At 39.1% G+C, this 102791-nt stretch overlaps 4 protein-coding genes, 4 long non-coding RNA genes and 4 pseudogenes across 13 annotated transcripts; 7 read left to right on the top strand and 5 right to left on the bottom strand.

Moving 5' to 3' along the window:
* The first annotated feature begins 3591 nt into the window (after positions 1–3591).
* On the top strand, positions 3592–22824 carry LOC146473256 (sacsin-like; annotated as a pseudogene). Its single transcript, XR_014866410.1, has 4 exons — positions 3592–3873; positions 5654–5742; positions 6680–6944; positions 7417–22824. The product of XR_014866410.1 is annotated as a sacsin-like (transcript).
* On the bottom strand, positions 21219–26877 carry LOC146473255 (protein FRG1-like). Its single transcript, XM_085118475.1, has 3 exons — positions 26502–26877; positions 25758–25977; positions 21219–24339 (listed from the first exon to the last, which is right to left on the bottom strand). The coding sequence occupies exons 1-3, from the start codon at positions 26848–26850 to the stop codon at positions 24126–24128; spliced, it is 783 nt and encodes a 260-aa protein (XP_084974601.1). The 5' UTR covers positions 26851–26877; the 3' UTR covers positions 21219–24125.
* Positions 26878–26916: 39 nt separating this feature from the next.
* Positions 26917–33874, top strand: LOC146473254 (lysosomal proton-coupled steroid conjugate and bile acid symporter SLC46A3-like). Its single transcript, XM_085118472.1, has 5 exons — positions 26917–27754; positions 28965–29216; positions 30758–30841; positions 31984–32140; positions 33588–33874. The coding sequence occupies exons 1-5, from the start codon at positions 26956–26958 to the stop codon at positions 33730–33732; spliced, it is 1437 nt and encodes a 478-aa protein (XP_084974598.1). The 5' UTR covers positions 26917–26955; the 3' UTR covers positions 33733–33874.
* A 3813-nt stretch (positions 33875–37687) lies between these two features.
* LOC146473248 (uncharacterized) lies at positions 37688–74177 on the bottom strand. 3 transcript variants are annotated; one of them, XR_014866415.1, is made up of 3 exons: positions 74132–74177; positions 40947–41051; positions 37688–38401 (listed from the first exon to the last, which is right to left on the bottom strand). It is a non-coding gene; the product is annotated as an uncharacterized LOC146473248 (long non-coding RNA). The 3 variants fall into 3 exon arrangements; XR_014866416.1 differs by lacking the exon at positions 74132–74177 and adding an exon at positions 43179–43441; XR_014866414.1 differs by lacking the exon at positions 74132–74177 and adding an exon at positions 42869–42949.
* LOC146473253 (uncharacterized) lies at positions 50509–55147 on the top strand. Its single transcript, XM_085118479.1, has 3 exons — positions 50509–50611; positions 53779–53892; positions 54782–55147. The coding sequence occupies exons 1-3, from the start codon at positions 50557–50559 to the stop codon at positions 54949–54951; spliced, it is 339 nt and encodes a 112-aa protein (XP_084974605.1). The 5' UTR covers positions 50509–50556; the 3' UTR covers positions 54952–55147.
* LOC146473249 (uncharacterized) lies at positions 57020–71223 on the top strand. The gene is made up of 3 exons (XR_014866413.1): positions 57020–57202; positions 67977–68093; positions 70889–71223. It is a non-coding gene; the product is annotated as an uncharacterized LOC146473249 (long non-coding RNA).
* Positions 61431–62259, top strand: LOC146473252 (uncharacterized; annotated as a pseudogene).
* On the bottom strand, positions 63209–64558 carry LOC146473251 (uncharacterized; annotated as a pseudogene). The gene is made up of 2 exons (XR_014866440.1): positions 63387–64558; positions 63209–63231 (listed from the first exon to the last, which is right to left on the bottom strand). The product of XR_014866440.1 is annotated as an uncharacterized LOC146473251 (transcript).
* Positions 64680–65742, bottom strand: LOC146473250 (uncharacterized; annotated as a pseudogene).
* LOC146473246 (uncharacterized) lies at positions 71331–92745 on the top strand. The gene is made up of 3 exons (XR_014866417.1): positions 71331–71509; positions 91263–91512; positions 92609–92745. It is a non-coding gene; the product is annotated as an uncharacterized LOC146473246 (long non-coding RNA).
* LOC146473247 (uncharacterized) lies at positions 79625–90972 on the top strand. Of its 2 annotated transcripts, none has more exons than XR_014866412.1 (3): positions 79625–79750; positions 89397–89510; positions 90640–90972. It is a non-coding gene; the product is annotated as an uncharacterized LOC146473247 (long non-coding RNA). The 2 variants fall into 2 exon arrangements; XR_014866411.1 differs by lacking the exon at positions 79625–79750 and adding an exon at positions 88448–88574.
* Positions 92318–98318, bottom strand: LOC146473245 (steryl-sulfatase-like). The gene is made up of 3 exons (XM_085118470.1): positions 97191–98318; positions 95289–95594; positions 92318–93511 (listed from the first exon to the last, which is right to left on the bottom strand). Exons 1-3 carry the CDS (start codon positions 98302–98304, stop codon positions 93222–93224), a joined length of 1710 nt encoding a protein of 569 aa, XP_084974596.1. The 5' UTR covers positions 98305–98318; the 3' UTR covers positions 92318–93221.
* Between the last annotated feature and the right edge of the window lie 4473 nt (positions 98319–102791).

Below are 102791 nucleotides of genomic sequence, written 5' to 3'. Positions count from 1 at the left end.
CGTGTCTGAGAGGTGATTGGCATGGTACGACTCCCGTCGCGTTGGGTTCTTGGAAATGGGTTTTTCTTAGTTTATAATAATAATAATAATAATAATAATAATAATAATAATAATAATAATAATAATAATAGTAATAAAAATAATAATAATAATAATAATAATAATAATAATAATAATAATAATAATTGAGAAGGACGCAGAAGGCTACCATCTCGAGTTCTCTCAACATAGTGAGAACTTTCAAAGCTACCGTCAATTGACTTTCCTTGAGGGAATAGCATAGGAGCTCAATGTAGTTTTAGTATTAGAGAGCTTTAGATTGTCTATAAGATTTTTATATTTTATCGCTGATTTTTTTTTTTTGAACTCAGCAGTTTTCTTTTCATAGTTCCTTCAGATCGCATAGGTTACGCTGCGCGCCCTATGTGGTTCTATTTTAGCATCCATACGTTTATCAACTGCACATAATAATAATAATAATAATAATAATAATAATAATAATAATAATAATAATAATTCAAACATATTTATACAGGATTGCTGCGTCAGTTTTAAGAAGAAAACTGCTATCAATGCAGGTCCTGTTAAAAAAAAAACAAAAACAAAAAACAAAACAAAGGGAGATCACAAATATTCTAGGATAGTAACATTAAAAGGAAGTTTCAAACAGTTATAAATTCTAAGAATTATTAAAAATGTTTGCACCTTTGTAGAAAAAAGCGCGCTTGGTGCATTCTAAGTTAACTTTTTCCAATACCAGTTAAAATTTTGTCATTTCCCAAAGCGTGTGATCAGGGTCTAATTAAAGTCGTCGGAACACCCTGATCTGGGGATGAGGCTGTTGTGTGATCACGTGACTTAGCAAATTTCGCGGACTCTGGGGCGGACGATTGAGCGAGCTTTCTTCGTGGCTAGCGGTCGTAATAAGTGCAGAGAGGGATTTCAAAGGGTTCGGATATTTGGGCTAGCGGAGAAATGGAGGAACAAGATGGTTTTTGTAAGCAGTTTTTATAGTTTTATTGTATAAGTCTAAGACAAAATTAACAAAACCAGGCAAACCCGGACTACATTTCGAGCTTGAGTTTTTATGCAGACTTATGAATACCGCACGAGTAGCGAATAAAAAATGAGATTAATTTGCATTTTACTGGCCTTCCGCCGGACTTTTCAAACTCAATGTAATTGAGTACGGTGTCTATTATTACCTCAATCATCAAGGGAACAAAATTCATTGAACAGCAAATGACAAAAGATACAGTACAATAACCGCTAACAATTCAGAAGGACTTTTCAAGCATGAAGCCGCGCAATAACTATTTAAACCGGCTATAGCTTGCGGTTTATCATAATTTCAACACTTAAGCTGTGTTTGAAAGGACTAAATCATGATTTGCGACGTGATTTGAGTCGCCACGGAATTTTACACGAATTGGCACACGTACTGGTAAGTGAAGGGCTGATTCTTTACCCGCTCAGCTAAAAATCACAACACTCTATAGTTTCACAGATAAACGTAACAGTTTTTGTCCGCGCGATTCAGCTGCCGAATAACTGTACGAATAATCGGCATTTGATTGCAGAGCGACGAAATTAACCTAACTTCAGTTTCGTTAGGTTTTGGAACTTGTTGGTATTCTTTCTAGAAAACAAAATGAATACAACTTTGAGTGATTTGGTTTAATAAGTCTTCATTAGCGTTATTTCATTTGAATTACTTTTCCGTAGCATCACTTCAAACTGACGAAAGCGTCGCGTTATTCTCTGTTCCAAAACAAAACTCAGAAAAAGCGATGTGTAAAGACGGCTCACAAGAAGCTAGTGTTAATAATTTAGGATAGGTTTGTGATTTCACACCGCGGGAAACGTGCTTTAAGCATCGATCGTTGAATAAATTAACTGTTACAAACCTAGCCAAAGTCAATCGACTTTTAAATTTATCTGAAAACCATGTTGACGAAACATGGGCTTAAGAAAGTGGCTGAAAAATCGCTATAACTTGCATTTGAATGGACTTTTCTCGTGCGTATTTTTTCAAGCGTGCGAGCACTGAATTGGGTTCTCCTTTTTCATGTATTTCAGTTGTGCATGATCCAGGACGATCCATGCATACGCGTAGAAATTTTAAGCTCTGGCGCCAGTCCAGGGGCTGTCGGTGGTTTAAACTGATCCGATTAGCCCTATGGACTTTTAGAGAAAGGAAAAGAATTGAGGTTAGGTTTGACCTGCAGTGTAACAAAGCAAAGAAAAAGTTCATACTCCCCACTAAGGTGACACAGTTTTCGACTAGCCGGCCATGCATAATCTGCATACAAACAGAAAAATGATCTTTACACTAGCACACCGATTTGCTCGTTTCTTTAAAAAACGTAGCCTATAAAATACGTTTTCTTTTCGTTATTTCTAGTTTTAAATCCATAATATTTGACATATTTCACCGACTTTTGTGATTTTTCAAAGTCTATAACCGCCTATTACACGCCGATTACAGAAACAACAAAGTATGCTCGGAATGAAATCGTAATGGCTGATGTAAACTTGCATTGTTTAAAGCTTTGTTTTAAAACAGGGTTTGGCTTACAAAGCAGATTTCTATTGTATTAGGAGTATTTTTTGTTCATTGTGCAATCTACGTAAACAATTCTTCATACTTGGGTTAATATAACGAGACGAATGAAATTAAGAAAATTTTTCACAACCATTCAGAGGTTGTAAACCAAGAAACCTGTTTCATTTAAATTCATAACTGCAGTTGTTGCAGCCTCTTTTGAAAACTGCTTGACAGAGGTAAGGAAGTAGACTTTGCTAAATCGGCTATTGTTTGATGGCAGCGTAATGTAGTTTTCATCCACGTTTCGGAATGAATGAGTCACCTCGAACCAAAGGAATACAAGAGGAAAACTTAGAACTGGCTCCCCGTTTACAATTTCTCACTATATATACCCGCGTGTGCCATAGTATATAAAGTAAGCGTTCGACAAACAAAGATCATTGACTGATTATAGCAAAGTAATTCAGTAATTTGTCGATTAAGTAATATTCGAGTGATATAAAAATGTACTTAAAATGCACTTAAACAAATAGGCCTTATCACGGTTTTCGACGCCATTTTGACGAGTAGGCAAACAGGCTTGAAATAACAGTGTTTGTATGGAAATCCAATCTCAAATAATTGTCATAAAACATCGCTTCTGAAAATTTCATGAATTGGAAAGTTTAGGCACTAGGAAAAGGATTTTACAGAAAATAACTGAGGAATGTAGCTGTGCTAGAAAGCATCTAGATGTGTTTTGACATTTTCATACATTTGTCTTTATAGCGAACCAGCCGTGAACTGCTACTAAAAATAGTTCGCGGGAAAAAAATACAGGGAAATGTATGGAAAGTTCAAAACACGACTGGACGCTTTCTGGCACAGCTACATCCTTCCAATTTTTTTTTCTTAAAATCCTTTTCCTAGTGCCAAAGGTTTCCAATTCATGAATTTTTCAGAAGCGATGTTTTATGAAAATTATTTGACATCGGATTTCCATACAAACACTGTTATTATTTCAAGCCTGTTTGCCTACTCGTCCGCAAAATGGCGTCAAAAACCGTGATAAGGCCTAAGATGTAACTGGAAAATATTATTATAAAACTGTCGATTCTGCTTTGAATTCTTTCAGTAAGAAAACAAATTCCTTGAATAGGGTACATAAACTTGATTAGTCTTAGATAATTAAATTAAAGCTAATCCAGTATACGAAGAGTATATTCATATAGTATTTTTATCGTCCTTTTTGCAGAAACCGAACCGCTGAAGATCTGGAGCTGTCCTGAGTGTATGGATTCAGTAGTGTTTCGTTGCAACTATGGACGCTGACGTTAAAGTTCAAGGTAATCACACACTTAATAACCCTTTTAAGTATTTTTAAACAGTTGTAATTAAGGTAGAAACTGAAGAACTGTAGGCTTGAGTGGCCCGTTCTTAAACGATTGATTTATTTTTGGGGCTCTTCCAGCTTTGTGCCCGATTAAACGTTTTAAAAACTTTTAAGGCGAAGTGTCGTTTCAACCTCAGGTTGTTTCATCATTGCCATAATTCGTAAAGATCAATTCAGCTCGACTAAGAAACAAAACAAGCCAGGCCTTGAGTAACTGAATTGAATTCAAGAATTTTTAATTTATGGCAGTTGTTTCCCGCATTGCGATTATATCGACACTGAGGGAATTTCATCGGCGCCGTTTCATTCAGACTGAAGGAAAAAATATCCCGACTACTAGTGTTCCCAGTATCGTGCTATGTTGAATGTTGAAGTGTGCCATTCAACATAACTAAAGTTCTCATTCCAATTGTTTGACAATTAATAAGGATTTCTCGGTTTTTTCATTGTTCAAGTGCAAAGACACAATACACTGTATAGCAGTTTCTTTCGTCATTGTGTTTCATATGTGTTCTGTTCGTTTACTTTTCAACTTTTCATCAAGGTTCATCAGTGAAAATCTTGGCTGCCAAAAATATTCAATTTACCTGATAGGAAAACTCCTGAAAAGTAGAAAAATTTCAAACCTTAGGGGACCGAACTACCACAAGTAAATAAGAACGATTAAAAAATAGCATTACATTTTTTTCTTCTTGAGTCATTTTAATAGAATTTTAATATTGTATTTCTCGAAATTTCATGAAGAACGACAATAATGCGATGTCTTTTCGACCAATGCAGTTTTTATTAGTACGTTCAGTATCGAAGTTCGAAACTGGTAAGGTCGAAACTGGTAAGGGCCTGGCGGCCAAACTTGAAAGCGCACGAATTAGTTTTCTCGATTTCTTTCACTTGTCTGCCTGGAAATGTAGGAGAAGTCAGATATTGATCATTCTTGGATTGTGCAGTTCGACGGAGCTCGCCTCGGACCAAACTAACGCTTTTTGCGCCTGAACTGTTTTGAATTTATATGTCTGGTGTTGAATATTTATTATTTATGAACATTGTCATCGACCAATCAACAGCTAGGATTCGCGAAGCCTGTCGTTTTATTTGACAGCAAAATTTTTATCCAGGGAGTAATCGTATCTTCTGTTCAGCTTTCCACGCTCATCAATGCGGCCTCTGGCTTGCTGAGATAAACAGAGGGCTCAAGACTGACAAGTTAAAAATGATCGAAAGCCGGTGATGTCAAAATCGTGGAGAAATCGTCGTAAGTGAAACGATATTATATCATATGGAAGAAAAACATTGCAATCGTTCCAGAAGTTCCGAGTCGAAATTAGTGTATGCTGATTATATATCAACTGATGTTTTGTCTCAGCCTTTATTTTAGCTCTTTGCATGTTGAAGAAATATTGTCTTTGTTTATATTCTTATGCATTCTTTAGCTAACATATACAAGTACTTATTAGCATCTGAAGTCATAAAGGCGAATATTGGTTCATGAGTTCAACCGCTTATTAAAGGCCTACACAACCTTAAACGTTATATACAAATCCACCCGTTTTCCAAGAACATTCCATATATTCATCTTGTCGTATTCCAAACCCAAGGTTTTCGCTGTCGGTCTGTGTAGACAAACATCCGTTGTATATGCAGCTGGATAAAACTACAACAAACATCCGCCATGTTTAAAAAGCGCAACTTATGCCATTGAACCTGCCATTGATAAATAAATTTTCCTAACCCAGGGCAATCGTACGGCCAGAGGAGACCAGCACTGACCGTTGTGCTCAAGCGAGTTTTAGAAGGATATCCTGACGGAGGACAAATATTGAAGGTAAGAAACATCGAGACAAAATCAACAATTTCGAAACATAACATTTCTAGAAAAGTCCTATATGTTAATTAGTTCTGTCACGGAATAACAAACGCTAACAAAGGCAGACCAAGATATGATGCGACATGCTGCTACATGCTATCATGTCAGATAAGATAAACTATAGCTGTTTATTAATATTGTATTACTAGCAACAAAGATGCCATCCTTTACGTTGTGTGAAACCTTATATGATGGCTTCGTCATATCATGGAACTAAATAACTGATATTACATGTTTATATTAATTCTAGTGGCAATTAACATGATTGGGAATTATATATTGATTGACAAACCCGGCGTGCTGAATCCCCCCGGGTGAACCCTTAATTCGACGCATGGCCTACTATATGTAGTACTCCCCCACGGGACCGCAAGACTTAAATATCGAACTTGGATTATTCTTGGTATTTAATGTCAAGGTGTATTGAATCGATGTAATTTTCATGATTCCCTTTTGTGTGAGATTTGTTTTGTTTTCTTTTCAACCAAATGTACATACATGTACGGATCATTCACTAAGTATCGCTCTAGAAAAGATAATTTTTAAAAAACGTGTATCAGAATTTCACTTGATGACATCCACACGAGTGCAGCCTTCAGAAAGGCCAACTAAATCAACCATGATTTTGGAAAATAGACCAGCCTTGGTCCTTTTGGAAATAAAACTGCATCTCGCCAACACCGAGACAGAAAAAGATATAATAAGAGCCCGTGGAATGTATAAAATCCTACAAGCAACTATTTTACAAACGAAGCTAACCGCTGATGGCACCTAAGAGGAACTAACAGCCCTTTAACTGGGATTATAAACTCAATTTAAGTCGCTTCTACTGGCATATATTGTCGCGCATCTCCGTGTACAGTGAAACCAACTTTAATGCCTTTTTTTTTCTCAGGAGCTGATTCAGAATGCAGATGACGCCGGAGCAACGGAAGTCAAATTCTTGTTCGACGCACGTGACAATGCTTTTGGAACCACTTCACTGATCGATGTTGGTTTGTCAAAATTCCAGGGCCCTGCTCTATATGTGTATAACAATGGTCTATTTACAGAGCAGGACTGGGTTGGAATCGAAAGCATCATGCAGGGATCCAAGAAAAAAGACCCAGTAGCGGCAGGTCGCTTTGGGATTGGTTTCAACTCCGTCTATCACGTGACAGGTAAGTTTGTAACTATCTATAAGAAACTGAACCAATGCGATACCATGAAAGCAATTCTGAAAAAAACCTAGACTCCCAGTGGGGAGTCCATTTGCTCAGAACCTTTGCAACCCTTATAATCACAGTCCACCCGGCGACAGCTGATTATCAGTTATTAGTAAAAACTGGATCATCGGATATTCCAAATTTAGAGTTTTGATTGGCTTTGCACCCATGGTATACGAGCCATTATATAATGCCCAACAAATGCAATAAGTGTACGTGTCGGAAAGAAAAGAACATATCGCTAAATCAGCAAGATTCACCTATATTTCGTCGCTGTTTGTAAATGCCACTCGCGCTTGTTGTACACGAGATGATTATAGCCAACTCAGCGGTGTGCACCTCGTTGGCTATCTATCATCTCGTATCCAGCGCGCACTCGTGAAATAATTAATTAAGCTTCTAAGCTACCTTTCGATATTTTCCTCAGATCTGCCAAGTGTAGTCAGTGATCGTTACATCGCCTTCCTCGACCCTCAAGAGACTTATTTTGGAGCCGACCAAACTGGCAGAAGGTACAACATCCGTGAGCCACTGCTACAGGAGTACAAAGATCAGTTTACTCCTTATGAAAATGTCCTTGGCTGCAAGATATCTTCGGGATATTTTGATGGGACGCTGTTTCGTCTTCCCTTGAGAAAATGGCCGTCTAAAATATCCATCAAGCCATACACAGCCGGGAAAATCAATGGTCTCTTCGAGTCGTTCATAGAGGAAGCACCAGTCATTTTACTTTTTCTAAAGAATGTCGAGACTATCAGCATTTATGAAACCAGTTGGACAGAGCGAGAGAAGAGGATTTTCACTGTTCAAATCAAAGAAGAGTTGCGAACTGCAATTAGAGAAGCGAAACAGAAATTCATCGATGCAGCTACAGAGCTCCTTACTCGGCCTTATGAAATGAGCTACGAGACAATTGTAGAAGTTGACAGACCTGATAAGTTTCATCAGGACTTCAAGTTCATGGTATTGAATCGAGTTGGACACGAAAACATGAGATTAGCTGAGCTATCTTCATCTCTTCGAATGATTCCATGGGCAGGAGTTGCCGCACCATTGGATTTATCAGATGAGACGTGCAAGGCGGCAAATGGACGGGTGTTTTGTTATCTTCCTCTCCCGATAGAGTCCGACTGCAAAACCGGTCTTACCGTACACGTCCATGGAGCCTTTGGACTGACGGACAATCGACGAAACCTTAAGTGGCCCGGACCAGAGAGCCAAAGTGATGACGCCGCGGAATGGAATCTACTTCTAACACGAGATGTAGTTAGTAAAGCATATGCCAGCCTTATTGTAGCGCTGACCGAGCTGGAGTACCCAGCAGAACGAATGCTTCCAATTGTTCACAATATCTGGCCGGATCTAGATCGTGTTAAAGGTCAGTGGAAAGTTATCCTGAGGCCGTTCTTCACCGCCCTGGCTGGTGAAGCAGCATTTTGGACCCCATCGCTTGGCGGAAAATGGATTGTATTGGAAGAGGGAATCTTAGACCGACTGGAATGTTCTCCAAACAAAGTTCGAGAAGAGGTGCATGAAGTAGTAATTAAGACATTGCTTCAGGCCGACGAACCAGTGATATCACTTCCAAATCAAGCTATCAAAGCTGTTGACGAGTATCTTCAACACAATGTACGAAGGCCTCAGGAAATCACGCCTTCCTATCTACGAGCTGTGCTCAGAGGAAAAGTATCAAACTCGCCCAGTGGTAACAATGAAAAGAAATCAAGAAATTCACCTCGAGGTGTACGAACTGATAGTTTGGACATCTACGGTCTGAAAGATGACGAGAGGGACAACCGAAGGGTATCAAGTAAAACGAGAAGCATTGACCTTGAACACTTAAATAGAAAGGAGAAACTATGCCTTCTAGAGTTCGTTCTCAGTGATCGCAACTTCTCGGAGCTTAGTGGTCTTCCTCTTCTTCCCCTTGCGGACGAGAAGTTTGAAGAGTTTCGAAGTGATATCCTTGGATACAATCCTGACCACAGTGTACTGATTGCATCTCGAAGCCATCCACGTAGCCTGATTCCGGGTAGGGGGAACAGATTCTTGGATGAGAAAATAGATGCAAGTGTGCTCGACACATTGCGTACTGTGGCGGGAGAAATTGAAAGCAAACGTTCAGCACCTACTCAGCTTGTGAGGCTATCGCCATCTCTTGTCCCAAAGCTTATCCAAGAAAGTATGCCGGACGCCTGGAGGAACAATTCTGTTGTAGTACCTTGGGATCCTACAGATGAAACTCTACCCGATGATGTCTGGTTACGGGGGCTATGGTCGTGGCTCAAAACCGAGTTCCCCAAAGATCTCACAGCTTTTGAGGGTATACCTCTTCTTCCACTAGCAGAAGGAAGGACGGAAAAGCGATACCTAATAAGGCTTAAGAAGGACCATTCTGTGATTCAGAGTTCATCTTACTTTGCATCTTTGCCAAGAACTGTGGGAAGTGCATTACAAAAGGCTGGCTGTGTTGTTCTTGCTCACTTACCTCCATTCTGTGACCATGCGGCATTAAAACACTACATCGAACCACCGACGCCCTCCGGAGTACTCAAGGTCCTAGCCACAGTCATGAATGAGCCAGGGAATGACTATTTAGCTAGTTGCTCCGTCGATGAAAAGGTAGCCATTCGAGTATTTCTTTCCAGCTTGAGGAATCCTTCCGATGATGAAGTCGTAGCACTGATGATGTTGCCGATATTTCAAGCTCTGGATGGCACGACGTTTACTGCAGTACAGCCGGGTGGACCACTCTCTGGCACAAAACTTGACGTTGCCCCTCCAAGGCTGCATCTTCCAGCGAGCACTAAGATACAGTGTTCGCACCAGATACTCTCTGCTACCGATGATGACTCCTACCAGTTGTTGAGGCGACTTCCTGTTCGTATCCTGAACACGTCAGGATTTTTGATAGACAAAGTCTTTCCCTACATCGAAAGTGGAGGTTTCTACTCTCGAGAGCAAGTTTCAGATCTAATGTTTTGGGTGATTCAGAGACTACCTGCCCTATCTAGTGACAACAAATCCTTTCCAGATCATTTGAAGAGCGTTCGATTCGTCCCAGTTGCAAACGGCAGTTTAAAAGCGCCATGCGAACTCTATGATCCCGAAGATGAAGTCATCCAGAAGCTGTTTGAAGGAGAACCAGATGTGTTTCCAGCCCAAGAGTTTGCCAAAGCTCATGCGCTCAGCCTACTTCGTGTTTTCTTGGTCTAAGGCGAAGTCGTTCCTTGGAGGCCAACGATGTTCTTTTGATAGCTAAGCAAATCACTCAAGCACCAGAAGAGTTTGCCCTCTGGAGAGCAGAGGCATTACTGCAATTTTTGAATGATAACTCATACCTGGTTGAAAACGAAGTACACCTGGAAGAAAGTTCAGGGCCCTCAAAGAAAGTTCTCTTGGGCAGCGTTTTATCAAGTTTACCTTGGCTTCCGGCATCTAAGGAACCCCTCAGCAAATATCCCACAACTATGCCTTGGTTTGGTGTGGCGAGAAGGCTTTACCCTCCAAAAGACATGAGGGACGCTGACATGGCGAACATTATTGGTTCGGCTATGCCTGTTCTTCGAGGAAGTCTTGATGAAAAGCTCAAGAAAGCTTTTGGATGGTCCTTTCCACCACCAATCTCGTATGTTTTGGCCCAGCTGAAAGATGCAATAACGACTTGGCAGCAACAAGTGCACAAGTCTTCTGAAATGGAATTGCTGAAGTTTCAAGCGATGCTGAAGGACATCTACAGTCATCTATCGAGTGAAATTGTTATAGCGGAAGCTGTGCTAGTTCTCAAGGAGCATTTGTTCTTACCTTGGATATGGCACGGGTCAGGTTTTGCCAAGCCCAGCTGTGTTGCTTTGCGAAGTGAGTGTGCTCTGGACCTTAGACCTTACATCTTTGTGATGTCCGAAGATTTTCAGAAGTATTCTGCACTATTCAAGCGCTGTGGTGTACTGGAGACATTCAATAATTCATCTGCTTTGGACGTCCTGCACATGATTCAAGATTGGCACCTGAAAGAGAAAAGAAGTATGGAAGAAGTCAAGCACGATCTCCGGCTGGCTCGAGATGTTTTGGACTTCTTGACCAAAGATGGAGTACCTCTTTCCCCCGACGTTCAGAGAAGAGTTTTAATTCCTATCCAGAGCGAGGATGATAGGCTCATTCTTCAGCCGTGCACTGATGTCAGCTTTTGCGATGCCGAGTGGCTGAGACTAGGCGACACCAATAGTAATATTACCGACGTCGGATTCATGGCACACAAAAGCATTTCAAGTGAAACGGCTCAACTTTTGGGGACACCCCCCTTAAGCAGAAAGCTAGCAGTAACCGAGACCCTTGGATTTCAGCAGAGTGGACCATACGAACCAGTAACTACTCGATTGAAGAATATTCTCAACGACCACAACGACTACATGGCTATCTTCAAGGAGCTAATTCAGAACGCAGACGATGCAAGAGCTACAGAGGTAAAGTTCCTTCTTGACAGGAGGAAACATCAGACTGAGAAACTACTATCCCCTGGTTTAGCCGAGACACAAGGGCCTGCCTTGTGGGTGTTCAATGACGCTTGTTTTACTGATAAAGACTTCGACAATATAAACAAGCTTGCTGGCGCTACCAAGATAGGAAATGAAGGCAAACTTGGACGCTTTGGATTGGGATTCTCTACCGTCTACAATATTACTGATCTTCCGAGCTTCATCAGCCGAGAGTTCATCGCGTTCTTTGATCCCCACACAACTCACTTAGGAGAACTTCTCAAAGACAAATCTCGCCCTGGTATTCGCCTAAATCTCAAGAGTAACCCAAAGGTGCCTATTGCTTTCCCTGATCAGTTTAAACCTTACGAAGGAGTATTCGGATGCACATTTGAGAGGAAAGGAGAGGCGTTTTTCTATGACGGAACATTGTTCAGGTTCCCATTGCGGACAATGCGACAAGCCAGTGAAAGTGAAATTTGTGACAAGTACTACAACGAGGACCAGTTGTCTCACTTGATTTCGGTCTTTCAAGAAAATGCATCAAAGATGTTGCTATTCTTGCAGAATGTTGTCAAGATAAGTTTCTTCCAAATCTCCAAAGATCAGCAGCCTTCTTTTCCAACGGAGGTCTTTGAGGTTGAAAAGGAAACAATGGAGATACTCCCACGGAATAGCACCCTTTATGAAGACAAGAACAACAACCACCGCTACAGAAAAGAATTTACAAATGGAAGTCTTAAGAGCGATCTCAACGGCAGTTGGATTTTTGAAGAGCATTCCCACGAGCAGCGAGCCAGCTTGTCGAGAATTGTTTCAGTTAAATCTCAGGCCTATTCTAACAGTGCATCTGTAGCCTCAAAAATGCAACCATTACATCAGACCTGGCTTATAACGTGCTGTCATGGTGATGACAAATCACTGGAAATGGCAAACAGTGAAGATGGCAAGCTCAGTGGTATGTTACCCAAAGCTGAGGTCGCTGCCTTACTGTCAAGGGCTGGTAAAGATAAAGAGCGCTTGAACCCAGAGAAAATCGTGGGAGAAGCGTTCCTTGGTTTACCTCTTGGTGTGGAAACGGGCTTCCCCGTCCACGTAAACGGATGCTTTGCTGTGACAACCAATCGCCGAAACTTGTGGGAAGATACTGGCGCCGGCTATTCCTCTCAAAAGCCAGTTGAAGTACTCTGGAACCAACATCTCCTGGAAGAAGCCGCTTCGAAGGCTTACGTACAGCTTTTAGAAGATATTGCTAGCCTCCATCAGAAAGGGAAAGTAATAGAATTTCCATTTGACATCATTTGGCCAGATCCAGATAGAGCACCATCGAAGATGTGGAAAACGTTTGCCGTTAACTTTTACCAGAGGATATGCGGTAGTCCGGCCCCTCTTCTGGAAAGCCAGTCGAGATGGGTATCAGTTAAAGAAGGTGTCTTTTTGGACGAGACTGTGATGAAGCTACCTGAGAGTTATCCAATTATGTGTGAATGTGATTACAACGTGGTAGACCTACCTAAATTCATTTTCGACGCTCTTCAAAGAAGTGTCCCACAAATAGTTGCTGAGCATACACTCACCTTGGACAAGTTTGTTTGCAACGTATTCTTCCCGAATATCGACAAGCTGCCAAGTGAGTTAAGGGACCCAGTTACTTGTCATGTACTGGATGAGAACCTGAGGTCTCACAAGTACGAGAAGCTGCTACGTGAAACTCCATGTATTCCAACTTCACCAAAAGGAAATCAATTGTCCAGGCCCGGAGAGTTAATTGATCCTACTGGGGCTGTCAGCGGCCTTTTTCTTGACGAGGAACACATCTTTCCAAATGGTCCCAGTTTTCTAAAACCGGAGAGACTTGTTGCCTTGAAAAAACTTGGAATGGTGGACAGTTTGCTGGCATGGGATGGGATCTGTGAAAGAGCCACGTTCATTGCCTCTTTGGCCAATGATGGCAATGAAAAAGCATTACCAATGTCAAGGAGCCTCCTTAAATATTTGAACGACAACATGTGTATGTTATCTCCACCAAGCGCAACTCAAAGAAAACATCTTTCTGAGATCCGCTTTCTTCCCGTAATGAGCAAACCAAAGGAATACTCCTTGCCATGGAAGGGTGTAGAAGGAAGTGAAACCCGTCTCCTGTCAGCTGGAGAGTTGTGCCGTGATGACGCAATCTTTCTGCTTGGGTCCGTAAGGCCCGTGTTAGACGAATCTCCAGAGACGGGCTGCGACCGCATGAGCAAAGATGTTGCTAAGCTGCTAAGATTCACCGGCCAACATCTAGCTGTGAACGATGTACTTCTTCAACTTCACGCTGCTGTTCAAGGTCTTGTCGCGAACGATGCATCCAGCAGAGAATGCACGCGAAAAGTTTGCAATTCTGTCTACCAGTTTCTTCAAGACAGGATCAACACTTCGGAAAGACAGATGGTACAAGAAGTTTTGGATGGGAAACCGTGGATATTCGTTGAAAGCAAGTTCGTCACAGCAAGTCAAGTAGCATTTTCTTGGAGCAATCATGGAGATCCCTTCCTTTATTGTATGCCAGACGACTTCACATTAAAATTTAAAGAGCTGTTTAAGGCACTCGGAGTGCGAGAATCCTTTTGTGGACAGGACATGGTGGAAGCACTCTTTGTCCTTGAAGAGAGAAAACAAGGGCAGCCTCTAACAGCGCCAGAGTTTAGAACCGTGAAAGCGTTTCTGGAGGAAATTGTACTAATGGATGAAGAGACCTTGAATTCTTACTTCGGTCACCTGCCCTTGCCTGATTCTGACCTTGTACTTACAACTGCAAGAGACCTCGCCATCAACGATGCCCCTTGGATGCAAAAAGAAAAGCATACAAAGTGTCTTCACAGCGACATTTCTCCTATAGTGGCTCACAGATTAGGCGCACACACTGTTCGAGAACAAAAGTTGGACAAGTATTCTCACTGCTTTGGAAGGCCGTTTGGCCAGAGTGAGCGCCTGACAGATCGACTGAAAAACGTATTGGAATCTTACCCATGCGACGTAGGAATTCTTAAAGAAATCATCCAAAACGCAGATGATGCTGGCGCTACAGAGGTACATTTTGTTCACGATCCACGTAAACACGGTACCACTCGTGTGTTATCGGAACAGTGGAAAGATCTTCAAGGACCTGCCCTCTGCATTTACAATGACTGCGCCTTCACAGAAAGGGACATCGAGGGAATACAGCGGCTCGGAATTGGAAGCAAGGTAGATACCCCTGAGAAGACTGGGAAATATGGAATTGGTTTCAACGCTGTGTATCATGTGACTGATTGTCCAAGCTTTATTACAAATGGTCAAACGCTATGTGTTCTTGATCCACACGCCCGATATGCACCAAACGCTACTTTGGAGTTCCCTGGGCGCCGTTTTGATCCCCTTGATGATGAATTCTGGAGAGATTTTGCTGACGTAAGACCTACTTTCTTGGAGGAGTTTTTCGAACTGAAAAATTCTACGATGTTTCGACTTCCAGCACGAACGGAACTACAGGCTAACGAATCGGAAATCTCTTCAAAGTATTTCACCAGTTCTGACATTGACCAGTTGTTGACAATCTTCGAGAGCGAGATTCGAGAAATTTTGCTCTTCCTCAGAAGTGTAAGAAAAATAAGCATCTCTAGGATAGAGAACAACAGATTGGTAAGAAGATATGAAGCAATCGCCACAATACCAAGTACCGACATTCCGAAGATACGTGCACTTGATGCAGAAGTTATGCGAAGCAGGGAATTGAGAACTAACTGTATTCCATGGTTTGGTATTACTTACACCACCACAATTCAAGACACTCTTGGAAGAAGAGAGGAGTGGCTGATTCAGCAGTGTCTTGGTTCGCGCTTGTACGGCGAAAAGCCATTCATTCCGGAAGGAAGCAAGTATGGGCTGCTTCCTAAGGCTGCCGTGGCAGCAAGGTTGGCTACAAATGACAGTCCATCACGAAGAAGACGTTCCTTAAATTCACCGCCACAGATAAACCAGCATAGCAAGATTTATCGTGCATTTTGTTTCCTCCCTTTGCCGATCGAGACAGGTCTCCCTGTACATGTCAATGGCCAATTTGTACTTGACAAGTCGAGACGAAACCTTTGGAGAGATGAAGGTGGACAGGGACAAAGAACTCAGTGGAACAACTTCATAAAGAATCATGTCCTTGGGCCAGCCTATGCAGAGCTGATTGTTAGTGCGAGGAAGCACATCGCTGGAATCTCAGAGGGGGAACATCGGTGGGTTTATCACATCAACGATGCTATTAGCGGCCTGAAATGGTACCATGACATCTTTCCTGATCCAGACAGCATTCACAGCGACTGGAAAACCGTTGCAACAACCATGTATCGACTGCTGGCGAACTCAAATCAACCTGTATTGCCTATCATCAGAGAAGAATCAGCACTTACAAACATAGCGTCCTCTCCTCGTAGGTTTTCAAACTGTGGCACAAAATCAGTTTCACCATGTTTGTGGGTTCCGCCATGTAGTGACAAGGACGATCAGCAAGCATATTTCAGCGTCCCTTCCAACTCAGCCTTGGAAAGGCTCCTACTGAAAATTGGCCTTCCCGTCGTTCACGCGCCTCCAAAGGTCTACTCGAATTTCAGAGATGTAGGTGTTATGGTGAAGACCGTAAGTCCTGAGATCGTCATGGCTTTCCTCACAAAAAACAGGCATTCTATGGAATCACTTCCCTGCTCAATCGAAAACACTTCCTTAAATAATACCAGCGACGTCAAGCAACTGATACAGTTTTGTATGGAAGATGATAACTTCCTTCAACGTTTAAATGGACTGCCTGTGCTGCTTACCAATGACGGAATACTCAGAGAATTTGATTCCAAGAATCCAGTTTTCCTCACACCATACTCAAGTCTAGTCCCTTCTCAACCAGACCTTTTTGTCAACAAAGAAATCATTCCACTATTTTCCAAATTTTCAAGAAGTAACGCGTTTAAGTCTGGCGTCTTCAAACGCTTTGACACTAAATCCATTGAACCATTCCTGATCCACATTTTTCCATCAAGATGGTTTGCGGGCGACAAGCACATCTCCTGGGAACCAAGTGACACTAGTATTCCTTCCGTTGAGTGGTTGACAATGTTATGGGAATTGATTGTTATCACTTACCAAGATCGACAGTCCAGCTTTGAAGACACTGAAGACGCATCCGAAACGCTACGCCCACTTGAGGACTGGCCCATCATTCCAACCTCCAAGGGCACCCTTGCATCAGTGTCTCTTGGCAAAACAGTCTTGGATTTAAGTCCACGCATCTACGATGACGACAGGATGGTGAGAATTTTGTGTAAACTCGGATGCTCTCAGCTGGATTTTACAGTTCTACCAAGACTAAACAAAGAAGTGGCTTCACAAATTGTATCACCACACCTAGCAAAGCCATATTCAAGACAGGATGTGATCAGTGTACTGCATTACTTGTCGAAAGAAGACGATTTTCAATGCGACCTTGGACAAGGAGAAATTGTTACTCTTCTAAGATTCCTGCAAGAAGACGTGACGACTGTGTACAGCAACCAATCGCTTCTGAAGAAACTTCCTTTTTACAAGACACTGAACGGGAGATTAGTGAGTCTTGATACCTACGCCTTTTCGTACGTTGTTGATCTGCCACAGTGTGTCTCCTTGGAAGATATCGAAGATCGCATAGAAGGAGAAAGCTGCATACTCCTGGAAGCAATTCAAGAAATAGAACCTCTTTACAAGGCCCTGGACATCGCCCATCTTTCACAAGTTGATGTCTTCGTGAAGTATATCTTGCCAAACCTCGATGCAATGTCTTCCTCAGGCATCCAGGCCGTACTGCTTTACATAAGAGACACTCTTCTTGTCACCTTGAAGAGCTCAAATGAGAGAAGCATGCTTCTGGATACACTACGAGAGATCGACATTCTACCAAGTGCGGGGAATACACTCTCTCCAGTAAGTAAATTTTATGATCCTGAAAACGAGGTGTTTAAAGAGATGCTCCCTTTGAGTGACTTCCCACCTGGAGAGTACCGATTGTCGCACTGGCTTCCCTTGCTTCGAGAGATCGGTTTGAACCATACAGTGACACAGCAACAGTTTCTCGAGTTTGCCGAAAATATAGCCTCAGAAGCAACGACCAAGTGCAGGGATCCTCTAATACGAGAGAAGTCTAAAACGCTAGTGACATGTCTATTTCAGCAAGATGATTTGCACGATTCTAGCTTCTTGCATATTGTCTCCAGCATAAAATTTGTAGCTACAGAAGTTGCATCAGACGAACTGAAGAGTCTTCAGCCACAATTTGGGTGCGTCTCCAATGAAGATGTCCCACCTTTCACCGAGTTTCATGGCGCATTACCATCTGAACAGCAGAAACTTGCCTGGACTTGCATTCCCCTCCTTCCAGTGTGGGCTACGCCAAATACTGCCGAGAAACAAGTACTGGAAGACCTCGGAGTCGCCCTTCTTCCGCCACTGGATAAGGTTATAAATCACGTTGATGGTCTTTCCAAGGCACACAGTGGGAACGTCCACAAAGACACCCCAAAAGACCAAAGAGAGCTTCTTCACGATGTTATTTATGAGGCGTTCAGTTTTTTGAAAGGCGAATGTCACTGTCCTGGTACCACATTGTCGGAAAGGTGCAGCAAATCTTGCCTGGCGATTGGAAGTATTCTGATGAAAACTCCCTGTATTCCCGTTGAAGAGGGACGTGTGTTCGTTGAGGGGAACCAACTGGCCTTTGAAACAACAACTGAGTTGCCACCTTATTTCTACAAGGTTCCAAGGGAATATGGTCATTTCGAGCACCTGTTGAAGAGACTGGGCGCGAATGAGAAACCGACACCATCACAATTTGCTGATATCCTTGGAAGGCTAAAGGAGGTGTGTCAAGATAAGCACATGGAACCTAACGAGAAAAGGGTTGCAAGAGAAGCAACGCATGGATTCTTCACCACGCTCTCACTTTTGGTAAAAGAAAAGAGCGAGGAAGCAGCAACTCGATGCCTTTTATCACTGAATGACCTTTACCTACCCAGTAAAGAGGGCTTTCTTAAGCAATCAAACGAATTGATCTTTCACGACTGTCCAAGTTTTGAACGAAGGGCAAGAGACTTTGCTGGTGATTTCGTGGACATAAGTCGAGAAGGTGAACTGACTGCAGACCGCCTCTCGTATCTGCTGAGTCTTCTGCCAATGCGTCTCAGGGCTAAGACCATTCAGAACGTGCTTAAAGAGGAGATCCATCCAAGCTGTAGAGACAAGCGTTGCATAGCAGATAGCGCTATTGGTTCGGACTCTTGCCCATTTGTGAAACGATATCGCAACATCTTGTTGTCTCCGAAGTTAGTCAATGGCATTCTCCGTGTTGTCCGCCACCAGAGACAGACACCCAATCTACCACAGGAAGTCAAGGATCAAGTTCAGGTTCTTTGCAACTCCCTGAGTGTAACATGCATGGCGTCACTGGATACTCACTTGATTCACTTGGAATCCGGTAACCCTCTTAAGGACAGCAACGAAACACAAGACTGTTTCTTAGAGGAACAGAATGGACAGTGGGACTTGTTTATTCGGCATGGCACAGACGAAAATCCACTTCACATCCAGTTATGCTTCCAAGTGAATCGTTTGATTCGCAACCAAATCGAGAAGGAGATTTATCTTCAAGCTATGCTTGCTTGCAGGGTACCCGACGAGATTCTTCCATCACTAGATAGATGTGGAGTTGCTCAAGATCTCATGGGAAGTGAGGCACGAACAACGGAACCTGTCCTCGGATCTGAGATTCCTGTCATGTATCACTACCTTCTTAGACAGGACATCGAGTACTTCTTCCGACAAGGTGAAATAGTAGGCTACGAGAAAGAGCGTCGAACGGAAGATGGGCGAATAGATGACAGCGAGCCCCTCTACGTGTACGCGAAAGTGGTGAGAAAAGTGCCTAACCGGAAAAGGTCCATGGAGTACAGTAGGTTCGACTTTCAAGCCAAATATCGCATTGATATCGGAGAGCCGCGCCTCGTGGAAGTTAGCGTGTTGGATTTGTACAAGTTTGATCGCTCGGGCAAAGACATCCCCAGTGTGCCTATTGAACTTTCGGACTCTCTCGAGTTAATGATTTTCACTGGTGACCCCAAGGATACAGAGCAAAGGGCGGCCACCAGAAATGCACGCCTTGAGAAAGCGAAAAAAGAAATCAAGGAGACGCTGTGGGAAGCTTGGAAGTTGCCTGAGAACGAGAGAAGAAAGGTCATAAAGCGTTTGTTTCTGCGATGGCATCCAGATAAGAATATTGGCTGTGATATTACTCACGAGGTGATGCAGTTCCTGCTAAACGAAATCGAGAGAATGGAGAAACTCTTTCCTTCTTCCTGGAGAGATAACCTACGAGATGCCAGAGAAAAGGGAACCAGTGATGGTGCTAATGGTTTTCACGATTTCTTTAATCAGTGGAATCAGCGAGCGCGGCAAGAGAGGCAGACCTATAACACGTTCAAACGGCAGACGCATCAGGGATCGCCATACGCCAAGAGATCGACCAATCCTCAAAGAAACGAAGCAAAACGATGGATGAAACAAGGAAAAGAAGATTTGGCTGCGGCAAAACATTTACACGCTCAAGAACCTACGTTCCCCGCTTTGGTTTGCTTCTTGTCCCAGCAAGCCACAGAAAAGGCCTTCAAGAGCGCTCTGTACGCTGCCTGTGGCATCGTGGAAAGTCAACTGGAATCACACGATGTGCTGAACCTTGCGTACGAGATCACTGAGTTGGATGGATCCCCTGAGGACATTCCTCTACTTGCCGCCAAACTGAAGAACTACTACGAACAGACCAGATACCCTCACTTTCACCGAGGTGACCTCATTCCATCGGATGCATTCACTTCTGAGCAAGCGCAAGAGGCGTTGGAGACTGCCGAGGCACTCGTGGAGAAAATCACGGAGTTTGTTAACAACAACTTTGCCAAAGTATCGTGAAGCTTATAACAGAAACAGTTCTTTATGTTTGATAATAGCTAGAGTATCTAGAGTGTCTTCTAATCCATCAAATAGAGTGGTACATGAACTCATATCCATGTCGGCGCTGTGCGCCTAGACGTCTGTGAGTTCATGTCCTAGAGCTACTAGGTTAATTATGTGGAATAATTGTTGTATGATATACGCTCAACCACAGCGTAAAATGCCAATTAACTGCAGCAAAATAAGATGGGCTTTCCGAATTAAGACGAGGCTTTCCAAATAACTTAGTAACGGTATATTGTGCCATATACCTTGAGCAGATAACCAATCATCAGATTGCTGAAACCTCCAGTATCCTGTGGTGAGCATATATATGTATCACAAAATTTGATGAACTTTTGCTTTGAATTTCTCCAAGAATCTTAATGGTTTGAGTAGCGATAAGATTGGCTGAGCTTAGTTTCTTCAACCCACTTCTTGGTGTCCGGAAATCGGATGAAACTCTTTTCATCGTGTTCCATCGTGTTAAATATATTACTTTTTGTTGTATTCAGCTTGGGGGATGCTTCGTTGCCAATTTAGACATGATTATTTCACGGACTGATTACGCCAACGAAATGAAAGGACAAAGACATACTCTTGTTTTCTACGTCTGTAGTTGGCCAGTGTACAGAAAATTCATATTTACATGTATCACCACGACTGTATTTTGTATTTATTTAGAACTGCACGCAAATAATTAGAAATTTATTTCAGTAGCGATTATGCTGAACCAAAAACACTCAAGTATTTTCATTGTAACGTTTATTTAACATATTGCCTTGTTTTAGCAGATATTTATTGCGTATAAGAAACTTAGAAAACGGAAAGTATTTACACAATGAACAACCGATGCAAAAATACGAGTTGATCAGCTGCTACAAAAACCTGAAACCAAACAACGACATAGATATATCTGTAACCTTAGGTCGTACATAGCATACAGCCAAAACACAGGAAAATTCGTTTTAACTTAAAGAGGCTTTAGGACGCCTTTGTGCCAGCATTTTTTGCAATGCAAACTAAGTAGCGATACACTCTCTTCAGGACTTTGTACAGCGAATTTGAAGTTATAAATCCATTCTCATCTTGATCACCAATAGCCACTAATTACAGCGTGACACACAAAAGAATAACCACTTTTAATTAATTAATTAATCATTTTGCATGCGCTATGCCTATTATTAAAGTGAAGTGAATTGAGGGTGCAACCCACCATCCCACCAAAAGTAGTGGATAGCTATCAAAAATTGAAACCACAAGTGTTCTTGAGCTGGTTGTTTGAAGCTATCCTCAGATTCTCATTGGAAAGGAGGCCATTGCACAGAAGTAATCAGCCAAGGCCACACTTTTGAATGTCACGCTGTAATAATATAATTCAGTACACTACTGTAGTTCAGTGATTTTAATCCTTTAACCCTTTCACTCCCAGAAGTGACAAACAAATAAATTCTCCTTACAATTTTCATATGATGTGAAGCAGTTAGGTGATGAGAATTTCGAAAATCGTCAAGCAGGGGATAGTGTCTTGAAACAAGACCAAATTCTCAGGACAATCCGAAAAAGGTTTGTATGATCACTGGTTGGGAGAATTAGCTCTCAGATCTTGGGAGTGAAAGGGTTAAGCCCCAATATCAGAATGCATAATCTCCTCACTGTTCCTGATACATTTCTTATGGGAAAAGTTGGGAGAATTTGATTAAGCATCAAAAATTTCAAGTTTGGTGAAATGTGTGTTTTATCTTTATGCTTGACCAGAAATACTGAAAGAAGAAATGATTGTTAGGCACTGTTCACCATTGGGGCTTAAAGGGTAAAAACTGGTTTCCATTTTTACAAATTCGCTAAAGATTGTTCCCTGCAATGCACTGGATGGTGGGGTCCTAGGAGGGGGGGGGAGGGGAAGGGTACTGCTCTATATAAGTTATATAGGTATGTGCGGCACCAAAGGGTGTGGTTTTTGAGCCGTTTGGTCTGAAAAACAGATTTTACAGAAATGGGTATGGATTCTAGAAATCAGGTCTGAAATGGTACGAATTTTGGAGGCCAGATCTGAAAATGGGTAACAGAAAATGACATATTTGGTGTGAAATAGGGTGAGGGTTTGGAGAGGGGAGCTGCACACCTCCACCAAAAATTCTGTGGAGTACCCCTGGGGGTGGAGTGTGGGGCTGGGGAGGGAGAGTTTTGTACAGAATCGAAGAATTGATAAAAGCAGCTGAATGATATTTTTTATGCTGACTGGAACTTGTGACAGAAATTAATTATCAAATTGTGTGAAATGCCGTTGATCTATTTTGGCAATAAGTATATTTTGGTAGGAAATTTGAATAAAAAATAATTATGATACAACATTTGTTTTGGGTAAAACTGTGTACATTCCTTAGATTTAATAACTTGAAGGGATAACGTCATGCATCACTGGAATGGGAAGATGGTATAAATACACTAAGCCCACTATCTAAAACTCTGGCTTTTGCAAAAAGGAACCAAAGATGTTGCTGCTTGATCCTGTGATGTTGATTGAATATAAAACAGTTACCCAATCAGGATCTAAAATGAATGCAGAACTTTTGTTTTGTCATGTGACTAGAGATACTGAGAGTCATATGACAAAACAAATCTCATTAGAAGACACAGATTCTGTGAGGGAATCAAAAGTTTGTCGTTTACACTCCAGATTGGGTCCTGGATCCTGGACTGTTTACAAACAGAAACCTAGCTGCTTTTCTTGGATTAGCATAACATTTTTCATTTATTGTGGGCTATCTTGAGTTTGATTTTCTCAAATCCCTAACTATCTAGACAATGGGGTTCGACAAAGCAGTCACTTTTCACAAATTTGAAAATACTTGAGTTGAATCATAGTACCCAACATTACTCGCAAACATTTAATTTTTGTTGAAAATTGGAGGGAAGGAAACTGATTTACAATAATGTTAAAAAATCAATGTCAATAGGCCCATGTCTTATATATCCACTGCCAACAAGTCAATATTTGTATTAAGGTTATGTTTTAATTTATATACAACATTTGGCATCATTCTTGCTTTCTCAAAATCCTCTGCCATTTTGAATAATAAAATTGAAGTGCTTGGTTAAAAACTACATGTATGTTTAGTGAAACTAAGGCTGTAAAATCATAATTGCTCCAAAATACCACTACAGTCACTCTTGCCTTGTGGACACCTCGCTATTACAGACAGCCTGATAATATGGACAGCAGCTAAATCCCCGGTGAAAATACAAAAGACCTTTGACTGAAATAAATTATATTCCTGGTATTATGGACTCTCGCTGTCCCGAGGGTGTCTGCAATAAAGGGAGTTGACTGTACTTTGGCACACAGACTTGTTCTCATTTAAGAAATCAAGTTCTGTATGAATTCCATGCGCTCATACCGTGTATACCCCTATGCATGTTTTTACTGTGTATTAAATTGTTTCCTTTACATGTACATGTGACCATTCATTTGCTTTTCAAAATATTAACACCTGTATCAAGTTAATAGATGTTTGGAAGATCCTAATGGAAATTCTTGAGGTCTGTTAAGCGGGCCCACTGGGCACTCGCACCAGTTTCTAGGACAAACTCTGCTTTGATGGTGAAATCCAGAGTTCCAGGAGGTTGGGTTGTTAACCTGAAGTCCATTATTTTATTTGCAATACCTATCTGCCTTCATCTTTTCTCTTCTGTTCAACATTTCTTCATGTAGTGTTCCCTTAGTTCTGGCTTGTTTTAGTTTGCCCAACTCCTCCTCACTCAAGCGCAGATTCCTATCTTGGAAACTCTGGAACTTCTTGACATAACTGACTTCATGATTCCGTAGTTCTTGTTCACCTTCTGGTAGACTGCTGGTGGATACCTTGCTGCAAATAAACAAGACAAACACTTTTATTTATTTATCTATTTATTTATTTATTTATTGTTTGCCAAGGAGAAAGAATACAATGCCAAATTATTGCAAGGTACATGAAGTTACATTAAAATAAGAAAAGAAATATTTAAGTGTAACACCATTCAGTAATAATAAATAATACAAAAATTGAATGGCAAGGAGGCCTCCAGAAACCACCAGGCTCCAAATGCTATATGCTTCCAGTAAAATTGCAGTAAAACTGAAATTCCTACATACATTGTGAGGCAGACCCAATTGATTTATGAAAATTCCCATAATTTAATAGAAATATTTACAAATACATTGAGTTTGTTCACTAGAACTTTGAAAGAATAGAAGACATTACTAACTCAAATATAATAGATCAAGCAAATGTTGATACTTTCAAAGCTGTCATTTCAGAAGATTCTAGTTCTACTTATTGTTCTTGCACATCTTACAGTCAATCCACGTCATGCATGACCAGTGTTTTTGAAATTTGAACAGTTTTGAAATTTACATGTCAGTTTTGAACATTGCCAACGAGATTTCAGAGTTCCCAATGATAGATATTTCCCTAGTTTATTGCCAGTATAAAGCTATGACTTTTTCTTTACATTACAGCATTCAGTATTTCAAGAGTAACAATATTGTTTCCCTTGAGTATTTTGAATCTTTTTTCCCGTTAATGCATCTTTTTCGGAAAGATTTCCAGAGAAATGTTCAGCATTCCATTCAAATGCTGCACATTACAAAGAGGATTGGAATGTTCATTTCATTCTTGGAATTTTACTGGTCATGCGCAACGTGGATCAACAGCACTGTAACAGTGTGTAAAGCACCTTTCATTTTCATACATGTGGGCTTGGATTTATTGGTTTCTATCACATTTCCAGCTATGAGAAAGTGTTGCAAATAACCACAATTAATCTCTTGATTTTGACTGAAGACTTGCAGGTACTTAAACCTAATTAATGCATCACAGTTTCAGTAAGGTGCATTGCTGTACAGAAAAACAAAGGTTCTTATTGGCTGGTTACAAACATGCCACAATAGTATGGTGTGAACGAGACATTTCATCTGAAAATGTCAATGAAAATTTGCAAATAATTTGAAAGTAATTATCACAGTCAATGTTTGGGATTTTGGCCAACTTTGAACGTCAGTAACCCAAAACTGATGGACCATCCAGGTACATCATTCATCTGATAAAAATTAGACCACTATAGACATTGCAATGCTTGTAAACTGTCATGAAACATTCTCTTATATCACTAGTTGACTCATAATTTCTAGAAATTTGCATTTTTCCCTTAGAAAGGTTTGTATAAAGCACAGCTGTTGTAGCATGTGTCTGCTAATGATTGTTTTTAACAATCAGTCTAGAAAAAAACTAACAAAATCACTTACACTTTTTGAACACTTGTTCGTATGTGAAATGTTTCCTTTTCTCCAACAGTTTTCCTTGTGGCGGAGATTTGTCCCTCCTCACTCACTGACAAAAAGCAGCCATTGTACGTTTCGAGAGCAACTTTCTCCTCTTCAAATACACATTCAAATTGTTCCTGGGGGCCAATAGCATCAGATCGTCCAGTAACATTCCCCATCATATTAACAGACATGAATTTTCCTGTCAAATTAAAAATTCATGAGTGTGGCATTTCTCAAGTTACCCTATAACTTATCACTACATTGATATTTTAGTGATAAACATTCCATGAACGTATCTGATGTAAGCTTAAGGCCTACATTGTATTTATAATAAAGCAGCCTACATCATACACTTAATGCATGGTCCCGAGGGAAACAGTTAGTTTTGTTTCCCAAGAGTCCTGGGCTTGAGGAAAAACAAAACTAACTAGTTTCCCGAGGGACCATACATTAAGTGCTTTGTTATATATTTAGACTTTCCCTTCAACAATCACAGCAAAACAAACAAACAAACAACTGAGAAGGCAACAACTGCGGAATTGTATCCCGGTTGGGATATATTTGTATTTGATCAGGGGCACGTGACCAAGAGTCAACCAATCAAAATGCTCGTTTTGTTGAGTGAAAGTCTAGGTATATAACAAGTCTGCTTATGTCATGCCCATTCTATATATGCTATATATGGCTTTCTTGTTTTAATATAGAAAGCTTACATAAGCTTACCGTAACCCGATTTCAGCGCTATCTTTTTATCGGATAATGGCACAGCTGTAAAAACTTCAACAGGAGCCGGAGAATTTCCGCCATCCTCTCTCAGTTCACCAACAGTAAACATTCCACTGTTCAAGGCCTCGATGTACGATTTCTTATACGTTTGTAGTGCGATGTTTCCGCTAACTTCAGCGAAGTTTTCCACTTTTCTCCAGCCACCATGGCGAAGCGCATCTACATCTGTTGGTTCTTCTTCTTCTTTTTCTCGTTTTCTCTTTTTATTTTTTCGTTTCCGAGAGCTGTCGTCCGCTCCTTTGAGTTTTAGGCGACCGACCTTTACTTGTTTGTAGCTGTCCGCCATTTTGAAAACAGTGAATTATGATGAGCCAATGATGATTTTTACAGCGGTAATTGCAAAACACTTTCTTACGTTATGTAAGTTGTACCGTCAGCCGACATAATCAACATGGCGTTGCTCGGTCGACTTCGAATTACTGTGGAGCCCGTGTTGTTTCTTTACATGCTATGCATTTTCATGTCAATCCCTCTGCTACAACAGCTTGCATTCAAGAAGATATGCCTCAGTAAATACGACGAGGCAATCTGCAAAAACCTCACCAAGACGCAAGAGGACTTTGTGCACCCTAAGACCTCGCAATGGATTCTTTACCAGTCTGTCGCCATGACTTTGCCATCGATATGCGCTTCCCTGATCTTTGGATCATGGTCAGACAAAGTCGGCCGTAAAGTCATCCTCACGCTACCGTCCGTGGGAAGCGTTTTACTTTACACCAGCCACATTCTGAACGTGGTATACGTTTCGCTAGATGTTAATTTCCTCCTAATTGGCGTGTGTATTTCAGCTCTGTTTGGGGGATTTGCTACCACTCTCCTGGGAGTATTTTCCTACATTTCGGACATCACTGACAAATCTCAGCGTACTCTCAGAGTGGCCATTCTAGAATCCATGATTTTTCTTGGAGGAACGGTTGGTAACTTGATCGGCGGTGTTTTGGTAGATCATGGAGGTTTTAGCACGGCGTTTGGGCTCTGCCTAGCTCTAAATATTGTCATAATACTCTATATTACCTTTCTGCTGCCGGAGTCTTATTTCCCACAGGGAAATCAAGAAGGAAACTGGGCTTTGGTTGCTGTGCACAATCATCTCAAGGCATCATTCCAAGTTTTAACCAAGCGCCGCCCCAAGCATCAAAGACTGAACCTACTGGTGATCATTTTTGGCATATTTTCATTCCTCATAATCTGTACGTAGTAACTTTTCCTGGAAATTTAATACAATAGGTCGCTTTAGAAATAATAGTGAGCTTACGTAACAGGACGGCTGAGGGAAGGGGACCGTGAAATATCGTTGTGTGACCAACATGACATCTTGGTGCCTTCACATTTTTAGGCGATTTTAGACTAAAACTGCCGTTCTCTCATCTGTGACAACATGAAAACCACAAGCAGTAGGAATGTTACAATCTAGAGTAATGAATACTTGGCCGTCATGTTGGTCACACAAGCACAATTTCCCGTCCCACCACATCAGCTGTCCTGTTGCATAAACTTGCTAATGGCAGCCTGGGACAAGAAAGGGTGCACATTCAATGTAGTGGCAATTTTGATGAGCACAACCTCAACTTTTACACATTTAGATCTCATAAAATTTTCATCAGTCAGTTGGACATACCAGTGGCCCACAGAATCCATATCAAATAGGAATTTAAACAGTAACATATTTATAACTTTCGAATTTCATTATGCAAATAAAAATTGATGGCGAGAAGTGACATTGGCTGCTTCTATACTTCTCTAGAGAAGCATCTTGCATCTGGGATGGACTTGGGCAAACAAGTTAAGTGTCTCTGGTTGTGTGTGTCATAGTTCATCTGCAGCTTTAGTATAAAGCTAGGCACAAGACAGATCATGCTTCTTGATGAGCTTTCTTTGATAATGCATTGTTTAGGAGTCACTAAAGCTGACAGTTCACCCAATCAGTGTTGTGCCTGTCATTTTATACTGATTTTGATGGATTACGAGATGTGTAATCAGAGCCCAAGCACACCCCAGACAGATTATGCAAAAACAGCCAACGCCATTTTTAGTAGATGGAGGAAATTAAAACTGGAGATCACAAAGAAGAACCCTTGTAGCAAGGAGGAGGCCCAACAACAAACTCAACCAATATCAGACTGGTGGTCGCTGGTGTGGCACTGGTGTACTATTATCAGTCAGACTGCTGTCAGTCCCTTCGTGATAGTTGTGTATGGGGGTGGAGGCAGGGGTTAAGATAAGCTAATCACATAAGCAAGCAAACCTAAGCAAGTGAACAACTGGGGGGAATCACTTGCTTGAATTGTTTGCTCTTTCTGATTGTTTTTACCAATTCTTGCAAACAACCTACTCACCACTCTGTCATCTCTGCTTCCCCAGTCTAATCACTTTAATTTGTTGTTTCATCTTATATTTCAGTTTTTACTGGGTTCAATGACATTACACCTCTGTACTGCAAGCACAGCCCGCGGAACTTCAGCCCTTCATTAATTGGTTACTTCTTTGCCGAAGTTTTATTTGCCAAAGGTGTTGGTGCTGTTTTGGTGCTACCTTTCATGACAAAGTGTCTCAAAGTGTCTGATCTTACGATCGCCTTATGTGGTGCCCTTATGTCTGTTGTGTTTTACATTGTCCTTGCATCTGCAACAACAAAATGGCTGATGTTTGTTGGTAAGTACCAGTAGTCAAGGGCTTCTGGAACTTTCATTATAATAAATTAAAAGGCCTGCTTTGTACAAGACAGGCATGTACCTATATGCATTCTTTTTTTGACTTGATCTGAATTGCTCCAAATTTGGTACACAGACTGGACTGGATATAATTTGAAAAACATAGTTCTGTGTTTAGTTTTTCACATAAAGTTGTTGCACAGAAGAATGAAGTCAGCAAGTTTATGCATTGTTTGTAACTGCAAAACAAGCAGTTTGACTGAGAAACATCACTTGACTTACTATTCTGTTAGGAAAACTTGTATATCACGCTTGATGGATGCAGAAGTACCACCCTACTACCCTACTCGAATCTATTAAGCTTGGATTCACACAAAATCACTTCCATCGACCACCAGTGCTACATGTCTTTTTTTCTTAGCCGATCAACATTTGAAGCAAATCACGGTCCATCCTCTGCACTTCCTGCCTGTATGATTATGAAAAACGCTGAAGTAAAGTAAAACAGAAGCAGTAGTTCTACAGCCACCAAATTAACAGTAGATCCAAAATATAAAAATAAAAGTGATAGAGATGACTTTTGTAAAGTTTTGCAAAAAAACATGTTTAAGGTTCTAGAATTTCGGTGTTGTCGTGGCTCCAATTCATTTTTACCACTAAGAGGCACCAAATCAGTTGACTGACAACTAGCTCCTGTCATAGTTTTTGGTAATGATCAGCCCCATCATTTTAAAATAAAAGTTCACTTAAACGTGGCATCTGAGAAACATGGAATTGGCTAAATGTTGCAAAGATAAGTAATGCAGCCGTTCAGCTGAGGCCTTCTTTTGAAACACTAAATAAATGTGAATGTTCACTAATATATTTATTATTGTGATACCGGTAATTGAAGGGTTTTTTCCTAAAGGAACATATATCTCTTTTTTGGCCAAAATATCAGAAAACACTCCAAACATTAGCCTGTACTGCAGATTTTGTATGCTAAACCCTATAAGATCTTGAACTTATAATTTGTGCAAGACTAATATACTGTACTATGAATTTTGTCTCTGCTTTAATGTAGTGGTAGTTTCAAGTGAAATTTCAGTTTAAATTTAGCCTTTAGACTTCTAGCAAGTATGCCAACATCCGCAGTGTATACTAAAAACTTGGCAAGATTGGAGCGTTTTTCTGACTTTATGGCCAAAAAAGGGACATTTATATAATACGCCCCTTTGCACAAAACCCTTCAGTGGAACCTTAATTTAACGAACCTCTACATAACGAAGTCCTGGGTATAACGAACTATATTCTCCAGCCTGGCGTTTGAAAATGCATGGAACAGAACCTCAATATAATGAGTAATTTTCCTTAGTTCGACTCGGTATAACAAACAATATTTTCCATCCTGGGCTTTTAAAATGTTTGGAACAGAACCTCGATATAATGAACCCTTAATAGAACAAAGCAATTTGCTTAGTCCCTTGGTGTTTTGTTAAACTGAGGTTCCACTGTATACCATGTAAAAGAGAAATCAGTGGTGATCTTTTTCTTACTTTTCAGCTGGAATAATTGCCGTGGGTTCTGGGATGCCAATTCCCTGTCTGAGATCAGTGTTATCAAAGCAAGTTGAATCATCTGAGTTGGGTAAGATTTGGTTGCCTTAAGTTTGTTTGTTCCAAGGTTCAAGGTTCAAGGTTCATTTATTTCACACTATTTACACAACATTAACATAGAAAGAAAAGTATTACAACAGATAATTACAAGATAAAAATAAATACAGTACAAATTATAAAATGTGTGTGGTGGTCAAAGTAGCAAAGGCTTTCTAGTTGGCCAACACCTACTTTAAAGCAAACAAGGAAATGACACTGAGCTTTATTGAATATTATAAGATGTAGGAGATGTTTATAGAGCCTAGGATTAATGTACAAGAGAGAATTACATTTGTGTAAATTAAGGTATGTTAAAGATATCCTGAACCGAGCAAGAGATCTAAACAGGACAAGCTTAACAAAAGAAGAATAAAGCGAAAAATAAATAAATAAATAAATAAATAAAAAAATAAATAAATAAATGAATAAATAAATAAATAAATAAAAACAACAACAAAAAAACCCACACACACACAAAAAAACAACATAAAAACAACCAACAACAACAACAACAAACAAAAGGAAAGGAAAAGGACAACACATCATCAGCAGCAACAACAGCAGCAACAGCAGCGACAACAAAGATCAAAATATAAGCAGACAATTATTATTACTATTATTTTTAACTCTATTATTATTATTATTATTATTATTATTATTATTATTATAAGATAGTTACATACTATTATATTTGAGCATTCCAGTCTCTTATGAGACAGGTAGGACTGAACTCCAAGAAAATGGACGTAGGCTGAATCGCAATCGTAAGCTCAACGGAATCGGAATTTGAAGGATCAGAACATTTCCCTTTTTCTGATTCCACTTCTTATTCCATTGCGAACTGGTTGACTGGAATCAGAAGCGCCAGCAGAAGAATCAACCAATCCCATAGCTCATTCCCAATCCCTTTACGTGAGATCTAGAATGGAAACCATGGTGGTCTTCGGCCAGTTTGAACAAAAGTGAGGCTTCCGTTTCTACTTCCGTCATGTTGATTCACACTAGGTGAGAAGATTCTTATGATTCCGACTCCGATTCCTATTCTGTTTTAGGTTGATTCTGTCACTATTGTGACTCAGGCCTATGGAAACAGTCACTATAAAGTCATAATAACATGTTTGCTTGTTTTTGTAGGTACCATGTTTGCGCTTGTTGCATCCCTGGAAGTTCTGGACTCACTCTTAGCTTCTGTCATCTTCAACAGTATTTACAGTGCCACAGTGGACTGGATGCCTGGATTCTCCTACTACTTAATGTCTGGGATGTTCATTGTCCCTGTTGCCTTAATGATGTGAGCTGAGGTTTTGCTTAACTATGCTCTTTGATTAGTTGTTTAAACTTATACCACTTTTCAACCAAATTTATGAGATATTTCAACAAAACCAAAACCAATCGTGACTTGCTTGCAAAAGTTTTCCTGCGCTTGGTGCCGGTTACATGTATTTGCTTCAAGTACTGACTGGTTCATTGCATTTTTGGTGTCCGTTGTGATTGGCCAAAGTATAATAAACTTGGTTTTGGTTTTATGACGTTCAATTGAAAATGGCTCGAGATTGTTTTGTATATGTTGATGTGTTTTAGCCTTCTGCCAGCCCTCCTATCTGAGAGCCTGAAACTGCTATATAAACATAAGCCTCAATTAATGGTTTGCATGTGAACTAATGGCACCCATGTTGGTGGACAGGAACAATAAGATTTTTCTCCTCAGGGAGTTAACTTCCATTTATGTGCAAACCGTGTGCTATGTCTTTTGGTTTGTCCACCAACTTGGCGCTGATGCAATCCACCTACTTCAAATGTGGAAATCTCTGCACTAGATTGCTAAGGCCTTGTTCAAACTTGTTCAATGCCTGGGCACAAGGCCCTGGCACGGCACACTTAGCCTGAAGCCTAAAGACCTTGGAAATGAACAGTATCCTAACCCTCTGGTCTATCCTGACTACATGAAATATGTAGACGTTGTACAATGAACGTAAATTCTAGTAAACAATTTTGGCACATATTTTTATTCTCAAACATTCTAATTCATGTTTTGTATAAGCATTACCACTGTTGTCTGTACTTTACTAAACAGGGCCCAGTTGTTCAAAACTCGATTTAATATTTAAGCTAATCCTGGGTTAAAGGGGAAGTATCATGGGGTTTTTGACCTCTTTTGTTAAAAATGGTGAAATAAGACCTTCACTTTGCTTCAAAATAATTCTAGAGCAACGAGAGGAGAGAAATCAACTCAATTCCTGACAGGAACAACACGTACTCTGTTCTAGCGCATTTTGGAAACAAAAATACGAAAACTTGAAAAACATTAGCCTAATATTTTTCAAGTTTCAATTCATACCGGCCTACCCTGTCTCTGGCCAGAGGCACGAATCGACAGTTTTATTGCACTGGGGTGATAATTTATAGCAAAACTAGACAATAATTTGTTGTTTCTGTTGTCAGACAAACATTTCTGGGTCTTGAAATGACATCAAATTTTCGTGATACTTCCCCTTTAACATGAAGTTTATTTTTAGTTCAATTACAATTAATAGCAATGTTTTCAAAAAGATTTTTGTCCCTCAATTTTGACGTTGACTTTTCTTTACCACTAGCTTAAAATTAGCTTTTAAAAGTATGTTTAACAAGCGAGCTGAAAACCTTGGTTACAGTAACTCAATCGTGGATTAACATTAATCGGCTTTCGAACAACGGGGCACAGGCTTACAATGACCCTTCTGTTGTTTTATCATTTGTAGATGGTTGTACCTGTTACAAAGATGGGACAATCCTTATGTGGAAATGGACAATGATGGGCGATTGCCAAGTCCAGAAGAGTCTCTGAATAATGATGATGTGATTGGCGGGACATCCGGTGGGTCGCAATATGGAACCCAAGCCTAAACAGCTTAGGATTTGAAGTCAAGTCCCGGTTGATTCTTCTTAAGGCCATCCCAATAAAATGTTTCGTTTCCCATCGTCCCGTCTCTTGTGATGGTGGGTCAGTCGGTAGGGCCGAAAAAAAAAAAAAAATAAAAAGAGAGAATGAACGCTTGAAGGGGTGTGGGTTCCAGAGAAGGCCGGGCTGCTAAGTTAGAAAGCCTGGTTACAAAGTTAACTCGAAAATGTGGTCTTTTCGTTCGTTATTCGTAGTATCGATGTACATTAAAGACAAGGACATCACATCATACCAATTGTTGTTAATAAAACAAGCTCGTGTGCTTGTAGATTAAAGTATTTGCTTCTTTGACTAGTGAATCTGGAATTTTTTTTTCACTTTTCGAAAAAAATGGGTCGGTCGGGCGATGGGAAACGAAACATTTTATTGAGATGGCTTAAAAGAAGAAACCTTAATATTTTCTTCCTGTTGTGAGAGCGATTTCATGTTACAAAACAGGTTCTTTGTGAAATATTTGGACAGTTTTTACCAAAACATAGCAAAATCGTCGTGACAGGACCTTAGCAGAAACAGCGACGGCGGCCTCAAGTACTTCATGAAAGAATAGCATTTAATGAGCAAAATAGTGCGCTGCATGTGTGTAATTTGGTACATTTCCTCGCCGTCCTCGGCAAAACAACAGGGACGTTACGAAAACACGATGGCGAACGTGCAAAAAACAAAAGGTTTAATAAGGAACCCAATTGCTCTGCACTTGCAGTAAAAAATTAGCACATTTATTATACCTCTCATTTAGAACGCGCGGTGTGATTGGTCAATTTTGCGGGCCGTATTTCGCTATTTGAAAGTTTTCCTTTCCCGCGCGGCCGATCAACCTCAGAGATATAATAAATAGAGAGATTAAGAATTGCGTTTACGGCAAACGGCAAACTTGAGATTCGCGTTTATATTTTCTTGAAATAAAGAGTACAAGATGAGAATAGAGCAAACTAATTCTGGCCTTTGATGCTAACGCAAAGGTACTCGATTTGACAGAGAAACTGAAAACAGCGAGCGGCAAATATAGGATAAACATGGTCACATGGTCATATCTCACGTTTGCCGCAAACGTCATTAGAGAGATTTAGCTTCGCGTTTACGGCTAACGCCAAACGGGAAACGTCAAGCCGCTGTTTGTTCTAAAATGCTTAAACTTGTGTTTCTCGTACTCACTTCTCTCTTTTTCGTGTTTGCTCGATAGCTGTCACCGACTGGGTGGAGATAAGCTTGAACCAAAAAAAGCTTTATTGTTTTTCATCAAAGAGAAAATTTCAGCCTGGTGTTTGCCGTTTGCCGTAAACCTCTCTAATATGTTACTAACCTCGTTTTCTCGGTCCGTACTGTAAGTTACGGATCCTCGTTTTTTTCCCGTTGATTCATGGCCCGCGCGCTTCGCGTTTGGGCCATAAATCAACGGGAAAATACTCAGTCCGTAACTTGCAGTACGGACCTCGAACTCGGTTAGTAAGAAGTATTTCTTTGACGTCCACTGGAAGACAACGCGGGACATGAAATGACCAAATTTTTAAAGAGAACGTGGGCACACGATGTTGCGTTTTGCTTTCTTTTTTCCGGACTTGAATGCCGTTACTACAAATTAAGTTTCTGGATAATTCGTTCACATTGTGCAAGTTGAACGGGTTGGAATAAATACAAAGAAGATCAGATAACGTTAATATTTATTTCGAAGTGACGGTTTCGTTGGCGATGCCGTCGTGCTTTCGTAAGGTCCCTAACAACGTGAAATGACTCAATTTAACTGAGTTTTTTTGGAGAACGTGAGCACATGACGGCAAATTTTTCATTCTCTATCTCAACTTGAACGCCGTTCCTACCAATGATTTTACATGATGATTTTTCTCCGCATAAATTAATCACAGAGACATTAGAGCGTAAAAGATAAAACGCGTTCGAAACATCATCACTTTATGTCAAGTCACATTGTCTATTTGAGTGATCGAAGATAACATCTTTCTTGAGGCTTTTGCTTATTTTTTAAACTTCGGGAGTTTAAGAAGCTTCTACGGCGACGGCAACGAGAACTCCACAAAACAATAGGATTTAATAAGAAAAGCAAAGGCTCTGTACGAGTCTTTTAATGATTGGTACATTTCTTCTTCGTCCTCGGCCAAACAACAACGTGAAACAACTAAATTCAAGGTTTTGTGGAGAACGTGAGCACATGCATATGACGGTAAATTTTTCATTTTCTGTCTCAATTCGAAAGCCGTTTCCACCTGTTCTGTTACTGGTTAGTTCGGCCACGCTGTACAAGTGGAACGAATTGGAATTATCGCGAAGTAGTGTAAGTAACGTGAACTAGCTTATATTTTCAAGTGACGTTTTCGTTGGCGTTGCCGTCGTCCCTAATGATTTCTACCTATTCCCGTGAGCAAGGTAGTTAGGAAAAAGCTAAATGTTTTTTCTTACTTAGCAACTATTTTGACTTGTAAAATATGTACCTAATATGTAAATGACATTATCTGCTTATGGATGTGAAATATATTTGAATGCTGGATGAAAAAATAAACGAATGAAATACGATCGCAGTTGTAAACAACTTGGCAGTTGTGAAAAGGATTGGAAAAAATTTATCTGCTTTTTTCATAACTACAGGGCTAAACTCATTCAGTTTCCCTACCAAAAAAAACAAATAAATAAATAAATAAATAAATAAAGGTCTGGGGTGCTTACCAATCAAATCAATGACAGCTCGCGATACCAGTTGAGATCACACCGGGGCATACTTCTAATGGATAATACCTGTAGAACAAAAAAGACACTAGGGGATAGGGCTTTTGAAAATGTCGCGCCCAAAGTATGGAACCGACTCCCTTTGGAAATCAGACAATGCCAATCATTGAATACTTTTAAAGTTTTACTAAAGACACACCTTTTTAAATTAGCTTTTTATTAGTTCTCTTATAAACTCATATTTTAATTTTATTGTTTTTCCGGAGATTGTAAATTATCATTGTTGTTATTATTTAGATTAGCCATTCATTACTTTATATCAAGATTTTGTAATGCGCATTCGATCATATCTTTATAGCATGTTAGACTGCGCAATATAAGAAATAAACATTATTACCATTTACGCAAACCACCCGGATGGAAATTTTCGGCATAAATACGAAATGATTTAGCTTATCTTAACAGAGGAGCAATAAAAATCCATCACTTTGACCAGAAGCCCATAATTTCAGAAGTACTCCAAATGGAATGATGTGTACCATTTGATTTCCAACCGGAATTTCTGGGTTTTCCATGTAAATGGCAAGCACCTCTGATTTCATTTAATTTCTCAGAACCTTTATGGAAAATGTCCGAAAACTTTCTGAGAGTCTCGGAAAGTATTCCCGTCCAGTATGACTGAGAAGTTCAACAGAATCATCTAACTCCTAACCTTTGTATGCCAAAATGTCCACTGGCTCGATTTAGACAAAAAAATTCGGATTTCTAACAACAGAATTTTCCTAAATTTTCACACTTCTAGGTGGCAAACGCCTTGTATTGTGGTTAGAAACCTGAAAAGAAAGAAAGAAAAAAGCGAAACCAATAGAATCGAAAGCAAGATTTTTGCCAGCTGGTTTTTTCCAGAGGAAGGACAGCGAGGCAAATTTTAAGAAAAAACACCTAAATATTGGCGCCAAATAAAATTTTTAAGAATTTTGCTCTAAAATATGAGAAAGATTGAATAAAATTTATCGGCTAGCTGTAACTCAACTTTTCCATCATGTGCAAAAGAGTTGCACACTGCAAAACTGAGTGACACCGTGCTCTCAAAGAAACATGATTCACTTTGCAAATGTGTAGGACGGTAGAATTTTCATTTAAATTTCAGTAATGGCTGTCACACACTAGCAGATTTTTTGTCGTTGAACTGCAGATTTTTTGTGGGGTTCAAATTGCGTTAAAATTTGTCAGGCCATCAGCTTGCCGTACACTAGTCGATTTTTTTGTCGCGACTAACCGCGTTTAGGCTTGGGGCCGAGTCATCCAAAATCAAGATGGCGCCTACACAACGCGGCGCCAGGTTGGAAAAGATGCTTGTTCACGTGACTCTCATGACATTTCCTTATTGACTGAGGTGCGCGCGAGCCCCGACAAATTGTCTTGGTCCACCACACGCTAGCTGACAAGGTCCGACAAGACGTCTTGAGATCTATCTGCCAGATATCGCCCGACAAGCCCCGAGTTCTGGTTCAAAGAGCAAGACATGATTTCTATTCCCCAAAGGCTTCTTACAAAGATGGACAAGAAAAAGTTGAATTTATAAACACACCTTTGAACTCTCAATAAGAACACTTTTAATTTTTCTTTTGCTTGTTTACAATGGTATTTACTTACTCCTATTGAGTTTATTATCCATGATGCACCTAAGAGTGTGAGCCAATCGTATTAAATCAATAGTATAACACCTGCTACAATGTGTTGTTATTGCGGCCTGGGAAACTGAGCTTAAAACGAGATCACAATATTAAAAATTACAGCGACATTCACTGTTGCAAATAGGGACTCGGCTCATGTCGTTACCAGGTTCAAAACAGCCATTGTAGCACTCAATGTCGCAACCTCCATCAGCGTGGAACTTGCCAAAGTCGGCTTTTCCATCATGACCTTCTTTGGGGAAGTCTAAATTAAAAACATCACTGTTTAGTACATGACGGTATTTACGAATATGAACATCTACATCTCTGGCTTTTCAATCGCTTGTGTGAGAGGATTGTTAGCATTACAACATCATTTGTAGTGCAGTTGATCTAGGGTCAGTCCTAAATACTGTTTCTGTACAATACAAGTAGTCTGTTGTTATTCCAGCAATAGGATTTTGTCAAGAAAAAACACTTAGGATTCATCTTAACTTAGAGGGACTTCGTGAACCGGTCCCTGGTCAGTAAGTTTCCAATCTTTATGCTGTGAAAAACTGAGCTAACTTAAGGCTAGGCAAAGTTAACGTTGTGTATTCGTGTGAAACGAAGACAAAAATATTAGATTTGCAACCGGATAATTTAATAGATTTTGTTGACGCTGTTGAGAAACACACTTTAAAATATTAGTGTGGTTATGATAATAATAATAATAATAATAATAATAATAATAATAATAATAATAATAATAATAATAATAATAATAATAATAATAATAATAATGATAATAATAATGATAATGATAATGATAATGATAATGATAATGATAATAATAATGATAATGATAATGATAATGATAATGATGATGATGATGATGATGATGATGATGATGATGATAATAATAATAATAATAGTAAAGACAATATTTAATGAGGGTAACACCAGAAAAGCTAACACAATGGTTAATTATAGTGGCCCTCGATAAGTATTAAGTACAGAATTAAATAAGAAATTTAAGTGACAAATCAAGTTACAAGGTAATCGAACAGGTTTAAAATTAAGTAAAAAAAGGGAAAAAACCTAAAAATTATAAGCCACGGCATCTCAATATATTCCTGTTCAAAGAGTGAAGGCGCGGTGTTCCCAGATTGTTTGGTGGCCTTTCTAACGCACATTTGTGTAAGTTTAATCTGTTTGAATACTACAGCTGAAAAATTAAGTTGCAGAAAGTTTAAGGACACGGAATCTTATTTGTAGAATATACGAGCTGTTCCTTCCTTCAAGAAAATGCTAGCTTATCTTTGGTCTTACATTTTCTTTGATAGAACTAAATTTTGAAGGCATTCCGAACAGATATCATGTACAGTCCACCAAAATGAACCTGTGGTTCCCTTCCATTTGAGTGTGGTAGGTAAGTTCGCGCTATTTGTTTTGGTTTTGTTTACCAACCTTTGGTCTTATTGTTAAAACAAAAAAATCGCGTCACATTCTCAAATAATCAAATTTTTTTCTCTGACGCACCCTTTTCGCGTGTTTGGCATTGCAAGTTATCATAATTATTTTAAAGTTCTATTTGTGTCACAATTCTGTTTCTATTTTTTCTTTTTGCCCGTCTACTGCAATGGAACAAATGCATCAGGGCATTGGCTTTCCGATACTCAGTAGCTCAAATTTACAGTGAAAGACTTGTGAAAAACAAACACCGAAATGGAGTTAATACAGCCCTTCTCCTACCCTGCATACAACGCCACTAGTTTTAATCAGGCTTTTGATGAATTTTGTTCCGTGGGTGCCCTGTTACCTTTCGAAATACCATTTATATTTTTTACCGACCAAGTGGACCAGATCATCTTTAAGGAAAATAGCGTTTTTGTTTATTTTATTTTATTTTTATTTAGTTTATTTGACACACACAAGTTACAATGATTAATAAATTACAATGATTACAATGGTTACAAATGATCACAAAGTTATAGTGATTAAAGTACATAAGATAGAAAAGAAGTGACAAGGGAACCTAATAAAAACCATGGAGCTTGTAAAACTTAGATTCCCTCCCAAAGAAAAAAATGATGACTAAACCTAGACAATAATTATGGTAAATGAAGCACTGACAAGTCATATTTGTACACCCTTTACATAAGTAGTTGATGATAATAGAAGTTTTAAGTTTTTTCCTAAAGGACGCGAGAGATGAAGAGCCAGTACTGATCTCAGGAGAAAGAGAGTTAAAAAATTTCGGACCTTGATAAAAAACGGAGAATTGCCGGATATTCGTTCTACATAATTGAAGAGGAAAGGAGTTTGCGTGCCTTATATTGTAATTATGAATTTGGTTGTTTGTTGTAAAAATATTTTCAAATTTTCGAGGGAGAATAGAATTTTTAAACGACAACATAAACTGAAGTTTCTTAAAAATAGGTTCTGTATGATTATAATAAGACTTGTCCACTACCCTAATCACACGTTTTTGCAAAATTACAATTCTTTGAAGATTTGACTTAAATGCTGATCCCCAAACTAGTTAGTTGCAGATCATGACTCATTCTGTTACAGGCAGAATTCAACAGCTTTTACTGAAGGACGTTATGGCGTATACGGCTCGGCAGCCATTGGTAGTTCGAAAAATCAATTTCACTTACATAGGTTTAGAAAATGGAAGAAATTCTAAAGATACTACTTTTCAAACAGGTGTTAAAGACCTCAATTACAAAGGCTGCGATATTTCCTAAAATGAGTGAGATCTACTTTTACTGAAAAATGTCTCGTACTTAACTGTTCCACCATTGCATCAAATAAACTTAACTAACCTTCCAAATAAGGAAACTGGGGTCGTGACGTCACCGACATAATCATCAAAGCTAACAGGATAACAAGGACAGCGGTCTTCATGATTTTTAGCAGCAAAGATAATTCTGAAATAATAACATCACACCATTAAAATTGTACTGCACCAAACAATTGGAACTTTCAACACCTCCCCCCAACCCCCAGACCATGCCCCGGGGATTTTTGACCATGTACACGCCAAGGGATGAAAGGAATTTGATCTTTGCCTGGGAGGGTGGGCAATTTAGCTACAGGCATAGGTTTTTTTCCTAGTTTGTCAGAGATAAAAAGCCTTTTGAGAACAAGGTGCCGCCTCTGTAAGCGAATGGTTCACTTAAAAGAAGCAAGGTGTTTTTAAAATAAATCTCTGTCGGCAAGGCATGGACAGCCATTGATTGAAGCTGAAAATTTGTCCCAGGGGGCGAGGCCTTTGAATACGTAAGGGTAGGGTGTTTGAATGACATTTTGACACAGAGAGAAGGGATTTGAACAAGGCAATCTTCAAAACAAAGGATGGGCTGTTGAAGTTTCTAAGAAGCCGTAAAAGAGCAATTCGAAATTATTATAACAAGACAGTTGCGCCACTTGTTCGTGGTGTGCGTAGCTTACGATTCATGTTGAATGTTTGCGTGGTGTTGGGGTCTGCCGGTTAAACTGGTTGTGGCGCGAGGCAAACAAGTCAAATTCGTTGATGCGTATAGATGGATACTGTACGGTGTTGCAAAGCATCCCGAAAATTTTTTTGCACTGCTAATATAACCTATGCCCATTGTAAAAACATCACTCTCGTCTGTAAACTTTTTCATATTTGACGCTCAAGATCTTCGTCGTATTACAGTTTTAAATTAATTAATCAGTCAACAAAGAACTACGGAAGACAAAGCGGCAAATCGAATCAAAACTGGATCATGACGCTAAAGAAACAAAAAATATGCCATTGAAAACTTATAAAAGACACACACGTGGATGCAGGATTTAGAGCTAATGCACGCGATCAAACAATGCTTTCACTGTTTCCTATCGCTTAAAAGACCTGGCTATGTAATATATCTCAATAACAAAGGCTGTAAAAACTATCACGCATTTTAACGATCGAACCAAACCAAACCTAGCTAACATGCCCTTAATTAATGGTAGTTCAAAAACGAATAGCTATAGATGGTCAAATTTAAAATAAAAAGAAAAAAAATTCGAAAGCCACAGAACTTATAATACAAAAATGACTTTTGATGCTAACAACACAATACTCTATTAAATCCTCCAAACCCGCTACAAAGACTGCAGAGTAAAACAAGCTATCCAAACCCATTTCAACTCTAAAATACATCAACATTCCGTTCATTGGGGACCAACGATCCAAAATTAAGAAAGCAAACTTATAAAAAAAAAAAAAAGTTCACTGAGGCTAACTATTGTACTCGTATGCTGATGCGCTGATTAGCAGTTGAAAACGGACGTCCATCAAATGAACCATCGTCATATTCTTTCATCAGTCGTTTTAATTTCTAACTTAAATTTCTTCATCAATTTTCTCGCCGCTTTGTGATCGTGAATTCAGTAAGACCGTGAGGAGATCGTTTGCCATGCGGCACTATTCACCGTACCTCAAACAACGGAAATTGTTTCGGTATGAGTTTCCGACGATCCAACGGAAGTCTAGAGGTTTCTGTTTGCCCGAAATCCATTTGTACTTAAAATTTTTCTGAGAAACATAGAAGGTTTAGCCGATCTAGGTGGCCTCCAAGGCACGGGATGCCACGGACTTCAGGGCGTGTCTTCCCTAGAATTTCGCACCTTGAGCGCTCCGGCACAAGCACCGTCACAAAAACCTTCCTAAGGGCCTGCGATCAAACTTTAGTTGAAAGATACTCTATATAGGTATTTGAATCATAAAAGCGCTTACCTTTACTTTGGTCTATTTACTCTTTCTTTTGGCTTGTGTTCTGAGCTCTTGGTGGTTCACCAACTTTCACCCCAGTGCTCTCTCAGTTAAAGAGCACCTGTATATATGTCATCACCTCATTTCATCGTTATGCAGTTTGCATATCTCTTAGTTTTTATGTGACGCCACTCAGTAAAATTATCATGTTTTGATGTCGTCTATCACTGGCTTAATAGGCTTTTTAATAAGCATTTCGTAAACGCGCAAGAAATATTCTACTGAATTACAACGTAACATGTCGCGTTCGCGAGATATTAACATTATAACTTACATATCTCTTCAAAGAACTGAGTACAGCGTGACTGAGGACAAGAAAAATCCTGGCCATTCGAACAACACGGACACGAAGCAGTGCACTTGGAAACCGCCATTGTGGGATCTATTCATTTAGATGGACAGATATAGAATAGTGACAATTTATTCAGAGAAATGGATGAAAAGATGGAAGAAAAGATGTCCTATAGATGACCAATTCTTATTAGAAACAGGATTCAGTAGTTAGGATTATTCAATTAACATTACGAATGTGTTCCTTTGAAGTTATACAGACGAAAAAAACTAAGCGCTTGTTAATAAGAAAAGCGATATTTATAGACCCTATGCAAAAATGTCCGACATTTTAATATTCTTTTGTTTGCATTCAAATTAGCCTCACTAACCTGGCTCTTGAGTTCAAAAGTCAAAAAGAACATTTAAAAAACTTGAACGAGGCTGGTAGGTCTAATTTCAATGTAGACAACAGGATATCAAAATCAGGTCAGGATCTATAATCAGAAAAATGAGTGGTTTTACTTTAGTGGTAATAATCATTCGAGCCCAGCGAAACAATGCCACACGTGTTTGGCCCCTTATCTCATGACCTTGGCAATAAAGGATATTATCTTTATCCAGATAATCTATCAATTCAAACAAATATCTTTACTAGTAAGTGATGCCTTTGACTGATAAAAACACCTTAACAGAGAGTAGGAGCCGGGTAATGGGCCCTGCCGCGGAGCCGGACATTTGTCATGTTAAAAATTTTTTCTGTTATTATTCCCCAGTGTGGAACTCAAAGACAACTTGTTGAGTTTTTTCTCCTAACGTTCTGACAAGATAAAGTATCGGAACAGATCAGTTCTCTATTAGCCGTCACTAATACGCTCAGTTCTAAAAGGCACTCGGCTAAACGATCCAGCAACACAGGAGAACATTTTAAGTCTATGGCTTAAATGTTCTCTTCGGGCGCCCCTGGATGAGAAATGCAAATTTCAAAATAATTTAGTTTTCCTTTCAATTTAAATCTAAATATTCATGTGGCAATTGAATACCATCGTCCAGGTTGAGCGGCTTCTTTGATTCTTTCGAATTCAGGCAAACATTTACTAAAAGTATGTATCTATATTTCCTAAAAGGAGTATCTAGTTTTAAGCACCGAAAACTGACGAATTTCTGGCCAACGGTAATGTTTTTAGTTGCCTTGTGTGTTGAATATATTTTATGAAATTTGATGCAGTGATGCTTCACAAAACAAGTAAAGCTGTAGATACGTCATCGTTAAAGGCCCGTTTAAACGGTTTCAATTTTTGCTTCAGCATGCGTTCAACACAGCTGTTGAACCGAATGTCGGGAGCGTTTGAAAAGGTCGTTCAACATTAATGAAAGCGTAAAAAATGTTGAAAGTTTGTTGAAAGTGCATGTTGAACCAAATTTAAATTGGTTTAAGGTTTCATTCAACATCAGTTCAACATTTCCTTTGTTCTTGAAATTGTATGGCGTTGAAACCGTTGGAAGACTCCGTTCATCCAACCGTTTGCGAATTGCCCAACATCCGTTCAGGTTTTGTTGAACGAATGCGGGCAAATGTTGAAACCGTTTAAACGGGCTTTCACCCGACCTAGAAGACTGGAATCGCGGATCATTTTGTTACGAATCAAATCATATTTTTTTATCCTCTATAAATTCAAATGCTTTTCTAGGACTCCTCCATCATTGTATGCATCTGTTGGTGTTGCTTGGTAACCCAGCTTTAGAGTGGAAACGAGGCTGGAGTTCACATCGCTTTGAAACAGATCTCAGTGCTTTTGAAATCGAAACGGAAACTACCTTGCATAAGAACAACATAGTTTCTATTTGAAAAGTTTGTGCAAAATAGCGTAGACTCCAGCCTCGCTTCCACTTGAAGGCCAGGTCACTAAGCACACTGCTGTGAAATGGGCTATTATGTAACTTAACTATATCTTTTACCGGAGGCTTTGATATGCTAAACTAAAGCGCTGTTGTCTTGTGGTCCATAAGTTAAACTTTTATATGAAAATTAATTCCTTTTGTTTTTGAAGGGACAAAAAATGTTATTTAGCATGCATAAAGGCCAGGTAGTCTTAAAACAGCAGCTCGTAAATTCGTGTAATGGTCTTCAGTTACCTCGGTGAAATTTTCTGGAACCGTCTTGAAATTTTAGCTGTAGATATAGAACACAAATGGGATCAAACTGTGGCAAAACACAAATATACCTAAACTTTCACCGACTCATTTTTGTCTATTTTCTGTTTAACTTAACTGGCATGATCATGAAATGTTTCATTCAGAACACGGACTGTAATTATAATATTACATTTGCCAGTATGAGAAAAATGAGAATTGAGATCAACAGACTGGCGACCTCGAGAGACAAAGAGAATTGTTACTGAGACGACATTGCTGAAGGGGCAGGAAATCAAACTTGGCCCAGAGGCTTGTTAAAACTGGACCGCATGTTCTGGAATAAACAGGAGGAGGCCTAAATCCAACTATGGATAATGAAAGGCTAACTTAACTAAACTAAATAAGAAATGTGAAAAGAAAAAGTCATGTTATTCAGTAACGCAAAATAAATGTATTATTAGACTTTGCAATTTGTCTTTCAAATCCAAACTGGAAAATAAAAAGCAAAATAATTTTTTTAACATTATAAATGCCTCTCGGCAGGCCCATTACCCTCATGCTCTCTGTTTCTGTTTAGATGTGTTAATCAGTAGAATTTAAGGTATTTGTTTGAACTGATAGATTAACTGGATAAGGCACAAAAAAGTGTTCGGAAATAACATCCTTTATTGCCAAGGTCGTAAGATAAGGTGCCAACCACGTGTGGCAATACTGGTTCGCTTGGCTCGAATGAGTAAAGTCACTCGTTTTTCTGACTATAACGATCACTATTATTATTAACAAGTTCTTATTTTAATTTTTTGTCTGTATAACCTCAAAGGAATACATTCGTAAGGCTAATAGACTAATTCTATCTACTGAATCCTGCTTAAGTATAAAGGGGACACCAAACGCACGATCCGTGAAAGGTTCACAGAACACAGACAAGCGACAAACAACCCACATCACGCAAACTCTACAGCAGCAGTGCCTACACACTTAACTTACCAGGTCACTCTTCTGCGGACATGCGACTCATCCCTCTCGAACTACAACCCACCATCAATGCCTCCCGCCGTAAGGCACGCGAGGCTTTTCTAATTTATACAGGGAAAACGTTATCTCCAGGAGGCATTAACAGGAAAAACGAACGCTGAACCTTGATTATACGCTTCAATATTTTTTTTATCTCGTACGTACGCTGTATTCATGTCATGTATTAGCCAATCATTTTTTTCCATGTATTTTTTCAAACTTTAATTTTAGGAGCCGTTACTATATTTTTGTTATCTCATATTTACAAGTACGCTGTCTTCATATCATGTATTATAACATAGCGCGCACACATACTAATCTAATTCCTATTGGCGTCATCATGGTTCATTTCTCAACATACACACGGCCGTGCGTCCATCCGATGACGTGTGCAAGTCAGGTGAAGGAAGCATGCGCGCGCTATGTTATAAAAAACTCTTTACAGAGTGACAACACCATAAAAAAAGGTATATTTATATGAAGTTAATGAAACGTTAAGATTAAACCGATATGAGAAACCACTTTCACCTTTTTTTCAGAGAATTTTGTAATTAATCAGGAACAAAACCTGTTTTCCAGGAATCGTTTACTTTATTTTCACTATGTTATAAAAGAATTGTTCATGCTTTTAGCTGCGCGTATATCGACTTATGGATGCACTTGGAAAGTTTGGAGAGCACTCAAGAAGCTAGAGCTACGCCTCGAGCAACTCTTACGTTTCTCTTGTGCTCTCCAAACTTCCCCGCGTGCATCCATAACTCGATATACGCACGCTAAGCATAAACCAATTCTTAATTAGCCAATCATTTTTTTCCATGTATTTTTTAAACTTTAATTTAAGGAGCCGTTACTATATTTCCCTTCAGTATAGCTCTGGCCCTGAGGAAGACTAATTCTGTTAGTCGAAATATTGGCTACTAATAAATCTGCCTTTTGCCGTAGTGCCAGCCTTGCATTTAGTTTTGTTTTTTCGAATCCTGCTTCTTAATTATAAGAATTGGTCATCTATAGGACATCTTTTCTTCCATCTTTTTATCCATTTGTCTTACACTATTCTATCTAATTAATCAGTAATGCTTTAGAAATACACAGGCAAATAAAAACTAGTGATATAATGTTCCGACGTTTCGGCGACGTCATGACGCCATTCTCGTTTATATTATTCATTCCTTGAGAATGGCGTCATGTCGTCGCCGAAACGTCGGAACATTATATCGCTAGTTTTTACTTGCCTGACTATTCTATCTGTTAATCTAAATGAATAGAACTATTCTATCTGTTAATCTAAATGAATAGAACCAACACTGCGTCGTGTCCATGCTGTTCGGATTGGCAGCCCTTTTTACTCGGGCCTAAGGCGGCACGAGTTAAGGTTTCGGTAGCATTATCAAATTCTTTTTTTTTTTTTTGGGTCGCGATTGGCCGAGAGATAGGATTTCGGGCCACGAGTTATTGTTCTCGGTCTCGTTTTTTGTATTCGGGTGGCACGAGTAAAGTTTTCGGTCGCGTTATCAAATTCTTCGCGTTCTTTGTACTCGGGCCGTGAGGCGCCGAGTTAAGTAATCGGGGAAGGGGAGGGGAGGGTCTCGAACTCCCTCATTTTTTGTATAGTGAGGTTTTGCAGCTTTCTTCGGGACCCTCGCAAGACGCTGCAAAATGCTCAGAAAATTCAAAGAATTTCAAAGATTCGAATGCAGACCTCACAGTAAGCAACGCGAATGTTTAACAGAAGAAGAAATGGTCATGTCGAATCGAACGATCGATCGCAAGTGCACGCTGAGGAAAAGGGAAAAAGAGAGACAGTTTTTGACTTAGTGAACGCTTGGAATGATAGGACAGCAGAGGTGCTCGATGTTTAAGTGAATAGCACCATTAACCTGTTTTAACTTTCAAAGGTCATCTTAAGGAAATGCCAAAATCCACGTTTGAGAAAACTGCTGCTCTTTAGCTTTTATTTTGATGTCCTCGCCTTAGGTTTTCATCCAGAGACTTACAAGTTCGAACTTCGCATAATAAACATCAAAATAGCCCCAAAAGAAAGTATCGCTGAATAGCTTTGATTCGAGTGACCGCAATAAGACTTAATTTTCCAATTTTACTTTATAGAGATGGAATCGGTGACGCGATCGCTATCGTGTCACACTCAGTTCTGCGATGACAATTCTCGTGTTTGATTCCTCCGCCGGAAAAATCCTGAACCTTCATGGGTTATCGCGCGGAGCATTTTTGTTACGAAACGCGAAACAAGGCAAGATCAGAAAAATTGGCGGGCCAAGGAATACATCACGCACAACAAATTATGCGAGGGTACCTGCAATTTTGTCATCAGTTTTTAAAGAAGGAAACCGTTTTGTCAACAAACTTCTTCACTGATTTGTGCCCTAGAGCTCACAGAGCTTTGTTTGGCTAAATCATGTTTAATATCGTTGATACATCTAAGTAAAAGAATTTGAGCTTATATTGATAAGTTGATATTAGAGTGTTTATGTCAGTGTATGCTAAATTTTGGAGATTTAGAAATTGTCAATGGTACAGAAATTTTTATCCATCGTCGACAAATGCTTCCCCAAGAACCACCCATTAAACAAGATCTTCAACAGACACACACTAAAACTCAGCCACTCATGCATGCCAAACATGAAAGCCATCATCGCATCACATAAAAAAGAGATACTCTCAAATGTAGCAACAACCCCAAACCAAAATCATGACCCGAGCTGCAACTGCAGGAAGAAAGCAGAATGCTCACTGATGGTAAATGCCTCCAAGCGAACGACGGTAACAACAACAACAACAACAACAACAACAACAACAACAACAACAACAACAGAATCGTACGTGGGACTGGCATCAAACTTTAAAGAAGATCAAAGAACGATACCGAAACCACAACACATTCTTACAAGACGCCAACAGACGCAATGCAAAGGAACTATCTGAACAATATATGGACCCTGAAGGACGCAAACAAAACATTTCTAATTAAATGGAAAGTACTCAAAAAGTGCAAACCCGATAATAACACTAACAAGAAATGTAACCTATGTCTTCACGAAAAAGTTTATCTCCGTAGAAAAGATCTCAGTAGCCTGAACAAACGCAATGAATTACCAAGTTAATAGATATGTACTCAAAACCTCTCGAATCCGCTTGTATCATGGCACGTGAATTGTATCACGCCACGCCAGCATTAGTATTTTATCGCCCAGCAAACACTTGTTTTAAATCACCAGTTCGAATGATTTCACAAATCCATGCCCTCATATAAATAGATATGTACCGAAAACCCCTTGTATAACGTAACGTAACCGTTTGCATCATGGCACGTGAATTCTATCACAGCACGTAGAATTGTATTTTACCGCCTAACAGCTGCTTGCTTTAATCGCCATTTGTTGATTACTTTATATAGCCAGCTTTTGAATCTTTACGGTCATTCGTTGAAGTTGCGTGATGAGTGTGGTGAGCTCCTGACCAAATAAGAAACAGAGCTGTAGCAATAAAACGATGAATCACTTCTGAAGCCTGTACTATTTTTTCCTGAGTGTATATCTCTATATTTATCGATTTTGGGGAGTTAGCGATGCTGGAAGTTATCACTGCTAAAAGATCGTAGGCTTACGCACCACGCATTCAATATGATCCCAGTATAAGCTGAAAACAGCTTCTTGTTCGAGTTTGAAAAACACTAGTTTTGTTTTTCTTGCGAGACATTTCTTGCTCAACCTTAATGCGTTTACTTTGTAGTTGTTCAATGCGCCTCTGGTGGAATTTCGCTAAAGTGCGAATAAAATTCCTGTTCGGCAGTTTTTCTTATCGAGCCTATTTCTTTCTTAAATTGTTCGTCCGGCGTGATATTTGCACGCACGCTATATCTAAGAGTCTTACGACAGGTTCCGTCTTTGATATGTGCCCTCAGTTTCTTTATGGCTGTCTCAGATCTTTCGATCTTAGTGTTGAGGGACAAAACTTCCATGGCTCGACGCGGCTTTTTGCCGTCCTGGCCCTGATGCCGGTTTGGCGTGTCTAGTTTCCGTTTGCGCTCGTTGGGCTTCTTTGATATTGCACCAATAACAAAAGTTGATTGGTCGTTGGACTGGAAGCAGACGAAGCACTTAGCTCTTCTATAAATTTCTTTTATCGAAGAGAAACGGAGCGTTAACTTGTCAATATCATGAGCCAAAATAAAATTAGCCGAAGAACATTCTTTACCTTCTTAAGCTTGTGAATCGATGTTAGAAATTCAGTTCCTTTGCTTGAACTTGAAGAGGCAACATCTCGTGAAAGGTAGGATTAGTATTTCAGATTGTACAAGTTTATCTTTCCTTATTCAAGCTGCAACAACTTACTAAATGATTAGTGTATAGTTTTGCCCTAATTTGAAAATAACATATTCTTTGTGTACTTCTGGGCCTTTTTTCACGCGAGACAATGCAGAGTGTAGGTCATGCATTTGCCCGCCGATACATTTGCGCGCGCGCCACAATCTTAGAGAAAAATTATCTGTATATTTCGGGAACAATCAGCATTCAACACATCGCGAGTTTTACTTTTAAAAGCCAAAACTGCAAGTTGGTTAAATTGCGTTAATTTTTCTGATAAGTTAAGAATGACCAAGTAACTTAATTTAAGATCGTTAACCCACTTGACTCTAATTAATCCACTTCTTTTCTATTCATGTAGTACACGCACAATCCAGGGGCGTAACAAATTGGCCCTGCCTAAGCCTCGTACCTATTTTTTGAAACGTAGTTTCTGCTACAGTGGGGCACATTTGTGGAACAGCCTTGCATCTAACATCAGAGCCATTAGATCTTTTACTAATTTTAGAAATGAGATAGATCGCCAATTGTCCTCCTCGTACTCCCATGCACACGGCAAACATGTAAATCAGTTTTAATTTTAAATTTTTATCTTGTAACTGTTGTTTTTACCGTGTCTAAATAAAGCTTATGTATGTATGTATGTAGCGTGGTTTTTCCGTTTAGGTACGCACAGGTAGGCGTAGTGAAACGAGCGCCGAAGGCGCGAGCGTCTAAGGGGGGGGGGGGGGGGGGCATGCTCTCCCAGAAAAGTTTTATTTGTAGGGCCTCGGAAATGCCATTTCCCTTTTTTTGCAGGGAGAAGTTTCATTAATCAAAGCATGAAAAAACGCTAACTATATTCAGTAATTTTGTCGTTTATTTGTCAGCCTTTAGTACTTCTGATATCAGTGTATATTGGACTTGTGTATTATAAACTGTAAATGTGGCTACAGGAAAAGGGCGAGACGTCTCCCTTTACGACAGGAATATTCGAAAACTAGATTGTCAATATCCACATTCTTGTGCTTGTGTATGTGGAGTATTGCCAAAGTGGACAGCCTCTCCTCACCCATAGTGCTTCGAAGAGGGGTTTTTAGTCTCTTCATGCCGCTAAAACTGCGTTCGGCAGCGCAGGTTGACACAAGTTCCTTGACCATCACCGTTGAGATGACTGAGATTTGAACTCTAGTATTAGAATAAATAGTGCAATATTCACACAGTTTTCTTTTCGTGAAAAAGCAGCAATAATAAGAGAAAACTCTTGCATATGTATAAGTCGCTTCTCGCTAAAAAATCTATAAACAAATAAATAAATAAATAAATAAATAAATAAATAAATAAATAAATAAATAAATAAAGAAATAAATAAATCAAATATTCTTTTTTAGATTTTCGAGGTACGCACATATGCACGTGGCCGCTACGCCCCTGCAATCTCTTTGTAAAAGTGAGCGGTTTCACTACAATTGGCATAAATTTTGTTTTTACTAAAAGTACTTTTTAACTCGTGAATGCGCGTAGCGCAATGAACGAGTTATAGCGATAGCTGACTGTTGACTTGGTTGGTTGCTTGGTTGGTCGGTTTTGTCGTTAACTTTCGGGCGTGCGCAGTGAATGAGTTTTAAATTCAATTAGTGGAAAAAACACGCGAACGTTTATTGTTCACGGCGCATCAGGAAATTCTTATTCAATATGTAGAGAATAATTTGACGATCATTTAGTGCAAGAATGGAGATTTTTCGTTCAATATGAGCAAAGTTACAAGTTTTTTCAGTTTTTCAGAAAGTCCGGGGTCGTAAACTCAACTAGTGGAAAAAAAAAAAAAAAACGTGAAAATTTTTTTCACGACGCGTCAGAATTCTCTCCTTCATTCTGTAGAGAATAATTTGACAATCATTTTAGTGTCAGAATGGAGATTTTTCGTTGAATCTGAGCAAAGTTATAGGTTTTTCGTTTTTTTCTACAAAGTGCGGTTTCTTTTAAGAATTAAAAATAATTTAATTTAGAAATAATTTAATTAAAAAATAATTTAATTTGTCAGTTTTCACGCGAAAGTGGAACGTGCCATGTCACGCATCACTGACGTCGTAAACAAAATTATGCAAATTTCTGGTGTAATGAACACTTTAAGATCTTGTCAGCTTTCATAGAGGTTTCAAAGGGAAAAAATGTTTCATTTCGGAAATTTACAACTGGTAATTTATGGGAAAGCAAAAGGACGCGGTCGATAAATAATTCTTATTTAGCAAGAGCTTGTCATAGTTCATTATTTTTACTTGAGGATTGCGTGGACTGAACTCCAAAGGGAAAATTTCACGCATTTATGTCGGGCATGAAATGTAATGCGATACTCCGGCTTCGTTGAACATATTTCCCTTTGTGAGATCGGCTTGCCCTACAGTAATTTTGTAATTTTAATTCCCCAAAAAACTTCACTTGCCCGATGGGCAAGTGATGGTTAGAATCCACTAGTCCGATCGCAAAATCCACTAGCCCCGGACTATCGGACACGAATTTGCATGACGTAGCTGCACATGGCGTGCTTCTATGAACTTTGAATAAAAAAACACGTGATTTTTTTTTAATCGGCGCATCAGAATAATCTTATTCAATCTGTAGAGAATAGTTGGACAATCATTTTTATAGTACAAGAATGGTTATTTTTCGTCACATAATCGGGCAAAGATATAATTTTTTTTAGCTTTCAAGGAAGTTTCCGTAGCCATCTAAATTTCAATTACTATGTGTCATCTGCATTCACGAGTTGGCTCACAGGAGCCTTTGATTTTCATATCCTAAGGTAAAGTTTGTAATGCAAAATCCAACTCTTAAACCGGCCTGCAGAACCTTTCTGTGGAATAATTTAACATAATTATGCAATCAATGTTAGACCGGTGCGCCTCGAATACCGCGGAAGAAAGGATACAGAGTTTGCTGTCATTTGGCCTGTTGGGAATACCTGCGTATTGTAGACAACTTTTAGCTGACTGATTCTCAATACCAACAAACTTAATAATTCTTTATTCACGAATCATATGCGTATCATGTCATCGTATGAGCATATGCATCTTCACCCTTGGCTTTTTAAGTGTTGAAAGTTCCAATTGTTCGGTGCATTCCAATTTTAATGGTGTGATGTTATTATTTCAGAATTATCTTTGCTGTTGAAAATCATGAAGACCGCTGTCCTTGTTATCCTGTTGGCTTTGATGATTATGTCGGTGACGTCACGACGTGTCTTGCGACCCCATCATCCTTTGCAAGGTAAGTTAAGTTTATTTGATGCAATGATGGAACACTTACCAGACATTTTTCAGTAAAAGTAGATTTCACTCATTGTAAGGGAATCGCAGCCTTTGTAACCGTCAAGGAAAATACATAGGTGTTTAATACCTACTGTTCTTTCGAATAAAAAAGGAGCTTAAGTCGTGTGGGGGGCGGGGGGGCGGTGTTTGGCAAAAATCTCGTTTAACATGCGAAAATAAAAAAAAGACAGGGAGCATTTTTCTTAAAGGAAAGAACAGCAGGCCTACTGTTCCTGGCAATAAGATTCCGTTTCCTAAACCTTTCTGCAAGGCCACCAAACGATTAGGGAATACCACGCTTTCACTCTTTGAAGTGGAATATATTGAGATGCCGTGACTTAGAACCACAGTTTTAAAGCTTTTTTTTAAAGATCATCAAAACCTATCAAATTTGAGACTCGCCAACGCTTCTACGCAAAATTATCGGTGTTAGTAGTACATTCTGGACTATATATCCTATAGTGCATTAATCCTGAAAATGTTTAAACGGGCCTTTATGTTGTGATGATGTCACTCCTCTCACACAAATGATTGAAAAGCCAAGAATGAAGATGCATAAATAAAGAATAATAAGGAAAAATTGTTGCGATCATTTGGTGACAGGTCTTATGCCGCCGCGACTCACACACTGCAGAATGGTTACCACTTGCGATACGGAAATCTAGATCACTTCAGCATTTTATATCCTCGCTGAAAACTTATTTTTAAATTAGCTTTTGAGCCTAGTATAACTTTAATTTAATGTGTCATACTTTAGTTTTCATGCTGTAATGCGCCTTGGGATCAATGTTATTAATTATTATTGTAATTATTAAATACAGTACTAAACAGTGATGTTTTTAATTTAGACTTCCCTAAAGCACGTCATGATACAAAGACCGACTTTGGCAAGTTCTACGCTGATGGAGGTTGCGATTTTGAGTGCTTTAGTGGCTGCATTGAAGCTGATTACGACGACCAAGCCCAAATCAATATTTGTAACAGTGAATGTCGCTGCACAATTGCGATCACATTTTAAGCTGTTTCAGCTTTCCTAGGCCGCAATAACAACGTACTGTAGCGGTGTGTAATACTATTGATTTAGAAAGATTGGCTCACACTCTAAGGTGCATCATGGATGATAAACTCAATAGGAGTAAGTAAAAACCATTGTAAAGAAGCAAAAGAAAAATTAAGAAGTGTTCCCATTGAAAGCTTGAAGGTGTCACTGAGGTGTGTTTATAAATTCAACTTCTTCTTGTGCTTCTTTGTAAAGAAGCCTTTGGGGAATAGAAATTATGTCTTGCTCTTTGTTTGAAATTCAGTGAACCAGAACCATTGTTTAAGTCTTTCCATTTGCAGTGATTTGAGAGCCTCCTTTGCATCATTTGCCTCCTTTGAGCCGTGTGCGTGAAAAAAAAATTGAAACCATTCCATGAACGAAGTCTAGAAATTGACATGCTATAGATGATAAGTAAATAAGAAACTTGTCCAAGTGTCAGGTCTGTGCGGTATTCCGTACTCGAGTTATTTGACAAAATGTTTCACACAAATTTGTAGAGCTTACTATCGAGACGCCATGTTGGTGCCTCTCTGAGGGACACAAACATGGCGGCCGGAAATAGGAAAAAACATCTGGAGTTCACTTTTGCCAGAAGAGACATTTGTTTACCCTTGTGAATTTTCGAATGTTAAGATAAATATTTCTCCTCAAACTTAAATTGTATAGAATGCTGAAAATCACCCGAAGAGGCATTTTTAATTAAGATACGGAACAGCTCTGTCACGGCCGTCCTCTTGATGTCACGCACGATGAAAACTCGGAAATTGAAACTGTTCTATTTCCAAAAGGAAGTACGACAGCGAGCTATAAAGAAATTGTGAAAAGACAAATTTTTAGGTAATCTTTCCTTCAATGAAGGTAAAAATTTTGTATTTGAATTCTACAATGTGGTGACGTCACGTGAAAACCAAGAATACTATTACATAACACTCTCAATCATGCTCAGTTGATAACAAGATATGGAAAAAATATTGATCAGCGGTCTTGCTTAGGGGGGAAGGAGTATTACACGACCCACGCGAATTGAGTGGGTGGGTGGGTGGGAGGGTCGTTCCCTTCCCCACTGCTTCGCTGAAAAACTGAGCAAGACGGAGTGTTCTGCTCCAATTCGGTATTTATTAGCATGCTAAATTATACCACACTTAACAAATCGACGGCAGTTTTCTATGGTCTATACTTTTATAGACCATAAAATGACGTCAAAAAATGTTCAAAACTCAAGCGGAACCACGTGCCGCAGGCGAGTGGTTTCACTGCCAATGTTTTGGACATTTTATGGCGTCATTTTATGGTCTGTAAGAGTATAGACCAGAGAAAACTGCCGTCGATTTGTTTTTTACAATAACATGGAAAAAGTACGTGCGGAATTGACTATTTTTTTCGTTGAGAAAGTGCGCGCGTTACATCTGACGTCACTTTTATTGTCTGTACTCTTATAGACAATAGCTACGAGCCAATCAGCGCGCGGGAATTTGGACAGTTATTGTAAAAATGTTACTGCACGCCCAGTTATCAATGGGGTGTTACTTTGAGGTATTCAAACCTCGCCTCTCATTACGAGTTTTATGAATAGTATACTATTACATAACACTCTCAATCATGCTCAGTTGATAATAAGATATGGAAAAAATATTGGTCAGCGCCGTCCACGCCTAACTGTTTCCCCTTATTCTCACAGATAATACAAACAACTCTCTTACAACTCCTAATGTATATCATTTTCCGAAGGAAAACATCCCAATTCTTACAATAATTCCCCAACTGACTCATCCAAAACTAATTACAAACTAATGTCTTTACTGCGAGAGAAATCTCTTATGAGGGTTATCCGTGGGAAAAGCACAAACAAAGCGTTTCATTTCATTTATGTCCTGCCAAGCATTGGGAATGTTTAAGAATTCACTCGACGCAAGCTTGGCAGAGGCCCCAGGGTCTCGACAATCTGCGAGCCAGCGAGTCAGCCAGCCATGCGAGGCAGAAACGCATGTTTGGCTCGTATGGCTCGCATGGCTCGCTGGCTCGCTTAGCCGTGCACAGCCGGATCTAAAGTCATGCAACGTCTCGCCGTCATCTGCGTCCATCTTCTTAAAATATATCTTTAAACGGGCTTCTGCGGCAGCTGAAGTGAAAGGTGAATCTTGAATGCCCCCGTTAGGTGCCGTCGGAAGAAACAGATAGCCACGCGAAGGTCAACTTGGATTTGTTGCGCCACATCCCTGACATCCAGGTATTCATGCTCGATTGCTTTGATGGGACAGATAGTTCAGTAGCTGTTTGTGGGGTTCGTCTGATTCCAAAAACATTTTCGTCTCCCTCCCACAAGGTTTTTCCCCAAACAGAAAACCGTCGTTATTTGGAAAACGTAAGATTTCAGGAACCTTGTCCTGGCCCAAATCACCTGGACGATCGCCACTGAAGAAAGCCGTTTTAAAATAAGCCTGGATAGTGGCAAAAAGGAAATTAACCTGTTCATTGAACAAGCTCACAATTTCCATCCTACCATTAAATTTACGGCCGAAATCTTAGAGAACGAGACAAGCTTTCTCGACACAAAAATTTTTAAAGGAGAACGTTTCAGAAATGAATCGATCCGGCTTGACATCCGTACACATTACATGCCTTCTCACGGAAACCTTTCAGTATACACATTATACCTCGAGCCATCCTCTGGGTGTGAAAAGAGGTTTTTTTAAAGGCGAAGCACTCAGCCGGACTACTGAGAACAAATTGTTTTGAAACAACGTTCAAACAAAGTATCTCCAAATTTAAATCGCGCCTCATAACGCTCGGATACCCCCACAAGATGATACAGACAACGTTATCAGAAGTCAACTTCGCCGAAAGACGGTCGGCTCTAAAACAGAAGAAAAAAACTCGTAAACAAATCCGGGGGGGGGGGGGGGGGGGCGTACTTGGGTTAAGTTTTGCTGGGTATGTGCCGCTGGCCTCTCAGAGCCCCTGCCCCATTATAGGCTATTTTGTGGCCAGTTATAGACTCCCTCTTAGTCACTTTTTGGGAAAATGTAATTTTTGTGATCCCAACTAAGTCACTTTCTATTTATGCATCTACTTTCAAGAACAGAATATAATGCGAGGTGATTGTTACATTTAATAAACAGCAACTTTCTGAACTTTTTAATCGAGATTATTTTGAATCCCTACTTAATAGAATTTTCTCACCCCAAAAATCGACCCCATTCTAGTAACTCTATTGAAAATGCGACCCCATTCTAGTCAATCCAGTCGTGAAAATGCGACCCCATCCAGTGGCACATCCCCATTAGCTTCTTATAAGGAAGTAATCCCCCCGAGAAACAAATCTTGCCTTTTGTTAACGTACCACCCATCGGTGCGTAACCTCAAAAATATATTGATGCAAAATTGGAAGTTCATACAAAATCAGCCTTTGCTGAAAAGCATATTCAAAAATCCGGCAACTATATCCTTCAAGCCGGAGAACAATCTCTTAAGGACATGCTCGTTAGGGCAAAAATATAAAGGCAGTGATCATAAAAATGTACATAACATAACGGAGTGAGTCTTGCAGGCCTGGCATTTCTATTCTTATCACTGTTGAGTTATCCAGACAGGCCCCGTCGCTGACGTGAAACCTCACACTAGGAATTAAAAAAAACTTGAACTCTACCGAGTTCTAACATGCAACGTAACATTATTTCGATATCGCACGCTACACAAACACAGCTAAGCCTTCCTCTTACAAGGCAAGGAAAGAAAAACATAGCGTAAACATATCAACGTGAAAACCCTCAGGTTATAAAAGCAGCGTTCATAAAAATGTACGCGACATATAAATGCAGTGAGCCGTGAAGGCCTGTCATTTCTATTATTATCACTGTTGAGTTATCCAGACAGGCCCCGTCACTGACGTGAAACCACACGATTAAAAAAACATGAACTTTACAAAGTTCTAACATGCAACGCAACAATATTTCGATATCGTACGCTACACAAACACACCTAAGCCTTCCTATCACAAGACAAGGAAAGAAAAACATAGCGTAAACATATCAACGTGAAAACCCTCAGGTTTAAAAGCCTAAAATGGGAAATATACACACTGAATTTTACCTTGAAAAGAAACACAGCCCAATCCTGATAAAAAACGGATCCAAAATGCTTCCATATGATTGGTTACTTTCTATAACTACGGGACCAATGAGAATACGTCATTTTCGATCCCTACACTCACCCGTAAACATATATAAAGGTCATCCATCTAAAATTCAACAGGAACGGTACTGAAAATTTTCTCTACCGTCCTACCACATATTACTGTTGTCAGTAAATAGCAACTGAAAAGATTCGCACAGAATCGAAACCGTCGGTTTTGCTGGAGACCACACAGTCCATTATCAAACAACAACAATTTATTCAGGTATTTCCATATCTATACATGGCATTACCTAAGTTAGTTATTCAAATGTATAAAATTACAAGTTTTAGTACGAGTTACTTAGGAAATAACCTTTTGTATCTAAACTTCATAATATCGAAAATGAAAGCAGCAACTGATCTGCAAATGATGGGGTCTATACTATTAAAAAGAAACAAAATTTTTGAGTAGACGTCTAAGTCTTTAAAAGAGTTATATTTTTGAATGACGTCGTCAAAAAATTTCGAACGGAAATTATTATAAACTATACAACGAAGAACTACAACCATACCTCACGCCGTCGGCGTCAGAGGAAGACTCAGATACAGATCTTTTGGAAATACCAAAAACACCAGAAGGTATACCTGATAAAGACGAGCTGGACATCCAGTACAGCAGCAAATTTGACATGGAGGACTCCGAATCAAGCCCTCCAGCATCACAGCTTGAACCCAGACACAAAAAACACTACCAATACGTGAAAGAGAGCTGCCAACCCAAAGAATCTGCTACAAACAGACGACCAAACAGAAATAGAAAACACATAGACACATGCAGTCTCCTTGAAGACTAATATCACAGAGTCAAAAGATTCCATCAGGAAACTAGAAAAACATATGAAGGACAAGACGTGTCCTAAATCTTTCCAATACTTGGCAAGGGCTAATATCCCGCCGGATGAGACTTTTTTTTTATATTTGTGAAAGACATAAGGCGAATCAAAGAAGAAGCAGAACAAGGCTTCGTAAGTGCCCTCCTACAGTACCGCAAAAGACGCCTAAACGGCCAAGAGAACAAATTTAAAAAGGCTAAGCTCTCAAAAAATACTAGCGCAAATGCTAGAAATAGATCGATACCAGAACAGTCGCACTCGGCGAACACAGTAAACATTGTAAACCACGATGTATATGGTAGATAAACTGCAGCAAGAATTCAACGAGCTCAAACCAATATTGTACACACATGTGTTGCAGAATTCTGCAAACAATAAAAATGTTGAAAAGTATAACAGTCAGTTATTTCTGAAAACCTAACCACCACAACGGGGGTTGAAATAGAAAAGGGCACAAAACAAATTACAAGCGCAAAGAGCGCAGAAAAAAATTGGCAAAAAACGGATTGAAGACACAAAGAGAAAACAACGAGAAATTCATAAAGATTTTTTCAAACCAACAACTTAGCGACAGCCAAGTCAGCGTTAATTCTAAAGGGCTCAAATTTGTTCCGACACTGGTGATATAACATTAGACGCCAACTCTTGTTAGACTTTGAAGATTTCGCAAGACGTATGCGCCTGAAATACATATTTCACAGAGAAAATAAAGAACCGCATCCATTCCATGTCAAATCAGACTGGAAGCCACCGGTTCAAAATTCAGTTGCCCTAGAAAGCTACTTGGAAAGCGTGAAAATCCAATTGGCAGAGATTAAACCAATCAAACCTAAAAATAACCTGTCACACAACGAATATAAGGCTCTCACAGAGCTGAAAAAGAACGCTAACATCGTTCTAAATAACTGAGGTAGACAAAGGCACAACAACTGTCATCATGAATAAGTGTGATAAAATACAAGAAGCTTAAATTCAACTCGACAACAGAGAACTTTATAAACCTCTCCAAAATCCCATGACGGTGGAAACTTCACAAAGAGTTCACGAGTTAACTTCATTGATGACATGACAAAGAAATGGTTTTCTCAAACCCAAGATCCGCCAAGAATACCAATATTTTACATCCTTACTAAGATTCACAAACCAAATCCGGTCGGAAGACCGATAATTTCGGGCTGTGAAGACCCTACAGAAAGATTATCATCTTTTGTGGACAAATTACTTCAGCCCATCGCACAAAAGCAGAAATCGTATCTAAAAGATGCAACGGCTTTCGTAAACTTCATAGAAAAGACAAAGGTCTCTCAAGATACTATCTTAGTATCAATGGATGTAACTAGCTGGTATACAAAAAAACCCACAAGAGGAGGGAATTACAACAGTATGCAAAGCAATTACGAGCCATTCCAAAACAATAAAACTCCTATACCGTCACACTACCTCAAAGAAATGCTTAAACTTATCCTTCAGGAAAATTCATTCCAATTTGTTGGAAACAATTACCTTCAGATATACTGAGACCCATGGGGTGCAATGGGTACAAAAATGGCCGTTGCATTTGCAAACATCTTTATGGCCGATATTGAAACAAAAATGATAAGCCAAAGCAAAACAAAAGCACTAGAATGGAAACGTTTTATTGATGACATTTTCTCACTGTGGGATAGTGACGAAAAGGAAATTAACCTGTTCATTGAACAAGCTAACAACTTCCATCCTACTATTAGATTTAGGGCCGAAATTTCAGAGAACGAGACAAGCTTTCTCGACAAAATAATTTTTAAAGGAGAACGTTTCAGAAATGAATCGATCCTTGAAATCCGTATATAGGCATTACAAGCCTACTGAAACCTTTCAGTGTATACATTATACCTCGAGCCATCCCTTGCGTGTGAAACGAGGTTTTATAAAAGGCGAAGCACTCAGACTACTGAGAACAAATTCTTCTGAAACAACGTTCAAAGAAAGTATCCCCAAATTTAAATCGCGCCTCATAGCGCTCGGATACCCCCACAAGATGATACAGACAACGTTATCAGAAGTCAACTTCGCCGAAAGACAGTCGGCTCTACAACAAAAGAAAAAACTCGTAAACAAATCTTGCCTTTTGTTACAACGTACCACCCATCGGTGCGTAACCTCAAAAATATACCGGATGCAAAACTGGACGCTCATACAAAATCAGCCTTTGCTGAAAAGCATATTCAAAAATCCGCCAACTATATCCTAAAAGAGAGGACAATCTCTTAAGGACATGCTCGTTGGGGCAAAAATATAAAGGCAGCGTTCATAGAAATGTACACAACATAACGCAGTGAGTCGTGCAGACCTGTCATTTCTATTATTATCGCAAGCGATAATGAACTGCTGGATTGCAGAGGTAGGCTTCTCCAATTCTCTTTGCAAATGGAGTGATAGCATGGTGGTGCAGCTTACATTTGCGCGCGCGCCACAATCTTAGAGAAAAACCAGGAGAAAAACGAGTGTTTTCACATGACGTCACGGTGGCCATGTTGGTGTCCCAAAACAAAGAAATGGCGGCCACGTTGGTGTCCCAAACTAACCCTCTGGGAATTGAACTCTATTTTTATGCAAATGCTTTCTTTTGTTTCAGTAAACCAATATGGCCGGTAGTCACGTGAATGAAAATGCTCTATCTGTATATTCGGGAACAATATATTTTTTAAAACACATCGTGAGTTTTACTTTTAAAAGTCAAACTGCAAGTTGGTTCAATTTCGTTAATTTTTCTGATAAATTAAGAATGACCAAGTAACCTAATTTAAGGCCGTTTATCCACTCAATGCTAATTAATCTACTTCTTTTCTGCCTTTTCTCCCTTACAAATAATTAGCATAACCCCAAGATGCTGCCTTGCCTGAGCTATGTTTACTGGGCAAAATACCACATTCAATGACTAGAGTAAATGGCTATGGGTAAAATCCCATAGGCGTATTTATTTTAAAATATTTTTCAATCAAATCCTTGATACAAAGTTTGGCCCAGTAAAGGTGAGGGCACTGAAAACGCCAAAGCATGTGTCCGTACACATGCCGCCCCACCCCAGGCCAACGCAGCACAGAAAAGAGAAGAAAGTCAACGACATCTACCGAAAGGTGTTATGCCAACCCAGGGAGAACAAAACAAGAAATATGAAATGCAATACAGGAAAGAAAGGTTGAGTCGCCCTTGCAGACTAAACCCATCCGTAACCTTTTCAATATAATATTATGTGAACCCAAAGTAAGAGCTGTCTATGCTAGCTAATGCCTTGCATCAACCATAACCAACTAAACTATGTGAAATAAAAACATGTAAAATCCAATACAGGAAAGACAAGTTTAGTTGCCTTTGCAAACTAAACAATTTGTAAACTTGCTCAATATTACTATACATGATGTCAACCCGCCCATGCTAGCTAATGCCTTGGGTCAACCAAACGATGTGAAAGAAAAGCTTGAACGTCTTGCCAACGTAACCCCTCAGTAAACGTGTTCAAGGTACTATATAAAATGCCAACCCAACGCAAAAGCCGCCCATGCTAGCTGATGCCTTGGGGCAACAATAAATTATTTAACTAGGTGAACTAAAGTTAAGCCGCCCTTGCAGGACGAACCCATCAAAAACCTGTCTCAAAGTACTCCACACAGTGCCAACTTGAGGCAAAAGCCGCCCATGCTAGCTAATGCCCAAGATCAACAGTATGGAATACAGGTGCAAACACCATAGCACCCAAATGCCCTGAACAATCGAAAACGGTATATGTCAACAACCCGCCACCAATGAGCAATAAAAATAATGATCGCATGTAAACCAAAAGCAAGAGCCGCCCATGCTAGCTGATACTTAAGGTATAGATAAATAGCACAGTAAACTAAGGCAAATTGCACCTGCTGGATGGCTAGTAAATGAAAGCTTTATGAACAAAGACTAGGCATTCTTAGATACTATTAAAATGCATTAGACTTCCACCGTCCTAAGAGGCAGATTTGAGCATCGGATAACCCCTTATCTGCAGCATGGGAAGCAGCACCAATTCGAAAGCTGTGCCCCTTGTAAACTGAAGGGGACAAACCACAAAACTGTATAGCAGACGACTACTGATTTGAAAAATACGATCTAGAAACTGGAGCCCCGTCCACTGTAATGAACAGAGCACCCTGTCTGGATCCCTGCATTGCCAAAAACTTAGCCAGAAATTCAACAGGGCAAGATTGTGGCTGGCGAGAGACTGTGATGGAAAAGGGGCGTTCATTGTAGCTATGTTTAAAGTTTCCAAAAGTAATTTTAAATGCGATTAGTTCCTTCGAAGCATTGAGCAGTTTACTAATCTGCAAAATTTGAAGGGGAAAATGCGTCCACCAGTGGAAGTCATTTCACCAATGCGTAAAAAGGCAAAGAATGCCAGGGAACACATCGCCTGAAACTGACAAATTTGATAAGACGAACCGACCAAAGAAGGTGCCACGGAAAGCAGTTTATCTAAAATTGGTAGTGTAATAGAAAGACGACTATCCAGGCGAAACCCAACTTTGTTTAAACCTCTAAGCATTTGCGAGACATAAAACACTTTAGAGGGATCCGAAAAACCCTGAAGCTAGCCTGCGAGCAAGCTCTCTTGGGGGTTGGTCTCTCCTCTTTCCCCCTCCCGCCCCCCACCCCTAAGAGAGCTTGCTGGCAGGCGACCCTGAAGCTTATGGCAGTAACCCAAAGCCGAGACATACGTCATCACCGTGGATGGAGCGTACTGAGAGCGAAAGAGATAAGCTATAAACAAGGCCAGAACGGATGGTGAAATAGGCATTGCCCTAAAAGGGAGTTGAAATGCAGAAATGAAAAACTGAAGGAAAAGCCTCCAAGCACGCTGATAGTTTGGTATGGATGAGGGCTGAAGACTAGAACGAAGTGAAACGGAAGCTATGGATGCCAACTGAGCGGCTGCAGATGAGGAGGTATCACTGTGGGAACTTCGTGCATGTAAGCTGGTGCCAGCTGTTTGAAAGTCTGCAACTGTAACCGAGACAAAGAATCAGCTTATTTGTTCTGCACGCCTGGAACATGCTTTGCGTTAAAGCAAATATTGTAATGAAGACAAACCAGAACCAGCTTACGTACAAAAAGCATTAAGTCCTTTCCACGACAAGTCTGTTTGTTGATAACGTTGACTGAGGCCTCGTTATCAGTAAAAAACAACACACGCTGATCCTTAAATGCATGTCCCCAGGGATGCAGGCTAAGGACGATGGGATAACATTCAAGGAATGCAATGCTGCGATGACGCCAGCTCTCTGGCCATTTACCATAACACCAATTCTTGCCAAAAACTGCGTCAAAACCTATGGCACCGGATGCGGCTGTATACAATTGTAGCTGATGCGAGTTAGACCATACATCAGAAAGAAAAAAGGAACGGCCATTAAAACTAGCTCACAGAAATTGCTGCCAAACCTTAAGATCTTCTTTAACTTCCCGAGTCACCCTTATAAGAAAATGAGGGCTGCGAATGCCTTGCGTCAGATCAATGAGACGTCGCAGGAATGGCCTACCGGGAACAACTACTGAACATGCAAAGTTTAGTAACCCTGTCAAAGACTGAATCTCCCGTAAAGTAACTTTGCGACGTCTAAGAAAACCTGAAATTAAATCCTGACACTTAGCTAGCTTATCAGGAAGTAGCCGTGCTTACAATTTTGACAGAGTCCAACTCAATACCCGCAAAGGAAATGGTTGAGAAAGGGCCAAGAGTTTTTTCCGGTGCCATAGGAATGCCCAAATAATGACATAACATTAAAAACAAATCTAACTGTTGTTTGCACAAATTGTGAGTGGGAGAAACTATAACAAAATCATCCAGCAAGTGCAAAATGTGATCGATATGCAATTTCTTTTTGGCAATCCTTTTGATAGCAGAAGAAAACATTTCAAAAGTTTTGCAAGAACTAGAGCAACCCATCGGCATACAGCGGTCATATTAATATATTCCTCTCCAAAAAATTCCCAAAAGATTGTAATCTTGAGGTCAAATAGGAATGATACGAAAAGCATTCTTGATATCTGTTTTGGCCAGAAAACAGCCCTGGCCAACAGTTTTGATGGTACGAATGGCATCGTCCACTGTCGCGTAAGATACACTGGTAAATTCAGACGAAATGCCATCGTTTAAAGATGAACCTCGAGGAAAAGAAAGGTGGTGAATCAAACGGAATTCGCTCTCTGTCTTTTTAGGGACCAAACCAAGGGGAGATATACGAAAATGGGTAAAGGGTGGAGAGGAAAAGGGGCCAGCAAGTCGTTGGGCTGCAATTTACTTTTCAATTTTGGCTTTAACTGCCTCAGGGTTTTGAATTGGAGAAAGTAGGTTTTTAGCGCATGAAGAGTCTTATGGCCCGTCATAATGCAAAGAGAAACCATAACTGAAGCCATGGGATAAAAAGCTGGACTACTGAAGGGATATACCCAGAAAGAAAAAAATTGCAAACGATCACTGTTTACGGGCGTTGGAAGCCCCTGTGGAGATAGGCTGGGGTGGGTTCTGGCTGCTGGAGGGTTTATTGGTCCCTTTTTTTCGTAGGCACGAAAATTACAATTTATGGCCCGATGGGGGCCATCACATTTAGCACATGAATGTTTAAAAGAGCATCCTGAGCAATGGCCCCCTTTGTGATACTTGAAACAATAACCTCGGGGGACATCAAGGGACTTAACGGCGCCGCTGGTGGAATGAAATTTCTTAACAGTACCCTGAGATCTCAGCCACAATTCCCAATGTATCATCCCCCACGGGAGAGATGTGGCCTGAGACTGGCGCAGAAATCGAAAATTTCATCGAAAAATCGCCAATTATGCCCCCTAGCAGCCAGATTCTGAATAGTATCCCCATACTTCATGAGGCCTGGGGCCTCATGGGGATACTGTGCTGTAAAAATACCTACAAAGACGTGAAAAGCCTGTGGCCAAACATCTATTGAAGTAATCCGCTTTGCCTTGTTAACTGGCTCAAGAGCTTGGGATGGGGAGGTGCCTTCCTGTGAGGGTTGGAGTGTAATTTGAAATTTGTCTTCAAAAGCCGGGTTAACAAGTAGAGAGCCAAAATCAACAAACTCATTTTGAAGGATTTTGCTAGGAACTCGCGCATCAAGTGGCAAGTTCACAGACATAAATACATCATTGGGACGCTGGGTCCCAGGGAGTAAATGCTGCTCACCTGATAGGGATGCTAAAACTGGTTGAACCCCGTCATGTGCAGCTGGCACCTCCACTGCATTCTGTATCTATGAAGCTGGGCCCTGACTGTGCTGAAAGGTAGACCCAGAGGACTGCGCAAGAGTAGACGGCACCGGGACTGGAGGCACAGAAGATGCAAAGGGTGATTGAGGCGGAGCTGGTGTGTAGTTGTGAGTCTGCGCTGACTGAGGCAAGCAGCCCAAATTTTCAAGTAATGGCTGGAACTTCCTTGTAACTTCCTCCGTCACCCGGGATACAAGTTGATCCAGCACTGGCCAAGAGAGAATGGCAGTGGCAGTATCCACCAGGGCTGACGTTAATCCACCTAACGCTAATTAATCTACTTCGTTTCTATCCATAAAGTACACGTACAATCTCTTTGTAAAAGTAAGCAGTTTCATTACAATTGACATAAAGTTTGTTTTACTATAACTACCTTTTTTTCATATTCTAAGGTAAACTTTGTACTACAAAATCCAACTCGTAAACCTGCAGAACCCTTCTGCAAAATAATTTAACATAATTATGCTATCAATCAGTGGTCGGTTAAGTTAGACCGGCGCGCCTCGAATACCGCGGAATAAATTAAGGGAAACTAAGAGAAATTAAACCGAGTTTGCTTTCATCAGTGGCTTCTCGGGAATACCTGCGTATTGCAGACAACATTTAGCAGACTGATTCTCAATACCAACAAACTAAATTAACCGAAGTATTGAAAGTTCCAATTGTTCGGTGCATTCCAGTTTTAATGGTGTGATGTTATTATTTCAGAATTACCTTTGCTGCTATAAATCATAAAGACCGCTGTCCTTGTTATCCTGTTGGCTTTGATGATTATGTCGGTGACGTCACGACGTGTTTTGCGAACCCAGAATCCTCAGTTGGAAGGTAAGATAAGTTTATTTGATGCAATGGTGGAACACTTGCGAGACATTTTTTTAGTAAAAGTAGATCTCACTCATTTTAGGAAATACCGCAGCCTTTGCAACTGTCAAGGAAATCACATACTGAAGAGTTTAAGGACGGTGCCTACTATTGTTACTGCGCATACGTTCTGCGCATCTCGAGATACTCGGGTTTCCTATGGGTAGTGCTCACTAATACGGGAATATTGTTGCGCGGTTTAAAACTATGCGGAGAAAGCAGAACTTAGCAAGTGCTCTTGGTATCCAAAAAGAAAATTTGGGGTAACCATGCATTTTTCCGAGATAATTAAGCTTCTATTTAGGAAAAACTGCCATACATTGCTTTATATTTTGGCGCTTTTTGGAAATATTGTTGCTTAATTATCTCTGAAAAATGCGTGGTTACCCCGAATTTTCTTTTTGGATTTCAATAGCCCTTGCTAAGATCTGCTTTTTCTGCATAGTCATAAACCGCACAAAAATACTTGTGTATTAGTAGGCACCGTCCTTAACACTTGTTGTTCTTTCGAATAAGAAACGAGCTTTAGTTTGCAAGGGCGTGAAAAATAGTATCTTTAGAATTTGCTCCATTTTTTAGTGAAATTGATTTGTCGAACTGCTATTGGCTGCCGAGTCGTATACACCAGTCCTTCAGTGAAAGCTTTTGAATTCTGCTTGTAACAGAATGAATCATGATCTGCAATATTAACACCATGTTCCTTGAAGATGATCTGGTCCACTTAATGTAAAAAAGATCTCGGAAGGTGAACATGGTACCTTTCGCTCAGCCAAGGAGCTAAATTCATCAAAAGCCTTTGTTACAGAACTAGTGGCGTTGTATACAGCGTAGGAGAAGGGCAGTATTAACTCCATTTCGGTATTTCTTTTTGACAAGTCTTTCACTGCTAATTTAAACAACCGACTTTCGGAAAACCAGGGAATTCATCTTCTTGGAAAAGTAATGAAATACTTGAATACCCAGTTCTATAAGCTTTAATTTGATATGGGATTTTGGGTATCTGTGATGTAACCGAGAGGCGCTACATGCGTTAAACTGAAGCCACCCCTGAAGGTACACGGTAACCTTAATTTTTTTTCATTACTGTAGACGGAAAAAGAGAAAGAATAGAAACAGAGATCCGAAGCAATTGGGGTAAGGGAAGTGGGAGGGGGTAAGGGGGAGGTGTTGGAAAAAAATCTCGTTTAACACACGAAAATAACAAAAAAAAGACAGCTGCTGATCCTGGCAATAAGATTCTGTTTCCTAAACCTTTCTGAAAGGCCACCAAACAATCAGGGAATGCCACGCCTTCACTCTTTGAAGAGGAATATATTGAGATGCCTTGACTTACAACCACATTTTTAAGCCCTATTTTTAAAGATCATCAAAACCTATCAAATTTGAGACTCGCCAAAGTTTCTACGCAAAATTATCGGTGTTAGTAGTACATTCTGGACCATATATCCTATAATCCATTAATCCTGAAAATGTTTAAACGGGCCTTTATTGTGTGGTGCTATCACTCCTCTCACACAAATGATTGAAAAGCCAAGAATGAAGATGCATAAATAAACAATAATAAGAAAAGATTTACTTACAGCATTCCCTTCAAAGTTACTAAAGACATTAGACTTGCTATCTTTCAGTTTAAGATCCGTTCATCATATTTTACCAACTAATGCCACTCTTTTCAGGGATTCGCTTGTTCAAAAAGAGCAATGCCACCTTTCTAACGAGAAACAAACATTGAAACACCTTTTCGTAGTAAATTGCCCTTTTGTACAGACTTTCTGGACTCAATTTTCCCTCTGGTGGAAGGGAAAAACCCTAAATTCAATCACCTTATCAGAACAAGAAATAATATACGGATTCACTAGAGATCTCTCTCGTCGCCTTGGCTTGAACCTCTGTTTAATTATTGCCAAATACTACATCTATACTGCGTCACGAAAAGAAGAAGAGTATATCTGGGAAGCCTATTGTGCTGTATTAAAGAGTCGCCTTGAAATTGAAAAACACAAATCTAAGTTGCAAATAAGTCTTTGAGCCTTTTAATTTTATTTCATTTTTTTTTTTGCTATATTGCTTTGCAAGGCAGCCATGTGCCAGCAAGTAATGTGTAATTGTGTAATTTGTTGCTGAAGTTTGTAGTTTTAAAAAGCATCATAAGTATTGTAAACATCGTTATTACCGTATTGTAAGTATGTAAGTATTGTAAGTGATTAGTATCGTATTACAAGTAACTAATATAATTGTTAGTACCGGTGTTAGCTATATTGTAAGTTGCGTAGCTAGTTTTTTGTGTAGGTAACTATAGTTAAGTATGTTTCTTTTTTTGTTTTGTAATGTAGTGTCATATAGTAATATAATTAATAAAATGTACTGTTCTGAAGTACTCAATAAAGTGCTCTTAAAAAAAAAAAGAAAAAAAAAAGAAAGAAAAGAAAAGAAAGAAAGAAAACAATCTGCCTATTACTTACGCTTAAATGATGGAATTTTACTAGAAATTGTTGCGATCATTTGGTGATAGGTCTTATGCCCCCGCGGCTCCCACACTGTGGAATGGTTGACCTCTTGCGATACGGAAATCTAGATCACTTCAGCATTTTATATCCTTGCTGAAAACTTATTTTTAAATTAGCTTTTTGTGCCTAGTATAACTTTAATTTAATGTGTCATACTCAAGTTTTCATGCTGTAATGCGCCTTCGGATCAAAGTTATTAATTATTATTGTAATTATTAAATACAGTACTAAACGGTGATGTTTTTAATTTAGACTTCCCTGAAGAACGTCATGATACAAAGACCGACTTTGGCGAGTTCTACGCTGATGGAGGTTGCGACTTTGAGTGCTTTAGGGGCTGCATTGAAGCTGATTACGACGACCAAGCCCTAATCGATATTTGTAACAGTGAATGTCGCTGTACAATTGCGATCACATTTTTAGCTTCCCCAGGCCGCAATAACAACACATTGTAGCAGTGTGTAATACTATTGATTTTGAAAGATTGGCTCACACTCTTAGGTGTATCATGGATGATAAACTCAATGGGAGAAAGTAAAAACCATTGTAAAGAAGCAAAAGAAAAATTAAAGGTGTTCCCATTGAGAGCTTGAAGGTGTGTTCATAAATTCAACTTTCCTCTTGTCCTTCTTTGTAAGAAGCCTTTGGGAAATAGAAATTATGTCTTGCTCTTTGATGGAAATTCAGTGAACCAGAACCATTGTTTAAGTCTTTCCATTTGCAGTGATTTGAGAGCCTCCTTTGGGATATTTCCACGCGAACATCGTGTAGCATGTTCCAGGTGTTCAGAAAGTGGGGAGAAGGGCAAATAAAATTGCGATGCTAATGAATAATAAAAGCGAGGAGACTGGAGAGAGAAGCCCCCTCTTCCCAGTCTTCGCGCCGCTCCCCAGAATGCGAACGCCAGAATTATGAGTAAAGTCTAAGCAAAAACCGTGGACGATAATCCTGCTGGTATACGTTGGATCAATTGTTGATCTGATCGGCTTAAGGTTACCCGATACCTTCAGAGGTGTCTCGCGTTTAAGCGATGTAGCGCGTCCAGTTTAAACTGTAGATACCTAAACCCCTATATCAAATTAAAGCTTATAGAGCTGACTATCAAACCATTCCAAGAATTTTGAAATAAAATAAATTGTCGAATTTTTCACGACCTCTAATTGCGAGCGTCCGAATCACCTTTTTAAAGCTGTAAGTCAAAGTGAATTTTGTTTTTTGCTAATTTAATTTGCTCCTCAGTTTCCGGGCCCAAAGCGCTAAAAAAAACGTGTCTGCGTTTCGCCATATTCAATCGCAGTGAAAAGTTATAGAGCATTTTCGAAATAGGATGACAAAAAGGTGGAGTAATCGTACAAAAATCGCTCTCAGAGAAAAAACATTTCGAAAGAAAAAATTCGCAGACATGTTTTTGTTGTTTATATGTTAAACTAGCTACTGTCCAAATTTGAAGGTACACGAACAAATTCCTTTTGAGTTTTAGCTCTTTGGAGTGGCTCCTCCAAGTGAAAAAAATTTATTCGAGAAAACAGCGCTAAAAATTCGGCAATTCATTTTATTTCAAAATTCTTAGTTTAGTTGGATAGCCAGCCCTATAAGCTTTAATTTGATATAAGGGTTCAGGTATCTACAGTTTAAACCGGACGCGCTACATCGCTTGGACGCGAGACACCTCTGAAGGTACCGAGTAACCTTAACAAATATAAATGATAAAAGAAGCAGGTAACCTTTAAAACTTAATTCTACGTTGTATCGGTCTCTGCTTCTTTTATCAGCCAGAATTATGTCGGATTCGGAGCCGAAGATCTTCGGCGTGGGTTTCCAAATCGCTCGGCGTACTGGCGGACGATCGTGGTCTGCGTTGGCGTAAAGCGCGTAATACAGAGGTAGTGCCAGGCGTAGGCGGTGGCGTGAAGAAAAATTACCTTGGTTTTTAGAAACTTATGCCGTTCAAATGAGCTGTTGTTTTCCAAAAGGATCCAGGATTTCTCTCCGAGTGTAGGATTTAAGGCAAAGATTTTGTTTGGGTGACTTTTGATTTTGGTGTTCCCACTGACATAGGGTAAAATTTACATAAATATATGCTTCCTCTTGTCAAGTTTTCCATTGTAAATTTTACGTTTTGCACGACTTCACGCAATCATAAATATTCACAGCACACGAATAGCAGTGAAATAGACCGGGACAAACAAAATAAAACTCTTGTTCGGAGAAAGCGAATAACGACTGAAACTTGACCAAGATTCAGCCTTCTTATCTAACAACGGTTTCGATTCTTTAGCCTAAAACTTGCGTGGATATCGAAACGGAATTCTCACTTTAACCGCCTGTTATTTAACAGAAAAATATGTGGGGGCATTTTAAAAATATATCGAATTCGGCGAAGTAGGAACTTTTCATTCATCTGCGCTTTATTTTAACTGTTTTCAAACATGAATATCTTAAAATCGGAGACACCCATGAAGCTCAAGATACATTGAGAATGTTTTGCTATGAGGAAAGACCTTTTAACAGAAAAGCAAAGTGTCAAGTTTTATTTTGCCAGAGAAATTGGTAAAAAATGCGGAAATAAACAAAATCACCCCGTAAATATTGATTCTTTATTTACTTGAAAACGCACATACAGATTTTTTCTAATTTCGCGTACAAGTTGCCTAGATTGAGTAGTTTGAATCCCTAAAGTTTCGTCATAAAGTGTCTGAATAGATTTCGAGATAATCGACAATGTTTAAAATGAGAGACCATGCGCTACCGTTGCTATGGTAATAGTTGTTGCTTGGAAACCGATGAGAAAATTAACTTTGATCATATGTTGAAATGATGATGTAGCATGAAGGAGATCGAAGTTTATCTTCTATGCGAGATTGTAATTTCAAAACTTCCACCCTAAGTCCAGAAAAGCTGCCGCGAGCCTCCTTAAGTAAGGACGACGGCGACGGCAACGACAACGCCGCAAAACTGGTTTAATGAGGAAAAACAATCGCTCTGCACATGCATTTTAAATTTTGGTACATTCAGTTTGCCGTGCTTTGCAAAACAACAACGTGAAACGGGTTATGGAGAACTTGGGTACAAGACTGTAATTGTACATGTTTTCATTTTCTTTCTTAATTTGAACGCCGTCCCTACCAAAAGTTCCTGGATTGTTCGGCCACATTGTACAATTTGAAGGACTTGGAATAATCGCGACGCAGTTCAAATAGTGTGGAGTTATATTTTCAAGTGACGTTTTTGTTGGCGTTGCCGTCGTCGGTGTTACGTTTCCAACTTCTGTTCAGAAGGATTTGATCGCCTAGTCAGGATCTCGGTTTCACTGAACTGCGAACAAAAACACGAGCCTTTTCAATCTTTGGTGCCGTGAATGTAACCCAAGGTTTTCGAAACATGTGAAAATTAAATCTTTTTGTTTTCGAAGGGACAAGAGAAATGTCATTTAGCATACATAAAGGCTAGCCTAAAAATAGCAGCTCGTAAATTTGGGTGATGGTCTTCAGTTACCTCAGTGAAATTTTCTGGGACCGTCTTAAAATTTTAGCTGTAGATCTAGAACACACATGAGATCAAACTGTGATAGAAACACAAGTATGACGTAAACTTTCAGAGCCTCATTTTATAATTTTTTTATAATAAAACATTTGCCAGTATGAGAAAAATGAGAATTGAGATCAACCGAATGGCGACCTCGGCAAAGAGAATTGTTGCAGAGACGACACTGTTGAAGCAAGGGGCAGGAAATTAAACTTGGTCGAGGCTTGTTTAAACTGGACCACATGTTCTGGAATAAACAGGAGGAGGCCTAAATCCAACTATGGATAACTGAAGGCTAACTAAACTGAACTAAATAAGAAATATGGCTAGCAAAAGTCATGTTATTCAGTAACGCAAAATACATGTATTATTAAACTTAGCAATTTGTCTTTCAGTTCCAAACTGGAAAATAAAAAACAAAATAACTTTTTAACATGATAAATGTCTCTCGGCAGGGCCTATTACCCTCACGCTCTCTGTTTCTGTTTAGATGTGTTTATCAGAAGAATGTATTTGTTTGAACTGATAGATTAACTGGATAAGGCACAAAAACGTGTTCGGAAAATAACATCCTTTATTGCCAAGATCGTAAGATAAGGGGCCAAACACAATCCTGATTCGCTTGGCTCGAATAATAATTGCACCAAAGTAAAGTCACTCGTTTTTCTGACTTTAACGATCACTATTATTATTATCAAGTTCTTATTTTAAAGTTTTTCGTCTGTATAACCTCAAAGGAACACGATCGTAATGCTAATAGACTAATTCTACCTACTGAATCCTGCTTCTAATAAGAATTGCTCATCTATAGGACATCTTTACTTTCATCTTTTCATCCATTTCTCTGACACTATTCTATCTGTTAATCTAAATGAATAGAACCAACACTGCGTCGTATCCACGTTGTTCAGATTGGGAGCCCTTTTTTTTTTCTTGTTTTCACTCACGCTGTCAGTCAGTGCTCTGAAGTGATATGCAAGTTATAATGTTCAGTTGTATATTTCTCGAACGTGACATGTTTACGTTGTCATTCAGTAGAATATTACTTGCGTGTTTACGAAATGCTTGTTACAAAGCCAAGGTCAAAAGATAAGGGACCAAACACGTATGGCGTTGATTCGCTTGGCTCTAATGATAATTACCACTAAAGTAAAACCACTCATTTTTCTGACTATAGCGGACCCTGTCCAAAAATGGCTGACATTTTGATATCCTGTTGTCTGCTTTGAACTTAGACCTACCAGCCTTGTTCAAGTTATTAAATATTCTTTTTGACTTTTGAACTCAAGAACGAGGTTAGTGAGGCTAATTTGAATGCAAACAAAAGAATATTAAAATATCGGCCATTTTTGCATAGGGTCTAAAACGATCGCTTTTCTTATCAACAAGCTCTTAATTTTTTTCGTGTGTATAACTTCAAAGGAACACATTCGTAATGTTAATTGAATAATCCTTACTACTGAATCCTGTTTCTAATTGGAATTTGGTCATCTGGAGGACATATTTTCTTCCATCTTTTCATCCATTTCTCTGAATAAATTGGCTCTATTCTATATCTGTCAATCTAAATGAACAGATCCCACACTGGCGGTTTCCAAGTACACTGCTTCGTGTCCGTGTTGTTCGAATGGCCAGGATTTTTCTTGATCTCAGTCACGCTGTTTCAAGAGATATGTAAGTTATAATGTTAATATCTCGCGAACGCGACATGTTACGTTGTCGTTCAGTTGAATATTTCTTGCGCGCTTACGAAATGCTTATTAAAATGCCTATTAAATTAGTGTTAGGCGTCATCAAAACATGGTAATTTTACCGAGTGGTGCCACGTAAAAACGAATAGATATGCAAACCACATAACGATTAAATGAGATGATGACATATATACAGTTGCACTTTTAAGAAAGGAATTGAAAGTTGGTGACTCACTTAGAGCACAGTACACAAGCCAAAAGAAAGAGTAAATAGACCAAAATAAAGGTAAGCGCTTTTATGATTCAAATACCAATATAAAGTATCTGTCAACTAAAGTTTGATGGTAGGCCCTTAGGTAGGTTTTTGTGACGGTGCTTCTGCCAAGACCGGGCCACCTAGATCAGCTAAACCTTCAACGTTTCTCAGAAAATTTTTAAGTACAAATGGATTTTTGGACTAACAGAAACCTCTAGAAGACTTTCGTTGGATCGTCAAAAACTCATACCGAAACAGTTTCCGTTGTTTGAGATACCGCGTATCGTGCCGTATGGCAAACAATCTCCTCACAGTCTAACTGAATTCAAGATCACAAAGCGGCAAGAAAATTAAGGTAGAAATTTAAGCAAGAAAACGGACTTACAAAAGAATATGACGATGGTTCATTTTATGGACGTCCATTTTCAACTGCCAGTCAGCACATCAGCACACAAGTACAACTGTTAGCCTCAGTGAACGTTTTTTTTTTAATAAGTTTGCTTTCTTAATTTTGGATCGTCGGTCCCCAATGGACGGAACGGTGATATATTTCAGAGTTGAAATGGATTTGGATAGCCTGTTTTACTCTGGAGTCTCTGTAGCGGGTTTGGAGGATTTAATAGAGCCGCTTGTTTAATTAGCATCAAAGTCTTTTCTGTATTAGATGAGTTTTGTGGCTTTCGCATTTTTAAATCTTTTTATTTTGAATTTGACCACTTATTCTGTTTGTTTAATAACGTTGTATACATTTGGGACATTTTAGTTAGGTTTGGTTTGATCGTTGAAATGGGTGATAGTTTTACAGCCTTTGTTATTGAGATCTATTTAACTGCATAGGAAACACAAAGCAGAGAAAGCATTGTTTGATCGCGTGCATTAGCTCTAAATCCTGCAATCACGTGCGTGTTTTTTATAAGTTTCCAATGGCATTTTTTTTGTTTCTTTAGCATCTTAAAGTGGAAGTATCACGCAAATTTGCTGTCATTTCAAAACCCAAAAATGTTTGCCTGTCAGCAGAAACAAACAAATAATTGTCAAGTTTGTTATAAATTATCACCCTAGTGAAATAACACTGTCGATTAGTGCCTCTGGCCAGAGACAGAGTAGGCCGGTATGGATTGAAACTTGAAAAATGTTAGGCTAATGTTTTTCAAGTTCTCGCATTTTTGTTTCCAAAATGCGCTAGAACAGATCACAAGTTGTTCCTTTCAAGAATTGAGTTGATTTCTTTCCTCTCGTCATTCTAGAAATATTTGGCAGCTGATTGAAGGTCTTATTTCATCATTTTTAGCAAAACATACCAAAAACGCAATGATATTTTCCCTTTCATCTGTTTTTTTTTTCATGCATTTCTGCTAAAAGATGTAATCAGTATGACAACATTCGGTTTTGTGCTTGTTATGACGCAGATAACTAAAGGCTGGTTTCCATATGATCGCGGATCGCAGATCGCAGATCGCAGTAAGGTCTGCGATCGTCTGCGATCATTTGGAAACTACTTCTGCGATCGTCTGCGATCCTGCGATCGTGATCGCAGACGATCGCAGAAGATAGAACCTTGTTCTATCTATAGGATGGTTTCCATATGATCGCAGAGGATCGCAGACCTTATTGCGATCTGCGATCTGCGATCCGCGATCATATGGAAACCAGCCTTAAATGAGTGATGTACGTCTTTTCGTACACAAAAGCTTAATACGTAGGGAAAAGCACCGTGTCCGAAAGAAGCTGTAGCCTGCTTTGCAGACGGAAAATTTACCGGCGGTAAATTTCGTTTGCAACGAGGGCATAAAAAGGCGAGCACCTTTCTGACTTCAGAATGGAAACTGAGAAACGTGAATCTAATCTGGATATGAAAGGCACGAAATGGACTGAGGGCAGGAAATATAAAATCTATGAGTAAAAAGTCAAAAGAATACTATTTATTTTTAAGTTAGTTTTTGTATCCATTCTACAAATCCGCGTTTAACAAATCCATGTCTTACAAATCCGCGTTCTACAAGTCCATGTTTTCCAAATCTACATTTTACAAATTCAGTGCAGTCCAAATTTTACAACTTGCGCGCGCTGGCGAGAATTCAGTGAATTCACACGTCGCCAGTAGTAGAAACTAACACTCGGTAACAAAAACTCGATAGAGAAAACTTAAAATTTATCTTTGAAACTTAACCATACTTGTAAGATATGATATGATAGATTGCCAGCGAGGCGCGTAATTTATTAGAAACAATCAAGAAATATTGCTAGACCTTGCTAATCGGTTCGCTTTGCAAGAACAACCAGAAGACAATCTAATGGTCGCTTTTTCTTGGGAATGGTATAATGGCTCATATACCATGGCCGGTGAGCCAATCAAATCCCTGGAATTGCACAGTATACAATGATCCAGTTTTTGACAATACTCGATAGTGTTTACAAGACTTTCAACCCTTTGGCAGTAACGGCTTCCCATACAATTCAATCATGCAATCATCGATTATGATATGTTTCGGGATTTTACGTTCAATGAAGAATCAAGAAAACCGCATATGTTTGAGGTCGCGCGCGCGCCATAAGGCAATTATTATTAGAGCCAGTGAACGCGCAAACTTTTTAGTATGTCTTGAACAATGTATAATGCACATCACCGGCAGTTCGGTGTCAAACCGTGAAAGTCAAGCAGCGCAACTGTTTGTAGTTTCAAATCGTTTACGAAATGCTTATTGAAAAACCTATAAGACCAGTTTTCCATCCTTTATTGCCAAGGTCGTAAGATAAAGCGCAAAACACATATGGCATTGATTCGCTTGGCTCGAATGACAATTATTACTAAAGTCATTCATTTTTCTGGCTATAGACCAGGTGCAAAAATGGCTGGCATTTTGATATCCTGTTGTCTGCTTTGAACTTAGACCTACCAGCCTTGCTCAAGTTATTAAATATTCTTTTTGACTTTTGAACTCAAGAACGAGGTAAGTAAGGCTAATTTGAATGCAAACAAAAGAATATTAAAATGTTGGCCATTTTTGCATAGGGTCTATAACGATCGCTTTTCTTATCAACAAGCTCTTAGTTTTTTCGTGTGTATAACTTCAAAGGAACACATTCGTAATGTTAATTGAATAATCCTTACTACTGAATCCTGTTTCTAAGTGGAATTTGGTCATCTAGAGGACATATTTTCTTCCATCTTTTGATCCTTTTGTCTGAATAAATTGGTACCATTATGTATCTGTCAATCTAAATGAACAGTTCCCACACTGGCGGTTTCCAAGCGCACTGCTTCGTGTCCGTGTTGTTCGAATGGCCAGGATTTTTCTTGTTCTCAGTCACGCTGTACACAGTTCTTTGAAGAGATATGTAAGTTATAATGTTAATATCTCACGAACGCGACATTTTACGTTGTCGTTCAGTAGAATATTTCTTGCGCGTTTACGAAATGTTTATTAATAAGCCTATTAAACCAGTGTTAGGCGTCATCAAAACATGGTAATTTTACTGAGTGGTGCCACGTTAAAACGAATAGATATGCAAACTGTATAACGATTAAATGAGATGATGACATATATACAGTTGGACTTTTAAGAAAGGAAGTGAAAGTTGGTGAACCACTAAGAGCTCAGTATACAAGCCAAAAGAAAGAGTAAATAGACCAAAATAAAGGTAAGCGCTTTTATGATTCAAATACCTGTATAAAGTATCTGTCAACTAAAGTTTGATCGTAGGCCCTTAGGTAGTTTTTTTTGTGTGTGCTTCTGCCAAGATCGGGCCACCTAGATCAGCTAAACCTTCAATGTTTCTCACAAAAATTTTAAGTACAAATGGATTTTGAGCAAACAGAAACCTCTAGAAGACTTTCTAGAAGATCGTCAAAAACTCATACCGAAACAGTTTCCGTTGTTTGAGATACCGCGTATCGTGCCGTATGGCAAACAATCTCCTCACAGTCTAACTGAATTCAAGATCACAAAGCGGCAAAAAAATTAAGGTAGAAATTTAAGCAAGAAAACGGACTTACAAAAGAATATGACGATGGTTCATTTTATGGACGTCCATTTTCAACTGCCAGTCAGCACATCAGCTTACGAGTACAACTGTTAGTCTCAGTGAACGTTTTTTTTTTTTAAATAAGTTTGCTTTCTTAATTTTGGATCGTTGGTCCCCAATGGACGGAACGGTGATATATTTCAGAGTTGAAATGGGTTTGGATAGCCTCTGGAGTCTTTGTAGCGGGTTTGGAGGATTTAATAGAGCCGCTTGTTTAATTAGCATCAAAGTCTTTTCTGTATTAGATGAGTTTTGTGGCTTTCGCATTTTTAAATCTTTTTATTTTGAATTTGACCACTTATTCTGCTTGTTTAATATAACGTTGCCTTAAACTGCCATCAGGGGCGTGTTAGCTAGGTTTGGTTTGATCGTTGAAATGGGTGATAGTTTCCACAGCCTTTGTTATTGAGATCTATTTAACGATAGGAAACACGGAGCTTTGTTTGATCGCGTGTAGCATTAGCTCTAAATCCCGTAATCACGCGTGTGTTTTTTATAAGTTTCCATGGAATATTTTCTCTTTCTTTAGCATCTTAAAGTGCCCATAACGGAATTTTTTTTATTTTCTCATCTGAATCTTTACATCACGCGAAGAACTTCCGCGAAAAAATTTTTCGATTTGCATGAAACGCGAATTTTTTATGAATTTTACAAATCTTTAAAATCCTATTTTATTGCGGTCCAACCGCCCCGCTGATGAGAATGCCGACGGGCTCACAATAGGGCCACATGACATGGTCTGTGACGTACATTCAGGAACTCACTCACTTGACCTTCAGTAAAGTACATTCGCGGCAGAAAGAAAAAATCGTCAGATTCACCGGTAGGAAAGAAAAAATTAGCTCGAAATAAGTATATCCCATGGCAGAAAACTTATCTGACACGGAAAGTGAGCAAACCGCTAAAGAAAGCAGCTAGGACGAATTTGAAAGCGTCGAAGTCGAGGCGATAGATGGGGTCCACGAAACAAGTAATACGTGTGAAGATGATGATACACTCGAACCGTACGCGGACGAGCCGATAGCAGACGAAGAATCGCTAAAAAGATATCGCAAGGAACAAGAGGAGAAGCGACGACTCGAGAAAGATTTAACGAAACGCTTGGAGAATAGAGTGCGTGTTAGTGGATGGTAAAGTTCTCACCTTGCATTTTGAGTACGCGCTCTTCATTACATCTGTCAAAACTATGGCCAAGTACTCACATACATTCCAACGAATTATTTTCCATGTAGGTGTACTTGTGGTAACTGTAGCCGTGATCTGCTAGCAAATATCAGCGAGTGCTACTGCTGCAAGGAACTCGAAGGCAATTGGGAAGCGCTGACTAGCGACATTGCTCTCGCGGAGCTACAGGAAGGACACGCGTTGAACTGTGATAATAATAGCTTGTCTCGGCTCTGAAATTTCGGCCGCAAATTTAATTGTAGGATGGAAGTTGTTAGCTTGTTCAATGAACAGGTTAATTTCCTTTTTGTCACTGTCTCACAGTGAGAAAATGTCATCAATAAAACGTTTCCATTCTATTGGTTTTGTTTTGCTTTGACTTATCACTTTTGTTTCAATATCGGCCATATGTTTGCAAACGCAACGGCCATTTTTGTACACATTGCAGTTCCATGGGTCTGAAAATAACAGTTTCTAACAGATTGGAATGAATTTTCCTGAAGAATAAGTTGAAGTATTTCTTTGAGGTAGTGTGACAGTATAGGAGGTTTATTGCTGTGGAATGCCTCGTATGCTTTGCATACTGTTGTAATTCCCTCCTCCTGTGGTATATTTGTATACAAGCTTGTTGCATCCATTGATATCTATATAGCATCTTGAGAGACCTTGGTCTTTCCTATAAAGTTTACGAAATCCATTGTATCTTTTAGGCGCATACGTCTTGCGAAATGTTCGAAGTCTAACAAGAGTTGGCGTGTGATGTAAATATATATTCGCGTCTGTCACCGGTGTCGGGACAAATTTGAGCCCTTTAGAAATATTAAACGCTAACAGGCTGTCGCTAAGTTGTTGGTTTGAAAAATTCTTTATGAATCATATTTTCTCGTGCTTTTCTCTTTGTGTCTCAATCCGTTTTTTAGCCAATTTTTTTCTGCGCTCTTTGCGCTTGTCATTTATTTTGTGCCCTTTTTCTATTTTGAACCCCCGTTGTGGTGGTTAGGTTTTCAGAGATAAACAGCTTTCATAATAACGCTGTTATACTTTTCAACATTTTTATTGTTTGCAGAATTCTGCAACACATGTGTGTACAATATTTGTTTGAGTTCGTTGAATTCTTGCTGCAGTTTATCTACCTCTTCTACATCGTGGTTTACAATGTTTTCTGTGTTCGCCGAGGGCGACTGTTCTCGCATCGATCTATTTACATCAGTGGTAGCATTTGTGCTAGTATTTTTTGAGAGCTCGGTCTCAACGAAACTTCGCGGATCTCACGATCTATGAGAATATATACCAAAACAATTACGCCATATTTTATAAAACTTGCGACTGAGTTAACAGTGAGGTCAAACTATAAACCTCAGAGGGTCACAACGTTTAGAATGTCACAAGCGGGTGTGAATATTCAGTATCGAAAGCGGCTTACCATTCGCTTTTCCCTGCTCCTCTTCGAAGGTGGCTCTTGGTCTTCGTCTTCCTTTCGCTTAGCATGTTTTGAAGGATAAACACAAACGCCGATGTCATCCTACTTCAGTTCACGTTTTAAGTTTAAACCTCAATTCATCAGCCTTGTGAAATCCTCGTCATTGAAGTGCATCGAGCACAAGGACGAGGTCTTTCCAGGCGCGGGTCCACATCTTCCTCCGTTCCAGCATAAAATCGATCCATTTCTTTCGCCTCCTCAGTCTTTGCGGGCATGTGGTGCCAAAGAAAGGAATCCTGTGCATGCTTATTCCATTCGCTTCGTCTTTGATGTTTCCACATCTCACTGCAACACATGTTTCCGGCATTTTCGAGAAATGTGCAGAAATACCGCGACTTGTTTTCAGTGAGATCCAGAGAAAGGCTAAAGTCACGTGTTCCTGAATCTACGTCACAGCTCTTGCTAAACCGAGAGGAGACTAATGCGAATGGTGGGCCAAAATGGCGGCAAATTTGAACGTCTTATAAAATTCATAAAAAATTCGCGTTTTATGCAAATCGAAAAATTTTTTCACTGAAGTTCTTAGGGTGATATTTAGATTCAGATAAGAAAATAAAAAAAATTCCGATATGGGCACTTTAAAGGGGAAGTATCACGCAAAAATTTGCTGTCATTCCAAAACCCAGAAATGTTTGCCTGTAAGCAGAAACAAAGAAATAATTGTCAAGTTTGTTATAAATTATCACCCTAGTGAAATAAAACTGTCGATTAGTGCCTCTGGCCAGAGACAGAGTAGGCCGGTATGGATTGAAACTTGAAAAATGTTAGGCTAATGTTTTTCATTGAAGTTCTCGCATTTTTGTTTCCAAAATGCTCTAAAACAGATCACAAGTTGTTCCTTTCAAGAATTGAGTTGATTTCTTTCCTGTCGTCATTCTAGAATTATTTGGCAGCAGATTGAAGGTCTTATTTCATCATTTTTAGCAAAACATACCAAGAACGCAATGATATTTTCCCTTTAATCTGTTTTTTTTTTCATGCATTTTTGGTAAAAGATGTAATCAGTATGACAACATTCGGTTTTGTGCTTGTTATGACGCAGATAACTAATTAGGTGATGTACGTCTTTTCGTACACAAAAGCTTAATACGCAGGGAAAAGCACCGGGTCCCAAAGAAGCTGTAGCCTGCGTTTTAGACGGAAAATTTGCCGGCGGTAAATTTCGTTTGCAACGAGGGCATAAAAAGGCGAGCACCTTTCTGACTTCAGAATGGAAACTGAGAAGCGTGAATCTAATCTGGATATGAAAGGCACGAAATGGACTGAGGACAGGAAATATAAAATCTATGAGTAAAAAGTCGAAAGAACACTATTTATTTTTAAGTTAGTTTTTTTCATTCTACAAATCCATGTCTTACAAATCCGCGTTCTACAAATCCATGTTTTCCAAATCTACATTTTACAAATTCAATCCAGTCCAAATTTTACAACATGCAATTAAAAACTTACAAGACTCGCGCGCTGGCGAGAATTCAGTCAATTCACAGCGTACTGACACTCGGTAACAAAAACTAGACAGAGAGAACTTAAAATTTATCTTTGAAACTTAACCATACTTATACCATGCCAGATACTGATTTTTCTGTGCGAGACGAAAAAATTTTGTTTCGCGTAACTTGTGGTAACAAAGTGACATAACAAATTCATTTCCAGTATCAAAAGGCATAGGAGAGGTCCCCATAACATGATCATTTGTGGACGAAACACATCTGAACCTACACACCAATCAAAAGATATTGGATTGTAATACTCCGGTAAACTGGAAACGAGCACAGAAACAAGCCGTGACACACACTATTATATTAAAAGGCCGGTTACACATAGCCGAACAGGGCGTTACACACCGCCAACAGGCCGTTGCACACAGTAACGTGGCGTTACACACCACCAACAGGCCGTTACAGACAGTCCTCCACTCGGCTGTTACGAGTTACTCGTAACAAACAAAACATCGATTTATGCGAAAATATATCGTGCATCAGATGTGTAAGATATGATATGATAGATTGCCAGCGAGGCGCGTAATTTATTAGAAACAATCAAGAAATATTACTAGATCTTGCTAGTCGGTTCGCTTTGCAAGAACAACCACAATTGGCTCTGCCTAAGCCTCGTACCGATTTTTTGAAACGTAGTTTCTGCTACAGTGGGGCACATTTGTGCAACAGCCTTCCATCTAACGTCAGAGCCATTAGATCTTTCACTAATTTTAGAAATGAGATAGATCGCCAATTGTCTTCCTCATACTCCCACACGGCAAACATGTAAATCAGTTTTAATTTTAAATTTTTATCTTGTAACTGATGTTTTTACCGTGTCTAAATAAAGTTTATGTATGTATGTATGTATGTATGCATGCATGCATGCATGCATGCATGCATGTATGTATGTATGTATGTATGCATGCATGCATGCATGTATGTATGTATGTATGTATGTATGTATGAATGTATGTATGTATGTATGCATGCATGCATGCATGCATGCATGCATGTATGTATGTATGTATGTATGTATGTATGTATGTATGTATGTATGTATGTATGTATAATTCTTGACAGAAGTTCAGGCTTCAGGTGTTTTCATCGTTTATTGCGACAATACTGTTTCGTATGGTTCGAAGTTATCGGACCACACTCATCAGGCAATTTTTAACGACTGACTTTTCAAATAACAGGCTGGTAGTAAAATATGGGTGGTTACTATAGAGATGCGTTATTCAGTAGAGTATCTAGGTGACAGATGCATCGTGCCTTAGTTGCGTTACTCTAAAGTTCTGTAGTACATATCTCTTTCTGTGGCGGCACGAACTCGCTAGCTCGTTTCGGCTGTTCAGGCTACATAGCTCTTTTTTACAGATGATTATGAATTTTTCAAAAAGACAAAGATTACATTTTTTGTTAGCGTTGCTGTACGGTTTACATTTCTTTAAAATCTTCCATTTAATCTGGAAAGGTTTATTGCTGTCTTGCAAGATCCAAACATGTTTTGACAGTTCTGTCTCGTTGTTATTTGAAAAGTCAGTCGTTAAAAATTGCCTGATGAGTGTGGTCCGATAACTTCGAACCATACGAAACAGTATTGTCGCAATAAACGATGAAAACACCTGAAGCCTGAACTTCTGTCAAGAATTATACATTGCTCTTCAATCAAACGAATTGAGCGCTCTACGAAACACATTCTACCCAGAATACAAGTATGTATGTATGTATGTATGTATGTATGTATGTATGTATGTATGTATGTACAAGTTGTTACGAATCAATGTCGGAGGAAGCTTTTATAAAATTATCAAAAGTTTATACTCGAATTCTACTTGTTCTGTTAGAATTGGAAATAGTCAAACGCGATCATTTCAATACAGTAGAGGTGTGCGTCAAGGCTGCATTTTAAGTCCTCTGCTCTTTAATCTATATGCTAATGATTTAGCCTTTTCGTTCAACAATATTTTGTCTGACCCGTTTATACTACGAAATGGCACCAAACTCAGCTCATTATTTTATGCCGGCAGATGACTTAATTATATTGTCACGATCAAAATTGGGATTACAAAATTGTCTTAACAGTTTATCATCATTTTGCAACTCATGGATGCTAAATATAAACTCTAAGAAAACCACGATAATGATTTTTCAAAAAAGCACAAAAAAATGCGATTATACCTTTCACATAGGCGATGAATTAATAGATATAGTACAAGACTACACTAGTCTTACTTAGGAACTCGCATTTCGTCTTCCGAAAATTTCACACATTCGCTTGAACATCTTCGACAAAAAGCTCTTCATGCTTTCTTTAGTCTCAGAGACGACACACTGATTTTAGTACAGTGAAACCTTCACTTGCATGTAAAATTTTTGACACAATGATTCAGCCAATTCTAACTACAATAGTGAAGTGTGGGGTGCCTTTGTTAAATCAGATTTTAAGTCGTGGGAAGGCTCCAGAATTGAAAAAACACATTTACATTTCTGTAAACGCTATTTAGAAGTACATAATAAGTCATCCAACATTGCATGTAGAGCTGAACTTGGGGCAGATTTCCTCTAATCATTGACATAAATAAAAAGATACTTAATTACGTACACTACCTCCAAGGAAAGGATGAACATTCTATAGCAAAACAATCCCTAAGAATATCTGTTGACCTTCATTATAGCGGTCAAACTAGCTTTTACTCCAGTCTCAGCATTAGTGAAACTAAGAATAAGCAGCCACAAGCTTTTGATTGAAACAGGAAGATACGACAACATACCCCGTAATGAAAGGGTGTGTAATGTTTGCAACCGTAAAACCATTGAAGACGAAATTCATTTTTTATTAGATTGCCCAAGTTACTCTTCTTTAAGAGATATGTTTTTTTCTAAAATAGAACCTAGCCTTCCATTTACACGACTATTAGTAAAAGAAACTTTACTATCGCATATAATGAACTCAACAGACTATTTTATAAACACTCAATTAATTTCATTTGTTTCCTCGTGCTTCGAATTGAGAGATAACCTTCTCTCCGGAATGATTACTTCTACAGTATGAAAAGTTCAAAATAAGCAAAGACTTCAGTTACTTTATTTTATTTTATTTTATTTTAAGTTATCTTAAGAATTAGTTAACGAATCAATAATTAGCTATGAATAGCTTTTGCAATACTGTATTTGTTATAGTCATGCAAATAAAGCTTGTTGTTGTTGTTGTATGTGCCACAAGACAATTTAACGGTCGCTATTTCTTGGGAATGGTATAATGACTTAAAAACCATGGCCGCTAAGCCAATCAAATCCCTGGAATTGCATTATACAACGATCCAGTTTTTAATAATACCCGATAGTGTTTACAAGACTTTCAACCCTTTGGCAGTAACGGCTTCCCATACAATTCAATCATGCGGTCATCGATTATGATGTGTTTCGGGATTTTACTTTCAATGAAGAATCTAGAAAACCGCATATGTTTGAGGTCGCGCGCGCGCCATAAGGCAATAATTATTAGAGCCAGTGAACGCGCAAACTTTAGTATGTCTTGAACAATGTATAATGCACATCACCGGCAGTTCAGTGTCAAACCATGAAAGTAAAGCAGCGCAACTGTTTGTAGTTTCAAATCGTTCAGATGGTCATAAAGTGTAGAGAGAACAATTTAACAATTTAGGAATAAGACGGGATAATTGTCATGCTCGATTGTGCATGCAATTCAATCACGCGATCACGCAGCGTGCATTCTTGTATTAAAGTTTTTTTGAAATAATAATTTGTAATGAAGCATTACTGAATTATGTTAAATATTAGGTTTAACCAAACCCGATTAAATTCGCGAGACTGTATAAATGGTTGATCAATCCAAGTTCGACGCTTGACCCAATTATTGAGCTTCAGTTGCTTTAGATCGAACCAAAAGTAGTTGAATACAAAACTTGTGATGACGCGAAGAAGCCGATTAGAATATTTCAACATTATCATAATTATAATAAGCGGGAAAGGTTCATGGGTGACCGAAAAGAATCCGCTCGAGGGAGGCCAACGTTAAAAGGTCACTTACTATTAATGGCCCATTAAAACTGAATGCCCGAGCGCGTTTACCACAAGCAAAAGTTGATTGGTCGTTGGACTGGAAGCATACGAAGCACTTAGCTCTTCTTTTAAATTTCTTTTATCGAAGAGAAACGGAGCGTTAACTTGTCGAAATCATGAAACAAAATGAAATTAGCCGAAGTACATTCCTTACCTTCTTAAGTATGTGAATCGATGTTAGAAATTCAGTTCCTTTGCTTGAACTTGAAGAGGTAACATCTCGTGAAAGGTAAGATTAGTATTTTCAGATTGGACCGGTTTATCTTTCCTTATCAGTCAAGTTGCAACAACAAACAAAATGACGCAAATGATTTGTGTGTTTTTTTCCCTAATTTGAAAATAACATATTCTTTGTGTACTTGTTCGGCCTTTTTTCACGTAAGACAATGCAGAGTATACGTGCATTTTCCCGCCGATACATTTGTGCGCGCGCCACAATCGCAGAGAAAAACTATCTGTATATTCGGGAACAATATATTTAACACATCACGAGTTTTACTTTTAAAAGTCAATCTGCAAGTTGCTTTAATTGCGTTAATTTTTCTGATAAATTAAGAATGACCAAGTAACTTAATTTAAGATCGTTAATCCACTTAACGTTAATTAATCCACTTTTTTTCTTCCATATAGTACACGTACAATCTCTTTGTAAAAGTAAGCGATTTCTCTACAATTTAACAATAAAGTTTGTTTTACTAAAAGTACTTTTTTTTCATATTCTGAGGTAAAGTTTGTACTGCAAAATCCAACTCGTAAACCTGCAGAACCCTTCTGTGGAATAATTTAACATAATTATGCAATCAATCAGTGGTCGGTTGAATAAGACCGGCGTGCCTCGAATACCGCGGAATAAATTATAGGAAATTGAAAGAAATTAAAAGAAATTAAACAGAGTTTCCTTTATCAGTGGCTTGTCGGGAATACCTGCGCGATTGTAGACAGCATTTAGCAGACTGACTCTCAATACCAACAAACTAAATTTACCGAAGTATTGAAAGTTCCAATTGTTCGGTGCATTCCAATTTTTAATGGTGTGATGTTATTATTTCAGAATTATCTTTGCTGCTAAAAATGATGAAGACCGCTGTCCTTGTTATCCTCTTGGCTTTGATGATTATGTCGGTGACGTCACGACGTGTTTTGCGACCCCAGCATCCTTTGCAAGGTAAGTTAAGGTTATTTGATGCAATGATGGAACACTTGCGAGACCGGATTTTTCTGTAAAAGTTGATCTCACTCATTGTAGGAAATATCGCAGCCTTTGTAACCGTCAAGGAAATCACATAGGTACGAACTTAAGTCGTTGGGGGGTAGGGGGGGGGGGGGGTTGGGTGGGCACAAAAATTTCGTTTAACATGCAAAAATAATAATAAAAAAAGAAGACAGATGGCATTTTCTTAAAGGAAGGAACAGCTGGCCTACTGTTCCTGGCAATAAGATTCTGTTTCCTAAACCTTTTCTGCAAGGCCACCAAACGATCAGGGAATACCACGCCTTCACTCTTTGAAGTGGAATATATTAAAGCCGTGAATTACAACCACATTTTTAAAGCTTTTTTTTTTTTTAATGGATCAACAAAACCTATCAAATTTGAGACTCGCCAAAGCTTCTACGCAAAATTATTGGTGCTAGTTGTGCAGTACTGGACTTTATCCCATGCTATAGAGAATACAGCTAATCAGAAACTGCGGTGTGCAATGGGTAGCTTCCACGAAAAAATCCCGGCGTTCCTCGAAGCCTACAAAGGCTTTTATACATTAATGAGCAGTACCTATTTAAATTTTTTTCATCAAAATTATGTACTTTCAAGAAATGTTGCCAATTTGTTTCATCTTTTTTCACTGATTGTATTTGCTGTTAGCATTAAAGAGTAACGTTTTTTGTTAATTCAATGAGTGGCATGGGATAAACTAGTTATGCAATGCTTTCTCGTGGTATACCATGAATATCCCACTCGTGACTTGAAACATCAGGTCACTCGTGGGATATTTCACGGTATACCACTCGAAAGCATTGCATATCTAGCTAGTATACAGTGTATATATCTTATAGTGCATTTATCCTGAGACCGTTTAAACTGGCCTTTATGTTATGATGCTATCAATCCTCTCACACAAATGATTGAAAAGCAAGGATGAAGATGCATAAATAAAGAATAATAAGGAAACAATCTGCCAATTACTTACGCTTAAATGATGGAATTTTACTAGAAATTGTTGCGCCTTCGGATCAAAGTTATTAATTATTATTGTAATTATTAAATACAGTACTAAACAGTGATGTTTTTAATTTAGACTTCCCTAAAGAACGTCATGATGCAAAGACCGACTTTGGCAAGTTCTACGCTGATGGAGATTGCGACTTTGAGTGCTTTAGCGGCTGCATTGAATCTGATTACGACGACCAAGACCAAATCAATGTTTGTAACAGTGAATGTCGCTGTACAATTGCGATCACATTTTAAGCTTTTCCAGGCCGCAATAACAACACATTGTAGCGATGTGTAATACTATTGATTAAGAAAGATTGGCTCACACTCTTAGGTGCATCATGGATAATAAACTCAATAGGAGTAAGTAAAAACCATTGTAAACAAGCAGAAGAAAAATTAAAAGGGTTCTCATTGAGAGCTTGAAGGTGTGTTTATAAATTCAACTTCTTCTTGTGCTTCTTTGTAAGAAGCCTTTGGGGAATAGAAATTATGTCTTGCTCTTTGTTTGAAATTCAGTGAACCAGAACCATTGTTTAAGCCTTTCCATTTCCAGTGATTTGAGAGCCTCCTTTGGGATATTTCCACGCGAATATCGTGTAGCTTATTCCAGGTGTTTTAAGAAGGTGGGGAGAAGCGCAAAGAAAATTGCGATGCTCATGAATAACAAAAGCGAGTAGACTGGAGAGAGAAGCCCCCTCTTCCCAGCCTTCTCGCCGCTCCCCAGTATCCGAACGCCAGAATTATGTCGGTTTCGGCGCCGAAGATCTTCGGCGTGGGTTTGAAAATCGCTCGGCGTACTGGCAGATGATCGTGGTATGCTTTGGCGTAAAGCGCGTAATACAGTAATATAGCCAGGCGTAGGCGGTGGCGTGAAGAAAAATTACCTTGTTTTTTAGAAACTTATGCCGTTCAAATGAACTTTTCTTATCCAAAAATATCCAGGATTTCTCTCCTAGTGTAGGATTCAAGGCAAATATTTTGTTTGGGTGACCTGTGATTTTGGTGTACCCACCGAGGTAAGGAATTAGATGATTATATTGAAATTCTCAGTAATACTGGTCAGGAATAGCAGTTGAAACAGATTTGACATGAAAAATAATTTATGCAAAACTTATAAAACTTCTGTGAAATGAGCTGTTTAAAACTATTTTCTTCAGAGAATAATTAACAATTATTGGACGAGGTTGGGCAAAATATCGTGATTTGTCAGTGGCGAGCAGATCGATTATTTGCCCAAGCTGAAGGCTAAGGCATAATTATTGATCTGCGAGACACTGGTAAATCACGATATTTGGCGATAACCGAGTTCCATTGAGCAGACCATTATTTGTAGGCAGTTATTTGCAGGTCACGTGGTTTGCTCTCAGCCAATGAAAAGGAAAAAAAAACATGCATCAAATTATAATTCCTGTTGTTGGCAAATACTTTGTTAGTTGTTTTTGTTTCAACATGCATGAAATAGTCACATTTCAACTTTTCCTCCCTCAATAGCGATTCAATTTTTGGAGTCATGATGTATAGCACCCAACCCCTGACTCCCCTCCTCCGGGCTGACCTCCGGGCATAACCTTTTGTTTTTGAAAATAAACTGGCAAATGTCCCACGGCCAGGACAAATGAGCTGGTTGAATGCCTCACGGTGCAGTTATAATAGCCAAATTAAGTCTTGACTCCAAGTCCTAGGGAACTGGTCATAACAAGTTTGTTCGAAGAGGACCCACCTTGTCTGGGGTAGGAGGGTTATCAAAGACACCACCTATCTCATGTCATGAACATTACCGACAACATTTTATTGGCTTTAAAATTTGAGTTGACGCAGAAATATTCAGCTAGCAAGAGTCAGCAATGCTAGATAAAAGAGAAAAGTGAGGTTTGAATCTCACCGTCCGTCATTTCTTACTGCTGGATAGAGGGGTGGCTATGCAACAAAGACACCATCTTTTGAGGTTGAGGAAGGAGGTTGCAGGCAGAGGCCACCATCTATTTTGCGGTTTGGCGGGTCCTGTTAGAGTATAGTAGTTTTGACCACTTCCCTTATAGTCTGCGAGCAAGCTCCTGTCCTCCCCCCCCCCCATTCCCGAGCGCCTGCTCGCAGGCTATATTTCTTAGTACTGTGGTAGTGGGTGTGCACTCTGTTGATATACCATCTTATTATTTTATGCTCCTCTCGGATACAGTTAATTAATAAGTTATTGTCTATGCTGATGAACTTGTAATGTAGCGACAGTATTGTGAGGTGAAAATTACGAGGCCGTCAAATGCCGATCCATGGACAGTGTTGAAAAATGCCCCACTGATGCATGAACCCTAATAACTAAAGGTAATAAATAGCTGGAGATACAAAAGTTAACTTCAGTGTACAAGATAGTTTAGATAAACAATTACCATTTTTATACTAGAGGACGCGTTATCCGTCTGGACAAACTTGGGCAAACATTCGTTGTTCATCTGATTAGGTGTCTGTAGTATAAAGACGGGCACAAGACGCATTATGTGTCTGGATGAACTATCTTCTGTTGTTCATCTTGAACGACAACAGAAAGAGTCAGATTGTGCACGGTTTTATACTAGTGACGAATAACCAGACAAACAACAAATGTTTGCCCAGTTCATCCAGACAGAAAATGCATCCTTTACTATAAAAAGGCCCAATCATCACTGTTTGTTACGATTTGAAATCAGAATATCCATCAAACAGATCTGAAAAGTTGCTGCTTTCATCACTTTTCTGAGAACAGTGTAGAAAATTTGCACAAGGAAACCAGAGAGGAATTATGCGGCTATCAAGCTGGGAATGCCATTTGTTCTTTCTTGTTTTCATGTGTTGTGCCAAGGCATCTGATATGTTTGCCAGAAGTTCACTGTGTTCATTGTTTGGCAAGGTTGACTTCTCTCTAGGGTCGGTTTCTACATTGAACAGCAACGGAGGATCAAAGTACTGAAGTGTTCCATCATCTGAATTACAAAACAATATAAATCGATTAATCTGCCTTTTTTTTAAAAAAGTTTTTATTTATTTATTTTTTTGTATTAATCTGCATCACAGATGCCTTGTTGATTTAAATATAAGGTCGGTGTCACCTAATACAGAGGTACATGTATTTTTGCACAGTTTATGATGTGGGAAAAGCAGATATTAAGTATGGGCTACTGGAATCCACAAAGAAAATTGGGGGTAGCGGGCATTTTTTAGAGATGATCAAGCAACAATTATTCTAAAAAGCAGTAAAATGCAAAGCAATGTAACTATTTAATACTTGTGGACTAGTTATAAGGAGTGGAAAAACAAGTAAAAGAAATGAACTGAAATGTATGGTGTGTTTTTTTTTCCCATTTGAAGCTTTATCCTTTCTGAAAAATGCATGGTTTGGTTGCCTCAAATTTTCTTTTTGGATACCAAGAGCACTTTCTACGTTCTGCTTTCTCTGCACAGATTTAAATCGCGCAAAACTGTCCCTGTATTAGTAGGCATTACTTTATACCAGGTTCATGTTATCTGATACTGAGCTTGATCAGACACTTAGTAATACATTCCTGCGAAAAAAGGCGTCTTCTAACAAGGGAAAGAGGAGAGAGAGGAAAGGGCGGGGGGGGGGGGGGGGTACCTTATCCCAGGTTAGGGATGATGACCCCAAACTATTCAATTAGCCTAATCTCCCTGAGGAATGACTACAAAATCTAAGCGGTGTAGAGTGCAGCATAAATGAGTTTGCTTAAAAAACCTTTATATAAAATGTTTACTTAAGGTTACCGTATACCGTTAGAGGTGTCTGGCATCCAAGTGATGTAGCGCGTCCGGTTTAAACTGTAGATACCTAAACCCCTATATCAAATTAAAGCTTATAGAGCTAGCTGTCAAACTATACCAAGAATTTTGAAATAAAATGAATTGTCGAATTTTTAGCGATGTTTTCTCGAATCAATTTTTTCATTTGAAGGGGATGCTTTAAAGAGCTAAAACTCAAAGGGAATTTGTTCATTTGCCTTCAAATTTGGACAGTACATGTAGCTAGTTTAACATATCAACAATAAAAACGTGCAAACAATAATATGAAACAACTAAATCCAAGGTTTCACAGAGAACATGATCATAAAATGGTGATGTTTCATTCTCTTTCGTAACTTGAACAGCACTTTTTACAACTTTGTTCCTGAATACTTTCCCCTCTTTGTCTCTTTGTACAAAGCTACGTAAGGTGGAATAATCAAGAAATAGCCAAATACTGTAATTGCTTATTTTATATTTTCCAAGTCATGTTTTGGACATGGCATCACCATAATTGAACATAACTTGAACAGCAATTATTGCTGTTCAAGTTCTGAAATAATTAATGGGTTTTGTGCCAAAGAAGCATAAATCTCTTTTTTGGCCAAAATGTCAGAATAAAGTTCCAAACCTGATTGGTTTTAGCATGTACTGTGGAGTTTGAACGCTAAATCCTGCAAGGTATTAATTTATTATACAAGGGCTAAATTATAATTAACTATGAAGTTTAACTCTGCTTTATAATGTAGTGGCAGTTTCATGTGATCAAATCCTTTGAAATTCAACCTTATGACAAACAGCAAAATGGATCTACATTATGTTAAAACACAAAATCTACACTGCATAGTAAAACCGGGAAAGTTTTGAGTGTTTCTCTGACTTTTTGGCTAAAAGAGTGCTATATACTGTATGACTCTTTTGCACAAAAAACTTATTACTGTCAACAGAACCAACTTTAAATTTTACCTTTCATGTCTGCATAAATAACTTTGTAAGCTCCTGTTGTTACAGCTGCTGGCTTGGTGACCTCCACGTAATGGAAAATATGATCATGTTGGGATTCCTGTGATGTGTTGAACAGGAGGGGCAACAAACTTTTCCCATCAGACTGCAGTGCATTGGTACTGTAATTCAATAACTCTAGCACAGTTGGCATGACGTCCATTATTGTAACAGGAGTCTCGATAAGCCGCCTGTCCATGATTTGTCCTGTCCATTTCAATACTGTAGGAACACGGATAGTTTTGTCCCAAATATTGTTCTTGCTATCACCTAAATCATGCAGTAAAAAAGGATTTTACTCACCACAGTGCAGTGTAGAAAATTATTGATTCTGAATATAACCACAAAAATGAACATTTCAAAATTCCAATCAGCCAGGAAACAGTGGACAACAGGAACACTCTGTTGATGTGCTACTGAAGTTCTCATTTATTCCCCTTCCCCCCCCCCCCCCCCCAAAAAAAAGGGATTTGACATTAAGATTTTGAACAGCTGGGCCAGAGGTTAGTGCACCTTGGCAGGATAGTTAACTTGGATTTGGTCTTTCATAATCAGTGAAAAAGTTGATTGAGATGTTAAAAGCAGCTGGGCAAAGTTGTGTTCAGAGATGGTCAATTTGTCTGGTGGCTGGCCCTTCAAGGAGAAGTATCATGGGGTTTTTGGTATCTTTTGTTAAAAATGATGAAATAAGGCCTTCAATCAGCTGCCAAATAATTCTATAACGATGAGAGGAAAGAAATCAACTCAATTCTTGAAAGGAACAACTTGTGGTCTGTTGTAGCGCATTTTGAAAACAAAAATGCGAGAACTTGAAAACCATTAGCATTTTTAAGTTTCAATCCAAACCGGCCTACTCTGTCTCTGGCCAGAGGCACTAATTGACAGTTTTATTGCACTGGGGTGATTTTTTATCACAAAACTAGACAATTATATTTCTGTTGACAGACAAACATTTTTGGGTTTTGAAATGACAGCAAATTTGCCTGATACTTCCCCTTTAATCAACCCCTAACAAACTTGTAGATACAAACACCCTAGGCTTCCAATGATAACTCCATCCTGAATCTGAGCTGATAGACTGCTAGCCAAGGGTTTGCTGTTTTAACCAGTTTCAGGCTATCTGTACCTTAGTGTTTTTATATCAAGTGCAAACCAATGATAGTTATTTGAAATGCAGATTAATTCCCTGCAATAATTATTAGCCCTAAACAAGCCCTCCCTAACAATACACCCCCAGCAAAACAGGCACTTATGATAGTTTTTCATAAACCCTTCAACTGTTGTCAAACATCATGTTTTGCTTATACAGAAATAGATATAGGGTCCTAAAGTGTGACATCACAACTATTTAAATTTTTGAAGTTATGGGATTTGTTAGTATATTCAGAAAGAGCATGATAAGAAATGCCTACTTGCCAAAAATCAGCATCCAAATGTTTGGAGCTGAGGCAAAATTAGAAGGATTTGTATGGAGTCATCAGAGCATAACAGAGCTAATATCTCATCCCCAAATTGCAATAAGATGCTGATTTTTGGCTAGTAGGTATTTTTCATCATGCCCTTTCAGAGTATCTCAACAAATCCCATAATTTCATAAATTTAGTTTTTGTGACATCACTTTAGGACTCTATTTTAATCTTCTTGTAAAATGAAGCAGTGTACTTTTACTCTGTAGGAAGCTTAATAGCAATGGCAACGGCAGTAAAGTCACTTTTAATACAAAGTCACGTTTTTTCAAACATTGCCGTTGCCATTGTCGTTGCTAAAGCTTCCTAACATCTCGAGTCCATGGGGTGGGAAATTGTAGTTAGGAATGAGGGGATGGTACATTGATGTAGCAGTAGAAAAAATTAAACCACACATTACCTCTTACAAAGTTGACATCCTTGTTCTCATCCTGTGCTGGTGTATAGCTATCACAAGATTCATCCACATGATGCCCAGTAGCTGAAGTGAGTAGAATCAAAGTGTTGTTTTCCATGTCACGATCTCTCAATGCTCTCATAATCCTTCCAACACTCCAATCCATCTCTTGCAACGCATCATGGTATGTAGCCTGGGTTGAATTAGAAAACAACCGTGAAGCAAATACCGGGTGATTAAGGTTCATGAAGCTCACAAATAAGAAGAATGGTTTGGTTGAAAGAGATGACATCTCCAGAAAATTTACTGCGCTTCTAGTAAACCGCAATGTCATGTTTTCTACATTGTAAGGCTGTTCAATGATGTTGTTGTTCTTGTACAAAACACAGCTGCGTGTTTGGATTAAATCCATTGTGTAATGAATCACATCATGCAGTATGCTGCTATAAAATACAAAAGCTATAACAACTGTGGAAACAGTGACCATATTAATGACATGCCCATTATACCAAACGACGAAACCAACAACTGGAAAAATGTAAAACAACGGACGAAAGATCGACCACACAGCTTCTAACATGTGTTGTGGTTTTGATTTTGTTTCGTGACTTTCCGTGCAGTGATGAATGTGGGCTGAAGGTACGCCATACCAAGAGTCAAATCCGTGACTAAGAGGCAGATATTCTCCATTTCTGCCCACTCCCAATCCCCATAAACCGACAAAACCGGTGGTGTAACCTTTCGACTTCAAAACTTTTGCCAAAGTTATTACGTTGGGTTGCAACCCTCCGGTGGACGCCAGAGAAGGTATTTCCTTGAAAGATAGAAACTTGCTTTTTATGATTCCAGTTCGAGGTGGTAACAATCCCGTTAAGATTGAAGCGAGGGAAGAAATCCTGGAAGATTGCGTGTACCAGCGCGAAAATGTCACACCTTCCTGCACCAACCGATCGATACTGGGAGTCTGCTGAGATCTATTGCCATAACTACTCAAATCTCCAATGGAGAAATTATCAGTCATGAAGATGATTATATTTGGACTTTCACTGATTGAGTTGTTTAGAGCAAAACAAAGGCAAAACAACTGTGAGAATACGAGAAACATAGCATCCGCCATCTTGGATTTTGAAGTATTCCGCTGTTGTTAAAATCGCTGGCGCATCTTCACCGAGTCCCAGATTTCCCTCGGCCTTAGCAATTCCAGATGATTATCATAACTGATCATAACTATAGCCTGCGCGCGAGCAAGCTTACTTGGGGGTGGGGGCGGGAGCCCCCAAGAGAGCTTGCTCGCAGGCTATTATAAGTACGATGAACGGTAACTCAAGGCTTGTGTAAAAAGGTTAAATTATTCTCAGTAAGAAGAGGACATCGAACATCGAAGCATTTCATCCAAATAGAATTAAAATGTGTTTTAATTTGCGCTTTTTGTCGTCAATATTGATTCGATTTTTTTGATTGATTCGGATTTCCCGTTGATTTAAAAATCATGGTATTAAACATGAAAAACAAGGATAAATTAATCGCATAAAAAGCGTTCGTTGATTCCGTGGGCAGAGTGCCGATGATGCTTCCAATTGGCCTGATAGTAGCCTTGATAGTTCAGTTGGTCGAGCACTGCACCGGTATCGCTAACCTGAATTTTTTTCAGGCTCATTCTTTTCGCAACTGTTTAAGTTGCGTATAAAACCTCGATGATCATTCAGTTATTCATTCTTTCTTCCGCAGTTAAAATGTAAAAATTTTCACATATTCACTTTCATCTCACCACCTCGACGAGTATTTACGAATTCACAAAATGACGACCTCCCGGTTGGCTTGATAGCCCAGTTGGTAGAGCACCGGTATCGCCCGGTATCGCCAGAGGCCATGGAGTCGAAAACCGTTCAAGCCTATTTTTTTTTCAGACTTTCTTTTCGCAGCTGCGATAAAAGCGATGATCATTCACTTACAGTCGTTCTTTTGATAAAACCAAACACTCCTTTCCATGTTTCCATTCTCGGCCACCGACGCAGCACCATACCTAGAAACTAACTCCCTTATCGTAGTTCTACAATACGTGCACTTTAGTGTGATACCTTCTGTCCTCTTGTGCTTATTCTCTTTGGTTATATATAGGCAGTCAGGTTGGCTCTCTAGCCGATAAATAACGTCGTCAATACCTACTTCTTATAATAAGCTTAAATCAGGCAAACTTGCTGTTCCCAAAAAATTGGGTTTATCCGTGGTGTAATATAATTTATTCGTTTTCTATGTTTTATGGACTATTGTCAGGGTCAGGTTTATTGTTGAGGATGTTTCGTTTCCTTTCTTTTATGTCAGCTGTGAGGAATAAATTATATTACACCGGAGATGAGCCACAAATTGCTATGGTGTTCATTTTGACTCGGCACATGCAAAGTGCTTAGTAATAAGCGTGGCTTTTACGTTGAGGGAGATCAATATTTGCCGCATAAAACAGTGAAACGCTTCGAAGGCCTTCAAGCTTCGCTCTGGCTTGTATAAACCTGAAGAGATAGTCCACCAAAAATGGCAACAGTGCCTTTATTAAAATTATGGTTAGGCTTCTGACAGCCTCCTGTGCTTTATCTTAAGATTTGAGACAACAAATTTATACTAAATCCTACAAGTTAAAATTACCCCGCCTGCTTTCTGGCAAGTCTTTCAGTATGTACGAAGTGTCGAAGTGTTTCGTGTCTCTTGTATTTCGCGTAGCAAACAAACCGACTACGTGAAATACTAGAGGCGCAAGCGCCGACAGTTCGTACATGCTAAAAGATTTGCCAGAAAGAAACCTCTGCTAGCAGGGTAAGTTGAAATTCACCAGAGTACAGGGATGCGACGAACTGGTATTTTAGATGGGAGAAACTATATATATCTTCGATCTGAAATAAAGCCAACAAAGTATTTGACTGATAAATCAGCTACGTAAATGTCATGAAATACCCCGATACTGAATGATCAGAAAGTAGGGGTACGGTTCTTTTACAACCGTCCTGGACAGAACGCGCAGCAATATTTAATTAAATGGCACGCAAATAAACAACAGCACCAGCGCTACTTGAGCTAGCGAATTAAAAAAAATGGGTGCGTTTTATATGCCTGTTTTTGTTTTAAAAGAATTATACACGGATCTTCGGTATAATACAAAATCTGTATTAAAAAAAGTATAGTAAAAGTAACTGGTTTATATCATGGTTGCCATGTGGAATCTCAAAGAAGAAAAGTGTTTTAGCCCTTTTGAATCATGAAAAAAGGAGTGTTAAGTGGTTCTTGTTAATGCTTTGTACGAGCATTAAACAAGTCGCCCTGCCTTAGCAGAGTACTCCGTGAGACGGCACCATTCTAGGAGAAACTCCTTTCCAGGTTTCTTTGCTGGTCTTTTTTGACCAAGCACAAAGATTTTATTTCTGAATGCACTCAAAAGAATCATGAGCCAGTCTGTAGAATAAGCGTTATTTTTTACTTTTTTGTGCCTTCGGGGAAAGAATTGAGCACGAAGCGTAGGGTGATCTCTCAGCGCTCGCTGGTGCCAAGTGAGCAAAAAAAACAAAACAAACAACAACAACAAAAAAAAAGCAAAAAAAAAAAAAAATAACAACAACAACAACAACAACAAAAAGAATTAAAAAAAAAAAAACAAGGCATAACGCCTATTCTGCAGGCTAATTATGAGTACGATTTCTTGTTTCGCTACATGATGTGTTGTGGAGTGTAAACTTACTAAAATCATGGACAAAAGGCCCACTAATATCGAAAAGAAACAAGGTGATGGCTTGTCGGCCTTATTCAAACCATGAACAAAAGGACGATGAAAGTGTTAATCTATAAGTGTAAGTCTTAGAAAAACAGGGTGTTAACTTGTTAAAATCATAAACTAAGGGTTATCTTACATCTAAGAAAAGTGGAGTATTAACTAATGAAATCATGAACAAAGTGTGCATTAAAATCATTGAACAAAAGATGTACTAATTTCTCTTAAAACAGAGTGCTAACTTATTAAAACCACGAACAAAAGATATACTTATATCTCTTGAAATGGAATGTTAAGTTGGGCTACAATTATGAGCAAATGGTATGAAATTAAAAGATTTATGTCTAACCTGCAATAGAGCAGCTTTCAATTGAGTGTTGAAAGTAATTGGCGCTCGATTTTGGTTTTATTTTATTGCATTCTGTGATTGGTTAGAAAAACTCGCGCCATTTTCACGAACAATGAGAAAAACCAAAACCAATCGTGACTTGCATTTTCCCGCGCTTGGCGCCGCTTACATGTATCGGTTTCGAATTCTGATTGGTTCATTGCTTCATTTGCGTCTGTTGTGATTGGTCAAAGCAATTACTCTGGTTTGTTTTTCACGAGAACCAGCTGAAAACTGGTTTATCTGGGAGAGATGGGGTGTTAAGCAATTAAACTCTTAATATCTTATTACAAATTGAGTGCCAACTTATTAAATTCATGAACAAAAGGTACCCTTACATGTACCAGAAACAGGGTGTTAAATTGTTAAATTAATTCAACAAAATGTAATTTGCAAATTAAACAGAGCACCTTTTTAAACAAGCTAACCCAGCTGAGGAAACTAGTTCATCTGTTTGAGCTTGAGGACTATTCATCTGAGAGGTAGGTCTGTTCTTTGTATCACGTTTAATTTATCTCTTGTGATAAGTTCAATTCAATAACTAAACGGAAGGAAGTAGGAGGGAGTGGTAGGAAGGCTTGGGTTCTCAGTAGCCGCCCGCTCAAACATCTTGCATATTTTGTGAAGAATATTTAACGTACATTGGAAGTTTTACTTTTAAACTAAGTCAAAAACAGAGAAGCGGTAAGATTGTGCCCGCTTTTGTTTCATGAGTCATTCCAATGGCCAAGCTAATTTTGACTTCTGATGATAAAGTTATGATGCGAGTTCTCTAGAGTTTTTGAGTGTCAAAACTTAGCTCGTTTTATTAAAAAGAAAATTGTGGAAGAGTGTATTACAATGGACATAAGAAAAGTTGTCAGTTGAAAAATACCATGGATGAATTTTGCTCGATGTCTGGTTAGGATTTCTCGCGTATACTTTTCGCGACCGATCAAATCTTGCCCGAAACCTTGACTTCTGAATCTTGCACGAAATCTTGACTTTCTCTGAGGAAATTGCATAGGAGCTCAATATAGGCTAGTACCAGAGAGCTTTAGATTGTCTATTAGATTTTTATCTCAGTTTAATCGCCAATTTTTTTTAACTGTACAGTTTTCTTAGACCGCGAGCGGTCGTCCTTTGTTTCTCAGAGCCAAGCGGGGCGTGCGAAAAGTTAAAATTATGCAAATTACTGGCAAAAATGGAGGGGAGATTGCTTTCGTTCCTCCCTCGCGGCTTCGCCGCTTGCTCCTCGCGCGTTATCGCATTTTACCGTGACGCGAAAGAAAAATAAGAGTCTGCTCGCAGTCTACAGTTTTCTTTTCATAGTTCCTTCAGATCGCATAGGTTACGCTGCGCGCCCCCATGTGGTTCTATTTTAACATCCATACGTTTATCAACTGCAATAATAATAATAATAATAATAATAATAATAATAATAATAATAATAATAATAATAATAATAATAATAATAATAATA

This window comes from Pavona decussata, unplaced genomic scaffold (genome assembly GCF_977016875.1).
Source record: "Pavona decussata unplaced genomic scaffold, jaPavDecu1.1 SCAFFOLD_94, whole genome shotgun sequence".
Classification (NCBI taxonomy): Eukaryota; Metazoa; Cnidaria; class Anthozoa; order Scleractinia; family Agariciidae; genus Pavona; species Pavona decussata.
The sequence above is the reverse complement of the archived record's forward strand: the minus strand, read 5'-3'. Positions and strand labels throughout refer to the sequence as shown.

Bases quoted from the DNA above. Each gene is read 5' to 3' on its own strand.
- LOC146473253 (XM_085118479.1), top strand. From the start codon at position 50,557: ATGTTAGAAATTCAGTTCCTTTGCTTGAACTTGAAGAGGCAACATCTC. The intron at 50,612-53,778 runs GTAGGATTAGTA...TTATTATTTCAG, and splicing joins GAGGCAACATCTCGTGAAAG to AATTATCTTTGCTGTTGAAA. The intron at 53,893-54,781 runs GTAAGTTAAGTT...TTTTTAATTTAG, and splicing joins ACCCCATCATCCTTTGCAAG to ACTTCCCTAAAGCACGTCAT.
- LOC146473254 (XM_085118472.1), top strand. From the start codon at position 26,956: ATGGCGTTGCTCGGTCGACTTCGAATTACTGTGGAGCCCGTGTTGTTT. The intron at 29,217-30,757 runs GTAAGTACCAGT...CTTACTTTTCAG, and splicing joins AAAATGGCTGATGTTTGTTG to CTGGAATAATTGCCGTGGGT. The intron at 32,141-33,587 runs GTGAGCTGAGGT...TATCATTTGTAG, and splicing joins GTCCCTGTTGCCTTAATGAT to ATGGTTGTACCTGTTACAAA.
- LOC146473245 (XM_085118470.1), bottom strand. From the start codon at position 98,304: ATGGCGGATGCTATGTTTCTCGTATTCTCACAGTTGTTTTGCCTTTGT. The intron at 95,595-97,190 runs GTAATGTGTGGT...TGCATGATTTAG, and splicing joins GGATGTCAACTTTGTAAGAG to GTGATAGCAAGAACAATATT. The intron at 93,512-95,288 runs GTAAAATTTAAA...TTTGTAATTCAG, and splicing joins TATTTATGCAGACATGAAAG to ATGATGGAACACTTCAGTAC.
- LOC146473255 (XM_085118475.1), bottom strand. From the start codon at position 26,850: ATGGCGGACAGCTACAAACAAGTAAAGGTCGGTCGCCTAAAACTCAAA. The intron at 25,978-26,501 runs GTAAGCTTATGT...TTAATTTGACAG, and splicing joins AGCGCTGAAATCGGGTTACG to GAAAATTCATGTCTGTTAAT. The intron at 24,340-25,757 runs GTAAGTGATTTT...GTTTATTTGCAG, and splicing joins CGAACAAGTGTTCAAAAAGT to CAAGGTATCCACCAGCAGTC.